At 46.9% G+C, this 144179-nt stretch overlaps 1 protein-coding gene across 2 annotated transcripts; it reads left to right on the forward strand.

The window, feature by feature from the left end:
- Positions 1-242: 242 nt before the first annotated feature.
- MRPL45 (mitochondrial ribosomal protein L45) lies at positions 243-101450 on the forward strand. Of its 2 annotated transcripts, none has more exons than XM_063959654.1 (8): positions 243-416; positions 50195-50393; positions 68165-68282; positions 68601-68699; positions 98025-98073; positions 98158-98307; positions 100830-101000; positions 101116-101450. In XM_063959654.1, exons 1-8 carry the CDS (start codon positions 324-326, stop codon positions 101200-101202), a joined length of 966 nt encoding a protein of 321 aa, XP_063815724.1. In that variant the 5' UTR covers positions 243-323; the 3' UTR covers positions 101203-101450. The 2 variants fall into 2 exon arrangements, with proteins under 2 accessions (XP_063815724.1, XP_063815725.1); XM_063959655.1 differs by lacking the exon at positions 243-416 and adding an exon at positions 1471-1543.
- The last annotated feature ends 42729 nt before the right edge of the window (positions 101451-144179 follow it).

The raw sequence follows: 144179 nt of genomic DNA on the forward strand, positions 1-144179 counted from the left end.
TAAGTAGCTAATTGGTTGGTACTTTATTTCTCTCCATTTTTTATCTCTCTCCAAACCTTGATACATCTCCCCCAGAGTGTGAAAATTGCATCTCACATGCGGAAAAACACTGTCATTTCTAGAGACAAAAACGTCCATGAGTAAAGCTTTGGTACCTATTTTAGCTGACCTAAGAAAATACGGCCAGTGCGTTACTATAAATAACATTCACTCCAATACTACGCTGTTACTACAAGACCACATACGGGACGACACACACACAGCAACGTTCGTTCCGAAGCTCCGCCCACCCCTCCCCCGCCAACAGCACCCGGGCTCCGGCTATGACAGTGTTACGTGACTTTTCAACTCCCGGCATTCTATGCGCGCTAAACATGGCGGCCTCCATGAGGGTTGCTAGGGCGCTGGGTGAACCGGTATGTATAGGATTTTTGAGAGAATTTTTTTTATTTTAACTGGCTTAACGAATAAGGACAACATTAAAGTACCAGGGTCTAAAACTTAAGTAGATATCTGGGGATATTAATACATTTGTCAGGAGTTTTGCTGGTGATCTGTCCACTTGTAAATATGTACTTCCATATGTTGGCGATTGTAGTTTGATTACAGTTGGGCATCCCCGCGATGTAAGTGTCAGTGTGTATTTGTGTGTGTAATATAATGTGCTAAACATATTACAGGTTATTACTTTTACAGAGAGGAACGTATACTTCACAATGAGGGTAACGTCAGCTATATCATATATCTTTGACATTGAACGCTGCTGTTTCTTCGGCCAGTCAGGGCATCATGTGACTTACCCAGGGAGGATGCATTTTAGTATCCCAACACGGTTGTGTCTAATGGTTTTTACCCTTGTTTTATTAATTGTCCCGATTTTCTGTGTTTAGTGTACTGTGTTGTTTAGTATGTCCATGGGATACTCTTGCTTGCTTGCAAGAGCACTCCTGAATACTTATGTAAACGGCAGAGTGCCATCTACTGTCTTTAACATAAAACAAATACATTTTGAGGGAAACAGGTTTTGCTTTGCAAAACAATCTCTTAAATGGGGAATGACCAATGATTGAATTACAATTTAATTTTAACATGGCTCGAGAATATTATGTTGTCACATCGTTAGTTTATTCCCATACTCAATCTTTATCTAGATGGATGCCATCTTTACACTCTGCTTCTTCTTGCAGTTCCTTTTTTCTCATATGTGACCAGTGGTGCAAGTGGGCGGGTACGGCGTACCCGTAAGAATTTAGCCGTGGGTACGCCGTACCCACACCGACGGGCCGCCGCTCCTCGCACCGCCGCTGATGTGAGGGAAGGAGAGCGCAGCCTGTGCCTCTCCTTCCCCTCAGTCTCCGGCGGCTGTCATAGTTTAATTCAGCGCCGATCCGTGAGCCAATCAGAGCTCGCGGTGCGAGCTCTGATTGGCTCACGGATCGGCGCTGAATTAAACTGTGAGACACCCGCCGGAGACTGAGGGGAAGGAGAGGCACAGGCTGCGCTCTCCTTCCCTCACACAGGACGGCAGCGGCCAGCGGCAGCGGTGAGCAGGGAAGGAGGGGGGGGGGGGGGGTTATACCTGGCACTGGGGGATATCTGGCACTGGGGGGGCATTTCTATCTGGCACTGGGGGATATCTGGCACTGGGGGGCATATATACCTGGCACTGGGGGATATCTGGCACTGGGGGGCATATATACCTGGCACTGGGGGGCATATATACCTGGCACTGGGGGATATCTGGCACTGGGAGGCATATATACCTGGCACTGGGGGATATCTGGCACTGGGGGGCATATATACCTGGCACTGGGGGGCATATATACCTGGCACTGGGGGATATCTGGCACTGGGGGGCATATATACCTGGCACTGGGGGATATCTGGCACTGGGAGGCATAAAGCCTGGCACTGGGGGATATCTGGCACTGGGGGGCATATATACCTGGCACTGGGGGGCATATATACCTGGCACTGGGGGATATCTGGCACTGGGGGGCATATATACCTGGCACTGGGGGATATCTGGCACAGGGGGGCATGTATACCTGGCACTGGGGGATATCTGGCACAGGGGGGCATGTATACCTGGCACTGGGGGATATCTGGCACAGGGGGGCATGTATACCTGGCACTGGGGGATATCTGGCACTGGGGGGGCATGTATACCTGGCACTGGGGGATATCTGGCACTGGGGGCATATCTGGCACTGTAGGGGCATTTCTGTATCTGGCACGGGGGGCAATGTATATCTGACACAGTGGGGGCATTTGTGTATCTGGCACTGTGGGGCAATGTGTATCTGGCACTGTGGGGCAATGTGTATCTGGCACTGTGGGGCAATGTATATCTGGCACTGTGGGGCAACGTGTATCTGACACTGCGAGGCAACGTATATCTGGCACTCTGGGGGCATTTCTGTATCTGGCACTGTGGGGCAATGTGTATCTGGCACTGTTAGTCAATGTGTATCTGGCACTGTGGGGCAATGTATATCTGTCACTGTGGGGCAATGTGTATCTGACACTGCGAGGCAATGTATATCTGGCACTCTGGGGGCATTTCTGTATCTGGCACTGTGGGGCAATGTGTATCTGGCACTGTGGGGCAATGTATATCTGGCACTGTGGGGCAATGTATATCTGGCACTGTGGGGCAACGTGTATCTGACACTGCGAGGCAACGTATATCTGGCACTCTGGGGGCATTTCTGTATCTGGCACTGTGGGGCAATGTGTATCTGGCACTGTTAGTCAATGTGTATCTGGCACTGTGGGGCAATGTGTATCTGACACTGCGAGGCAATGTATATCTGGCACTCTGGGGGCATTTCTGTATCTGGCACTGTGGGGCAATGTGTATCTGGCACTGTGGGGCAATGTATATCTGGCACTGTGGGGCAATGTATATCTGGCACTGTGGGGCAACGTGTATCTGACACTGCGAGGCAATGTATATCTGGCACTCTGGGGGCATTTCTGTATCTGGCACTGTGGGGCAATGTATATCTGTCACTGTGGGGCAATGTGTATCTGGCACTGTGGGGCAATGTATATCTGGCACTGTGGGGCAACGTGTATCTGGCACTATTGGGGTCATACGTGTATCTGCCCCTCCCCCATATGTGTATCACGCCCCCATTTCCATTGGCCACGCCCCATGTGGCATTTGGCCACACCCATTTTTTTGCGCGCGCGCCTTCGGCGCGCGCACACAGTACCCGTAAGACATTTTTTCTACTTGCACCACTGCATATGTCCCAATGTATTTCTTAGCCCTACTATACACAGAGCTCCTATTGTTTTTTAACCTAAAACCAACTTTGTGATTATGTGTTGTCAGTCAGCTGACTTTTGATTTATCATGCAGCAAAACTAGATTATAACCTATTCTAACTAAACATAGAACAACATTTTAAGGATCTCTAGTTGGAATTCTAGGAAAGTTAGCTTTGAAACCATTTTTTTTTCTTTTTAATCCCTACACATTAACAAGTTTTACCTTCATCTCATGTAATTTTTGCCTTAATTACCCTATCATTTCTGACTCAGTCATAATTTTTTTTACCATTTTTGTAGGCTCCTCACTGGTGAAACGCTCAGGCGTAAACGTCCACTTTGGGGTTTTTTTTTTTTGCAAATGGGCAGTAAAATAAAGGGCCCTACACACTATGCGAGCTGCCCGACGGCGGATACGGGCGACCCGGCGGCGGGGCAGTGACGGGGGGAGTGGAGTTTCTTCACTCACCCCGTCACCCGGCTCCATAGCAGTGCAGGCAAATATGGACGAGATCGTCCATATTGGCCTGCAAGCACAAGCGACGGGGCACCAGCGATGAACGAGCGCGGGGCCACGCATCGTTCATCGTTTCTGCCTCCACACTGAAAGATATGAACGGTATTTCGTTCATTAATGAACAAGATCGTTCATATTTTTCAGTAATATCGCCCAGTATTTTTTAGGGTCTATAACAGTTTAGAGTTTTGCATAAGTTGCACTTGTGACCTCTTGCAACTGGACAGCTGTGCCACTAAATGTGTATACATTATGAACAGTACTGATAAATAGGTACATCTGGCCTCCTAACAGATCTACACTAAACAAAGACAAAAGTGTTTGGACACCCCCATGCAAGCGAAATGGTGTGCTCCTGCATCAGACACTTGTTCGTGAAGGTTTAAAATGGGTAGAGAGGCACTGATTAGATCATTCGCTAACGAAATGCCTTTACCGGAAACTGCTAAGCGAGTTTCAAAATGGGATCAACGAAAGGCTGCTCGATCGGGGATATGAGTGTGAGAAGCATTGCGGATGTTAATAAGGTTCCTAAATCCACTGCGTCTTTTGTCATTGATGTGAGTTTGGTGCTCTGTTGCCTTGCCGGTTAATGATGTGGTATGGTGACCGTGGGCAAACACAGAGTAGCTTGTGCTGTGTGCTTGCTGCCGTGTACCCACTTGTGGGATTATTATTATTATTAGAATTATGACAATTTATGTATAAGGCGCCACAAGTGTTTCACAGCGCCGTACATACAACACACATTAAAACAATAATGCTATACAGAACTAAAACAGAGCACAGGTAACAATTAGCACCACAGTTCTCAGTGCACAATACAGCTGAGATGTCAGGAAGCAAAGAAGTAAACTGCGTACTACTGGCGGCGGGCAGCCATTGGAAGAGATAAACAGTCACGAGCAGGAGGAAATGCAGGTATAGACAGTCACTGAGTAGGAGAGAGCTGTAATTGATGTGCATTGGAAGAGGGCTGTGAGGAAAGAGGGCCCTCCAAGGAGCTTACAATCTAGAGCAGGGGTGGGGAACCTTTGGCCATCCAGCAGTTGTTGAACTACACTGCCCTGCAGTAGTAGAACCTAGTAATGACCCTGGACATTAATGTAAACATTAGTCTTTTTATACACTGGAAACTGTATGGAATACAGTATTAATATGTAACTATATGGATGGTCTCTAGTATAAGCTGTATCAAACATTTTAAATACTATAAATCAGTGATCAGGAAAAGATTATACTTTCCATAATAAATAAAGGAACCAGTACTGCACTTTCTAAGCACACGTTCTCCCACCTCATGGTAAAGCTCCTGTCTCTTCTTCCTGGTAGCTACTCTCTTGTCCAGTGCACTGAATGAGGACTCAGATTCACACACACAGCAAACTTGGTAGAAGAAGCTGCTACCACTGTGCATACTCTTATCCTTAAACTGCATGATGTGGCTGCAGCTCTAGAAATCTTATTGTATACTGTAGCTATTTTTCTCATAATTTGAGCCATTTACCATGAGGATGGGGGTTTTAGTGCAAACCAGCTTAAGCTTGTAAACATGGGCTGAATGTGCCTGTAAAAAAAAAAAAAAAAAAAAAAGTAACCGCCTCCAGTGAAAGCAAAACCCATACTAATAACACTAGTCCTGAACAGTGCAGGTTGGAGTAAAAAGTGTAAATTTAATTAGTGTAGTATGTAAAGCTACATGAATTTGGAACCTGTACTTCCACATGTGGATAAATGTACTAAGGGGGTATTCAGTTTGCTCCGATAATTTCGGAGCTATTTAATTCATTCCACCCCCCCACCCCCCCGGCCCTGGCGTATTCAATTGCAGGGCTTTTTCACTTATTTTTATGGCGTTTTCGCCAATTATTTTTATTATCTTTTATTTATTTGGCGCCACAAGGGTTCTGCACTGCCCAATTACAGAGTACATATGCACATAATCAAAACAGGAAAACAGTGACTTACAGTTGAAGACAATATAGGACAAGAACAGGGTAACTAAGCATAACTACACCAGTAGACGACAGAGATAAGTTTTAAGGTGGCCAAAAAACTGCAGGATTTGGGCAGTTGAGGATAAGGATAAGCACATGAGGGAAGAGGGCCCTACTCGTGAGAGCTTACATTCTAAAGCAGGCCTGGCCAACCTGTGGCTCTCCAGCTGTTGTAAAACTACAAGTCCCATCATGCTTTGCCACAGTTTTGCTATTAGGGAATGCTAAAACTGTGGCAAGGCATGCTGGGATTTGTAGTTTCACAACATCTGGAGAGCCACAGGTTGGCCAGGCCTGTTCTAAAGGATGCCAATGCCTTTTCACTTCTTTTTTTTTTGTAGCGAATAGGCATTGTCGAAAAATGCCTCAATCAGCGAAAACATGGGACATACCCCGGAGTATTCAATTAGGGACGGTTTTTAGCCTAGGCAAAAAAAACCTGCTCTTTTCGCTATTTTTAAGGGCGAATGGGGATTCACCCTATTCAATAGGAGGGCCATTTCTTTGCCTAGGCAAAAAATTTGTCAGGAGCGAAAAACATGTAGATCAGCGAATCCATGTGTTTTCGCACCTGCGCTGGCGAAAACGCGGGCCGTTTTTTCAAATCTGTAGGCATTTTTCACCAAAAGAGAACGTGAAAAGGCATTGGCGAATCTGCCTTTAAAACGGGCGAAAAAGGGCTGAAATTAAATACGCAGGGGGTGCATTCAATAGCTCCGAAATTATCAGAGCTAATTGAAAACCCCCTATGAATGTATAAATCTTCTTTATGATGAATACTAATTTCCAAGTTGTCATCTTTATTGCTGTTCTAATTCCATAGGGATCTTGTCTTCTTTACTCATAAGTAATCCATGGATTAAAAATAATGCAGTACAATAAACTACCTTCTCCCCCGGATCTCAGGGCAGTCAGTAGCATCAATATATGCTGAACGGGTATGTTGATGAAACCGCAATCTTGCACACTATTTTACTCATCGTGTATCTTAAGGTTTGTGCGGCTAATAACACTCACCGTTTTGCTGCCAAAATTTTGTGTGTGCACTTTAAAAGCAGAAACACTAAATGGGGCCCTGGTGTTCATTGATGGGCCTCACAATACATACCTGCCAGACTGGAGAAACACATTATCTTTGTTTCTCTAACGTCCTAGAGGATGCTGGGGACTCCGTAAGGACCATGGGGAATAGACGGGCTCCGCAGGAAACATGGGCACTTTAAGAAAGAATTTAGGTTCTGGTGTGCTCTGGCTCCTCCCTCTATGTCCCTCCTCCAGACCTCAGTTTGAGTCTGTGCCCGGACGAGCTGGGTGCTGTTCAGTGAGCTCTCCTGAGCTTGCTGTAAGAAAGTATTTTGTTAGGTTTTTTTATTTTCTGGGAGCTCTGCTGGCAACAGACTCCCTGCATCGTGGGACTGAGGGGAGAGAAGCAAGCAGCCCTACTCTCTGAAGATAGGTCCTGCTTCTTAGGCTACTGGACACCATTAGCTCCAGAGGGATCGTACACAGGATCTCACCCTCGTCGTCCGATCCCAGAGCCGCGCCGCCGTCCCCCTCGCAGAGCCGGAAGACAGAAGCCGAGTGAGCATAAGAAGCAAGAAGACTTCGAAATCGGCGGCAGAAGACTCCAGTCTTCACTGAGGTAGCGCACAGCACTGCAGCTGTGCGCCATTGCTCCCACACACCTCACATACTCCGGTCACTGTAAGGGTGCAGGGCTCAGGGGGGGTGGGGGGGGCGCCGCCCTGGGCAGCAATTGAGACCTCTTTGGCAAAAGTGTAGCATATATACAGTTGGGCACTGTATATATGTATGAGCCCCCGCCAAGTAAATGTATATTTAAGCGGGACAGAAGCCCGCCGTCGAGGGGGCGGGGGTTTCTTCCTCGGCACACACCAGCGCCATGTTTTTTCTCCACAGCACCGCTGAGAGGAAGCTCCCCAGCCTCTCCCCTGCAGATACACGGTAGAAGAGGGTAAAAAGAGAGGGGGGGGGGCACATAATTAGGCGCAAAAATCAATATAAACAGCTGCTACTGGGTTAACATTAAGTTACTGTGTTATTCCTGGGTTTATAGCGCTGGGGTGTGTGCTGGCATACTCTCTCTCTGTCTCTCCAAAGGGCCTTGTGGGGGAATTGTCTTCAGATGAGCATTCCCTGAGTGTGTGGTGTGTCGGTACGTGTGTGTCGACATGTCTGAGGTAAAAGGCTCCCCTAAGGAGGAGATGGAGCAAATGTGTGTGTGTGAGGGGTGTCTCCGTCGACAACGCCGACACCTGTTTGGATATGTGTAATTAAGTGCTAAGGTGAATTTATTGCACAAAAGATTAGAGAACAGACAGGGAATCTACCCATGTCTGTCCCTATGTCGCAGAGACCTTCAGAGTCTCTCAATGCTCACTATCCAAAATAATAGATACTGATATCGACACAGGGTCTGACTCCAGTGTCGACTACGATAATGCAAAGTTACAGCCAAAAGGGCAGGAAAGTATTCAATATGATTATTGTAATAAAGATGATTTGCATATCACTGATGACTCATCTGTCCCTGACACAAGGGTACACATGTTTAAGGGGAAGAAAGCTGAGGTAAATTTCCCTCCTCTCATGATGAAAAAGAGCGGGAATCTCCAGACAAGAGACTGCAGTTTCCCACAAAGAATTCTCAGGGAGTATCCTTTCCCTACTAGGGCCAGGATACGATGGGAATCTTCCCCTAGGGTGTCACGTTTGCCCAAAAGGTAGCCCTGACTTAACAGCTACCCTCCGGGATCCTGCAGATAGCGTGCACATTCTGGTACACTACTCAGACCGGCGATTCTGTCGGCATGGGTTTATAGCGCTGTAGCAGCGTGGACAGGTACCTTATCAGCAGAGATTGAGACCCTAGTATGTGTATATGTATATGTGTATGTGTGTGTGTGTGTGTGTGTGTGTGTGTATGTGTATATATATATATATATATATATATATATATATTAAAGATGCTGTCTTAAGATATATATATATATATATATATATATATATATATATATATATATTATATTAAACATGCCCAAAGAGACATTAGTCTACTGGGTTCTAGAGTCAACGCTATGTCGATTTCTGCTTGACGTGTCCTGTAGAATATGCAATGGACAGGTGATGCCGACTTAAGAGGCATATGGAAGGCTGAGGATTGTGTGGAGAAGGGATCTCGGACCTGGTCTCCACAGCTATAGCTGGTAATTCTGATCTTTTGCCTTATATTCCTGCACAGCCTAGGAAAGCACGACATTATCAAATGCAGCCTTTCGAACACAAAGAAACAAGAAAGTCCGAGGTGCGTCCTTTCTTGGCAGGGGCAGAGGAAAGAAGCTGCACAACACAGCTAGTTCCCAGGAACAGAAGTCCTCCCCGCCCTCTACAAAATCCACCGGATGTCGCTGGGGCTCCACAGGCGGAGCTAGGCCCGGCGGGGGCACGTCTTCGTAATTTCAGCCACAAGTGGGTTCACCCCCTGTTGGATCCCTGGGCAATAGATATTGTGTCTCAGGGATACAAGCTGGACTTTGAGGAGATGCCCCCCTCACTGACGTCCCTGCCGGCTTCCCCCCACGAGAGGGAAATAGTGTTAACTGCAATTCACAAATTGTATCTTTAACAGGTGGTGGTCAAGGTTCCCCTCCTTCAACAAGGAGGGGGTTATTATTCGACCATGTTGTAGTCCCGAAACCGGACGGTTCGGTCAGACCCATATTGAATTTAAAATCCCTGAACATATACCTGAAAAGGTTCAAGTTCAAGATGGAATCTCTAAGAGCGGTCATCGCAAGCCTGAAAGGGGGAGATTTTATGGTGTCTCTGGACATAAAGGATGCATACCTTCATGTCCCCATTTATCCACCTCATCAGGCGTACCTCAGAATTGCGGTACAGGATTGTCATTACCAATTTCAGACGTTGCCGTTTGGTCTCTCCACGGCCCCAAGAATATTCACGAAGGTAATGGCGGAAATTATGGTGCTCCTGCGGAAGCAAGGTGTCACAATTATCCCGTACTTGGACGATCTCCTCCATAAAAGCGAGATCAAGAGAGCAGTTGCTGAACAGCGTATCACTTTCTTTGGAAGTGTAACGGCAACACGGCTGGATTCTATATATTCCAAAGTCGCAGTTGGTTCCGACGTCTCATCTGCCTTTCCTAGGCATGATCCTAGACACAGACCAGAAAAGGGTTTATCTCCCGATAGAGAGAGCTCAGGAGCTCATGACACTGGTCAGGAATTTATTAAAACCAAAACAGGTGTCAGTGCATCACTGCACTCGAGTCCTGGGAAGGATGGTGGCATCATACGAGGCCATTCCCTTCGGCAGGTTCCATGAGAGGACCTTCCAATGGGACTTACTGGACAAGTGGTCCGGATCACATCTTCAGATCCATCGGTTAATCACCCTGTCCCCCAGGGCCAGGGTGTCACTCCTGTGGTGGCTGCAGAGTTCTCACCTTCTAGAGGGACGCAGATTCGGAATTCAGGACTGGGTCCTGGTGACTACGGACGCTAGCCTCCGAGGGTGGGGAGCAGTCACACAGGGAAGAAATTTCCAAGGTCTGTGGTCAAGTCAAGAGACTTGCCTTCACATCAGCATCCTGGAACTAAGGGCCGTATACAACGCCCTACGTCAAGCGGAGCACTTTCTTCGCGACCAACCGGTTCTGATTCAGTCAGACAACATCACCGCAGTGGCTCAGGTGAACCGCCAAGGCGGCACAAGGAGCAGAGTGGCGGGGGCAGAAGCCACCAGAATTCTTCGCTGGGGCGGAGAATCAAGTAAGCTCTGTCAGCAGTGTTCATCCCGGGAGTGGACAACTGGGAAGCAGACTTCCTCAACAGACACGACCTCCACCTGGGAGAGGGGGGACTTCATAAGAAAGTCTTCACACAGATCACATATTGGTGGGAGCTGCCACAGGTGGACATGATGGCATCCCGCCTCAACAAAAAACTACAGAGGTATTGCGCCAGGTCAAGAGACTCTCAAGCAATAGCGGTAGACGCCCTGGTGACACCGTGGGTGTTCCAGTCGGTCTATGTATTTCCTCCTCTTCCTCTCATAGAGGATAATAAGAAAAGGAGGAGTGAGAACAATCCTCATTGTTCCAGATTGGCCACGAAGGACCTGGTATCCAAATCTGTGAGAAATGCTCACAGAGGACCTGTGACCTCTTCCTCTAAGACAGGACCTGTCTGTTCCAAGTCTTACCGCGGCTGCGTTTGACGTCATGGCGGTTGAACGCCGGATCCTAGCAGAAAAGGGCAATCCGGACGAGGTCATTGGACGTGACAGCTAATCTTTATCACCGTATATGGCGAAAATATGTTTCTTGGGCGAGGCCAGGAATGATCCTACAGAGGTATTCCAGCTGGGCCGTTTCCTTCACTTCCTACAGTCAGGAGTGAATTTGGGCCTAAAATTGGGCTCCATTAAGGTCCAGATTTCGGCCCTATCCATTTTCTTGCAAAAAGAGTTGGCTTCTCTACCAGAAGTTCAGACGTTTGTAAAGGGAGTGCTGCATATTCAGCCTCCTTTTGTGCCTCCAGTGGCACCTTGGGATCTTAACGTGGTGTTGAGTTTCCTGAAATCACACTGGTTTGAACCACTTAAAACGGTGGAGTTAAAATATCTCACGTGGAAGGTGGTCATGCTATTAGCCTTGACTTCGGCTAGGCGTGTGTCAGAATTAGCGGCTTTGTCACATAAAAGCCCCTATCTGGTTTTCCATATGGATAGAGCAGAATTGCGGACCTGTCCACAATTTCTGCCAAAAGTGGTGTCATCTTTTCATATGAACCAACCTATTGTGGTGCCTGTGGCTACTCGTGACTTGGAGGATTCCGAGTTACTGGATGTGGTCAGGGCTTTGAAGGTTTATGTAGCCAGAACGGCTAGAGTCAGGAAAACGGAGTCGCTGTTTATTCAACTATGCCGAGCTGCTATTTGGTCAGGTTCAAACACTTTTGCAAAGTTCTACAAGTTTGATACCCTGGCTGATGAGGACCTATTGTTTGCTCAATCGGTGCTGCAGAGTCATCCGCACTCTCCCGCCCGTTTTGGGAGCTTTGGTATAATCCCCATGGTCCTTACGGAGTCCCCAGCATCCACTAGGACGTTAGAGAAAATAAGATTTTACTTACCGGTAAATCTATTTCTCGTAGTCCGTAGTGGATGCTGGGCGCCCGTCCCAAGTGCGGACTTCTTCTGGAATACTTGTATATAGTTATTGCTGCAAAAAGGGTTATGTTATTGTTGCATCAGGGTTGAACTGATGCTCTGTTGTTGTTCATACTGTTGACTGGGTAAGGTTATCACAAGTTATACGGTGTGATTGGTGTGGCTGGTATGTATCTTGCCCTGGATTACCAAAATCCTTTCCTTGTACTGTCAGCTCTTCCGGATACAGTTTCTCTAACTGAGGTCTGGAGGAGGGACATAGAGGGAGGAGCCAGAGCACACCAGAATCTAAATTCTTTCTTAAAGTGCCCATGTCTCTTGCGGAGCCCGTCTATTCCCCATGGTCCTTACGGAGTCCCCAGCATCCACTACGGACTACGAGAAATAGATTTACCGGTAAGTAAAATCTTATTTTTTGCACTGTATGTGCTCAGAGGTCTGAGAAAAGTAAGAGGGGAGACTTTTTATTTATTTTAAACGTTGATATATATAGTAGTTGTGTACATACAGTATAAAGTTATTGTCCTCATAGGTGTCTGTAGAGAGGTACATAAATGTACTAAGCAACACGTGGATGGGTGTAGATAGAAAGTTTCATATTTGTCAGCATGTAAGTGAAGTAAATAATTGTATTACTTCAGTCTCATTGATAAGGTTTTTGTTTTCTCAACATAAATCACTCTGTTTTACAGTAAGAAAACACTAAGGTGCACATTTAGAGTTGCATGTAAATGCAGGTTGTGCTTACTGTCCCTTTCTCAAAATAGACTAATTTTGCGCTATTGGTTCCTTGTGCTTAACAGCAGGGACATGCAGTCAGGGGAGGCAGTGCCTCCGCTGTCATTAATGATTAAAATAATAGAAAGAAGATACTTATGACACATATTCTGTGTCATAAGTATCTGCTTTATATTACTCTAATCATTATTACTCTGTAAATGGGTTTGGGAGACACCGATCGTGGTGCCTCCCGTTGTCAATGGGAAAGGTGTGGGAGCATGGGACGGGCACAGGTGGGGCCAAGCCATGGGCAGTAAAAGCCCATTGAAAATACATTGGAAAGCGCACCATTAGAAGTGCTGCTTTCATACAGGGACGTGCTTTCAACCCATGAAAGCATGCCCCTGTTAGTGAGGCCACAGTGATTGGCCAGCGGATCCGTCACTGGATCCGCTGTCATCACGGTGTGGATGCGGTGGAGGTGCGGGCTTCGGGGCGCAGCGGAGGTGATAGTATTAGCGGCAGGCAGGGATCCGAGATCCCGGCCTGCCATTCTGCAGAGTTTAGCAGCGGGGTGGTACCATTTTCAAAAATGGTGCCTCAGTGTAATTTTTGAAATTCAAGATGGCCACAGCGAGCCAATCAAGGCTCGCCGCATCATCGCCCCGCCCCCTCCAGCTGACTTATATGAGGCGGCGTCAGTCCGGCGGCGGAGGAGGAGCAGTGAAGAGTTCCTGTAGAAAGAAGACGCAGTGGAAGTCCTGGATGGGCGGCAGCTTAACAGCCGCCGCCCAGCAGGTGAAGACGCAGGAAGCCCTGGGAAGGTGGCGGCCGTGCAAAAGAGCTTAAAGGCCGCCGCCCCCAGGTGAAGACCCTGACTAATAAAACTTTTTTTTTAGGACAGTGTGGTTTGTTTTAATATTTTCTTTACAGGTGCCAGCGGACCCTTTATGTCCGGGCATGCTGGCACTTGTGGTTCTCCAAGTGCCAGCATGCTGGGGCAGGCTTGCTGGCGCCTGTAGGCCACTTGTAAAGAACAATATTAGCATACAATGAACCCCGCACCCACCGCCACCAGGGGTGCGGGGCATAGCACTGGGCTATCAGCCCAGTGCTGGTTGTTGCTCGGGAGGGGGGGGGGGGACATTATTATTTTTTTAGGTCCCCACTTTGCGAGAAATTCCAGCCCTGGGCTGACTGGCTTGGGGGCTGATTAATGTTATGGCAGGGGACCCCACACTGAGTGTCTCCCCTGCTATGGCATTATCCCCCCTGGCTGGTTCTGCATGGTGCTGGATTTAGTGTGGGGTCTACACTTTTTTTTTTTTTTTGTCCCCTGGAGGAAGGGGGGTAGGGGCGGGGGGTTGAGGGAATTATCTGCCAGTGCCTCCCCAGCCACTGACCTCACCGCACGTCACTGCTTAACAGAGACTGAAGGGTATGTGTCAGTGTGGCCTGTGTGAATGCGTTCCGTGCTGAACACAAGAGACTGATTTGCGCACCTGTTAGAGGGTGGATCATTGGCAGGCGCTTGAACCCTGGTGCAGACTGCTCACTGAATCATGATGATGAAAATGACAAGTGCCAGCCACTTCTGATTAGCAGAAAACCTCTCAGTCTCTCCCATTGATACTATTAGTAGTGTGGCTACTGCAATCTGGTATGTGCAATTGGTCCACAGCAAGCAGATTATCCTATGATCTTTTAAAGGGGAAGAAACGGGTGTTTGTACACTTAGTACTTTCTTTTTGTGATTGCATCTGTTTTAATTTATTTCTCGTGGTAAATCCAAATTTATTAACAACACTGTCAAGACATAAGACCCACTATTATTGGGTAAGAATTGTGCTCTCTGAATGTAAAAATATGCTACTCCCAGTGTTAAGTAAACCAATGCATAAGTTACGCTTTGTGAACTGCACTCATCTTGCATTGCCCCCAGTTATACCAGCTAAGCAAAATGCACCATATTTGGGTGTCACATTATACGCTTGCAATTTCGAAGCAAATTCCGGCCACCTCTCATGAGCCCCGTTGTGGGGTCATTTTTTCCTGCCTTTTCCTTCTTTTTATTTTTTGTTTTTGTTTTCTATTTCTGCTTTTCTGCTAAATGTGTTTGTCAATACTATGTCAACAACAATCACATGGCATGATATAGAGCAGAGTGGCATGGCATGATGTAGAGCAGAGTTTACCAACCACGGCCCTCAAGGCACACTAATGTTGGGTACAGACTGGCCGATAGATCGGCTGTTCAATTGAAAGGCCGATATATATTGCTGGTCTGTCGGCCAGTGTATACCAGGGATATGTCTGTGAATGACTTCACAGACATAGCGCATCAGCTGTACATCACAGACTGTGTGTCCGGGCAGTCAGCCGACCGCCCGTACACTTGCTGCACAAGTCAGCAGTGAATGACTGCACAACTGAGCTGGCGCATGTAAATGCCTGCCCAGTTTGTGACATCATTCATGACGGTTCGGACATTGTGTATGCAGAACACACTGCCTGGTCCGTCTGTAGCTATATCTGCAGATCAGTCGATTTACAGATATATCTGTAAGTGTGTACCCAGCATAACGCTCCAGGTTTTAGTGATATCAATGCTTGAGCACAGATGATTAAATCAAAATAACTCGGGTACTTATTAAGTCACCTGTGATAAAGTATGGCTGTCCTTAAAACCTGGACTAATAGAGAGGCTTAAAAATTTCCTCCTTTTTGTTATATTGCATAGGAATATCCGTCCACCCTATTCCATTATGTATGTGGTGGGAGGGCTCAGACTCAGAGCACCACTGTCTCAGGAACAAGCTTAAATGTTAACAAGCAAAAGTTTCACTATAGAAAAACTGAATTTTTGGAAGACACTCTCTAACATGATCTCATTTCTTTAAACAGTTAAACTTTTTTCTTCTTCGGGGTCCATGCATGGTTTCCACAGGGATACCCTTGGGTATGATCTGGTGGAGTCCAGGACTGGCACCAAACAGTAAAGCTTTGTGATGCTCCCAGGTTGCAATGGGCTTTTCTGCCTTCATTACCCTCCCCCATGCTCAAGCATATCAGTTTTTTTTCGGTGCCAGCATGGAGCTGCTTACACTGAACAAGGGCTGCACACTGCAGCCCAAGCTTTTATTTTATTCTTTAACATTTTTCTTTTTCTCTTACGTCCAAGAGGATGCTGGGGTTCCATTTAGTACCATGGGGTATAGACTGGTCCTTTGGGAGCCACTGGCACTTTAAGAGTTTAATTGTGTGGGCTGGCTCCTCCTTCTATGCCCTTCCTACCAGACTCTGTTTAGAAAATGTGCCCGGAGGAGCCGGTCACAGCTAGGGGAGCACCTAGGAGTTTTCTTAGTTTTATTGTTTTCTAGAGTTTGTTATTTTACAGGCAGGCTGCTGGCAACAGCCTCTCTGCTTCGTGGGACTTAGGGGGGGAGTAGTGTCCAACCCAGAGAGGTTAATGGCCACTATCTCCGCCGACAGGACACTGAGCTCCTGAAGGTGATGATCGTTAGCCGCCTGAGGCGACCGCTCACTCCCGCAGCTGCCGCCACCCCCTAACAGAGCCAGAAGAAGGAAGAGTGGTGAATTTGACACCGGAGTCCCGGTAAGCGGGTCCCCGGTGAGAATGGTGGGACAGGCTGCGCTCCGGAAGGCTCAGCGGCACACTGTGTATGGCGCTGTGAGGGGCGTTCTGGGCCAGCGCGATACCCTACACTGGTCAAACAAGCTTTCAAGGTCTAACCCACTGTTTGCTGCAAAAATTACCTCAGTCCAGTATAATCTCTAAGTGCGGGAAGATGTGCCATTACAGGGGGCGGAGTTTCTCAGAGCGGATCCAGCACTAACCAGCGCCATTTTCTCCCTGCAGACACACGCTGACAGGGAATGCTGTCCTCCACATAACTACGCTGAGTTAAAAGGTGTTATAAAAGGGGGGAGTGATATTATGTTCTAGCTACCCTGTTAAGGTTACGCTAGTCAGCGGGGTTTTTATCTTTATAAAAGCCTATAAGGGCGTGCTTTGGCTGGCTTCTTGTGCTCTTTGACTCTCTGAAGATATTCTGGGGGGAAACTGTTGACATTTTCCTGTGTATGTGCAATCCACTTTACCATATTTTAAGGGACTTGGTCCTGTACTGCAGAATGTATATCTTCTCCTGGGGAGTCTATACCATGCCCAAAACTATACAGATTCTCAGGCTTCGGTGGCAGTTCCCCCGGGGTGGCCTCCATAAGGTGTACTTTGATTAATATATTTTAAAATATATCCCACACTGGGAAGAAGCCGCAGTTTTGAGTAGTCTGGGATTTCAAATCACACTGCTGTGCCTCTCACCCAAACTCCGTACCATAGAAGGCGTACATTTGCCCATATAATGCATATATATGAGGGCTTCCAACATATGTTTGAGGCTATTAGGGATGAGGAATATTATTATGTGTATATAATGAATGCCTTCCCACTGTGTAGGGCGTTAAACTCCTTATTTGGAAAAACCTGAATACACCCAGAGTTATTATCCACATCCCTACAGAGCAGGGGTGGCCAATCAGTCATCGACAAAGAGCCAAGAAAAATCTTTGGGCATGCCAAAGAGCTGACACCATGTGCACGCCAAAGGCACGTGTGCAAAAATGGGGCGTGGTCTTGTGTCCGCTAGGCCACGCCCATTATAAAATACATTGAAAAAGCCAGGTCGAAAAATAAAATACATAGAAAGGGACAAATCCACATAAAATTAATTTTAAAAGCCACATCCAAAAAAAATACATTTAAAAGCAAGATTAACATAATACACTTCAGTTCCTCCATGTGTCACTCCAGCCCCCCATGCCATTGTAGTAGCCCTTCATGTGTCCAGCAGCCTCTGCCACATGTATCCAGTTGCCCCTGCTCCAAACCCGAGGTGGTCCATGCTGAGGTAGCTGTAGTCCCCCTTTGCTTGCCAGTGGGTTCTCACCTAGTATCCCGCTCCCTCAGTCCACTTAGTGACGCTGGCACTGCGTGCCTGGCTGGAGCACAGTAGTTTCTGGATCTTTTGCGGTCACCTGACCTCAAGTGTCAGGAGCCGCATCTGAATAAGGAAAGAGCCGCATGCGGCTCAAGAGCCACTGGTTGGCCACCGCTGCTATAGTGTCTAAATTGTCAAATATGGTTGTCTTACCTGTCCTGGTACAACCTCCATAAAGCCTGATCACCTATTGAGACTAATCTCTAATATTGTACACTGCTGCAGGTGTGACTCGGAGACCCACTTTTGCATACATCTCTGGGGCTATTGTAACATGGTCAGGCTCCTTACTTGATGATTTAGATTCTATGTGTAGAAGTGACTTGTACTTGTTTCTATGTCACATACAGGATTCTACAGGCTTCACGGCTAGACGCCATGAAGGAGATTGACCTGCATAACGCAGGTACCACTGCTCTGGTAGTTTCGACACGCAGGGGACGGTGGCTACACCAATGGACTGCGGATACAGAATCCGAGTAAGGTATGACAGGTCCGCCCTTCACAGGTAAGATCCTGTTGGGACACACGGGATACGTGATTATCCATGTCAACTGCGGGTAAGTCGGTATGTCTTCCTTCCGCAGCTGCACAGACCAGGAAATTATATCCTACACCTACACTGCAATTCTTTCGAATATGATTCCACATATTCCTCCACTTCCTTTAGAGGACGTTGGTGAAATCCAGAAAACCTGCGCCACGAGGTTCCCAGGGACGGATTTCAAATTCGTCCTTTTTCAAACCCTTTGGTTTGTCGGTGGACCTCACTGCCTGGGGATCAGGCAGGTGGGAGCGAGACTAAAGAGATTCAGTAACACATCTAGGCAATATCCTGCCTAGACCCCTGGAAACAGTTGGGTTGCCCAGGGGTGCAGACTAGAATTTCTAGTATTCCCGCCTCACAGATTATTCAGATCAGGCTTACTAGCTTCTCGGGCAGAAAGTGCACTACTGCTGGAAGCTCTCATAACATTTGTCAAACTAATGTCATTATTCCAGTTCCACCTCATTTACGTAATGACCCCAGGTTACTATTCAAACCTGGGGTCATTGATTCCTTACTGGTGGGTGTTTAATTCAGGATGGAGTCTGGGAGTGGTGACCTCTGCTCGAGATGTAGAGGAATTCCTGGTATCCCGGGATATCAGGGGTGCGTACCTTCACATTCCAATCTGGCCGCCTCTCTAGGCCTATCTAAGGTTGCACTACAACTATGTCACTTCCAGTTCCAAACACTGAACTTGGCTTATACGAAACACCGGGGGTGTTCATCAGGGACATGGCAGCCTTTATGCTCCTGCTCCACAAACCAGAAGTGGACATAATTCCATATCTGGGCGACCTTAACATCCGCCAGGGAGATGTTGTTACGGAGTGTTGCTCTCTCAAATCAATCCCGGGATCTTGGGTGGATCCTGAAGCTTCCAGTTTCGCATTTGAAGCCGATAAGGAGGCATTCCTTCCTGAGGATGATTCTCGACACGGAAGTGCAGAGGGTGTTTCTACCGGTGCAGAAAGCGTTGGTGATCCAATCAATGGTCCAGGATGTCTTGATACCAGCCCGGAAATCGGTTCATCAGTGCTTTCACCTTCTGGGGAAGATGGTTGCCTCCTAAGAGGCTCGACAGTACAGAAGATTCCTTGCACGGTCTTTCCCACTGGATCTCCTGGTCTTATGGTCAGGATCTCCTCTTCACATGCACCAGCGGATACGCCTGTCGCCGAAAGCCAGAATTTCACTCCCTGGTGGCTGCAATCTTCTCACCTACTCGAGGGACGCAGGTTCGGGATTCAGAATTGGATTCATCTAACCGCTGATGCAAGTCTCAGGGGGTGGGAAGCAGTCGCTCAGGGGGAAAACTTCTAAGGGAAGCGGTCAGTTCGGGAATCTCTCCTTCTAATGAATTGTATGCGACTTGTGCTAGTTCTGCTGCATACTTTCAATCTTTCTCTCTTTTCTCTCTGAGTAACCCTTGAAAACTGGTGTGATTATGGTTACATTTGCCACACTGTACTATATATATTGTAATTTGTGTGCACACTTTGGGGGTCCTTCCGACCCGATCGCATGCTGCGCTTCCTCGCAGCCGTGCGATCGGGTCGGAACTGCGAATGCGCGGCGGCCGCATTGTGCAGGCGCGTCGTTGCCCGGTGATGGCCGTCGCCAGGCAGCAACGCTGCTAGCTAGGAAAGCGGTCGCCGCAGCGACCGCAAGAAGATTGACAGGAGGAAGGCAGAACAGGGTGGCAACTCACCATTTTCGGGGAGTGGCGAGTCCAACGCAGGCGTGTCCAGGAGTTTGGAGGGCGGATGTCTGACATCAATTCCGGGACATGCATCGCTGGATCGATCGCACAGGGTAAGTAACGCTAACCCTGGTCGTCTTTTACAGGAAACTTTTTTTTTTTTTTTGCATAGCAGGGCTGCACAAGCGTTGGCAGCCCTGCTATGCAGAAATACACTCCCCCATAGACGGCATCTAGTTGATCGTACGGGCAGCAAAAAGTTGCTACGTACGATCAACTTGGAATGACCCTCTTTGTCACATACTACTCTTGTTACACGCTGCACATTGCCATATTTGTGTGTGCACAATAATTCTGTTATGTCTAACAAAGCTAAGACCAAGCAGTCAGCGGCTTCTACAATTGTAGCATGTAAAACCTGTAACAGAGGTTTTACCTCAGGAATTGTCGCAGAATGGTCAGTGCATGACATGTCTGGTGCCTGCCAGCACCTAAGCCCCTCCAGCACTTGTACAAGAACCCCCATGGGCATCTTTTACTACATTGCTGACTAAGGGCCTAATGCAGACCTGACCACAGCAGCAAATTTGTTAGCTAATGGGCAAAACCATGTGCACTGCAGGTGGGGCAGATATAACATGTGCAGCGATATTTGGGTGGGGTGTATTCAAACTGAAATCTAAATTGCAGTGTAAAAATAAAGCAGCCAGTATTTACCCTGCACAGAAACAATATAACCCACCCAAATCTAACTCTCTGCACATGTTATATCTGCCCCCCCAGCAGTGCACTTACCCATTAGCTAACAAATTTGCTGCTGTGATCAGATCTGAATTAGGCCCTAAGATTGTTGACCATATTGGTACCCCAACCACTGCACCCGTTACTCCCCAATGGCTATACCACAACCACTGCATCCCTCAATGGCTCCCTCTATTGGATTTCCAGATTCATTACAGCCTGTTTATCAGATACTCCTTCTCTAGCTCTATACAGAGCTTGGCAGCATGCTCGGCTGCTTTTCAAAACGTGATGCACATTGTCTGCACCCTCTACTTTTTTTTTTTTTTGCAAATAGTTTTTATTGAATAGTTTTCAGTTATGCAACATACAGTGGATGCAACATGCGACAAAATCTCAAAACAGAATATCACATATAAAAATAGCATCAAATAGACCTTTTACAGAAAAACCCGGTTTTTACATAGAATGATTATACCACATATATAGCATGTTACATCAAAAGAAAGCGCTAGAAGCACTGAGGGTGGGATAAATTGTAAAGCACACTGGAATATGCTGCGCTATGTATGAAACTAAATAAATAAAAAGAAACTCAAAAGAGGGAGAGAGAAAGAAAGCCTCACAGCCCCTAGATCTATAACAAAATTACCAGGGGATTGCATAAAAAAGCCCCTGAGATTCACCACACCTCCTAATGCAGGGATTTATAGTGATCTGATTCTTTATATACCAGCCAAGGATACCAAGTTGCAGCAAAGGCCCGATGTTTGATAGCTAGGGAAGAAACGGGGTCATTCATGGCGAAAGATCTACACGTGTTAACCACTCAGACAAAGTAGTGCACCCTCTACTTGTAAGCGGCCTGTGCCTTCCTCAAAATCTATCCCCCCCTCCCTCCCCCCCGTTTCAGAGGAATCATTAGCTACTGCTGAGCAGGCTGAGGTTTCAGACGCTGAATCCCTCTCGGGAGGAGGAGGCCACACCTAAATTTCATGTGGCTGCTGTAATTAGGGCAGTGAAGTTATCACTTTATCTAGAAGATGCTAACCCACCCTCTATTACTAAAGACCCTCTGCGTAAATGGCACAAAGTAGTTTTAGCAGAGTTTCCTCACTCGGAACACTTCACAGAAGCTATGAGCGAGGCATGGGAAAACTCCTACGAAGAAATTTACAGTCCCTAAGAAGCTTGGCTCCTTTTATCCGCTACCACCAGCTGTACAAAGTGGGAGATTCCACCTACGGAGGATGCTCATGTGACACATTTAATTAAAAGTTCAATACTCCCTATCCTTACTGCATCTTCCTTTAGGGATTTGCCGGATAGGCAGTTGCACATATGTCTCAAATATGTGTACTCCCTCCCAGGAGCAACGGCTAGACCAGCTACTGCTACAGCCTTCGTGGCTCAGGCCATAGAGCAGGGGTGGGGAACCTCCGGCCCGCGGGCCGAATAAGGCCTGCAAAGCCATTTGTTCCGGCACACCTGCTTGTGTCAGTGAGACACGCCGTCCCTCAGTCTGGCGGCGGCGTGTCTCAGCTGTCAGGGCAGGGAGGAGAGCGCAGCTACATGTCCGGCGGCATGTCAGATCTCAAACCAGCCGCTGGTTCGTGAGCCAATCAGGAGCCGCCACTGCTGGTCCGTGAGCTCTGATTAACCCACGAACCGGCGGCTGGTTTGAGGTCCTACACACCACCGACCGACATAGCCGCGCTCTCCTCCATGCCCTGACACCCGAGACACGCCGCCAGATGGAGCAGCAGCGGTGAGCAGCAAAGTGGGGGGGAGGGGGGTGGCACCGTGGGGGCACTTGTGGATCTGGCACCGTGGGGGCACTTGTGGATCTGGCACCGTGGGGGCACTTGTGGATCTGGCACCGTGGGGGCATTTGTGGATCTCGCACTGCACTGACACACTGACGTGGATCTGGCACTGCACTATTGGGGGCATATGTGTATCATGTCCCATTCTCTGCTGCGGGGTACACTGGGCTCCACAAGGATTCACATCGGGGGGGGGGGGGGGGCTTGGGGGGTAGAGTAGGATCTTGATCCGAGGCACCAACAGGCTCAAAGCTTTTGACTGTTCCAAAGATGCACAGCGTCGCCGCCTCTATAACCCCGCCTCCATGCCAGTGAGCTCAGTTTGTAAGTTGGTGCCATGCAGACTTTTCAGAGCTGCTTTTTTACAGAAGAAGATAATGTAAGAAGACTACAAGGGCTGCTGCAGGCAAAGTCTCATAGACTTTCCTGCGTGCAGCTCCATCACCCCCAGCGGCACTGTATACTCCCACGCCGTGGTTGCCGGGTCACTGCAGCGGAGGCGCCGGCTTCTTCCTTTCCAAAGTGAGTCACACACGCTGCCATCTCCCAGATTGCGGGGCCGCAGACAAGGGGGAGGTAAGGGGCTCCTGTGCCGCACTTTACCGCGATCCAGCGCGGCCGTAGGAGGCGGGCTGCGCGCGCTGGCATGGACACTGAATACTGGGCAGCTGCTCCACTAGCCACCAGGGTTATATTATGGGCACAAGTCAGGGGGATGTTGTACCAAGTTCCCCCTGTTTTTGTGTTTATTGCCCGCACACCCAGTGGGGATGCCAGCAGGGGGAGCAGGTCAGACCTGAGGCCCCTCCCCCCAGCCCCAGGACGCCATTTCAGCAATGTTCCCGCCCTGGAGCTGCTTCCCTCTCCCTCAGTCCCGGTCAGCAGCCATTACAGACAGAGCCTTGCTGTTCCTGGGATTGCTGGGGCAAATCCTCCTCTGTGGAACCGCCTGACTGCCTGTGCTGTGCTTCCTGCAGGACACTTGAGTATTCTACCTGTCACTGGGACTGTGTTAGTTAAGAAAGAGTGCATACATTCAGGGTTGTGTGGTACAAACACCCTGTGATATACATCCAGTGCTTACTGTGTTTGTTATATCTATAGGTATCACATATAGCCATACTGAGCATTACTTGGTATTGCTAGTCCAGTGCAGTCTATGATACATAATTTCTCTAACGTCCTAAGTGGATGCTGGGACTCCGTAAGGACCATGGGGAATAGCGGCTCCGCAGGAGACTGGGCACAAAAGTAAAAGCTTGAACTAGCTGGTGTGCACTGGCTCCTCCCCCTATGACCCTCCTCCAAGCCTCAGTTAGATTTTTGTGCCCGAACGAGAAGGGTGCATGCTAGGTGGCTCTCCTGAGCTGCTTAGAGTAAAAGTTTATTTTAGGTTTTTTATTTTCAGTGAGTCCTGCTGGCAACAGGCTCACTGCATCGTGGGACTAAGGGGAGAAGAAACGAACTCACCTGCGTGCAAAGTGGATTGGGTTTCTTAGGCTACTGGACATTAGCTCCAGAGGGACGATCACAGGTTCAGCCTGGATGGGTCCCGGAGCCGCGCCGCCGGCCCCCTTACAGAGCCAGAAGAACGAAGAGGTCCGGTGAAATCGGCGGCAGAAGACGTTCCTGTCTTCAACTAAGGTAGCGCACATTGCTCTCAGCACACTTCACACTCCGGTCACCGAGGGTGCAGGGCGCTGGGGGGGAGCGCCCTGAGACGCAATAAAAACAGAAATACCTTAGGATGGCAAAAGAAATACATCACATATAGCTCCTGGGCTATATGGATGTATTTAACCCCTGCCAGTTTTCCAGAAAAAAGCGGGAGATAAGGCCGTCGTGAAGGGGCGGAGCCTATCTCCTCAGCACACAAGCGCCATTTTCCCTCACAGTTCCGCTGGAAGGACGGCTCCCTGACTCTCCCCTGCAGTCCCTACAGAATCAGGGTACAAACGAGAGAGGGGGGGCACTATTGGCAGCTAAATTATAAACAGCAGCTATAAAAGGGAGTAACACTTATATAAGGTTATCCCTATAGATATATATAGCGCTCTGGTGTGTGCTGGCAAACTCTCCCTCTGTCTCCCCAAAGGGCTAGTGGGGTCCTGTCCTCTATCAGAGCATTCCCTGTGTGTGTGCTGGGTGTCGGTACGATTGAGTCGACATGTATGAGGAGGAAAATGATGTGGAAGCAGAGCAATTGCCTGTATTAGTGATGTCACCCCCTAGGGCAGTGTTTCCCAACCTCGGTCCTCAAGGCACACTAACAGTCCTGGTTTTAGTGATATCCAGGCTTGAACACAGGTGACTTAATTAGTACCTCAGTTATTTTGATTTAACCATCTGTGCTGAAGCCTGGATATCACTAAAACCTGCACTGTTGGTGTGCCTTGAGGACCGCGGTTGGGAATGCCTGCCCTAGGGAGTCGACACCTGACTGGATGGTTGTATTTAAAGAACTACGTGACAATGTCAGCACTTTACAAAAAACTGTTGACGACATGAGACAGCCGACAAATCAATTAGTGCCTGTCCAGGCGTCTCAGACACCGCCAGGGGCGATAAAACGCCCGTTACCTCAGTGGGTCGACACAGACCCAGACACGGATACTGTGTCCAGTGTCGACGGTGAGGAGACAAACGTAATGTCCAGTAGGGCCACACGTTACATGATCACGGCAATGAAGGAGGCATTGAACATTTCTGACACTACAAGTACCACAAAGAAGGGTATTATGTGGGGAGTGAAAAAACTACCAGTAGCTTTTCCTGAGTCAGATGAATTAAATGAGGTGTGTGATAAAGCGTGGGTTTCCCCCGATAAAAAAGTGCTAATTTTTAATAAATTATTGGCACTATATCCTTTCCCGCCAGAGGTTAGGGCGCGTTGGGAAACACCCCCTAGAGTAGATAAAGCGCTCACACGTTTATCTAAACAAGTAGCGTTACCGTCTCCTGATACGGCCGCCCTCAAAGAACCAGCGGATAGAAGGCTGGAAAATATCCTGAAGGGTATATACACACATACTGGTGTTATACTGCGACCAGCAATCGCATCAGCCTGGATGTGCAGTGCTGGAGTTGCGTGGTCGGATTCCCTGACTGAAAATATTGATACCCTGGATAGGGACAGTATATTACTAACTATAGAGCATTTGAAGGATGCATTACTATATATGCGTGATGCACAGAGGGATATTTGCACCCTGGCATCAAGAGTGAGTGCTATGTCCATTTCTGCCAGAAGAGCGTTATGGACGCGACAGTGGTCAGGGGATGCGGATTCCAAACGACATATGGAAGTATTGCCGTTTAAAGGGGAGGAGTTATTTGGGGCCGGTCTATCGGACCTGGTGGCCACGGCAACGGCCGGAAAGTCCACCTTTTTACCCCAGGTCACCTCTCAGCAGAAAAAGACACCGTCTTTTCAAACTCAGTCCTTTCGTTCCCATAAGTACAGGCGGGCAAAAGGCCGCTCATTTCTGCCCCGGGGCAGAGGAAGAGGAAAAAGACTGGACCAGGCAGCCTCTTCCCAGGAGCAGAAGCCCTCCTCTGCTTCTGCCAAGTCTTCAGCATGACGCTGGGGCTTTACAAGCGGACTCGGACACGGTGGGGGCCCGTCTCAAAAATTTCAACGCGCAGTGGGCTCACTCGCAAGTGGACCCCTGGATTCTGCAGGTAGTATCACAGGGGTACAAACTGGAATTCGAGACGTCTCCCCCTCGCCGGTTCCTGAAGTCTGCTCTACCAAAGTCTCCCTCCGACAGGGAGGCAGTTTTGGAAGCCATTCACAAGCTGTATTCCCAGCAGGTGATAATCAAGGTACCTCTCCTACAACAGGGAAAGGGGTATTATTCCACGCTGTTTGTGGTACCGAAGCCGGACGGCTCGGTGAGACCAATTTTAAATCTAAAATCCTTGAACACTTACATAAAGAGGTTCAAATTCAAGATGGAGTCACTCAGAGCAGTGATAGCAAACCTGGAAGAAGGGGACTATGTGGTGTCTCTGGACATCAAAGATGTTTATCTCCACGTCCCAATCTACCCTTCTCACCAAGGGTACCTCAGGTTTGTAGTACAAAACTGTCTATCAGTTTCAGACGCTGCCGTTTGGATTGTCCACGGCACCTCGGGTCTTTACCAAGGTAATGGCCGAAATGATGATTCTTCTTCGAAGAAAAGGCGTTTTAATTATCCCTTACTTGGACGATCTCCTGATAAGGGCAAGGTTCAGGGAACAGTTAGAAGTCGGAGTAGCACTATCTCAGTTAGTGTTACGTCAGCACGGGTGGATTCTAAATATTCCAAAATCGCAGCTGATTCCAACGACACGTCTCCTGTTCCTAGGAATGATTCTGGACACAGTCCAGAAAAAGGTGTTTCTCCCAGAGGAGAAGGCCAGGGAGTTATCCGAGCTAGTCAGGAATCTCCTAAAACCAGGCCAGGTGTCAGTGCATCAGTGCACGAGGGTCCTAGGAAAAATGGTGGCTTCTTACGAAGCGATTCCATTCGGAAGATTCCATGCAAGAACGTTTCAGTGGGATCTTCTGGACAAATGGTCCGGATCGCATCTTCAGATGCATCAGCGGATAACCCTGTCGCCAAGGACAAGGGTGTCTCTTCTGTGGTGGCTGCAGAGTGCTCATCTACTAGAGGGCCGCAGATTCGGCATTCAGGATTGGATCCTGGTGACCACAGATGCCAGCCTGAGAGGCTGGGGAGCAGTCACACAGGGACAAAATTTCCAGGGCTTGTGGTCAAGCATGGAAACATCTCTTCATATAAACATTCTGGAACTAAGAGCCATTTACAATGCCCTAAGTCAAGCAAAACCCCTTCTTCAGGGTCAGGCGGTATTGATCCAATCGGACAACATCACGTCAGTCGCCCACGTAAACAGACAGGGCGGCACGAGAAGCAGGAGGGCGATGGCAGAAGCTGCAAGGATTCTTCGCTGGGCGGAGAATCATGTGATAGCACTGTCAGCAGTGTTCATTCCGGGAGTGGACAACTGGGAAGCGGACTTCCTCAGCAGACATGACCTTCACCCGGGGGAGTGGGGACTTCATCCAGAAGTCTTCCAAGAGATGGTAAACCGTTGGGAAAAACCAAAGGTGGACATGATGGCGTCCCTTCTCAACAAAAAACTAGACAGATATTGCGCCAGGTCAAGGGACCCTCAGGCAATAGCGGTGGACGCTCTGGTAACACCATGGGTGTACCAGTCAGTGTATATGTTCCCTCCTCTGCCTCTCATACCAAAAGTACTGAGAATCATAAAAAGGAGAGGAGTAAGAACTATACTCGTGGTACCGGATTGGCCAAGAAGGACTTGGTACCCGGAACTTCAAGAGATGCTCACGGAGGACCCGTGGCCTCTACCTCTAAGAAAGGACCTGCTCCAGCAGGGACCTTGTCTGTTCCAAGACTTACCGCGGCTGCGTTTGACGGCATGGCGGTTGAACGCCGGATCCTGAAGGAAAAAGGCATTCCAGAAGAAGTCATCCCTACCCTGATAAAGGCCAGGAAGGATGTAACCGCGAAACATTATCACCGCATTTGGCGAAAATATGTTGCGTGGTGTGAGGCCAAAGAGGCCCCTACAGAGGAATTTCAACTGGATCACTTCCTACATTTCCTGCAAACAGGACTGTCTATGGGCCTAAAATTAGGGTCCATTAAGGTTCAAATTTCGGCCCTGTCGATTTTCTTCCAAAAAGAACTGGCTTCAGTGCCTGAAGTCCAGACGTTTGTCAAAGGGGTACTGCATATACAGCCTCCTTTTGTGCCCCGGTGGCACCTTGGGATCTCAATGTGGTTTTGGGGTTCCTAAAATCACATTGGTTTGAACCACTCACCACTGTGGAATTAAAATATCTCACATGGAAGGTGGTAATGCTGTTAGCCCTGGCTTCAGCCAGGCATGTCTCAGAATTGGCGGCTTTATCTTATAAAAGCCCTTACCTGATTTTTCACACGGATAGGGCAGAATTGAGGACTCGTCCTCAATTTCTCCCAAAGGTGGTTTCAGCGTTTCACGTGAACCAGCCTATTGTGGTGCCTGCGGCTACTAGGGACTTGGAGGACTCCAAGTTACTGGACGTAGTCAGGGCCCTGAAAATATATATTTCCAGGACGGCTGGAGTCAGGAAATCTGACTCGCTGTTTATCCTGTATGCACCCAACAAGCTGGGTGCTCCTGCTTCTAAGCAGACGATTGCTCGTTGGATTTGTAGTACAATTCAGCTTGCACATTCTGTGGCAGGCCTGCCACAGCCAAAATCTGTAAAAGCCCATTCCACAAGGAAGGTGGGCTCATCTTGGGCGGCTGCCCGAGGGGTCTCGGCTTTACAACTTTGCCGAGCAGCTACTTGGTCAGGGGCAAACACGTTTGCTAAATTCTACAAATTTGATACCCTGGCTGAGGAGGACCTGGAGTTCTCTCATTCGGTGCTGCAGAGTCATCCGCACTCTCCCGCCCGTTTGGGAGCTTTGGTATAATCCCCATGGTCCTTACGGAGTCCCAGCATCCACTTAGGACGTTAGAGAAAATAAGAATTTACTTACCGATAATTCTATTTCTCATAGTCCGTAGTGGATGCTGGGCGCCCATCCCAAGTGCGGATTGTCTGCAATACTTGTATATAGTTATTGTTACAAAATTCGGGTTATTATTGTTGTGAGCCATCTTTTCAGAGGCTCCTTCGTTTATCATACTGTTAACTGGGTTCAGATCACAGGTTGTACGGTGTGATTGGTGTGGCTGGTATGAGTCTTACCCGGGATTCAATATCCTTCCTTATTATGTACGCTCGTCCGGGCACAGTATCCTAACTGAGGCTTGGAGGAGGGTCATAGGGGGAGGAGCCAGTGCACACCAGCTAGTTCAAGCTTTTACTTTTGTGCCCAGTCTCCTGCGGAGCCGCTATTCCCCATGGTCCTTACGGAGTCCCAGCATCCACTACGGACTATGAGAAATAGAATTATCGGTAAGTAAATTCTTATTTTCTGCATGGTACGCTTGTGACTATATACGAGTGTGTGCATGTAGTTGCTGCGTGGTTGCCTTATTGCAGGATATTTCACTCAGCGTGCTATTCCTATATTGCTATATCTGAGGGGGCCAAGTGTTTCAGGTTTTTCTCTATAATTAATATAGGATTGTATCACAAGATATACTGACGGGGTATTTTTACTTGTGATTTTATAGTCACCATATATTCTATATCTATTGAACTCCCGGTCTGTGCCATCTTCGCTGCTTTTCTGAGAGTTCTTGCTAGGTATAGTGCTGCTACACTTTGTACCGGGTTGCCCATTACTGTGCACATAGTTATGTCTGCTACACGTGGCAACGATGTTGGGGCCTCTCCCACACTGTGGTTGTGAGGCCGCCGATGTAATGGAGGATAATTTAGCGGCTGAGAGTTCAGGTTCAGGGGATTCCTTACCCCCCAGTGGGTCGGTAGCGCTTGGGGCATCACAAGACCCACCTTGGGCTACATTCTCCACATTGTTAAACACGCTTGTGACTAAATTGACGCCTCCTGTGGGACAACCTGTGCCACTACCACAGTTTATGGTCCCTGCTGTGAACCCGCCATGGGCGGATCAGCTTTCCACTCAGTTACAGCATTTGAACCGATTTATGTCTACATCTAAAGGTTACTCTCGCCCGCTTAATTTGTCTTCTAAAAGGGCCAATGCCTCCTCCCAATCCACGGCTTTGACCGATTCGTCCTCTGAGGACGGTGCATATACTGACCCCTCAGACACTGACGCTGATGTTTCAGATGGGGAGGGGAAGTCATCTGTGGATGTCTCGGATTTGATTGAGGCGATGCGGCTCATTCTTCAAGTGTCTGATGATTCTGAGTCTGAAACTGTCTCCAAGAAACCGGATAGGTTTAAGCGTAAGAAGGTGGTTAAACAAGTTTTACCCTATTCTAAACACCTGGTTGACATACGTCAGGAATCCTGGGAAAATCGGGGGACAAAATTTACACCGAATAAGAGACTGTTGGCTCGCTATCCTCTCTCTGCGGAGGTGTGTAAAGATTAGGAAACTCCTCCGCCTGTAGATTCTCATGTGGCGCGTATGGTTGTTTCCTCTGCTCTGCCAGTAACTACCGTCACCTCTCTGAAGGAACCAATGGATCGTCGTGTGGAGGGTTGTTTAAAAGCTATCAAAGCTAAATATTTATCTTATTAAAAACACGTTAAAGGTTAAAGAACACAGTACGCAATTGGCGCAAAAAGTACAGCAAGGGTACTCCCTTAACTATACCTTAAGGAATGTACTTATACTGTAAACCTCTGTGTAGTGGTAGAGTGTAAATGCAACACAGAGTAACCTTATTACCTTTAAAGCTGTTCGAGCGTCACCGACGCTCTGAGAATACTTAACACTATAAGGAATACACAGATACCGTGCTCAGGGTCCAACGCCTAATATATATATTATGAATGATATACTTGCAAAAGAATTAATACAAATACAAATCATACACTACAATATAACATAGACTACCTAACCAGATAACTACACAGGAAATACAATACAATACAATACTATTTAAGGGAAAATAAGAGAGAAAGAGGGGAAGAGAGAGAGAGAGAGAAATGGCTCATAATAACAAGAAGATCAATATGATTTCAGAGAAGCTTACACATGTGAGGAACAATCGCTGCGCAGTTATTCAATGCTGAGAATCTTTGTGGAGAAAATACTTGACCTTACCCATACTGGCTGTCCCTATATACAACACAACCCTACAATACCGCATGGGACAGAAGCTAGACTCCATTTTGAGAAAACTCCCATGAAGACTGCAACACATGGTTGAAAGGGGGAGGGGAAAACACCCGGCAGCAGCCATTTTAGATTTGCAGGTCCAAACACATGGCACTCTCTACTACACCACAATCACATAGCAGAAGACACAAGACTCCATTTTATTCCAAAATGTCCAAGCCTCAGAACAATGCATATGTTCTGATTTTACAATTCCAAACCATCTAAATCACCTTTCACAATTTCAATCCAACTTCCTAGAACCATCTTATTCACTTTCACATTCCAAACAACTTCAGTATCTCAATAACCAGAGCATATTCATCACAAGACCAGATCACAATGTAACCACACATCTCAGCCTGCCATTGCTACCAGCACATGTTCAAACGTAACTGCATGGTGGTATTTATGATTAACAAGATATATTATAACTAACCAGCACAATCTATTTTAAATCACCATAGGCAAACAAATACCACAAATACTATGCTACAGATTGTCTACTGTTCCAATTCATCACAGACTTCACAGAGTGTCAACACAAACACCCAACAATCACACAACCAAGTTACAATATCCTATTTAATCCAGCACCATTGACCTTAAAGCAATCTATCTAGATTTCCTTATCTAGCCATGTGAATTCAATACTTAGCCTTTAGTTTGTAGGTCAGTCCTGGGGATGTAGCCTCCATGCTGCTGGGTGCCAGGTAGCTGTGTGAGTGAGTGAGTGAGTGAGCCCTGTGATCTCCAGTGGGTATATCATACCCTCATTCCAGCTCTGGGGGTGTGTCAACAACAAGATGTGTGTGTCCCTCACAGCATGTGAGCCAGCTGCATCAGTGGCCTTGGTAATGCAAAACAATGGGTGATGACCAACACATTCCTGTCTTGTGGGAAGCTATTGTTTGGCGAATACTATCTCACTGTCTACTCTCAGTTGAGACAATGACATCTCAGCAATCATTCTTCTGGAGACAAATCCTAACCCATTGGTAAACACAGGTGTTGGCCCTCCTCATTGAGTCTCAAAGCTCAGTGTAATTAAAGGCTATTGTACTCCGTCTGCGGGAAAGATACTGATTTGGAATACAATTAATCTTCAATTACTATTCCTGTGCTTACCTATGCATAACACCATGTGAAGCCCTCACAACATGCAAACTATTGTTTGGGGGATCTCTAAGGTCAAAGAGCCATTTGAGACCCAGTGATACCTGTTGGACTCAGGGGGATATTAACTTATAAAATACATTATATGGTTGAATTATGTAATGATTGAGTCGCACGCTGGGCACACAGAAACTCTACCGTAAATGCGCATACAGTGCGCCTGCGGGTGCACGTAACAGCGGGTATGCGCACGCACTGGAGAGCGCTCGCATGCGCAGCGCGGACATGTATGAGGTGCAAATATGGCAGTGTGCATAGTGATATTTTTCTGACTTTGACAGTCCACTCTTTGGCAGTCAACAATAACTGCCACTTCCTAAAACATTTCAAAAGGAGAAAAATATATGTCAAGTGTAAATACATTTCCATGGTTGGGTTGGGGAGGAGAAAGAGAAGGTGTGAAAAGGGTATGACCTAGTGAGATAGCAAAAGCATGTGTGTATGAATCCATGTTTGGGGGGTCATGTATCATCGTGCCGTACGTGTTTTAAATCAAGCTTCGAGGTATTGCGAAGTATACATTTGAATTCCTTCTTATCCCGTGGTACGGGTCTGTGGATGGGCTGTCAAACTTTACCGAGCTCTTTTCGGCTGTGGTTGTAACAAAATGGGGGAGCACATTTTAGTTGATGATACATGAATGGGGGAATATGTGATTGCCGATATCTGTGCCTGTATTCCCTATCCACTATGTGTATAATTACCTGAGGGTTGTAGAGATGAAGATAAGACATAATTACGGTAAATGCAGTGGTATTCTATGTCAGGTTAATGAACATTCGTCGATTGAGGTCTTGTTCGGTGTCTGTTGAATGCAGTCTTCTTTGTGCTTTTGCCCATTAGGTGCGAGCAAAAAGCTTTGTCAATGTCCATAGATTTACAAAAATGTTGGGCTAGCGTAATTTTAAAATTTCTAGGGAAACTGGGGATCTATGGCAAAGTTCATCAAATCTCTGGGTATAAGGTTGTCAAAACTTCTTCTTTAATCCATCCGTTGTCTGTATACAGGATCATCAAACTCCTCGTCAAAAGTGAGTCTTTTTACCTAGGAGAAACCGGAAAAACAGGTGAAAGAAACGGACCGTATAATCGCATTTTCATCACATCATTGTTTCTACCGTTGGGTCATAAATCAAATCCATTGGAATTACAATTTCCCCACTCCTTAGACTCATTACCTCAGGTAGTACTTTTCCAATATAACACAATCCTTCTGCCTTCTGAGTTTGGGGCAAGCCGCTCATACGCCTTTCTCCCGCATGTGAAATATGCATCATCGGGGAGAACATATGGGACTGAATATGTCATTACCATTTTACACATTTTCCATGTGAACTCTCCTAACCCTAATTCTCCCATCTGTCTAGTACACCTATCAGTTTGTACGATCTGTGCACTGTATCCTAGTGATACCTCTCCAACTCTCGTGATCCTATTTCCTAGGGTATACCTATATCGGAAAGATTTTCCTCTACTGGCTATGTGGCGTATAAGCTCTGTATCTGTGGGCATTCTATCTGCTCTATGCGAAAAGGTCATGGTTTGGTTACTCCATGACACTTCCCAATTTCCCGGCTTTCGGGGATTGGAGATGTTAAAACATAATAGGGACCTATCCACATGGTATTGGTGGAGATTCAAACTAGGAGGGCTGGAGATATTAAACCTCCTGTCCACCGGTCTCCCACCACTTAACTCAAGTACCTCCCCTAACGTTAAAGGAAATGGTACTAGCCCTGGTTTGCTATGACCTTGAGGTACTTGAGAGCATACCGAACAATCTGTTTTATTTAACACACTACCCACTAAGGAGTGATAGTCACTCAATGGATGCCGGTCCATATGGATATTAAAACTGGATTGGCATTTCTTAATGCACCCATCCTCCACTACGTTGTCACAGAGCCTACAGATACAGTTTTCTTCAACTAACAATCCTTCACAATGTTTACAAATAACATGGCTGCTAGATTGTTTCCGGTACTCGCCTTTGCTTGGTGGTTGTGTTGCTATTGGAAATTTACACCTCCGTCTCAGTCATCGGAACCTTTCTGGATCCTTTCTCGACCTCACTGGTACTCTCGCCGGAACAGACTGTTCTGGTTAACATCATGGTCAACAGGAAAATCCGGGTCACAGTCTCTTGGGGCAAGTCCATCTTACAGGAGGAGAAAAGAAGAAATTTGTAATGGGGGTACAGGAAAACAGTTTGAGGGGGAGAGAAACTTGTCACGATAATTAAGTTCTAAAGTCTTGTTGTTCTTCTTGTTCTGCTGTCATCTCAAAGGTGCTGTCTCTCAGTCTTCCAAACGAACATTCCGATGATGCAATATTCCTTCCAAATCAGCGATCTCTCTGTAAGGAGCAAAAATCTTGCATTACCATTTGTCTAACTGATGTGTGACATACCATCTTTTAAACATGAAAACATGAGTGAGAAGAGAGAGGAAACAAAAAAAAAACAAAAGAGAGAGAGAACAATTTATATGCATATATAACATAACACATCAATAAACAACAGAAAAAAAAGAAACATTTTTCAAACATAAACATTTTCTAAAACATTGTCAGATCATCAGGCTGTCATATCTACATGTCCCATGGTTTCCTTGCGCAGTCCCTCCCCCCAGCACTTCCATATTCCATTGTCTGTATCTGGCCAGAATACATTGGTGCGGATAGGTCATGCTGGGGTTTGGTAGACTTCTGCAAAGACCAAGTATATATGCAATGTTTGAATCCTACCAATAATCGTCAGAGGTGGGGAGAGAGAAAAAGAAAACATTTCACAGATACATTTACAACGTTTCACCCGGTCATTCCTGTGTCTTCAGGGAATGACCTCCCAATTTATTAACCGTTACCTCAGGCTTACCATCAGTCCTAATGATCACCTTTCCTGACTATATATTATGGGTGTGGCCCAAAATTCTTCCTATATGATCCCTGTTTATAACTTGGTGTGTCCTAACTTTTGCTCATTTTCATGTCTAGGGGGTCTGATTTTATGTGGGCTGTTGCAGTTACTGGCATAATGCCCTTCTCTTCTACAATGATAACAAACCCTGGGTTTCCTCCAAGTGTCAATGACCTGAGGTTTTGGTTGATTTGATGCCTCCTCAAACGCTCGGATGCTCATCGCCATCAACCGCTTTCCCTGTGCTTCCCTGCTTCCTTGGATATCATGGTTATGTCGTTGTCTAGGGCGTTGATATACCTTCTGTGAATCTTTGATCATACACTTAGATCTTTCCTAGGATCTGGGAAATCAGACATGATTGATCTCAATTCTGTCCGGGACCAGGGATGGCGCATTGCACTGTCCTTGACGGGAATGATTCCCTGATCGTCAGTCTTCCCATTGGGGACTGTGATCACCCTGACAGGACTAAACTCAATTACATCACCTTGTTTTGGTCTTACAATATGGGGTACATTTGTTTGTGCGCGATATAAAACATTGTACGTACCTGTGGACACGACCTCACCTGACCCTCCGTTAGGGGGTTTGATTATTGCCTTTACCGATTTGGTCGCGTCCACCTGGATGTCTTGTGTGATGGCTGCTGGAAGAGGTGCCGACATCGTGTTGGGTTCACTTTCTTGTTCGTATTCCTGAGGGAAGTTTGACATGGGGTGCGACTTGCACAGGTTAACATTTGTAATTTTTTTACACTTTAATTTTCATAAACATTGTTACATTTTAACACTTTCATTCTTAATACAGTTACTAAGTGCATTTTTATCGTACAACATTGTGCCATTTCTCTGCAACCATAATCCTCTCCATTGCCATGTCTCTCCTCCCAAGATGAAAGTCAGATATGTCAGTTACCTCTCTTTGAAATTCACTTTCCTGTTGCCACAGGTTTAAACAATCATGATGTTTGCTCCGTCTCTTTGCTGATTTGATGAGACATATCCTCCTCCTTAAATTTTGCAACACTTCTGGGCTGAAGCTACCTACTCTTGGGAATTTCTCCCCGTCATGTACCGTCATTCTCTCCCATTCATCACATAAAACCTCTGTGTGTGAACCATATTTTTCACACATTACATACCTTGCCGACCCGATTGGTCGGTTTACTAAATCAACCCGAACCGAGGTTGATCGCCCCCTACCTGAACAACTGGCCCCCATAACTTGCAGGTGTTGCTTTTCTTCAGCGAACCCTTACAAAAACCAAGATGTCCGGGGAGCCCCCATCTATCAAAGCTAAATATTTATCTTATTAAAAACACGTTAAAGGTTAAAGAACACAGTACGCAATTGGCGCAAAAAGTACCGCAAGGGTACTCCCTTAACTATACCTTAAGGAATGTACTTATACTGTAAACCTCTGTGTAGTGGTAGAGTGTAAATGCAACACAGAATAACCTTATTACCTTTAAAGCTGTTCGAGCGTCACCGACGCTCTGAGAATACTTAACACTATAAGGAATACACAGATACCGTGCTCAGGGTCCAACGCCTAATATATATATTATGAATGATATACTTGCAAAAGAATTAATACAAATACAAATCATACACTACAATATAACATAGACTACCTAACCAGATAACTACACAGGAAATACAATACAATACAATACTATTTAAGGGAAAATAAGAGAGAAAGAGGGGAAGAGAGAGAGAGAGAGAAATGGCTCATAATAACAAGAAGATCAATATGATTTCAGAGAAGCTTACACATGTGAGGAACAATCGCTGCGCAGTTATTCAATGCTGAGAATCTTTGTGGAGAAAATACTTGACCTTACCCATACTGGCTGTCCCTATATACAACACAACCCTACAATACCGCATGGGACAGAAGCTAGACTCCATTTTGAGAAAACTCCCATGAAGACTGCAACACATGGTTGAAAGGGGGAGGGGAAAACACCCGGCAGCAGCCATTTTAGATTTGCAGGTCCAAACACATGGCACTCTCTACTACACCACAATCACATAGCAGAAGACACAAGACTCCATTTTATTCCAAAATGTCCAAGCCTCAGAACAATGCATATGTTCTGATTTTACAATTCCAAACCATCTAAATCACCTTTCACAATTTCAATCCAACTTCCTAGAACCATCTTATTCACTTTCACATTCCAAACAACTTCAGTATCTCAATAACCAGAGCATATTCATCACAAGACCAGATCACAATGTAACCACACATCTCAGCCTGCCATTGCTACCAGCACATGTTCAAACGTAACTGCATGGTGGTATTTATGATTAACAAGATATATTATAACTAACCAGCACAATCTATTTTAAATCACCATAGGCAAACAAATACCACAAATACTATGCTACAGATTGTCTACTGTTCCAATTCATCACAGACTTCACAGAGTGTCAACACAAACACCCAACAATCACACAACCAAGTTACAATATCCTATTTAATCCAGCACCATTGACCTTAAAGCAATCTATCTAGATTTCCTTATCTAGCCATGTGAATTCAATACTTAGCCTTTAGTTTGTAGGTCAGTCCTGGGGATGTAGCCTCCATGCTGCTGGGTGCCAGGTAGCTGTGTGAGTGAGTGAGTGAGCCCTGTGATCTCCAGTGGGTATATCATACCCTCATTCCAGCTCTGGGGGTGTGTCAACAACAAGATGTGTGTGTCCCTCACAGCATGTGAGCCAGCTGCATCAGTGGCCTTGGTTATGCAAAACAATGGGTGATGACCAACACATTCCTGTCTTGTGGGAAGCTATTGTTTGGCGAATACTATCTCACTGTCTACTCTCAGTTGAGACAATGACATCTCAGCAATCATTCTTCTGGAGACAAATCCTAACCCATTGGTAAACACAGGTGTTGGCCCTCCTCATTGAGTCTCAAAGCTCAGTGTAATTAAAGGCTATTGTACTCCGTCTGCGGGAAAGATACTGATTTGGAATACAATTAATCTTCAATTACTATTCCTGTGCTTTAGCTATGCATATGAAGATGTGAAGCCCTCACAACATGCAAACTATTGTTTGGGGGATCTCTAAGGTCAAAGAGCCATTTGAGACCCAGTGATACCTGTTGGACTCAGGGGGATATTAACTTATAAAATACATTATATGGTTGAATTATGTAACGATTGAGTCGCACGCTGGGCACACAGAAACTCTACCGTAAATGCGCATACAGTGCGCCTGCGGGTGCACGTAACAGCGGGTATGCGCACGCACGGGAGAGCGCTCGCATGCGCAGCGCGGACATGTATGAGGTGCAAATATGGCAGTGTGCATAGTGATATTTTTCTGACTTTGACAAAGCGATTCATGCCTTACCTTACCTTACCTTACGGGGGCTGTGCAAAGGCCAACTTTTGTAGCGACTTGGGCTGCTGAAGCTGTTGAGGCCTGGGCTCAAGAACTTGAGGCGGAACTGCCTTCCAATGCATCTGAGCATGCTCGACAATGTCTCTCGTATATTGCCACGGCTTCTCTGTACCTTAAGGAGGTGGCCTCCGATGCCGGGGTGCTCGCGGCTATGGCTGCTACTGCATCCGTTTTGGCCAGACGTATCCTTTGGTTGAGATCCTGGTCAGTGGATTTGGATTCCAAGAAAACCCTGGAGGTGCTTCCTTTTAAGGGAGACATTCTCTTGGGAGAAGACCTCAATAAGATTGTGGGCGATCTGGCTACTGCTAAAACAGCCTGCCTACCTAGTATGGCTCCTTCCGCACAGAAGGCTAAAAGTACTTTCCCTCAACCCTTTCGTACTCCAGGTAAAGCAATAGGTCAGGCGTACCCAAAGCAAGCTTTTGCTTCCATACCTGCCAAGCCCAGACCGAAGCGTGCCTGGGCCGCCCGTCAGCCAGCTTCCAAAACTGACAAGCCGGCCGCATGACAGGGCGGGCCTCCCTCTGGGGGATCCCAGGGTGGGGGGCCGACTTCTAGGTTTTGCCCAGGAATGGTTAAGGACCACTTCGGATACCTGGGTGAGGGAAGTCGTTGCTCGAGGTTACGCCATACCCTTCAAGAATCGTCCCCCCTCATCGATTCTGCCTGACAGATATGCCTCTGGATTTGGCAAAAGCAAACACGTTGCACTCTGTGGTACATTTCCTCCTGTCCACAGGAGTGGTGGTACAGGTGCCTCTGACCCAGAGGGGCAGGGGGTTCTATTCACCACTGTTTCTAGTCCCGAAACCGAACGGGTCCTCGCGGCCCATTCTCAATCTGAAGTCCTTGAACAAGCATGTGCGGATCTCCAAGTTCCGTATGGAAACGCTGCGCTCTATTGTTCTGGACATGGAGCCTGGGGACCATATGGTCTCTCTGGACATACAGGATGTCTACCTACATATTCCTATTGCGGTATCTCTTCAGCAGTACCTGCGGTTTGTGGTGGGCAACCTTCATTAGCAATTTCGGACGTTACCCTTTGGTTTGACAACGGCTCCGAGTTTTCACCAAAGTAATGGCGGTCATGACGGCTACACTCCGCCATCAGGGGGTCAGGATACTACCATACCTAGATGATTTGTTGATCCTGGCGAGTTCCCCAGAAATTCTCCTGTGTCATCTCGATCTGACGGTCCAGTGCATGAAAGCCCACGGGTGGCTGATCAACTGGAAGAAATCCTCCCTGGTTCCTGCTCAGAGCATGGTACACCTGGGAGCGTTGTTGGACACTCATAACCAGCGGTTGTTCTTGTCTCAGTAGAAAGTCCTGAAACCTCAGGACAAGATCTGATGCTTCCTATCCCGTCCGCAAGTGTCTATTCGTTCGGCGATGCAAGTGTTGGGTCTCATGGTGTCGGCTTTCGACATGGTGGAGTATGCTCAATTCTGTTCTCGCCCTCTAAAGAAGTTGATTCTGTCCAAGTGGGACGGCCTGCCTCACCGGATCAGATCTCCCTGTCTCTGGAGGTCCGCCTATCGCTGAGCTGGTGGCTTCAGGACCAACGATTGAGCAGGGGTCGCGCTGACGATGCTGAAGGCAGACAGGCTGAACTGCGGGCAGTGTTCAATGCGTTGACTATGGCCCAGCATCTCATACAGAACAGACCTGTTTAAGTACAATCGGACAACACCACCACGGTGGCGTACATCAATCATCAAGGCGGCACTCGAAGCCGCATGGCAATGAGGGAAGTATCAAGGATTCTTCAGTGGGCAGAACGCCATCTGCCGGCCATATCAGCAGTGTTCATTCCGGGCGTTCTGAACTGGGAGTCGGACTATCTCAGTCATCAGGTAGTGCACACTGGAGAATGGAGCCTACATCCAGAGGTGTTTCAACTCCTCGTGGACAAGTGGGGCCTCCCAGATGTGGACCTGATGGTGTCTCGACACAATCGCAAGGTTCCGGTCTTCGGAGCAAGGACAAGGGATCCTCCAGCAGCGTTCGTGGATGCTCTGTCAATCCCGTGGAACTTTCGGCTGCCATATGTCTTCCCTCCGGTGTCACTCCTGCACAGAGTAATACGAAAGTTCAAGCAAGAAGGAGGAAACCTACTTCTGGTCGCTCCAGCGTGGCCCAGGTGGCGCTGATTCTCCGATCTACAGGGCTTCTTGTTGGATCGTCCCTTTCTACTTCCACAACGACCAGACCTCCTCGTTCAGGGCCCTTGTGTTAACCAGGATTTGGCCCGTCTGGCTTTGACGGCATGGCTCTTGAAGCTTCCGTCCTGGGGGCCAAGGGTTTTTCTGATGCGGTTGTTCAAACTTTGTTGAAGGCCCGTAAGCCGGCTTCTACTCGGATATACCATAGGGTCTGGAATGCTTACTTTACTTGGTGTGCATCTCACAATCATGACGTTTTCAAGTTTAGTACGGCCAAACTATTGGCCTTTCTACAACCAGGCCTGCGTCTGGCCTCCCTCAGGGTCCATATCTCTGCCTTGTTGGTTTGGTTTCAGAGAGAGATTGCTACCCTACTTGATGTCCATACATTCACTCAGGGTGTGTTGCGGATTCAGCCTCCTTATGTGCCACCTGTGGCTCCTTGGGATCTGTTGGTGGTTTTGGAGGCCTTACAAGAGTCTCCGTTTGAGTCTCTTACCTCTGCTGACTTTAAGTGGCTTTCCCTTAAGGTGTTGTTATTGCTGGCTATTGCTTCAGCTAGAAGGGTCTTGGACTTGGGTGCCTTGTCCTATAAGTCTCCCTGTTTGATTTTTCACCGTGACCGGGTGGTTCTTCGAACACGCCCTGGTTATTTACACAAGGTGGTGTCTTCCTTCCACCTTAACCAGGAGATTGTGGTTCCGTCCTTTAATTCTCCTGAGTTGTCTTCCAAAGAGCGTTCTTTGGATGGAGTACGGGCTCTCCGTATCTATGTGAAGAGAACTTCCTCCATTAGGAAATCCGATTTCTCTTTTTGTGCTGTTTGGTTTTCACAAACGTGGCTGGCCTGCTTCCAAGCAGACTTTGGCCAGATGGATTAGAATGGTGATTGCACATGCTTATGTACAGGCTGGTCGTCCGGTTCCTGCTACCATCAAAGCCCATTCTACTTGGTCGGTTGGACCTTCTTGGGCGGCCCACCGTGGTGCGACCCTTGAACAATTGTGCAAGGCGGCTACGTGGTCCTCTGGGAACATGTACATTAGGTTCTATGCCTTTGATACCGCTGCTTCCCAGGATGCTTCCTTTGGACGCCGGGTTCTTGTGCCCGCTATAGTGCGTCCCCTCCCATAAGGAACTGCTTTAGGACATCCCCGATGGGCTCCACAAGGATTCACAGTGTACCCCGCAGCAGAAAATGAGATTTATGGTAAGAACTTACCGTTGTTAAATCTCTTTCTGCGAGGTACACTGGGCTCCACAAGGCGCCCACCCTGACGCACTTAGCTTCTTTGGGTTGGTATTGTGCATCTTGGGAACAGTCAAAAGCTTTGAGCCTGTTGGTGCCTCGGATCAAGATCCTACTCTACACCCGCCCCCGATGTGAATCCTTGTGGAGCCCAGCGTACCTCGCAGAAAGAGCTTTAACAACGGTAAGTTCTTACCATAAATCTCGTTTTGATTGGCCACACCCATTTTTTGGGCGCACTCTCTCAGCACCTTTAAGTGGCAGACGTACTGGGGGGCAAAGTAATTTTTAAGTTGAGAATTTTTGTATGGTCCCTAAAGGATTTTATAAATATCCAAATGGCCCTTGGTAGAAAAAAGGTTCCCCACCCCTGCCATAGAGACTTGGGCGGACAACCTTGAACAAAGTTTCACCTCTGATCCCACCAAGGAACAGTTGTCTCTACTGAATAATATTAGAGACGCAGCCTATTACATAGGAGAGGCGGCTCTGGACACAGTCCTTTTGCCCTCTAAGGCTTCCCTGTTTCCATTGCAGCTCGCATTGTGTGGCTCCGATCTTGGAAAGCAGATCAGATTCAACGAAGGTCCTGGAAGCCTTGCCATACTCTGGCGTCCTCCTGTTTGGATCAGAACTGGACAAAATTGTTGAGAAATTGGTTACCTCCTAAGACAGCCTGTCTTCCTTCAGCATCGTCAGCGCGACCTAGGACTTCGTCCTTTCATCACCAAGGCAAAACCAAGGGTCAGGATTTCGCGAGAGGGTCTCTGCTAGACGTCCAACTTCCAAGACAGAGGACAAACCCCTCCAGGGGGACCCCCCAGGTGGGAGGCCGACTTCTTCAATTCACCCACACATGGCGACAGGTCACCACAGACGCCTGGGTCCTAGAAGTGGTTTCTCTGGGGTACGCTCTTTCCTTCCTGAAGCTTCACCCCCAGACAGTATTTTCCTACTTCTCAGTCTCCGAACGCAAACAAAGCACAAGCACTGCTGGAGTCATACGATCCCTCCTACAGTCGGGGGTTATCATCCCTGTTCCACAGTTTCAGTACTATCATGGGTTCTATTCTACCATTCTACCAAATGGATCATACCGTCCAATTCTGAATCTGAAATTGCTGAACAAGTACCTCCAATGTCCCCAGGTTCTGTATGGAAACTCTACAGTCCATTGTCCTGGCTATGCGACCTGGAGACTACGTGGTCTCCCTGTATATTCAGGATGCATAGCTCCATGTACCCATTGCACCCCGTCTTCAATGATATCTTCGATCTGCTGTTCTACAACAGCATTTCCAATTCCAGGCTCTTCCCTTCGGACTGTCTACAGCCCCCCGAGTGTCTACCAAACTTATGGTAGTGATGGCGACCACTCTCCGGAAATGGGGAATTCAGGACTTGATGCTTCTGGCGCTGTCTCCAACAGTGGTGGAAAGTCACCTACAGCAGATGGTGGCCTTCCTTAAGTACCATGGATGGCTAATCTACTGTCCCAAATACTCATCCCACGCCGGAGGATGCAGCACCTGGGAGCACTGCTGGATGCCAGGGTACAACGCATATTCCTCCCTCAGGACAAGATTGCAATGTTACAGTTGCGCATCCACAACCTGCTTCACAGTCCCAGGGTCTCAGTTCATTCAGCAGTGCAGACTCTAGACTCCATAGTCTCAGTGTTCGACATGGTGGAATATACCTAATTTCACTTCAGGCCTCTACAGAGCCTGATACTCTCTCCAAATGTATGGGGTTCCTGACTCGAATCAAATCCCAGACCTTGACTCTGCCCTGCTCTCTTCACGCATCTCTGTCATGGTGGGTAGACATGACCTATTTAGACAAGAGCCGACCGTTCTGGATCTCACTGGACACTCCTCACCATGGACGCCAGTCTCAAGGGATGGGGGGCTGTCGCAGGCAGTCACTCCTTTCAGGGTTGCTGGTCTCTGGTGGAAAGGTATCTCCCGATCAACGTCCTGGAACTTAAAGCTGTCTATTGGACTCTGCTGATGGCACAGGCCCTGCTCTAGGTTTCTCCAATACAGATCCGGTCGGAAAACGCCACGGCAGTGGCATATATAAATCGACAGGACAGCACTCGCAGTGTGGCAGCAATGCAGGAGGTAACATGGATTCTCACCTGGGCAGACCTTCACCTCCCGGCCATATCCGCATCTTCATTCCAGGAGTCCTCAACTGAAAAGCAGACTTCCTCAGGCGACAGGACATTCACGCCGGGGAATGGTCTCTCCACCCAGAGGTCTTTCGGCTGCTGGTGCGCAAATGGGGACTTCCAGATGTCTATCTCATGGCCTCCAGACACAGTCACAAGGTTCCAGTGTATGGGGCCAGGACAAAAGATCCAGAAGCAAGCTTCATGGTTGCTCTCACAGTCCCCTGGGCCTTTTGGCTGTCCTACATCTTCCCTTTAGTGTCTCTACTTACCCGAGTCCTGCGAAAATTTAAAGAGAATGGCGGCACGATCATACTAGTGGCTCCAGCATGGCCCAGACACTATTGGTTCACTGATCTAATCTAGCCCTTCCCTCTGCCTCTTCGTCCATACCTACTCTCCCAAGGGCCCTGCCTCTATCCGGACCTTCCTCGTCTGTCTTTGATGGCGTGGCTCTTGAGGCATCCCTCAAAAAAAGGTTTCTCTGGGGAGGTGGTTCAGACGTCTTCTCGCATTTATCTCCAGATTTGTCACTCCTGGTGTGCTCATCATCACTATTACTCCAAAGTCTTTTGGATGCCTAAATTGTTAGCCTTCTTGCAGGCAGGTTTCACCATGGGTTTTCGCCTGGCTTCTCTCAAGGTCTAGGTCTCTGCTTTGTCTGGTTCTAGAGGAGACTGGCTCCTTTGCCAGATGTTCATACCTTCCTTCAGGGGGTACTTCAGAAACAGCCTCCATTCATCCCTCCTATAGCTTCTTGGGACCTGTCAGTGGTTTTTAGGGCTATCCATTTTAACCACTAGAAATGGTAGACCTCTAGTGGCTCACCACTAAGACTCTTTTTCTACTAGCTATTGCTTCATCCCGTAGAGTCTCTGATTTGGGAGCTCTCTCATGTTGCTCCCCATTTCTGATATTGCACCACGACCGGGCGGTCCTTAGAACTAAACGTGGTTACCTTCCTTAAGATAATATCTACATTTCATGTCAACGAACCAATTGTGGTACCGGCCTTCCAGGACCCTGGTCTTGCACCATAGGAAGCCTTGTTGGATGTGGACTGCCTTGTGGATCTACGTGGACTGCACTAGTTGTGTTCTGAAAACAGAGGCCTTATTCCTCCTCTATGGATTCCATAAGCGGAGCTAGCCAGCCAATAAACAAACATTGACACCTTAGCTTTGCATGACCATCTCACAGGCGTACACACAGGCTGATCTGCCTATTAGAGTACAGTATCTGCTCATTCTACTTGCTCTGTGGGTCCTTCATGTGCAGCACTCCGGAGCGCCTGCTGAACAGTTATGCATGGCTGCTACGTGGTCTTCTGCCCACACGTTTCTTATGTTCTTTGCCTTTGATACGTATGGCTCTCGGGATGCAACTTTGAGTTCCATGTCCTCCTTCACCATAGGAGTGTTCCCTCCCTATAACAACTGCTTTGGGACATCCCAAAGTTATCCCTGTGGAGACCATGGACCCTAAAGAAGGAAAAAAAAGTTATGGTAAAACTTACCTTCGTTTTGCATCCTGGGACCCTCACAAAGCTTTATTGTTCGGTGCCAGTCCTTGTCTCCACCAGATCATACACAAGGTTATCCCTGTGGATCCTATGGACTTCAAAGAAAGAGTTAATGAAGGTAAGTTTTACCATAACACACTCTCTTTTAAGGGGACTTTTTTTTTTTTTTTTTTTTTAATTGAATCAAAGACACTGTAGGCATATGAGTCGAGCATAAAAAAAAAAAAAAAAAAATGGGCATGAGGTATAATGGGATCCTGTCAAGATCTCAGCAGTCAGTTCCGGGCACCTGAATCCTAACTTCCGGAATCTTGATTGAGTCTTTGCCGAACAGGTAAGCTGCGAGGGGAGGGAGGTTAGGTTTAGGCTGCGGGGAGGGAGGGGGTTAGGTTGAGGCACCTCCAGGGAGGGTTATGGTTAGGTTTAGGCTGCGTGAAGGGCGGGCAAAGGTAAGTATACTTGCTTTGCCCCTGTCGGGATTCTCACCATTGGGATGCCGCAGTCAGTATATTGACAGCCAGCATCCTGAGCACCAGCATATCGACCCCAGCCCTTTATAATATATAGGCATTCATATAGCCCAAGACTTCTGTAAATTACAGACATGTACATAATACTTGGATATAAATGAAAGTGACAGACTCGATTAAAAACAAAGGTAAAAGAAAAGTATGTCTGGTACTCACCCGTCGGGCAACATAGTGGGAGGATCACCCAGAATAATTAGAGTTTCGTACCACTGGATCAGACCCATGGTATGATAGATCTGGTATTACATTGAGGTTGGCACCTAAATGGATTGAGCCCTTTATGTGTGACTGAGATCTGCAGAGAAACATTCTCTTTTGATTTTTATTTTAACTATTAGGTCCCGGGAGCACTGAGACGCCTTACCATAGCTATGTTTGACAATGATACTAAATCTATTGATGGGGAACCTTGGCACTCCAGCTGTTGAACTACACATCCCAGCATGCCCTGCTACAGTTTTGCTATTTGGCCATGCTAAAACTGTAGCAGGACATTCTGAGCTGTTCAGTTGTAGCAGGGCATTCTGAGATGTTCAGTTCAACAGCTGGAGTGCCAAGGTTCCCCATCACTGCATACGCTATAGACGCCCCATCGCCGCATACTCTATAGACGTGTATTATGAGGTTCCTTAAACTGATATGCCATTAGTAATAAGTGGCAAATTAAAGAGGCAGGGCAATACACACAATTACAATTTCATTGCTAGTTATTATAAATACAACACATTTTCTGTGCGGCCCTCAACCGTTTGCTAAAATGTGTTTCCCCAGCTGAAGTAATTGCCCACCCATGATGTACCTGATCATGGCTCTTTGCTTGTTAAGTACATGCTATAAATATTCTACTTAAAGGAGTAGCAGTATACTGATTGTGTGAAATACATATGCGAAACACCTGAATGCATTGGTAGCATACTGTGTTTGTTATAGGATGAACTAAATGCAGCCTACACATTCACTAACTAGGAGCTGTTGAAATCACATGAACCTAAAGGGTCTTAGTGATGTCATTCATGATATAGAGGGTTGAGATGCTGCATTGTCAGGAGAGAGAGGAGTGAAAGCAGCACTCCAAAACTGATAGAATACAAAGGCATGAAATGACCGGTGCACTCCACGGGTAACCAAACGGTGACCAGACATGTACTATAGCAGTTGGCGGCATTCACGGCTCCATTAAAAGGATGACACAGATGCAGTCTGAGTAGTCAATGTTTCAATGTTAAAAAAGTCCTGATGAAAATGTTACTCTTTTAACATTGAAACGTTGACTACTAAGACTGCGTCTGTGTCATCCTTTTAATGGAGCCGTGCCGCCAACCGCTATAGTGTGTGTGTGTGTGTGTGTGTGTATATATATATATATATATATATGTATGTATGTATGTATGTATATATGTATGTGTGTGTGTGTGTATATATATATATATATATATATATATATATATATATATATAATATGTTTCCAATTGCCCGGCACTCCTACAGATAACACGATTACTTGCTGGGGTGCCCTCTTAAGCTTATGCAAGCTAATTATAGAAGAGGTAATGAAGCGGCACTCACCACACTTGCGATCAACTTGAATAAAAGTCCCTTATTTGAATCCTACATTTCGGGGCACAACCCCCATCGTCAGGGACAACATAGTGGTGTTCCTGACGGTGGGTGTTGTGCCCCGAAATGTAGGATTCAAATAAAGGAATTTAATTCAAGTTGATCGCAAGTGTGGTGAGTGCCGCTTCATTACCTCTTCTCTCTCTCTCTCTCTCTCTCTCTCTCTCTCTCTATAAACAAAGCTATGAACCAGCACTTCCCTGATAATGGCCCTCATTCCGAGTTGCTCGCTAGCTGCTTTTCGCAGCAATGCACCCGCTAAGCCGCCGCCCTCTGGGAGTGAATCTTAGCTTAGCTGAATTGCGAACGATGTATTCACAATAATGCGAAATGATTTTACTTTGCAGTTTCTGAGTAGCTCGAGACTTACTCTTCCAGTGCGATCAGTTCAGTGCTTGTCGTTCCTGGTTTGACGTCACAAACACACCCAGCGTTCGCCCAGACACTCCCCCGTTTCTCCAGCCACTCCCGCGTTTTTCCCAGAAACGGCAGCGTTTTTTCACACACTCCCATAAAACGGCCAGTTTCCGCCCAGAAACACCCACTTCCTGTCAATCACACAACGATCACCAGAACGAAGAAAAAACCTCGTAATGCCGTGAGTAAAATACCAAACTTCTTAGCAAATTTACTTGGCGCAGCCGCAGTGCGAACATTGCGCATGCGCAGTTTGCGGAAAATCGCTGCGATGCAATGAAAAATAACGAGCGAACAACTCGGAATGAGGGCCAATATGTAGATGCCAGGGTGCCCTCCGCAATGGTGAGTTATATAAGGAAGAAAGCAGCGGCACTCCCAGTGGTCTTTGTAAAAAAAAATGTGTAATTATTCAAGCATGATGTACAAATTCAAGCGTATATCACATCTTATGCTGCATAGCCAACCTATGCAGCATAAGATGTAATATACGCTTGAATTTGTACTTCATTCTTGAGTAATGACTAAAGAAGTTTACAAAGACAATTGGGAGTGCCGCTGCTTTCTTCCTGGCACTGGCTGCTACTCTTATTCACTACCCCTCCCTACCTCCCCACCGCCTCTTCTTTCAGTGTACAGTAGTTGCAGGCTTAGCTATCGCAGCAGAGCCGCTGCCAGCACGCACCTTCTTTTTATAGTTTTGGGTGCGCGTTCAAACTTCACTCCCGGCCGCCTGACTCCTGCCTCCAACCTCGGCTCTCTCCCTCTGTGGACATGACGTCACATGTACGCTGCGGCATCTGAAACCAGGAAGCGCCGTGAGCGTCTGGAGATTAGATGCTACCAGTACCCTGTCAGCTACTGCTTTTTCCAGGCAGTGGGAGGCGGCTGTAGCACCGCACAGTATAGCACCAGAAGCGGACTTCCTAGCGCCCCCTACAGTCCAGCGCCTGGGGCACGTGACCCCCGAGCCCCCCCCTAGTTACGGCCGTGCTGAAGGTCGACAATGCCATTAGGTCGACATGCATTAGGTCAACATGAGTTTTTCACATTTTACTTTCATTTTTTGGATTTTTTTTCATACTTAACGATCCACGTGGACTACGATTGGAATGGTAATCTGTGCCGAGCGAAGCGAGGCATCTTGCCCGAAGCATGGCAAGCCATGCGAGGTGACATGGTGCACTAATTTGGGTTCCCCGTCACTTTACGGAGAAAACGACACCAAAAACAGTCAAATCTCATGTCGACCTTTTGACATGTCGACCTAATGACCATGCCGACCTATTGTCCCTGTCAACCTAATGCATGTGGACCTTCCATGGTCGACCTAAGGACTGTCGACCTAAGTTGTGTCTATCCAACGATCCATACCCTTTGCATCATATGTCTTGTGACTGGAGTTGAAATGGTATTGATATGACCATTGGAAACTGTAAATGACTGACAGTAGTTTGAAGAAAAAAGTCTGTAAACCAAACTGGTTTCAGTTCAGACCACTTAGTGCCTTTACTATTATCTATTATTGGTCACAGGTCAAGCACAGACATGATTTTTCTTGTAACTTGTGAAAATGATGACAAATGCGGCCTTTATATTGGTTGAACTTTAATATATGTATTTTCAGGGACTGGCTGTAATTCTCAGTCCTAGTCGGTTGATAACACCTATAATGGTTCTGCCTGTAAGGACGAAAAAGAGAATGTTCATTCCACCCTCTGTGAACCGCAAGCATACAGTTGAGGACATGACGAAGAAAGCTAAAGCTGCTGGAGTGATAGTACCACACGAAATCCTGGAGCGTCCAATTAATGTCTCCTGCACTGGTAGGGAAGCACTTTTGCACTGTGCATGTGCATGTTTTAAATAAAAATGATATACTCCTCCTGAGAAGCATTTATTGATCTCCAAGCAAAAGCATTACGTTGTGTATAAACTATACCAGTGGTTCCTAAACTAGGTGGCATGGCTCCCTGGGCTGGACAATTGCAGGGGTGCCCTGGGTTGGTGGTCCAGGACCATTAAAATTATTTATGGTCAATGTAATAGGCAAATCCAGTTGCTTGTGTCTTTCAGTCATAACATATTGGACAATCAGAAGTGAATCCTGCCCCTCACCACATAATTGAACCTAAGGATAACATAGAAACTCAATTTACTTAATTTGTTTTTTGGGAATTTCTCAATAAGAAACTTTTGTCCTAGGGGTGGCGTGAAAATAATTCTGATACTCTAGGGAACCGTGATTCAAAAAAGTTTGGGAACCACTGAACTGTATGATATAAAATGTTTTTGTTTGTTTTTTCATTTTGTAAACGATTTTAAGATTTCCTTCTATAATACACAAATGGCAGAAAGCTCCTACCCCTGGTCTTACATGACTCATTCTGAAAGCAAAATGCACCATGTTTTATAGACCAGCTCAAACTTAAAATTTGTACAATAAAGCTGCACTTTCATCTAGGGGATTCGGTATGGGATCCCGGCAGTCATCAGACCAACACCGGAATCCCGACAGGCGGGGTCCCGACGGCGACTGCAGTGTGAATCCTCCCGGGCACGCTGCGCTCGCCAGGCTTCGGGCTCGCCACACTAACTTATTCCCCCTCGGGGGGTGGCTTGGACCACCACCTGAGTGGGGATTCCGGACACCGATCGGGATTCCGACCACCGGGTTTCCCTTGGCTGTCGGGATTCCAACGTCGGTATCCTCAACGCCGGGATCCTGACAGCTGGGAAACTGAACTGCTTCCCCATCTAGGAATTTATCCCAGGGACCTCAGTGATGCTGTTTTTTTTACTAGAGCACCTGATTGCAGGCTGCAATCATATTCGCACACCAGTACTTCCATATAAAGATGTTTTGTTTCGTGGTCGCAGAAGGAGAGAGCTGGTGACCCTGCCCGGGATGCAAAGACCTGGTGTTCGGGTATGACTCCCTGCTCTCGGTTCCTGGCTCTCTGCTTAATTTTTTTTTACAACCTTGATTGGTTCTGTATTATTACAGGATAGTGGGTGGAGTGATAAAATTTCTCATACGTCCTAGAGGATGCTGGGGACTCCAAAAGGACCATGGGGGTATAGACTGGATCCGCAGGAGACATGGGCACACTATAAGACTTTGAATGGGTGTGAACTGGCTCCTCCCTCTATGCCCCTCCTCCAGACCTCAGTTAGATTCTGTGCCCAGAGAGACTGGACACACACTAGGGGAGCTGTCCTGAGTTTCTCTGAAAAGACTTTGTTAGGTTTTTTATTTTCAGGGAGACCTGCTGGCTACAGGCTCCCTGCATCGTGGGAGTGAGGGGAGAGAAGCAGACCTACTTCTTCTGAGTTCAAAGGCTCTGCTTCTTAGGCTACTGGACACCATTAGCTCCAGAGGGTTCGATCACTTGGTGCGCCTAGCTGCTTGTTCCCGGAGCCGCGCTGTCAACCCCCTCACACAAGAAAGAAGCCGGCTGAGTATAAAGAAGATCAGAAGACTTCAGTAATGAGGTACCGCGCATCGGTCGCGCTGCGCGCCATGCTCCCACACACACTTCAGACGGCACTTGCAGGGCGCAGGGGGCGCGCCCTGGGCAGCATGATTACTGGAGTGCAAAACTGGCCAAAATATATATATTATAAGTGCCTAGGCACTAAATATAGCCCCGCCAGTATAAATATTTAAATTTTGAGCGGGACTACAGCGCACCGGTGAGGGGGCGTGGCTTAGCCCTCACAGCTTACCAGCGCCATTTTCTCTTCACAGGCTGCAGAGATGCTGGCCTGGACCTCCACTCTCCTGCACAAGTAACAGGGAGCAAAATGGGGGGGCACAGTAATTTGGTGCTATTAACCCTTTAATATAACAGCGCAGACATCTGAGGCAGTGTGTATTTGCTCTCAATACTGGAATAGGCGCTGGGGTGTGAGCTGGTAAACTCCCTCTCTTTCTCTGACAGGCTTTCCTGTAGGTCTGTCCCCTATAGCCAGTGTGTTTGTGCGTGTCGGTACGTGTGTGTCGACATGTCGGAGGCTGAGTGTTCCTCCCCGGAGGAAATTGCAGTGGGCGCAGATAAGGAGCTGGGAGTGACTCTGTCGGCACCGCCGACTGCTGATTGGGTGAATATGTTGAGTACATTGAATGCAAATGTGGCGTTATTGACTAAAAGACTGGATAAATCTGATTCTCAGACGCAAACGTGGTGAAAATCCATGGAGGACGCCTTGTCTGAGGTACAGGCCCCCTCAGGGTCACAAAAGCGTTCATTTACCCAGATGGCGGATACTGATACAGATTCTGATTCCAGTGTCGAGTCTAGTGAGGCCAGTTTACATCCAAAATTGGTTAAGAGTATTCAGTACATGATTGTGGCAATTAAAGATGTTTTCCATGTTTCTGAAGTACCTGCTGTTCCAGATACAAGGGTTTGTTTGTATAAGGGAAAAAAGCCTGAGAAAAAAAAGCTTGGGAATCTCCTGACAAAAGGTGGCAGATTCCCAAGAGAATTCTAATGCCATATCCTTTCCCCTCTGACGACAGGGAAAAGGGAGAGTCATCTCCCAATGTGGACAAGGCTCTATCACGGCTGTCCAAGAAGGTGGCGCTTCCGTCTCCTGACACTGCTGCCCTAAAGGACCCTGCGGATCGTAAGCAGGAAACAACCTTAAAAGCCATTTATGTCACTACGGGGGCACTGCTCAGACCTGCCGTGGCGTCAGCATGGGTGAGTAGTGCTATTGGTAAGTGGGCAGATAAATTGGCATCTGACATGGATACCCTGGATAAGGATAACATTCTTTTGACTCTCGGTTATATCAGGGACGCTGCAGCTTACCTAAAGGATGCGGCAAGGGATATTGGCCTCTTGGGGTCAAGGCCCAATGCCATGGCAGTCTCGGCCAGGAGAGCGCAGTGGATTCATCAATGGAATGCTGATGCCGACTCTAAGAAAGCTATGGAAGCTCTCCCATATAAAGGTAGTGTCTTGTTTGGTCACTACCTCGCTGACCTGGTGTCTACAGCTACAGCGGGTAAGTCATCCTTTCTTCCTTATGTTCCTGCACAACAGAAAAAGACGCCCCATTATCAGATGCAGTCCTTTCGGCCTAGTAAATACAAAAAAGGAAGAGGGTCGTCCTTCCTTGCCTCTAAAGGTAGAGGAAGTGGAAAAAGGTCGCCTGCTGTGCCAGGCTCCCAGGACCAGAAGTCCTCCCCGGCTTCTGCCAAGTCCACCACATGACGCTGGGGCTCCTCTATGGGAGTCGGTACCGGTGGGGGCACGTCTCCGAATCTTCAGTCAGGTCTGGTTTCACTCGGGCCTGGATCCTTGGGTCTTAGACATAGTGTCCCAAGGGTACAAACTGGAGTTTCAGGAGGTGCCCCCCCACACCGATTTTTCAAATCAGCCTTGCCAGTTGGGAAGTAGTGAGTGCTGCAATACAAAAGCTGTGTCAACAGCGTGTCATTGTCACGGTACCCCCGTCTCAACTGGGAGAAGGGTTTTATTCGAACCTCTTTGTCATACCGAAGACCGATCCTGAACCTAAAATCCCTCAATCTGTATTTGAAAACTTTCAAGTTCAAGAGGGAATCTCTTCGAGCAGTGATCTCCATTCTGGAAGGGGGGGGGGGGGATTTTATGGCGTCAGTCGACATAAAAGATGCCTACTTAGATGTCCCAATATATCCTCCACATCAAGCTTTCCTGAGGTTTGCGGTTCAGGATTGTCATTACCAATTTCAGACGTTGCCGTTTGGTCTTTCCACGGCCTTGAGGGTCTTCACCAAAGTTATTGCGGAAATGATGGTACTCCTACGCAAGCAGGATGTCACAATTATCCCGATCTCCTGTTAAAGGCGAGATCAAAGGAGCAGTTGCTAAGAAACGTGGCACTCTCCCTGACAGTTCTGTAACAACATGGTTGGATTCTAAATTTGCCACAGTTGATTCCGACAACTCGGCTGTCTTTCTTGGGCATGATCCTGGACACGGAACTGCAGAGTGTCTTTCTCACAGCGGAAGAAGCTCTGGAAATCCAGACCATTGGTCAAGGAGATACTGAAACCGGCAAGAGTATCGATTCATCAATGCACTCGGGAGATGGGGAAGATGGTTGCAGCTTACAAAGCCATTCCGTTTGGCAGGTTTCATGCCCGGGTATTTCAGTGGGACCTGTTGGACAAGTGGTCCGGGTCTCACCTGCACATGCACCGGAAAATAAGTCTATCTTCCAGGACCAGAATATCTCTCCTGTGGTGGCTTCAAAGTTCTCACCTCCTAGAGGGACGCAGGTTCGGGATCCAGGATTGGGTCCTGGTGACCACGGATGCAAGTCTCCGAGGCTGGGGAGCAGTCACACAAGGAAAAAAATTCCAGGGAAAATGGTCAAGCCAGGAAGCCTGTCTGCACATAAACGTTCTGGAATTGCGAGCCATCTACAACGGCCTTCTGCAAGTGGAACACTTTCTTCGAGGTCTGCCTGTCCTGATTCAGTCGGACAACGTAACAGCGGTGGCGTACATAAACCGCCAGGGCGGAGCAAAGAGCAGAGCGGCGATGGCGGAGGCCACAAAGGTTCTCCGCTGGACGGAAAAGCATGAAAGCGCTCTGTCAGCGGTCTTCCGGGCGTGGACAACTGGGAAGCTGACTTCCTCAGCAGACACGATCTCCATCCAGGAGATTGGGGTCTTCATCAAGAGGTCTTTGCAGAAGTGACAAGTCGTTGGGGAATTCCTCAGATAGACAACAAGAAGCTTCAGAGATATTGTTCCAGGTCGAGGGACCTTCAAGCCAGTGCACTCCGTGGGCGTTTCAGTCGGTATATGTGTTCCCTCCATTTTCACTCATTCCAAGAGTGTTGAGGATCATAAGAACAACAAGGGTTCAGGCGGTACTCATTGTTCCAGATTGGCCACGGAGGGCCTGGTACCCGGATCTTCAGGAATTGCTCATAGAAGATCCCTGGCCTCTTCCTCTCAGAAAGGATCTGTTACTGCAGGGGCCGTGCGTCTTCCAGAACTTACCACGGTTGCGTTTGACGGCGTGGAAGTTGAACGCCAAATCCTAGCTCGAAAGGATGTTCCTGGGGACGTCATCCCCACTCTCCTTAAGGCTAGAAAGGAGGTCACGTTGAAGCATTATCACCGTATTTGGAGAAAGTATGTGTCTTGGTGTGAAGCCAAGAAGGCTCCTACGGAGGAGTTTCAGCTGGGTCGTTTCCTCCATTTTTGCAGGCAGGCGTGGATGCAGGCCTGAAATTAGGTTCCATTAAAGTGCAGATTTCGACTTTATCTATTTTCTTTCAAAAAGAATTGGCCGCCCTTCCAGAGGTTCAGACTATCGTGAAGGGAGTGCTGCACATCCATCCTCCGTTTGTGCCACCCGTAGCACCGTGGGATCTTGACGTGGTATTGCAATTTCTTATGTCTCACTGGTTTGAACCTTTGCGAAAGGCTGAGTTGAAATTTTTCACTTGCAAAGTGGTCATGCTTTTGGCCTTGGCGTCCGCAAGACGGGTGTCGGAATTGGCGGCTTTGTCGCACAAGAACCCCTATTTGATTTTCCATGTGGATAGAGCGGAATTGAGAACTCGTCAACAATTTCTGCCGAAGGTGGTTTCTTCGTTTCACATAAACCAACCTATTGTGGTGCCCGTGGCTACGGAAGCCTTGGCTGTGTCAAAATCTCTCGATGTAGTTAGAGCTTTGAAAATTTATGTCGCCAGAACGGCTCAAATTAGGAAATCAGAGGCTCTGTTTGTCCTGTATGCTCCCAACAAAATTGGGGCTCCTGCTTCCAAGCAAACTATTGTACGCTGGATCTGTAATACGATTCGGCATGCTCCATTCTACGGCTGGATTGCCGTTGCCGAAGTCAGTGAAAGCCCATTCTACCAGGAAGGTGGGCTCATCTTGGGCGGCTGCCCGAGGAGTCTTGGCGCTTCAACTTTGCCGAGCATCTACGTGGACGGGTTCAAACACTTTTGCTAAGTTCTACAAGTTTGATACCCTGGCTGATGAGGACCTCATGTTTGCTCATTCTGTGCTGCAGAGTCGTCCGCACTCTCCCGCCCGGTCTGGAGCTTTGGTATAGACCCCATGGTCCTTTTGGAGTCCCCAGCATCCTCTAGGATGGAAGAGAAAATAGAATTTTAATACCTACTGGTAAATCCTTTTCTCCTAGTCCGTAGAGGATGCTGGGCGCCTGTCCCAGTGCGGACCGTTTTTTGCAGTTGTATTGATAGTTATTGCTCCTGTTACACAAAGGTTGTGTATCGGTTATGTTCAGCTTGTTGCTGTTTTTAGTTCATGCTGTTAACTGGTATTGCTTACAAGCCATGTTGTATGGTGTGTTGTGGTGTGAGCTGGTGTATTTCTCACCCTTGGTTAACAAAAATCCTTTTCCTCGAAATGTCCGTCTCCCTGGGCACAGTTCCTATAACTGAGGTCTGGAGGAGGGGCATAGAGGGAGAAGCCAGTTCACACCCATTCAAAGTCTTAGTGTGCCCATGTCTCCTGCGGATCCCGTCTATACCCCCATGGTCCTTTTGGAGTCCCCAGCATCCTCTACGGACTAGGAGAAAAGGATTTACCGGTAGGTATTAAAATCCTATTTTTACATTTGATCCAATCCGATGCGCGGTCCCGTGAGCATCGGATCGGAGCCCCTATGCTGTTAGTGCTGCACTCGTGATATGTCTGATATACAATGTAACGTTTGCGATCCTGCCTCCCGGGAAACTGCTGGGCGGTTCAATGAAAACCGCATCTGACTTTAGACTCAGACATGTTGCTTTAGCGTATGGGTCCCTTAAGGTTCGGGGGTTGCTAGGGCAAAGATTCAAGGGGGTTGGTACCCCTATGTGTCTTCTAATATTCTCAAATTTAGAATTTTTTTTTAACTACATTCCTCTAAAGCAGGCCTGGCCAACCTGTGGCTCTCCAGCTGTTGTAAAACTACAAATCCCATCATGCCTTGCCACAGTTTTGCTATTAGGGAATGCTAAAACTGTGGCAGGGCATGCTGGGATGTGTAGTTTCACAACATCTGGAGAGCCACAGGTTGGCCAGGCCTGCTCTAAAGTTACCTAGGAGTTCTGAAACATGTATAGAAGCCACTCAGTGTATGGCTTTTTGCCTTTATATGTTTATAGAAACTTTACATTTTACAGGAGTGGGTGTATACTACTACTCATCTTTTGAATGTGTTTTTATTTTTTTATTTTTTAGTAAGACATTACAGATTTATCTGTGGATGCATTGCTGGGCCAAACAACGAAACACCGTATTTACATTTGCACTCCTTCTGCAATGCTATGCTCTACTTTAGAAATGTTAACATGTCTTTCTCTGACGTCCTAAGTGGATGCTGGGACTCCGTAAGGACCATGGGGAATAGCGGCTCCGCAGGAGACTGGGCACAACTAAAGAAAGCTTTAGGACTACCTGGTGTGCACTGGCTCCTCCCACTATGACCCTCCTCCAGACCTCAGTTAGAATCTTGTGCCCGGCTGAGCTGGATGCACACTAGGGGCTCTCCTGAGCTCCTAGAAAAGAAAGTATACTTTTAGGTTTTTTATTTTCAGTGAGATCTGTTGGCAACAGACTCACTGCTACGAGGGACTAAGGAAAGAAGAAGCGAACCTACCTGCTTGCAGCTAGCTTGGGCTTCTTAGGCTACTGGACACCATTAGCTCCAGAGGGATCGAACACAGGGCCCGACCTCGATCGTCCGGAGCCGCGCCGCCGTCCCCCTTACAGAGCCAGAAGCAAGAAGATGGTCCTGAAAATCGGCGGCAGAAGACTTCGGTCTTCAACAAGGTAGCGCACAGCACTGCAGCTGTGCGCCATTGCTCCTCATGCACACCTCACACTCCGGTCACTGATGGATGCAGGGCGCTGGGGGGGCGCCCTGAGCAGCAATATTAACACCTTGGCTGGCAAAAAAATCACAATATATAGTCCTAGAGGCTATATATGTGAAAAATACCCCTGCCAGAGATCCATAAAAAAGCGGGAGAAAGTCCGCCGAAAAAGGGGCGGGGCTATCTCCCTCAGCACACTGGCGCCATTTTCTCTTCACAGTGCAGCTGGAAGACAGCTCCCCAGGCTCTCCCCTGTAGTTTTCAGGCTCAAAGGGTTAAAAAGAGAGGGGGGGGGGGGGGGGGGGGGGGCGCACTATATTTAGCCGCAGAATTGTGTATTATAGCAGCTATAAGGGAAAAATCACTGTGGATAGTGTGAATCCCTGTGCAGAATTGTGTATTATAGCAGCTATAAGGGAAAAATCACTGTGGGTAGTGTGAATCCCTGTATTATATAGCGCTTTGGTGTCTGCTGGCATACTCTCTCTCTGTCTCCCCAAAGGACTTTGTGGGGTCCTGTCCTCAGTCAGAGCATTCCCTGTGTGTGTGTGCGGTGTGTCGGTACGGCTGTGTCGACATGTTGATGAGGAAGGTTACGTGGAAGGCGGAGCAGATGCCGATAAATGTGATGTCGCCCCCTGTGGGGCCGACACCAGAGTGGATGGATAGGTGGAAGGTATTAACCGACAGTGTCAACTCCTTACATAAAAGGCTGGATGACGTAACAGCTGTGGGACAGCCGGCTTCTCAGCCCGTCTCAAAGGCCATCAGGGGCTCAAAAAAAAAAAAAACCGCCCGCTACCTCAGATGGCAGACACAGATGTCGACACGGAGTCTGACTCCAGTGTCGACGAGGTTGAGACATATACACAATCCGCTAGGAACATCCGTTGCATGATCTCGGCAATGAAAAATGTGTTACACATTTCTGACATTAACCCAAGTACCACAAAAAAAAAAGGGGTTTTATGTTTTGGGGAGAAAAAGCAGCCAGTGTTTTGTTCCCCCATCAGATGAGTGAATGAAATGTGTGAAGAAGCGTGGGTTCCCCCGATAAGAAACTGGTAATTTCTAAAAAAGTTACTGATGGCGTACCCTTTCCCGCCAGAGGATAGGTCACGTTGGGAGATATCCCCTAGGGTGGATAAGGCGCTCACACGTTTGTCAAAAAAGGTGGCACTGCCGTCTTAGGATACGGCCACTTTGAAGGAGCCTGCTGATAAAAAGCAGGAGGCTATCCTGAAGTCTGTATATACACACTCAGGTACTATACTGAGACCTGCAATTGCCTCAGCATGGATAGTGCTGCTGCACTGTTACCCTGTCAGGACAGGGATACTATTTTGCTAACCATAGAGCATATTAAAGACGTAGTCTTATATATGAGGGATGCACAGAGGGATATTTGCCGGCTGGCATCCAGAATTAATGCAATGTCCATTCTGCCAGGAGGGTATTAGGGACCCGGCAGTGGACAGGTGATGCTGACTTTAAAAGGCACATCTGCCTTATAAGGGTGAGGAATTGTTGGGAAGGGTCTCTGGGACCTCGTATCCGCAGCAACAGCTGGGAAGAAATTTTTTTACCTCAGGTTTCCTCACAGCCTAAGAAAGCACGGTATTATCAGGTACAGTCCTTTCGGCTTCAGAAAAGCAAGCGGGTCAAAGGCGCTTCCTTTCTGCACAGAGACAAGGGAAGAGGGAAAAAGCTGCACCAGACAGCCAGTTCCCAGGATCAAAAATCTTCCCCCGCTTCCTCTGAGTCCACCGCATGACGCTGGGGCTCCACAGGTGGAGCCAGGTGCGGTGGGGGCGCGTCTCGGGAACTTCAGCGACCAGTGGGCTCGCTCACAGGTGGATCCCTGGGTTCTGCAAGTAGTATCACAGGGATACAAGCTGGAGTTCGAGGCGACTCCCCCTCGCCGTTACCTCAAATCAGCCTTGCCTGCTGCCCTCGGAGAAAGGGAGGTAGTACTGGCGGCAATTCACAAGCTGTACTTCCAGCAGGTGATAATCAGGGTACCCCTCCTTCAACAAGGCCGGGGTTACTATTCCACAATGTTTGTGGTACCGAAACCAGACGTTTCGGTGAGACCCATTCTAAAAGTGAAATCCTTGAACACTTATATACGAAGGTTCAAGTTCAAAATGGAATCGCTCAGGGCGGTTATTGCAAGCCTGGACGAAGGGGATTACATGGTATCACTGGACATCAAGTCCCCATTTACCCTCCTCACCAGGAGTACCTCAAAATTGTGGTACAGGACTGTCATTACCAATTCCAGACGTTGCCGTTGGTCTGCCCCCGGCACCGAGGGTATTTACCAAGGTAATGGCCGAAATGATGATACTCCTTCAAAAAAAAGGGAGTTATAATTATCCCTACTTGGACGATCTCCTTATAAAGGCGAGGTCCAGGGAGCAGTTGTTGGTCGGAGTAGCACTATCTCGGGAAGTGCTACAACAGCAAGGCTGGATTCTGAATATCCCAAAGTCGCAGCTGGTTCCTACGACGCGTCTACTGTTCCTGGGTATTGTTCTGGACACAGAACAGGAAAAAGGGTTTCTCCCGGAGGAGAAGGCCAAGGAGTTGTCATCTCTAGTCAGAGACCTCCTAAAACAAATACAGGTGTCGGTGCATCAATGCACGCGAGTCCTGGGAAAGATGGTAGCTTCTTACGAAGAAATTCCATTCGGCAGGTTCCATGCAAGGATCTTCCAGGGGGATCTGTTGGACAAGTGGTCCGGGTCGCATCTTCAGATGCATCGGCTGATAACCCTGTCTCCAAGGGCCAGGGTGTCGCTGTTGTGGTGGCTGCAGAGTGCTCATCTTCTAGAGGGCCGCAGATTCGGCATACAGGACTGGGTCCTGGTGACCACGGATGCCAGCCTTCGAGGCTGGGGGGGCAGTCACACAGGGAAGAAACTTCCAAGGACTATGGTCGAGTCAGGAGACTTCCCTACACATAAATATACTGGAACTAAGGGCCATTTACAATGCCCTAAGTTAGGCTAGACCCCTGCTTCAACACCAGCCGGTGCTGATCCAGTCAGACAACATCACGGCTGTCGCCCATGTATACCAACAGGGCGGCACAAGAAGCAGGATGGCGATGGCAGAAGCCACAAGGATTTTCCGATGGGCGGAAGATCATGTGTTAGCACTGTCAGCAGTGTTCATTTCCGGAGTGGACAACTGGGAAGCAGACTTTCTCAGCTGGCACTTCCACCCGGGAGAGTGGGGATTTCATCCAGAAGTCTTCCAAATGATTGTACACCATTGGGAGAGGCCACAGGTGGACATGATGGCGTCCCGCCTCAACAAAAAGCTAAAAAGATATTGCGCCAGGACAAGGGACCCTCAGGCGATAGCTGTGGACGCTCTGGTGACACCGTGAGTGTACCAGTCGGTTTATGTGTTCCCCCCTCTTCCTCTCATACCCAAGGTACTGAGGATAATAAGAAAAAGAGTAAGAACTATACTCATTGTTCCGGATTGGCCAAGAAGAGCTTGGTACCTGGAACTTCAAGAACTGATCTCAGAGGACCCATGGCCTCTGCCGCTCAGACAGCACCTGCTGCAGCAGGGGCCCTGTCTGTTCCAAGACTTACCGCGGCTGCGTTTGACGGCATGGCGGTTGAACGCCGGATCCTGAAGGAAAAGGGCATTCCGGAGGAAGCCATCCCTACGCTGATTAAAGCTAGGAAAGAAGTGACCGCAAACCATTATCACCGCATATGGCGAAAATATGTTGCGTGGTGTGAGGCCAGGAAGGCCCAACGGAGGAATTTCAGCTAGGCCGTTTTCTGCACTTCCTACAGTCAGGGGTGACTATGGGCCTAAAATTGGGTTCCATTAAGGTCCAGATTTCGGCTCTGTCGATTTTCTTCCAGAAAGAACTGGCTTCACTGCCTGAAGGTCAGACATTTGTTAAGGGAGTGCTGCATATTCAGCCCCCTTTTGTGCCTCCAGTGGCACCTTGGGATCTCAACGTGGTGTTGGATTTCCTAAAGTCGCATTGGTTTGAGCCACTTAAAACCATGGATTTGAAATATCTCACGTGGAAAGTGGTCATGCTGTTGGCCTTGGCTTCGGCCAGGCGTGTGTCAGAATTGGCGGCTTTGTCATGTAAAAAAGGCCTTATCTGATTTTCCATCTGGATAGGGCAGAATTGAGGACTCGTTCCCAGTTTCTGCCTAAGGTGGTATCAGCTTTTCATTTGAACCAACCTATTGTAGTGCCTGCGGCTACTAAAGGCTTGGAGGATTCCAAGTTGTTGGACGTAGTCAGGGCCCTGAAAAATTATGTTCCAGGACAGCTACTGTCAGGAAAACTGACTCGCTATTTATCCTGTATGCACCCAACAAGCTGGGTGCTCCTGCTTCTAAGCAGACTATTGCTCGCTGGATCTGTAGTACGATTCAGCTTGCACATTCTGCGGCTGGACTGCCGCATCCTAGATCAGTGAAAACCCATTCCACGAGGAAGGGGGCTCTTCTTGGGCGGCTGCCCGAGGGGTCTCGGCTTTACAACTTTGCCGAGCAGCTACTTGGTCGGGGTCAAACACATTTGCAAAATTCTACAAGTTTGATACCCTGGCTGAGGAGGACCTAGAGTTTGCTCATTCGGTGCTGCAGAGTCATCCGCACTCTCCCGCCCGTTTGGGAGCTTTGGTATAATCCCCATGGTCCTTACGGAGTCCCAGCATCCACTTAGGACGTCAGAGAAAATAAGATTTTACTCACCGGTAAATCTATTTCTCGTAGTCCGTAGTGGATGCTGGGCGCCCATCCCAAGTGCGGATTGTCTGCAATACTTGTATATAGTTATTGTTTAACTAAAGGGTTATTGTTGAGCCATCTGTTGAGAGGCTCAGTTATATTTCATACTGTTAACTGGGTATAGTATCACGAGTTATACGGTGTGATTGGTGTGGCTGGTATGAGTCTTACCCGGGATTCAAAATCCTTCCTTATTGTGTCAGCTCTTCCGGGCACAGTATCTTAACTGAGGTCTGGAGGAGGGTCATAGTGGGAGGAGCCAGTGCACACCAGGTAGTCCTAAAGCTTTCTTTAGTTGTGCCCAGTCTCCTGCGGAGCCGCTATTCCCCATGGTCCTTACGGAGTCCCAGCATCCACTACGGACTACGAGAAATAGATTTACCGGTGAGTAAAATCTTATTTTCTCTTACGTCCTAGAGGATACCGGGGTCCATTTAGTACCATGGGTATAGACTGGTCCACGGAGCCATGGGCACTTTCAGAATTTGATAGTGTGGACTGGCTCCTCCCTCTATGCCCCTCCTACCAGACTCAGTTTAGAAAATGTGCCCGGAGGAGCCGGTCACGCTGAAGGAAGCTCCTGAAGAGTTTTCTGCATTTATTTTATTGGCACCAGCCTGCCTGCTTTGTAGGACTTAGGGACTGCCTGCTTTGTAGGACTTAGGGGGGAAACCGGACCAACCTCTTGAAGGGTTAATGGTCCTGTTCCCTGCTGACAGGACACTGAGCTCCTGAGGTAACTATTCGCAAGCCACACCACGGCAAGCATACATTCCCGCAGCACGCCGCCACCCCTAACAGAGCCAGAAGAATGAACAGTGGTGAGTACTGAGCCGGAGTCTCGGTTAGCGGGGCGTCTGCCATTATGGTGGCATGAGGGTACGGAGACGCACGGCTTCTAAGTGGGCGGAATTCGTCTCCAGACACAGTACACAACTGCGTCTCAGTACGCTTTACACAGTACCCAGACTGGCAACGCAGCCTTAAAACGGTTTCTCTTCATTTTAAGCACCAGATTCCTCAGCCAGTATAAAAAAAAGCGAGAAGACCGCGTGCCATTGAAGGGCCGGGGCTTGACTATGAGAGGATCCAGCAGCTCACCAGCGCCACTTTCCCCCTGCATTGGACGCTGACAGGACAGGGACACGCAGGTGTGACTCCAGTTACCTCCACGGTACCAGGGGGTCATGGCAGGGGAGGGGGGGGGGGGTGATTACTAGTGTACTAAGTACCCTGTCAGGTTACTTAGTCTGTGACCCGGCTAAGCTTGGCATTAGCGATAAGGGCGTGGTGTGGGCTGGCTCCAAACAACTGTGTCTCCCTGAAAGGCTTTTTGAGGGTTAATTGTGCTTAACCTTTTTCCTGTGTGTGCACATTTACATTATGTCGGGTAAAGAGTGTGTTTCTTGTACAGCGGAGTGTTCTTCACCAGGGGGCTCACTACTGGGTACTCAGGGTTCACAAGCTATGGGGCTGAACCGGAGTGGGTTAATTCTCTCAAAGGAATGATTTCCACTTTTTCTACAAAATTGTCCCACAATGAGAAAGAGACACATTACTTAAAACAAACTGTGGATGACTTTATGAACAGAGACTCCCCAGAAAACGTTTCCGTCGCCTCCCACTTGTCCGCAAAAGCGATCTCTGGCCCATATACTGCAATCTGACTCTGACGATGATGTGTCAGCCTTGGAGGAGGGTGAGGTAGACTTGGAGGGGGGGGGGGATGTGGCTCTGTCACAGGGAATAGAGGCTCTTATAGAGGCTAATAGAGATGTTCTGCATATTCCTGATAAGGTGTCAGAGGAGAGTGAGGAATCTTATTTTAATGTAAAGAAGTCCTCAGTTACTTTTCTTGTGTCAAGGGAATTGAATACCCTGTTTGCAGAACCATGGGTTAATACGGATAAGAAGTTTCAGATCCATAAAAGGTTGCTCTCATCTTTTCCTTTTCCTCTGGAGGATAGGAAAAAATGGGAAAATCCATGATAGTGGGCGCATCAGTCTCTAGGCTGTCACGTAAAATTGTATTGCCTGTTCCTGGTGCAGCCTCCCTGATTGTAAAATTGAGACTACACTCAAATCATTGTACACAGCTGCTGGGGTGGCCCAAAAACCCACTACTGCATGTGCGTGGATCACTAATTCGTTTTGTTATCGCCTTTGATCTTACCCTCTCTTTGTTTTTGTTTAATATTGATTGATCTGTTATTTGGACGGATTGAGGATTGAGATTGGGCTGATAACTTGGTGCACCAGGAATTTACACTACATTGTTTTACTGTACTAAAGCCAATGGGAAATGGTCAGGTAACCTAATTGAGGGGGTTAGATTCCTTATCTAGGGTGAATGTTGTCTTAATCCTGCAGCATGTACAGGACTCTGCGAACTTTTATGGAAGAAGCCATAAAGGCTTTCTCAAAGACTTCAGCATGACGGTGGACCGCAATGCCTGGAGGGCTGTCAGGTGGGAGCCCGACTACAATTCTTCAGTGCCAGGATCCCTGGGTCATAGATCTTTTTTCCTAGGGCTACAGACTGGAGTTCCAAGAGCTCCCACCTCACAGATTCTTCAAATCAGGCCTGCCAGTTTCACAAGAGGCAAGTATAACTTTACAGCATGCCATCTAAAAACTGGTACAGACTCTGGTCATTTTTCCATTTCCACCTCATCTACTAAACTACTATTCCAACTTGTTCGTAGTACTGAAGCTGGATGGTTCGGTAAGACCAATTCTGAACCTCAAGTCTTTGAATCCGTACTTACGAGTGTTCAAATTCAAGATGGAGTCTCTGAGAGCGGTGATCTCAGGTCTGGAGGAGGGGGGATTCCAAGTGTCCCTGGATATCAAGTATGCGTACCTTCATATTCCGATCTGGCCGCCTCATCAGGCTTATCTACGGTTTGCGCTGCAGGGCTGTCGCTACCAGTTCCAGGCCCTGCCATTTGGTCTCTCTACGGCACAAAGGGTGTTCACAAAGGTTATGGCAGAGATGTTTCTACTCTGCAAACAGGGAGTGAACAAAATTCCGTACCTGGAAGATCTCCTGGTAAAAGCACCGTCCAAGGAGAGGTTGCTGGACAGCATTGCTCTCTCAACCAAACTCCTCCAGGATCACGGGTGATTTCTGAACCTTCCGAAATCTCGCCTAGAGCCAACACGGAAGCTCCCATTCCTGGGAATGATACTGGACACGGAGTCACAAAAGATGTTCCTTCCGTTGGAAAAGGCATTGGTAATCCATTCGATGGTTCAGGATGCCCTGAAGCCAACCCGGGTGTCTGTGCATCTGTGCATTCGGCTTCTGGGGAAAATGGTGGCCTCTTACGAGGAACTTCAATACGGAAGGTTTCACGCAAGACCCTTCCAGCTCGATTTGTTGGACAAATGGTACGGATCGCATCTTCACATGCACCAGAGAATCCGTCTGTCGCCAAAGGCAAGGATATTCATTCTGTGGTGGCTGCAGTCTTCTCACCTCGTCGCAGGATGGAGGTTCGGAATTCAGAATTGGATTTTATTTGATGCAAGCCTCAGAGGTTGGGGAGCAGTCACTCAGGTGGTGCAGTTTCAGGGAAGATGGTCAAGTCAGGAAGTCATCCTTTCAATCAACATTCTGGAACTCAGGGCCATATACAACGCCCTTCTGCAGGCCTCACATCTTCTTCAAGATTAGGCAAATTCAGGTCCAGTCGGACAATGTGACGGCAGTAACGTACATAAACCGACAGGGCGGAACAAATAGCAGAGCAGCCTTGTAAAAGGTGTCAAGAATTCTCCTCTGAGCAGAAAAACACTCTGTGGCGTTGTCGGCTGTCTTCATTCCGGGAGTAGACAACTGGGACGCAGACTTATTCAGCAGACACGACCTGCACCCGGAGGAGTGGGGCCGTCACCTGGTAGTGTTCAGGTGCTTGACAAGTCGACGGGGATATCCACAGATCGACATGATGGCCTCTCGTCTCAACAAGAAGCTCAGGCGGTATTGTTCCAGGTCGAGAGACTCACAGGTGGTAGTGATAGGCCCTTGGAGTCGTCAGGGCGTCTATCAGATGGTGTACATGTTTCCTCCACTTCCTCTGATCCCAAGAATTCTAAAACGAATAAAAAGGGAAAAGGTTCAAGCAATACTCATTGCTCCGGACTGGCCACCAAGCAGGGCCTGGTACGCGGACCTTCTGGAGATGCTCCTTGAAGATACGTTTGCAGAGTTCTACAATTTTGATACTTTGACCAAACTGAAGGTTCTCAGAGGCCAATCAGCTCTGCAGGAACCTCAGCACTCTCCCACCCAGTTTGGGAGCTTTGGTACATCCCCATGGTACTAAATGGACCCCATTATCCTCTAGGACGTTAGAGAAAATAGGATTTTAATTACCTACCGGTAAATCCTTTTCTCGTAGTCCATAGAGGATACTGGGCGCCCGCCCAGTGCTTCGTTCTTCCTGCACTGTTACTTGGTTAAGTAATGTTGGTTCAGCCGTTGCTGTTCCTGTTTCAAGTTTGGTTAGCTTGGCTTTCCTCTTGTGCGTGCTGGTTCTGAATCTCACCACTATCCTTACCTATCCTTCTCTCAAAGTATGTCCGTCTCCTCTGGCACAGTTTCTAAACTGAGTCTGGTAGGAGGGGCATAGAGGGAGAAGCCAGCCCACACTATCAAATTCTTAAAGTGCCCATGGCTCCTAGTGGACTCGTCTATACCCATGGTACTAAATGGACCCCAGTATCCTCTACGGACTATGAGAAAAGGATTTACCGGTAGGTAATTAAAATCCTATTACTTTACTTGCAGTGCTGTTAATGGCCACATCAGTATTTTACATGGTAACTTGCATTTTTAATTACCAAAAATAATTCTCAAAGATCAGTATCATTGATATTGCTGGGTAAAGATAGTTTTAGAAAACAGTGGCTGCATTCCTGTAGGTGTCCCTTTTAATGCATTCTGACCTTTTGTTTCCCAGCTGGTATACATGATCAGTATGTGCCTCCAGAGGGAGATGCCCGTCTGTCCACACTTTCCAGGGATGGCTTCGCGCAGAGGACAGAGCAGCTGAAACAGACTGCAGCCTCTCAACTGGCGTATGTCTTTGTGAAATATCATCATAAGGCCACTATTTCCTTTGTTCAACCCATATTTAGCTTCATACAAGCCCTACCCAATTCTTATTATGCCTTTTCTATTTTTTGTTATATTTTACTCTGTTTCTTCTCCTAATTTTTCCATATATCTATCTTCAGATCCTTCAAAGAGGTTACTGGTAGTTAATGGGGAAACTATATGTTTATAATGTGGGTGATAGACTCCCGCAGTGCCTCCATCTTCTTCATATTTCACTGCTCTGAAGAACTAGTATGTGGCCAATGACTATGCTGGTAGTAATCTAACTTCTTTTCCAGAATTCGGAAGATCAAAAATTATGACCACGACTTCAGCACTAAGACATTTCCAGAGAGAGCTCAAGAAATCTTTATCGCAGCACACAACTGTCTGACAGAGTAAGTGGCCTTTTTTATCTTTACATTTATTTTGTGCCCCTGGTGTGGACTTTGACACTCCATCCAATCTTTGTGACTCCAGTTCCTGTGTCACTCTTGAGCTGCTGATCTCACTGATTATTATAAACCTCTTCTTGAGCTTTAATGTTGCAGTGGCTACTCAGGGCCAGCTCTTCCATTAGGCAGGTTTAGGCAGCAGTCTAAGGGTGCCGGGACCTGAGGGGGCAGCCCGAAGTGGCTGCCTGTGAGGAAAATGAAGGATGTCTCTGATTATGCTTATTGCTGATGACAGCCGCATCCACAACTACACCAGCTGTTTGTTTATACCTGCTGCAGCCGCTTCATCTGGCTGTCAGTGTTATGAGCCAAGTGCAGCAGTGTCGGCACCCCGTCCCCTTCCCTCTCCTCGCTTCTGACAGAGCCATTTGTGCAAGCTCCATGAATGAGCAGCTGGAGCCAGGCAGGTAAAGGAACTTTTTAATGGCTTCTTGGTGTGTAACTGAAGCTATTGGATGCTGTGAGAGGGGGGTTAATAGGTGCTGGGTGGGGAGAGGTTAATGGGTGCTGACAGTGTGGACGAATGTGTTAATGCTGAGAGGGTTAATTGATAAATGGATTCTTAGGAACAGGTTAATGAGTGCTGAGTGGGTAAATTGATTAATGGATTGTTGGTTGGAATTGTTTAACGGGTGCCGTGGTGAATAGATGAATGTTAATGGGTGCTGATAGTATGGACGAATGAGGGATGTTAATGGGTGCTGATAGTATGGACGAATGTGTTAATGGATGCTGAGCTGGTGAATTGATGGATTCTTGGAGACGACTGGGTTAATGGGTGCTGAGTGGGGGTGAATTGGTAGATGGTGTTGATGGGACAAAGGTGAATGGGCGTATTGGGTGCACTTGGTTCTGAAATAATTATCAGGGTGGCAGAAATAGAGGGCTAGGTACCGTAGTATGGAGTAGAAAATGTTCTAAAAGACACTTTTATTAAGACAATGGATGATAGGCATACAAAACAGTCAAAATTAGCAATAAGCGCCATTGAGCAATGTAAAGTATACATAGGATATTGCACCATAATATAACACAGCGTGGTTACAGTGATTAGACAAGGTAAAAACAGAGCCCATAAGTTTGCATCGTGGCATATATATCTATCTATCTATCTATCTATCTATCTATCTATCTATATATATCTATATATCTATATATCTATATATATATATATATATATATATCTCTATATATATATATATATATATATATATATCTATCTATATATATATATATATATATATATATCTATCTATCTATCTATCTATCTATCTATCTATATATATATATCTATATATATATATATATATATATATATCTCTATATATATATATATATATCTCTATATATATATATATATATATATATATATATATATATATATATATATATATATATATATATATATATATATATATATATATTAGTCGTAGAAAAGATAGGCGGCACTCCAGGGTTTTGTTCAAACAAAATTGTGTATTGGCATCACAAAATACACAGTAACCGACGTTTCGGGGTCCGTGGCCCCTTCTTCAAGGTGTATGTGACAAAGTGAAAAAGGCTTACCTTATAAGCTGGTGAATGTCCCGCCACCCGTGCGTGAAGACGGACGCCTCCGGCCACTCTGTCCCCGCTGCGTTCCCTGGACTTCCGGGGTCGGCTGCGGATGACGTCACGCGTCTGTGCGTCGGGTTGCTATGGTAGCAGCCGGCGCTTGAGATCGCGCTGGCCGGGGCTGTCAGGATACAAGAGAATGAATAGAGATAAGAACTGTGAAACACCCATGCTAAACGTGTCTGTAATACATCATAAAGCATTGACTATGAGATGGATACATATAAAAGGGGACAGTGGTGAATTAATGCTAGCGTCTGGGAACAACCCTAGTGATAGGAGCCAAGATAGTTTGACTGGGGGAGGTGTAGTTAGCCACGATCCCAGTTAGTGATCCCCCGCTACAGGTGTCACCCAAATATAGTCTGGTGGTATTACCACTATGTGCCAAAGTGCCTATAGGTCTAATTAATGATTCTCGTGTTTGTAACAGTAAGACAACAAATCAATTATACTGGTAAAGATGTCGATACCAGTAGTAGTATTGTTAATTTACACTACGTTCCCACAGTAGTGGAAGTTATAAAGGATCTTGCAACGTCCATCTTCTGGTTTCCTTAATATATTCAGACCCATTCAGTGTAGAGAATTCCATGAAATGTTCTCATTTAAGCCCGACGGGTTTATAGTGTTGAGTTTAAAGATCCACCTCGCTTCTAGCATGAGGAGTTTGCCCCCTCTATCTCCTCCTCGGATGGAATCTGGAACTTGATCAATGAGGATATGTTTTAGTGAGTTCAACGGGTGCCTCTTCTCTGCAAAATGCCTGGCTATGGGTTGATCGATTTTCTTCCCCAATAGTGCTTGGCTAATGGCCGATCTATGTAGGGCCATACGTTCTCTTGCCGTCCTGATGGTTTTTCCTACATAGCCTTTGCCGCATGGGCATGTTATAAGGTAGACAATATATCTAGACGTGCAAGTTAAAACTTGCCTGATTTGTCCCACCTTATCTGACTGGGGGAATTTGAAAGATGATCCTGTCAGCATATGTGTACACGTCGTGCACCCTAGGCACTTATAGCATCCTGGTTGTTTTGTTAGAAAATTCGAGGGAGGGGTGTCCTTAAACCCTGTTATGTCTGAATGGACTATGCTGTCTTTGATGTTCTTTCCCCTCAAGAAGCAGGCCATTGGTCTCTTGGATCTAAAACATCTGAGATTCCCGTCTGTTCGCACTATAGGCCAGAGAGCTCTCACTGCTCTCTGGATTACTGGGCTGGTAGTAGTGTAAGTGGTCTTCCATGGAATTACCTGTTGAGGTGGTTCTGCCACCTTGGCCGATGATGTACTTTGGATGTTATTTGATAGGATCTCCTCCTTTTGTTGTATTAGTTGGGACCTATCATACCCTCTCTGAACAAATCGGTGGATTAAACAGTCGAGCTGATTAACCAGCGTCGTTCTGTCGCTGTTAATCCTGGCTAATCTCAACATTTGAGATTTAGGTAGACCTTTGATTAAGGGTCTTGGATGGTGGCTGTTGGCCCTCAGTAGGTTGTTCTTATCGGTGGGTTTTGTGTATACAGATGTGGATATCACTTGGTTAGAGCACATCACATGAACATCCAAGTAATCAGCCTCAGTGGTACTGAATTTGAATGTGAACTTGATGGGTGAGTTGGTGGAGTTAATCTGCCTCATTAGTTGTATGAATCTCTCTTCACCACCTGTCCATACCATAAAAATGTCATCTATGAACCTGGTGTATAGTAGGATATGTTCCGAAATGTTGTCATCAAGGAAGAAGAATTTTCTCTCCTCTTGGAACATAAAGGTGTTGGCATACGACGGAGCGACTGAACTGCCCATAGCGCAGCCAGATCGTTGTTCATAGTATTTTCCATTGAACAGGAAATAGTTTCTCCGCAGCGTCAATTCCAGTAGTTGAAGAAACAACCCATGTCCAATGCATTGGACGTCCTCTTGTATCAGGAACCGTTTCATTGCCTCTAATCCCTCAGCATGAGGGATGCTTGTATACAAATTGCACACATCCATTACACATAGTAAGGTGTCTGGAGGGATGTGCTGGAGGCTCTTCAATGCATTCAAGAAATCGGTGGTGTCTTTAATAAAGGTGGGTTGCTTTTTGACCAAGGGTTGTAAAATGAAGTCCAAAAACTGGGATATTGGCTGATATAAGGACTTCCTTGCAGAAATGATGGGACGCCCGGGAGGTTCTGTTAGGTTCTTGTGGATCTTTGGTGTGGTGAAAAGGATTGGTACAACCGGAAAATCCTGTGTGAGCGCTTTATGTAGCTTATTGGTGATTTTCCGGTTGTACCAATCCTTTTCACCACACCAAAGATCCACAAGAACCTAACAGAACCTCCCGGGCGTCCCATCATTTCTGCAAGGAAGTCCTTATATCAGCCAATATCCCAGTTTTTGGACTTCATTTTACAACCCTTGGTCAAAAAGCAACCCACCTTTATTAAAGACACCACCGATTTCTTGAATGCATTGAAGAGCCTCCAGCACATCCCTCCAGACACCTTACTATGTGTAATGGATGTGTGCAATTTGTATACAAGCATCCCTCATGCTGAGGGATTAGAGGCAATGAAACGGTTCCTGATACAAGAGGACGTCCAATGCATTGGACATGGGTTGTTTCTTCAACTACTGGAATTGACGCTGCGGAGAAACTATTTCCTGTTCAATGGAAAATACTATGAACAACGATCTGGCTGCGCTATGGGCAGTTCAGTCGCTCCGTCGTATGCCAACACCTTTATGTTCCAAGAGGAGAGAAAATTCTTCTTCCTTGATGACAACATTTCGGAACATATCCTACTATACACCAGGTTCATAGATGACATTTTTATGGTATGGACAGGTGGTGAAGAGAGATTCATACAACTAATGAGGCAGATTAACTCCACCAACTCACCCATCAAGTTCACATTCAAATTCAGTACCACTGAGGCTGATTACTTGGATGTTCATGTGATGTGCTCTAACCAAGTGATATCCACATCTGTATACACAAAACCCACCGATAAGAACAACCTACTGAGGGCCAACAGCCACCATCCAAGACCCTTAATCAAAGGTCTACCTAAATCTCAAATGTTGAGATTAGCCAGGATTAACAGCGACAGAACGACGCTGGTTAATCAGCTCGACTGTTTAATCCACCGATTTGTTCAGAGAGGGTATGATAGGTCCCAACTAATACAACAAAAGGAGGAGATCCTATCAAATAACATCCAAAGTACATCATCGGCCAAGGTGGCAGAACCACCTCAACAGGTAATTCCATGGAAGACCACTTACACTACTACCAGCCCAGTAATCCAGAGAGCAGTGAGAGCTCTCTGGCCTATAGTGCGAACAGACGGGAATCTCAGATGTTTTAGATCCAAGAGACCAATGGCCTGCTTCTTGAGGGGAAAGAACATCAAAGACAGCATAGTCCATTCAGACATAACAGGGTTTAAGGACACCCCTCCCTCGAATTTTCTAACAAAACAACCAGGATGCTATAAGTGCCTAGGGTGCACGACGTGTACACATATGCTGACAGGATCATCTTTCAAATTCCCCCAGTCAGATAAGGTGGGACAAATCAGGCAAGTTTTAACTTGCACGTCTAGATATATTGTCTACCTTATAACATGCCCATGCGGCAAAGGCTATGTAGGAAAAACCATCAGGACGGCAAGAGAACGTATGGCCCTACATAGATCGGCCATTAGCCAAGCACTATTGGGGAAGAAAATCGATCAACCCATAGCCAGGCATTTTGCAGAGAAGAGGCACCCGTTGAACTCACTAAAACATATCCTCATTGATCAAGTTCCAGATTCCATCCGAGGAGGAGATAGAGGGGGCAAACTCCTCATGCTAGAAGCGAGGTGGATCTTTAAACTCAACACTATAAACCCGTCGGGCTTAAATGAGAACATTTCATGGAATTCTCTACACTGAATGGGTCTGAATATATTAAGGAAACCAGAAGATGGACGTTGCAAGATCCTTTATAACTTCCACTACTGTGGGAACGTAGTGTAAATTAACAATACTACTACTGGTATCGACATCTTTACCAGTATAATTGATTTGTTGTCTTACTGTTACAAACACGAGAATCATTAATTAGACCTATAGGCACTTTGGCACATAGTGGTAATACCACCAGACTATATTTGGGTGACACCTGTAGCGGGGGATCACTAACTGGGATCGTGGCTAACTACACCTCCCCCAGTCAAACTATCTTGGCTCCTATCACTAGGGTTGTTCCCAGACGCTAGCATTAATTCACCACTGTCCCCTTTTATATGTATCCATCTCATAGTCAATGCTTTATGATGTATTACAGACACGTTTAGCATGGGTGTTTCACAGTTCTTATCTCTATTCATTCTCTTGTATCCTGACAGCCCCGGCCAGCGCGATCTCAAGCGCCGGCTGCTACCATAGCAACCCGACGCACAGACGCGTGACGTCATCCGCAGCCGACCCCGGAAGTCCAGGGAACGCAGCGGGGACAGAGTGGCCGGAGGCGTCCGTCTTCACGCACGGGTGGCGGGACATTCACCAGCTTATAAGGTAAGCCTTTTTCACTTTGTCACATACACCTTGAAGAAGGGGCCACGGACCCCGAAACGTCGGTTACTGTGTATTTTGTGATGCCAATACACAATTTTGTTTGAACAAAACCCTGGAGTGCCGCCTATCTTTTCTACGACTATCCATACCACGGAGGGCACCCAGGTCCTTTACAGCATCCAGCGAGTGCCGGGCTACCCCACCAACATATATATATATATATATATATATATATCTCTATATATATATCTCTATATATATATATATATATATATATATATCTCTATATATATATATATATATATATATATATATATATATATCTATATATATATATATATATATCTCTATATATATATATATATATATATATATATCTCTATATATATATATATATATATATATATATATATCTCTATCTATATATATCTATATATATCTATCTCTATCTATATATATATATATATATATATATATATATATATCTATCTATATCTATATATATATATATATATCTATCTATCTATATCTATATATATATATATATATATATATATATATATCTATCTATATCTATATATATATATATATATATATATATATATATATATATCTATATATATATATATATATTGTGACAAGAACACTGGGATAGTGTTTGAGGGCAGGTATATTTGTCCCAGGTTCTTGTCTTACATGTTTTAGAAAATGTTAACTTCTAGGAAAAATGCTTTTTGTTTTGTCTGAACCTTTTCAGTTTGCTGTAAAAGCTGGGTAAAGGCTCTGAGAGAGAGATAAGGCGAGTTCTAGACATTGGGCCCAGTTCGGGTCTTTGGCCTCACAGAGGGCTAATCAGGGTTTCAGCTGTGTAAGAGTGATATAGTGCTTCTAACCTGATTAGTATGGGCAGACTGCCTGGGAAGGCTGCAGGATCTGTGTGTGAGAGACACGCTTTCTGATGCAAGTAAGCTATACAGTATGTACTGAAGAACTCTGTGTTTTGTTTAGTGACAGTTAGGAACATCTTATGTTTAGTTAGTGCCGGACAGGCAAGGTATTTTTATTTTGGGGTTTGTTTTATTTTCTGTTTCAATAAAACTGGCCGGGGTCAGTTGTACCAGAAACTGGACTTGTGTTGTTCCTCAGCTGCTGCGTGCTGCCATATTCCCCAGGAAAAGGCACCTTGCACCCCTACAGTGTTACAACTTGGTGGAGAATGCGAGCAGGCCGTTCTGCGCATAAGTGAAAGCAGCAGCTTTGTGAGGCCTGCAGAAAACGGTGGTTTATGCAGATACAGCCCAGTGTGAAGTTACTGAGACTCACCCCTGAGGGTTTGATATATGTCCTGGGTGAAAGCAGCTGCAAAGCCGCCTGAAAAATCTGTTGACATGGAGGATCTGCTTAAAGCCTTGCTGCAAGCTACAGCGGCTCAGCAGGAGGCCAACCGACAGCAGCAGGTGGCAATGGAGGAAAATTGGAGACTACAGCAGGAGGCCAACAGACAGCAGCAGGTGGCAATGGAGGAAAATAAGAGACAACAGCAGGCAGTTGTTGATGAACTTTACAGGCAACAGCGTCAGGATAGAGAGGCCTTAGCAGAAGTGGTGCAGAGACTTGCAGCTCGGGTTGGAGATGTGGCCGTCAGTGCTCCAACCAGCTCTAGTTCTATACGAGCCAGTCACTTCCTGCAGAAAATGACAGAGGCTGATGATGTGGAGGCCTATCTGACCACGTTTGAAAGGACTGCCGAGCGTGAGAACTGGCCGAAAGCACAGTGGGCCAGTCTGCTGGCACCTTTCCTGTCAGGTGAGCCCCAAAAAGCTTACTTTGATTTAAGCCCTGCTGAGGCTCGGGACTATGATAAACTAAAGACTGAGATCCTGACCCGCCTGGGAGTCACGCTGTCAGTACGAGCACAACGGGTGCACCGTTGGCTGTACGCCATGGAGAAGCCTCCGCGCTCCCAGATGCACGACCTTATTCAGCTAACAAAAAAATGGCTACAGCCAGAGACATTAACTGGTCCCCAGATGGTGGAAAGAGTCGTCATGGACCGCTACTTGAGATCTTTGCCCATGGTCCTGCGCAAGTGGGTGAGCCATGGAAACCCGGGTACTGCTGACCAATTAGTGGACATGGTAGAGAGGTATTTGGCAGCAGAGGAACTACTGATGACCACCCAGCAACCCATAGATCCTCGACAGCGCCCTTCAGTAAAGACTGGTAAGACTGTTCCGTGGGAAAACGTTGCTGGGCGGTTAAGAGAACGCAAGGCTGGAGAGACTGTAAACACTGGCCCTGGAAACAGGCCAATGGGGCTAGAACGGTCTATGCTGCCCAAATGGGTTGATAATCGTGTGGTTAAATGTTTTAGGTGTGGTATGCCAGGTCATGTTATTGCCAATTGCCCAGTCACGCAAGAACCCATGCAATGTGATGCTGCCTTTGAATGTCGCAGAATGTCTTTCTTTGCTAGGTTAGCCTGTACTGTGGTACCTTCACCTGAGCTGGAAAAACAAATGTGTGATGTGTTCTTAGAAGGTAACCGGGTAGAGGCCTTGCTAGATTCAGGAAGTTTAGTTACCCTCGTGAAAGCTGGGTTAGTGAACCCCTTAAAGGTCCAGCAAATACCTATTGGGGTAACTTGCATACATGGGGATACCCAACATTATGCCACTGCTGAGGTGAATATAGAAACTTGTTGTGGGTCAGCAATGGTTAAAGTGGGACTGGTCCCTACCTTGGTGCATGAGGCCATAATAGGGAGGGATTTTCCTCATTTTTGGAAACTGTGGGAATCACGGTTATCAACAGATGTGAGAAGTAAAAAGCCAGTTGATAATACCGGTGATTTTATGGATGTACGTGGGTCTTCGGAACTTTCTGGCCCTTTGCCTTTTGCTAGTTTGGCTGGGGAAGTGACTGATGGGGAGTCCAGTGAGGACCCTCTTGCCGGGAACAGAGACATAGTAGTTAGAACTGAAAGCGTGCCTGACCTGGAGGTAAAGAAGGATCTGTTTGCGTCTGAACAGTTAAAGGATCCTACCTTAATAAAGGCTAGAGAGAATGTTAAGATTGTTAATGGGGAACCTGTGGTACCAGGTGACAGGGTTACGTATCCCCACATGGCCATCTGTAATGAGCTCTTGTACCACATTGTCAAAAGGGGTGAGGATGTGGTGGAACAGCTGGTAGTTCCCCAGCCTTATCGGAGAACGGTACTAGATTTAGCTCATAGTCACGTTACCGCAGGACATTTAGGGGCAGAAAAAACCACTGAGTTTTACAAAGGTTCTTTTGGCCAGGGGTTTATAAAGAAGTGTCTGAATATTGTTCTTCCTGTCCTGAATGCCAGTATCATGCCCCTAGACCCCATTTCAGGAGCCCACTAGTTCCCATGCCTATTATAGAGGTCCCGTTTGACAGAATAGCCATGGATCTCGTGGGGCCCTTGTTAAAGTCTGCTCGGGGCCATCAGTATATCCTGGTAATTATGGACTATGCCACTCGATATCCTGAGGCTGTCCCTTTACGCACTATCACAACCAAGGCGATAGCTAGGGAGCTGGTGCAGGTATTTAGTAGAGTGGGAATACCAAAAGAAATTTTGACTGACCAAGGTACTCCATTTATGTCAAGGATCATGAAAGAATTGTGCAAGTTATTTAAGGTCACTCACCTCAGGACGTCCATCTACCATCCCCAAACTGACGGGTTGGTGGAAAGGTTTAATAAAACATTAAAAAGTATGTTAAAAAAGGTTGTTGAGAGAGATGGGAAAAACTGGGATTGTTTGTTGCCCTACTTGTTAATGGCCATCAGAGAAGTTCCTCAGTCCTCTACGGGGTTTTCTCCATTTGATTTGTTGTATGGTAGACACCCCAGAGGGCTGTTGGATGTTGCCAAAGAGACGTGGGAAGGACAGCCCACTCCTTATAGAAGCGTTATTGAGCATGTAACACAAATGCAGGATAGGATTGCAGCCGTGGTACCTGTTGTCAGAGAGCACATGGAACAGGCCCAAAGTGCTCAACAGAGGGTCTATAACCGGAGTGCCAAGATACGGGAATTTGCTCCTGGAGATAGAGTTCTTGTTTTGGTACCCACTGTGGAAAGCAAATTCCTAGCTAAATGGCAGGGTCCATTTGAGATTAGGGAAAAAGTGAATGAGGTTAATTACAAAGTATACCAGCCGGGAAAGAGAAAACCCGAACAGATCTACCATGTTAACTTAATCAAACCCTGGAAAGATAGGTTGTCTCTGTCAGCGGAGCCTTGCCCTTCGGTGTCTTCACCCCGGTTGCTTCCCGCAGTGAAGGTGTCAGAGACATTATCAGCTGATCAGAACAATCAGGTTAAAGAATTTCTCATCCAAAATAGGGAGGTATTTTCAGAGCTGCCTGGCCGAACGACCATAATAAAACATGACATTGTCACAGAACCAGGGGTCAGGGTTCATTTAAAGCCATATAGGATTCCTGAAGCTCAGCGAGAAGCTATTTCTAAGGAAGTTAAAACCATGTTAGAACTTGGAGTCATAGAGGAGTCTAACAGTGAGTGGTCCAGTCCCATAGTGCTCATCCCGAAGCCCGACGGTAGCATACGCTTCTGTAATGACTTTCGTAAGTTAAATGAGGTGTCCAAGTTTGACGCATACCCCATGCCCCGTGTGGATGAGCTTGTAGAAAGGCTGGGAACAGCCAGGTTTCTCACCACATTGGACCTGACCAAAGGTTACTGGCAAATACCTTTATCTGATAGCGCCAAAGAAAAAACAGCCTTTTCGGTTCCGGAGGGGCTGTACCAGTATAAGATGTTACCCTTTGGGTTGCATGGGGCTCCAGCAACCTTTCAACGGGCGATGGATAAAATTTTGAGGCCCCATAGAAAATATGCAGCTGCCTATTTGGATGATGTGGTAATTCACAGTACAGACTGGGGGTCACATTTGGTTAAAGTACAAGCAGTACTGGACTCAATCAGAGAGGCAGGGTTAACTGCTAACCCAAAGAAGTGCTGCCTCGCAATGGAGGAGGTCAAATACTTGGGCTTCACCATAGGCAGAGGTCTGATTAGGCCCCAATTGAATAAAGTTGATGCTATTCAAAACTGGCCTCGTCCAGTGAATAAAAAACAGGTAAGGGCTTTTTTGGGAATTACTGGGTACTATAGACGGTTTATTCCTAATTTTGCGACCACAGCGGTGCCGTTGTCAGACCTTACCAAAGGGAAGCAGTCAAATGTGGTGAAATGGAACCCTGATGCAGAAAAGGCGTTCCAAGCATTAAAAGTGGCTTTGTGTTCACAACCGGTGTTGATAACACCAGATTTTTCAAAAGAATTTGTGGTACAGACAGATGCCTCAGAGGTAGGGATAGGTGCTGTGCTGTCCCAAACCAGAGATGGGGACGAACACCCTATCATTTATTTGAGTAGGAAACTCAATGAGCATGAAAAAAGGTATGCCATTGTGGAAAAGGAGGCTTTGGCCATTAAGTGGGCACTAGATACCTTGAGATATTACCTCTTGGGTAGACAATTCAGACTAGTGACAGACCATGCCCCTTTAAAATGGATGTATGTAAATAGAGGCAAGAATGCTCGTGTAACTAGATGGTTTCTAGCGTTGCAGGACTTTAAGTTTACTGTCGAACATAGACCGGGAACACAATTGGCCAACGCAGATGCATTGTCTCGCATCTTCTGTTTGGGGGCTACAAGTGTTCCGGCCCCTAGGTCGAAACAGGGGAGGGGGATATGTGACAAGAACACTGGGATAGTGTTTGAGGGCAGGTATATTTGTCCCAGGTTCTTGTCTTACATGTTTTAGAAAATGTTAACTTCTAGGAAAAATGCTTTTTGTTTTGTCTGAACCTTTTCAGTTTGCTGTAAAAGCTGGGTAAAGGCTCTGAGAGAGAGATAAGGCGAGTTCTAGACATTGGGCCCAGTTCGGGTCTTTGGCCTCACAGAGGGCTAATCAGGGTTTCAGCTGTGTAAGAGTGATATAGTGCTTCTAACCTGATTAGTATGGGCAGACTGCCTGGGAAGGCTGCAGGATCTGTGTGTGAGAGACACGCTTTCTGATGCAAGTAAGCTATACAGTATGTACTGAAGAACTCTGTGTTTTGTTTAGTGACAGTTAGGAACATCTTATGTTTAGTTAGTGCCGGACAGGCAAGGTATTTTTATTTTGGGGTTTGTTTTATTTTCTGTTTCAATAAAACTGGCCGGGGTCAGTTGTACCAGAAACTGGACTTGTGTTGTTCCTCAGCTGCTGCGTGCTGCCATATTCCCCAGGAAAAGGCACCTTGCACCCCTACAGTGTTACAATATATATATATATATATATATACTGCTAAAAAAAAATAAAGGGAACACTTAAACAACACAATGTAACTCCAAGTCAATCACACTTCTGTGAAATCAAACTGTCCACTTAGGAAACAACACTGATTGACAATCAATTTCATATGCTGTTGTGCAAATGGAATAGACAACAGGTGGGGATTATAGGCAATTAGCAAGACACCCTCAATAAAGGAGTTGTTCTGCAGGTGGTGACCACAGACCACTTCTCAGCATCTATGCTTTCTGGCTGATGTTTTGGTCACTTTTGAAAGCTGGCGGTGCTTTCACTCTAGTGGTAGCATGAGACGGAGTCTACAACCCACACAAGTGGCTCAGGTAGTGCAGCTCATCCAGGATGGCACATCAATGAGAGCTGTAGCAAGAAGGTTTGCTGTGTCTGTCAGCGTAGTGTCCAGAGCATGGAGGCGCTACCAGGAGACAGGCCAGTACATCAGGAGACGTGGAGGAGGCCGTAGGAGGGCAACAACCCCAGCAGCAGGGCAGCTACCTCCGCCTTTGTGCAAGGAGGAACAGGAGGAGCACTGCCAGAGCCCTGCAAAATGACCTCCAGCAAGCCACAAATGTGCATGTGTCTACTCAAACGATCAGAAACAGACTCCATGAGGGTGGTATGAGGGCCCGACGTCCACAGGTGGGGGTTGTGCTTACAGCCCAACACCGTGCAGGACGTTTGGCATTTGCCAGAGAACACCAAGATTGGCAAATTCGCCACTGGCGCCCTGTGCTCTTCACAGATGAAAGCAGGTTCTCACAGCACATGTGACAGACGTGATAGTCTGAAGACACCAAGGAGAACGTTCTGCTGCCTGCAACATCCTCCAGCATGACAGGTTTGGCAGTGGGTCAGTAATGGTGTGGGGTGGCATTCCTTTGGGGGGCCGCACAGTCCTCCATGTGCTCGCCAGAGGTAGCCTGACTGCCATTAGGTACCGAGATGAGATCCTCAGACCCTTTGTGGGACCATATGCTGGTGCGGTTGGCCCTGGGTTCCTCCTAATGCAAGACAATGCTAGACCTCATGTGGCTGGAGTGTGTCAGCAGTTCCTGCAAGACGAAGGCATTGATGCTGTGGACTGGCCCGCCCGTTCCCCAGACCTGAATCCAATTGAGCACATCTGGGACATCATGTCTTGCTCCATCCACCAACCACACACTGTCCAGGAGTTGGTGGATGCTTTAGTCCAGGTCTGGGAGGAGATCCCTCAGGAGACCATCTGCCACCTCATCAGGAGCATGCCCAGGCATTGTAGGGAGGTCATACAGGCACGTGGAGGCCACACACACTACTGAACCTCATTTTGACTTGTTTTAAGGACATTACATCAAAGTTGGATCAGCCTGTAGTGTATTTTTCCACTTTCATTTTGAGTGTGACTCCAAATCCAGACATCCATGGGTTAATAAATTTGATTTCCATTGATCATTTTTGTGTGATTATGTCGTCAGCACATTCAACTATGTAAAGAACAAAGTACTTAATAAGAATATTTCATTCATTCAGATCTAGGATGTGTTATTTTAGTGTTCCCTTTATTTTTTTGAGCAGTGTGTGTGTATATTCGTGTTTGTGTGTGTGTGTGTGTATATATATATATATATATATATATATATATATATATATATATATATATATTTATTTCCAGTGATGGTCGCACTCACATCTTCAGAAAAATCAACGACTGGGGTGATCACTCCAAATGCAAAGCATTCTAATTATAGAAAGGAAGGTAGAGGCACTCTCCAGAATTTGTAAATATGCAAAAAGGTAATTTATTATACTATACGTTACATAGTCCACTTGAATAGTGTCCTTAATGAATCCTCAAGCGCTTTCGGCCCATAGAGGGCCTTCCTCAGGAGGCTGTGTACAATAATTCCATCAGATCATAAGACCAAACAACAGGTCTACCCAGACATCCAGCAGTATACTGGGTTATGCCTGACAGGCTCTATATACACCTATGTTCAATTAAAATTTGGCGCCAAAGACGCCCCCAATATAACCTCATATCAATGCGACATAATTCTATATATAACAATCTTAAACTATCAATACAAAAACTGTGCAAAGTCTTCCCAAACGGGAAGGAATAATGTGGGGCACACTCACACTCAATAGCCAGGATCAGTACTACGTATTCAGGCGGGTCCCGCCGGTCGTATCCGGTGATCGTGAACATGGACTGTTCACAGCAGCTGAGTACGGAGGGAAGGTAATGGCGTGCGTAGCTAAGCAACGGAACATACTTCCCGTCTGTGAAGCGCACGCGTCACAATGACGGAAATATAGCTGAACCGCACGGCGCGCAAACCGGAAGTCTCCCCGTCTGAGCAAGAACGTTCAGCTCGCCATATACAAGGCAAACCTATATGGGCACATTCCGCAACAAAAATCTATATTTATATATCCATGCTAGACAAAAGGGTCCTAGCTAATTGAGTGTGCACCCCACATCTCCGGTGTCAAGAGCCAATCGGCTGCAGATAAACATATCCCCAAATAATAAAGCAATAAAGAGGAAAAATAAAACATGACAAAACAAGAAAAAACATACACTGTGGCCATCAATTAGGCGGGCAGGTACGACCATTCTCTATTTATGCAAAAGGTTTATAAATGTATCAAACTTCACAAAAAGGTGAAGGAAGGTCTTACAACACCATCCATAGGTGGCCACAGTCCACCAATAATAAATAAAAAAGTCAACATGCATAGTTAAAATACTCTAGTTGACCTACACTGCACACTCAGTGCAGATATAGATCTCCATAGGGCAAATCTATCAAATTAGGTCAAGGATACAACCTCATGAAATATACATATATGTATATGCGTGTCGGTCAGAATATCACTCTAATAGCATAGGGGGTACCCTTAAAAAAGAACGGGTAGTAGGGGTATGATTGCATTATCAGAGTCTCCATTCCTCACCGCAAAAAAAGATTTAGAGGATTAGATTCATTAAGTCCGTAGGGAGACACTGAGCCCAGTCTGTGAATCCACCTTGCTTCCAGCTTTTTTAATAGGAGTGATCGGTCCCCACCCCTCTTAGGCATCGGGACCCAGTCGATAATCCGGCACTTCAGAGATGCCACTTGATGTCCTGCTGTCAGAAAGTGCTGGGCAGCCGGTTTGTCAGTCTGTCCTGTCAACAGTGCTTTGTGAATAGAGCTCCGGTGGTTCGCCATCCTCTCCCTAAAAGTACATGTGGTCATCCCCACATACGGGAGGCCACACGGGCAGAGCAACATATAAATTACATGATCAAGTCGGCAATGCAACCGAAATCTGATGCCAATCATTTTCCCACTTCGGGGATGCGGGAATTTATCCCCAACCAGCATGGAGCGACACGTCACACATCCCAGGCATTTCACACATCCCTTCTTTTGTGTTTTTAACCAACCACCTTCTTCGTTGGTAGGCTGTTTTGCTGGGTGCATGAGAAGCTGCTTTAGATTACGGCCACGTCTATAAGCCATCATAGGCGGTTGTTCAAACAGTCCCTTCAATTTAGGGTCAGACTTTAATATTGGCCAGTGTCGTCTTAATGATGTTCCAATGTTGGTTGATTTACCATCAAATTGTGTGACATATATCATTCGTGCCTCTTTTGGTGGTTCAGACTGTATGCATTTTAACCGTGCCTTCGCCAGGCAGTTATTAATCGTGCTTTTTTTGTACCCCCTCTCCAAGAAACGGGTTTTCATCTCCAAGATTTGTGTCTCTGCAATTGCTGGATTGGTGTTGTTCCTCAGTACTCGCATAAACTGGGAAATGGGTAGGCTTGACCTAAGTGCCGGTGGATGGTTACTCGTAGCATGCAAGATCGTTCGATCTGTCTCCTTTCTATATAAGGTGGTACCCAATTTAGTCCCATTACGAAAAATGGTAAGATCCAAAAAATTAATGGAGTCCCCACTAATATGGCCAGTAAAACGTACTGTGGAATCCAAATTGTTTAAATGTTCCAACATACTATTGAATTCAGACTCAGTGCCGTCCCACAGCATAAATATATCATCAATAAAACGTTTATAATAAATAATTTTGCTGCCGTATGTGGGTAAGATATTGGTCGTCTCATATTGGTGCATAAAAATGCCTGCATACATGGGGGCCACGTTGGACCCCATAGCCGTTCCCGAGCACTGTATATAGTAGTCACCCTGATACATAAAGTGATTATTCGTCAAGATCAATTCCAAAAATTCCAACAGCCCCTCAATGGGGATTGTCAATGTGCCCACTGAGATAAGTAAATCCCTTACTGCTTCGAGGCCCAAACCGTGGGGAATTATGGTATATAGTGACGACACATCAAGTGTCACCAACATAATTCCCTCATCAATATCTCCAAGTTCCAGGATTTTAGTTAAAAAATCCCCTGTATCTTTCAAGTAACTTGGGATAAATGGGATTAATTCCTGTAAAAAGGAGTCTACAAACATCGCTAGAGGTTGTAAGAGGGACCCCCTGGCTGATATGATCGGTCTGCCCGGGGGGCTAACCAAGGATTTATGAACCTTGGGCAAGGTGTAAAGCATTGGGCAGATAGGGTGTTCCACCTTCAAGAAGAGGGATATTTGCTCAGTCAGCCACCCCTGGCAGACCGATCCATCAACCAGAGAGTCAACCTTCTTTTTAATGAGTGGCATCGGATTGACATCACATTTGGTATAGGTACCTACATCAGATAACTGGCGCCTGACCTCCACGTCATAATCTTTGAAGTTCTGAATGACCACGGCCCCGCCTTTATCGGCGGGCCTGATAACAATCCCATCATTGGTACGTAGGTCATTCAAGGACTTGCGTTGTTCAGGCGTCAAGTTACCAAATGTCCTATCAGGCATGTTATTAAAATCATTCTCAGTCATTCTCAGGAATGTACGTATACTAGGGCTACAGGTCGGTGGATCAAAAACACTAGGTTTCTTCAAAACAGAGGATCGAGTCATTTCAGCCCCTAGGTTCCCCGTTTTATCACTAAAGAATTCCCTCAACCTTAGCTTACGACCAAATTTATATTGGTCAACCGCTAGGTTAAAATCATCATGTCTTGCTGTCGGCACAAATGATAAACCAAGGGCCAAAAGTGAAGTCTCATTCATAGTAAGTTTATGATCAGAAAGATTAAAAATACTAGTTAATCCTTCTTCCTTCTCCCGCTTCTCTTTGAAGCCGCCCCTCCTTGGGTGAGGTCTTCTGTTTCTACTCGGTTTTTTGCCGCTGCTACTTGTCTGCCTCTGCCTAAAAAACCACTTGGAGGTCTAGTTCCCAGGGAGTCAGAGTCTGAGGCTGAATGTGATGTGGATGAATCTGCACTCAGTTGGTATCTATTGCGAAAAGGTCTATTCTGTCTAAACCGTCTAGAATTGCCTGTTCCACCTGTTAACCATCTGTATACCTGATGGGTAGCATAGTCATGATTCACAGCCTGTAGCTTTTTCCTTTTGAATGTTACTAGTTCATCCTTAAATGAGTCAACCTGTGTCTGAATCTTATCACACCATGTATCTGTCTTATCAGCTTTTAAAGCCTGGTGATGGGTTTTTTCAAACTTAGCAATTTCTTCACGAATTTTAACCAGCTCCAGGCCAACCTCTTCAATGACCAATAAAATGAGGTCGAGTGAGCACTTATTTAGTACTCCACACCACTTAGTGCAGAAAACTGCATTAGTTCTTCCAATGGTGGGAGTATTGCTCACCCGAAACCCACGTGGTATTTTTTTGGAGCGGTGATATTCGGACAGAAACTGACCATGGAGCGTAAGCTCAACCTCACGACGTTTCAAACGTATAATTCTATGAAATAGATCAATAGATTTCTCAGCGGGTAAGGTTGTGAATTCAAAATGATCGAAATACACTTTCTCTGCATCATCATCTGTTAATGATACTAATTGATTCTCGGCTGCAAAGAGAAGACCTTCGTCAAAGGAAAGAGTACCCGATTGGGTCATTCTCAATAGTAAAGCACAGCACAGCGGCTGGGGAAGCTGAGCTGTGCAATATAGCCCCAGAGCACAATTTCCTTATACAATTACAACCAAACAAGATCACATATATCAAACCAAGAAACCTTAAAACACTGTGGGACGACACTGAATCATCTGACCGACACACACAAAAAAAAAAAAACATACAAAAAAATTATTTTCAATAAAACATGAATCGTAGAGCATCTACAACTCCATAGTAAAAGGGGAAGAAAAACTGCTGTAAAGCCCAATCATACGGCCAGGGATATCCCAGGAGACTAGTAAAAAATGAAGAACAGGTGATGGGTGTCCAACCAGAAGGCAGTTTATGACAAAACTGAATCCTTATATATTTCCAGTGATGGTCGCACTCACATCTTTAGAAAAATCAACGACTGGGGTGATCACTCCAAATGCAAAGCATTCTAATTATAGAAAGGAAGGTAGAGGCACTCTCCAGAATTTGTAAATATGCAAAAAGGTAATTTATTATACTATACGTTGCATAGACCACTTGAATAGTGTCCTTAATGAATCCTCAAGCGCTTTCGGCCCATAGAGGGCCTTCCTCAGGAGGCTGTGTACAATATAATTCCATCAGATCATAAGACCAAACAACAGGTCTACCCAGACATCCAGCAGTATACTGGGTTATGCCTGACAGGCTCTATATACACCTATGTTCAATTAAAATTTGGCGCCAAAGACGCCCCCAATATGACCTCATATCAATGCGACATAATTCTATATATAACAATCTTAAGTGAGGAATGGAGACTCTGATAATGCAATCATACCCCTACTACCCGTTCTTTTTTAAGCGTACCCCCTATGCTATTAGAGTGATATTCTGACCGACACGCACATACATATATGTATATTTCATGAGGTTGTATCCTTGACCTAATTTGATAGATTTGCCCTATGGAGATCTATATCTGCACTGAGTGTGCAGTGTAGGTCAACTAGAGTATTTTAACTATGCATGTTGACTTTTTTATTTATTATTGGTGGACTGTGGCCACCTATGGATGGTGTTGTAAGACCTTCCTTCACCTTTTTGTGAAGTTTGATACATTTATAAACCTTTTGCATAAATAGAGAATGGTCGTACCTGCCCGCCTAATTGGTGGCCACAGTGTATGTTTTTTCTTGTTTTGTCATGTTTTATTTTTCCTCTTTATTGCTTTATTATTTGGGGATATGTTTATCTGCAGCCGATTGGCTCTTGACACCGGAGATGTGGGGTGCACACTCAATTAGCTAGGACCCTTTTGTCTAGCATGGATATATAAATATAGATTTTTGTTGCGGAATGTGCCCATATAGGTTTGCCTTGTATATGGCGAGCTGAACGTTCTTGCTCAGACGGGGAGACTTCCGGTTTGCGCGCCGTGCGGTTCAGCTATACTTCCGTCATTGTGACGCGTGCGCTTCACAGACGGGAAGTATGTTCCGTTGCTTAGCTACGCACGCCATTACCTTCCCTCCGTACTCAGCTGCTGTGAACAGTCCGTGTTCACGATCACCGGATACGACCGGCGGGACCCGCCTGAATACGTAGTACTGATCCTGGCTATTGAGTGTGAGTGTGAGTGTGCCCCACATTATTCCTTCCCGTTTGGGAAGACTTTGCACAGTTTTTGTATTGATAGTTTAAGATTGTTATATATAGAATTATGTCGCATTGATATGAGGTCATATTGGGGGCGTCTTTGGCGCCAAATTTTAATTGAACATAGGTGTATATAGAGCCTGTCAGGCATAACCCAGTATACTGCTGGATGTCTGGGTAGACCTGTTGTTTGGTCTTATGATCTGATGGAATTATTGTACACAGCCTCCTGAGGAAGGCCCTCTATGGGCCGAAAGCGCTTGAGGATTCATTAAGGACACTATTCAAGTGGACTATGTAACGTATAGTATAATAAATTACCTTTTTGCATATTTACAAATTCTGGAGAGTGCCTCTACCTTCCCTTCTATATATATATATATATATATATATATATGTGTGTGTGTGTGTGTGTGTGTGTGTGTGTGTATGTATGTATGTATGTATATATATATATATATATATATATATATATATATATATATATAATACAATAGTCCCGGCACTCCTCTTAAAGTAAATACGTGCTGCGGTGACCTCCCAGGGGTATGTAACCGCTATTCATGGATATGGAAAAAAGGCGGCACTCAGGCAGTCTTCATGATCAAGGTAAGATGGTCAGCTTTATTGTATCGACATGTTTCGGGGCTTTATCCCGTCCTCAGGGCCATTACAACCCAAACTGAACCACAAAGAGGTACATATATACACAAACACTAACAAACAATCATACACAAAATGTGACTCACCTGCTCCACAGCGCCATTCTGACCATCCGGACGCTCGGTAGCGCTCCCGCGTCGCCCTCTCGTGACGTCATCTAGCTGTGCCGGGGTCAGTCACCATGGTAACTCCAGGCCACGCTCGTTGATCACTAGGGGGGTTCTGTTGCAGGTCTCACGCTGCCGGCCCGTGACGTCATACCGCGTCGCAGGACGGTAACTAAGCAACCGTCTGAGCCTAAAATACACAAATTGGAGCATAAAGTGAATAACAGAAACTTAAAAAACATACCTAAAAAGTCAAACATACAAACAAAAGAAAAGAAATACTCTACCACATTGCTCAGATAAGATGTCACAATCCGAACAATTAAATCAAGAGTAGAACAGGCAAAATTATGTATACGAAGAAATGATACTCTACTTGAAAAGGGAGAGACAGTCACTGTAGATGGCTTAAACTATAGGAAGGAATATATCTATACTTCCTACTTATCATACTCAATAGTATGTCTACTGATATATAGACCAAACAGCAGTCTTGCTATATAATAGTGACAAACTAACCCAAAAAGATAGCTAGTTTACAAAAAGCACTGTAAGCCGAGGTTCTCGTTCAGCCCACGGGGTGATAAGGTACCCAACTTAAATATCCACCTGGATTCACGCTGAAGGAGGGCTCTATCCCTATCTCCCCCTCTCATGGTTCTAGGAACGTGATCAATGAGGATGCCTCGATCCAGTGATTAAGTCCCAAGTGTTATATTTCAGAAGGTACATTGATGACCTGATTGTATTCTGGCAGGGGTCCAGGGAGGACTTAATTTCTTTGTGGGAGGAGCATAATTTGACGCAACATCCAGTACAATTTACATATGTCATTGCATCAACTATCTTGATGTGACCATCACAGTCAGGAATGGTAATTTGTCAACCTCTTTATTTACCAAGAAGACAGAAATATGCTCCTTGATTATCGCAGTTTTCACCCTGACACATTACGTAGGGGCTTACCTTTCTCCCAGTTCATGCGACGCATTACCTCAAAACCAGAGGAGACTAGGGTAGCTCTGGATAAAATGCAAGCCAATTTCGCAGAACGAGGTTATCCCTTAGGTGAACTGGAACAAGCAAAATCCAGGGCCCTTAAAGTTTCACGAACACAGGCCTTAAATCCTTCAGATAGGCAACAGAAGGTAGTTAGCCCCAGGCTCCCTTGGGTCAATAGATATACAGTAGCAACTAACAGGAGGATACGTAAGGCTAAATCTTTGTGGCCCATCATACAAACAGAGGGTGCCCTGTCATCTTTAGCCCATACTTCACTTCTACCTAGTCACACGAGGGTTAGGAATATCGGTGATCATATAGTTAAATTGGATGTTGCACGCCTGACAAGCACACAAAATACACATTTTTTAAGAGCTAAATTGGGCTATTTCAAATGCTTAGGGTGTGCCACCTGTAACACCCTTATGACAGGTGGCACGTTTAATCGGGTGGTCTTCAGTATGCCGACTGTCGGGATCCCGGCGCACAGTATACCGGCGCCGGAATCCCGACAGCCGGCATACCGACACTTTTTCTCCATCGTGGGGGTCCACGACCCCTCTGGAGGGAGAATAAAATAGCGTGGCGTGCCCGCAAGGGGCTCATTTGCGCTCGCCACGCTGTCTGTATGCCGGCGGTCGGGCTCCCGGCACCGGTATGCTGGTCGCCGGGAGCCCGGCCGCCGGCATACCATACTACACCCCGTTTAATCATCCACTCACAGGGAAGAAGTTAGTTATTATGTAGTGTATTTATTGACCTGCCCGTGCGGCCTTGCCTATGTCGGCAAGACCGTACGCCAGTTCCGGGTACGTATGGCCTTGCATAGAAGTGCCATAAAAAAAGCATTGAAAAGGGCAGCAGTGACCAACCCTTTGCCCGCCATTGCCTGGCGTTTAAACATGGGGTGGCCAGTATTCAAGCCATCTTCATTGATCACGTTACTAGAACCATGAGAGGGGGAGATAGGGATAGAGCCATCCTTCAGCGTGAATCCAGGTGGATATTTAAGTTGGGTACCTTATCACCCCGTGGGCTGAACGAGAACCTCGGCTTACAGTGCTTTTTGTAAACTAGCTATCTTTTTGGGTTAGTTTGTCACTATTGTATAGCAAGACTGCTTTTTGGTCTATATATCAGTAGACATACTATTGAGTATGATAAGTAGGAAGTATAGATATATTCCTTCTTACAGTTTTAAGCCATCTACAGTGACTGTCTCTCCCTTTTCAAGTAGAGTATTATTTCTTCGTATACATAATTTTGCCTGTTCTATTCTTGATTTAATTGTTCGGATTGTGACATCTTATCTGAGCAATGTGGTAAAGTATTTCTTTTCTTTTGTTTGTATGTTTGACTTTTTAGGTATGTTTTTTAAGTTTCTGTTATTCACTTTATGCTCCAATTTGTTTATTTTAGGCTCAGACGGTTGCTTAGTTACCGTCCTGTGCCGCGCCGCCGTATCACGTCACGGGCCGGCAGAGTGAGAGCTGCAACAGAACCCCTAGTGATCAACGAGCGTGGCCTGGAGTTACCATGGTGACTGACCCCGGCACAGCTAGATGACGTCACGAGAGGGCGACGCGGGAGCGCTACCGAGCGTCCGGATGGTCAGAATGGCGCTGTGGAGCAGCTGAGTCACATTTTGTGTATGATTGTTTGTTAGTGTTTGTGTATATATGTATCTCTTGTGGTTCAGTTTGGGTTGTAATGGCCCTGAGGACGGGGTAAAGCCCCGAAACATGTCGGTACAATAAAGCTGACCATCTTACCTTGATCACTACCGGGGAGCTCTACTGAGTTTCTCTGGAAAAGACTTATGTTAGGTTTTTTATTTTCAGGGAGGCTGCTGGCAGCAGTTTCCCTGCTTCGTGGGACTTTGGGGAGAGAAGTATGACCAACTTCTAGTGAGTTTAATGGCTCTGCTTCTGGCTGACTGGACACCATTAGCTCCTGAGGGTGATGATCGCTGGGTACGCCTAGATGCTCACTCCCACAGCCTGCCGTCACCCCCTTACAGAGCCAGAAGTCAGAAGACAGGTTAGTAGCTGAAGAAAAGAAGACTTCTTCAGTGACTGCATTCTGAGGTACAGCGCAGCGGACGGAACGCTGCACGCCATGCTCCCACACACACACAGCAATGCAGGGTGCAGGGCGCGGGGGGGGGGGTTGGGGATGGCGCGCCCCGGGCAGCAATAAAATCCTAATTTTTCACTGGCAAGAGGGGACATTAGTGCCAAGGCACTGTCCTAACCCCCTCCAGTATAATTATTGAGAAAAATAAGCGGGACAGAAGCGTGCCGTTAAAGGGGTGGAGCTTCTTCCTCGCAGCTCACTCTAAGCTCGGCGCCATTTTCTCTCCAGGAGCAGAGACACTGGTCCTTCCTCACACTGCTGACAAGTATCGGGGTGCACGGGGGGTTGGGGTGGGGTGGGGGCACAGTATTATTTGGTGCAATTTTGTTGATATTTAAAAGCGCTACAGGTCTAGGGCCTTTATTAGTGTTTTCAGATTCATTATTTTGGCGCTGGGTTGTGAGCTGGCAAATCTCCTCTGTGTCTCTCTGACCGACTTTACTGTGGGTCTGTTCCTATAAGCCCAGTGTGACTGTGGGTGTTTGGTAAACGTGTGTCGACATGTCGGAGGCTTAGTACTCTCCCCTGGAGGAGGCTGTATTAGGGACACAAACGGCTGATTCCTGATTGGGTGAATGTTTTGAATGCTAATGTGGTTCTTATTAGTAAAAGATTAGATAAGTCTAAGTCTCAGACCGAAGCATGGAAGAAATCTGTGGAGGATGTATTATTACAAGTACAGGACCCCTCGGGGTCACAAAAACGTACTTTTGCCCAGTTGGCAGACACTGATACCGACACGGACACTGATTTCAGTGTCGACTATTGTGATTCCAGATTAGATCCAAAATTGGCAAAGAGCATTCAGTACATGATTGTGACGGTCAAAGATGGTTACATATCACGGAGGACCCTGCTGTTCCTGATAAAAGGGTCTGTATGTACAAGGAAAAGAAACCTGAAATAACGTTTCCTCCCTCTCATGAATTGAACGCTCTATTTGAAAAAGTCTGGGAAGGCCCTGACAGCAAATTTCAGATTCCCAAAGGATTCCGGTGGCTTATCCGTTTCCCTCTACGGATAGGGAAAAGTTGGACTCACCCCTCCCCCCATTGTAGACAAGGCCCTATCACGTTTGTCTAAAAAGGTTGCTCTCCTATCACCTGGCACGGCAGCCCTTAAGGATCCTGCGGATCGTAAGCAAGAAACTATGTTAAAGTCCATTTATGCGACCACGGGTACGCTGCTCAGGCCTGTCATTGCATCTGTGTGGGTGAGTAGTGCTATTGAAAAGTGGGCAGACAACTTGTCATCTGATATAGATACCCTGGATAGGGATAGCATCCTCTTGACGCTGGGTTATATCAAGGACGCTGCAGCGTACCTAAAGGAAGCTTAGAGAGATATTGGCCTTTTGGGATCAAAGGCCAATGCCATGGCAGTCTCAGCTAGGCGAGCATTGTGGATTCACCAATGGAATGCTGATGCTGACTCCAAGAAAAGTATGGAATCTCTACCATATAAAGGTAAGGCCTTGTTTGGTGACGGCCTCGATGATTTGGTATCTACGGCTACCGCGGGTAAGTCATCCTTTTTGCCTTATGTTCCTCCACAACAAAAGAAAATGCACCACTATCAGATGCAGTCCTTTCGGCCCAATAAATACAGAAAGGGGCGAGGTTCTTCCTTCCTTGCTACTAAAGGAAGGGGTAGAGGTAAACGATCACCATCCTTGTCGGGTTCCCAGGAGCAGAAGTCCTCCCAGGCTTCTGCCAGTTCCACCGCATGACGTTGGGGCTCCGATGCGGGAGTCCGCACCGGTGGGGGCACGTCTCAAACTCTTCAGTCAGTTCTGGTTTCGTTCGGACCTGGATCCTTGGGTCTTACAGATTGTATCCCAAGGATATGAACTGGAGTTTCAAGACGTTCCCCCTCGCCGATTTGTCAAATCGGCCTTACCAGCTTCTCTTCCGGACTGGGAGGTAATATACGACGTAATACAAAAGATGTATCACAATCAGGTCATTGTCATGGTTCCCCCGTAACAACAGGGAGAAGGCTTTTATTCAAGCCTGTTCGTGGTCCCGAAGCCGGACGGCTCGGACAGACCAATCCTAAATCTGAAATCCCTCAATTTCTACCTAAGAAGATTCAAATTCAAGATGGAGTCTCTCCGAGCAGTGATCTCCAATCTGGAGGAAGGGGATTTTATGGTATCAGTGGACATAAAGGATGCCTACCTACATGTTCCCATTTATCCTCCGCATCAGGCTTACCTGAGGATTGCATTTCAGGATTGTCATTACCAATTTCAGACGTTGCCGTTTGGTCTGTCCACGGCTCCGAGGATTTTCACCAAAGTGATGGTGGAAATGATGGTTCTCCTTCGCAAGCTAGGAGTCACGGTTATCCCGTACTTGGACGATCTCCTGATAAAGGCGAGATCCAGAGACCAGTTGGTGCGAAACATTGCACTATCCCTGACAGTTCTTCAACAACATGGTTGGCTCCTAAACTTGCCAAAATCACAGTCGATTCCGACGACGCGGTTGTCGTTTTTGGGAATGATACTGGACACAGACCTACAGAGTTTTTCTTCCAGTGGAAAAGGCTCTGGAACTTCAGAGTCTGGTCAAACAAGTTCTGAAACCAGCAAGAGTGTCAATCCATCAATGCACTCGGTTGCTGGGGAAGATGGTGGCGGTTTACGAGGCCATTCAGTTTGGCAGATTCCATGCCAGAGTTTTTCAGTGGGACCTGTTGGACAAGTGGTCCGGATCCCACCTGCACATGCACCGAAGGATAATCCTGTCTCCCAAGACCAGAATCTCACTCCTGTGGTGGCTGCACAGCTCTCACCTCCTAGAGGGGCGCAGGTTCGGGATCCAGGACTGGATCCTGGTAACCACGGATGCAAGTCTCTCGAGGCTGGGGTGCAGTCACACAGAGGGAAAACTTCCAAGGAAGATGGTCAAGCCAGGAAACTTGTCTCCACATAAATCTTCTGAAGTTAAGGGCCATTTACAATGGCCTTCTACAAGCGGAACATCTTCGCAATCTGCCCGTACTGATCCAGTCGGACAATGTAACAGCGGTAGCGTACATAAACCGCCAGGGGGGAACAAAAAGCAGAGCGGCAATGGCAGAAGCCACAAAGGTTCTCCGCTGGGCGGAAAAGCATACAAGCGCTCTGTCGGCAATCTTCATTCCAGGAGTGGACATCTGAGAAGCAGACTTCCTCAGCAGACACGATCTCCATCCAGGAGAGTGGGCCCTCCATCAAGAGGTCTTCACGGAAGTGACAAGTCAGTGGGGAGTTCCTCAAATAGACATGATGGCATCTCAGTTCAACAAGAAGCTTCAGAGATATTGTTATAGGTCGAGGGACCCTCAAGCGATAGCAGTGGATGCACTGGTGTCACCTTGGGTGTTTCAGTCTGTGTATGTATTCCCTCCGCTTCCTCTCATTCCAAAGATTCTAAAGATCATAAGAAGAACAAAGGTTCAAGCGATCCTCACTGTCCCGGACTGGCCAAGGAGTACTTGGTATCCAGATCTTCAGGAATTACTCATAGGAGATCCCTGGCCCCTTCCTCTACGCGAGGACCTGTTGCAGCAGGGGCCGTGCGCGTATCAAGACTTACTGCAGCTACGTTTGACGGCATGGTGGTTGAACGCCAAATCCTAGCCCAAAAGGGTATTCCCAGTGAAGTCATTCCCACACTTATTCAGGCCAGGAAGGGAGTAACTGCCAAACATTACCATCGTATTTGGAGAAAATATGTTTCTTGGTGTTAATCCAAGAAGGCTCCTACGGAGGAATTTCAACTAGGACGTTTTCTCCATTTTCTACAAACAGGTGTGGATGCGGACCTAAAGTTGGGCTCAATTAAGGTACAGATTTCAGCCTTATCGATTTTTCTTTCAGAAACCATTGGCCTCCCTTCCAGAAGTTCAGACTTTCGTGAAAGGAGTGTTGCACATCCAACCTCCATTTGTGCCTCCAGTGGCACCATGGGATCTGAATGCGGTGTTGCAATTCCTTCAGTCACATTGGTTTGAACCTTTACAGGAGGTGGAGTTGAAGTTCCTCACTTGGAAAGTGGTCATCCTGTTGGCCTTGGCATCTGCAAGGCGGGTGTCTGAATTAGCGGCCTTGTCTCACAAGAGCCCTTATTTGATCTTCCATGAAGATAGAGCTGAATTGAGGACACGTCAGCAATTCTACTGAAGGTGGTTTCCTCTTTCCATATGAACCAACCTATTGTGGTGCCTGTGGCTACTGACGCCTTCGCGGAGTCAAAGTCTCTGGATTTGGTCAGAGCTTTGAAGAATTATGTCGCCAGAACGATTTGGATTAGGAAAACAGAGGCTCTGTGTCCTATATGCTCCCAACAAGATTGGGTGTCCTGCTTCCAAGCAGATCATTGCGCGCTGGATCTGTGGTACGATTCAGCATGCTCATTCCACTGCAGGTTTGCCATTGCTGAAATCGGTGAAGGCCCATTCTACTAGAAAGGTGGGCTCATCCTGGGCGGCTACCCGGGGGGTCTCGACATAAGTGTTGACATGATAAATTTTGACTGTGAGCTTGTTGGTATGATGACCAGGTTGACATTTTTGGGGGGATTCAAATGTTTGAAAAGTCGATTGGGTGCCTGTTTTTTCCTATCGACTTTTCAAACATTTGATTTCCCCCCCGTTGAATGCGAAATTCCAATGTTCTTCACGGACCAAGAGTGGAGGGTTAGGGTTAGACCTCGGGAAGGGAGATGAGGGTTAGGTACTAGGGAGAGGGTTGGGCATACGGATATGCCAAAAGTCGTAATTGGCTGACCGTGGGACCAGGTTAGTCACCTCTAGACATATTGTCAACATTCTAGTCATGTTGACATTTCAGACATATCAGTGTCGGCCTGGTCAATGTTGACATTGCAAGCATTTCAACATTCTGACCAGGTGAACATTCTTATGTCGACATTATGAATATTGACAAAATATCCCTCCACCGAATGAGCTAGTGATGTATTTAAACTTTATGGTAGGATACAGTACTGTCACTACTAGAGAAACCTTTCTGCAAATTAATGAGAGGAGTATTCATTACATATTTATTTAATCCTGACACTTTTTTTGTGGCATGAGCCACAAATACTGTATTTATATTGTATAAATATATGGGAAATTGCTTTTATTTTGTATCATTTGTGTTTGAAGGTGTGTTTAGTCTCAGGCTGAACAGATTCACCTACAACATCTTTATCTGCTTCCCTAGGTTTGACCGTCACAAGCTGCATTTGCTAGTGACAGAGCTTTGCTACCCCGTAAGTACACTGATAATGGCACCATGTGTGAGGTCTGGGCCAACTCCTTCATTTTCTCATTTCCTCTGTTTTCTCCTCCCTTAGAATATGGTGCGAGGTAATAGATACCGCACAATCCGCTGGTCTTTTGTGGAGTCTCTGGAGCCTCCCCGAGTCGTGCAGGTCCGGTGTGCTGAAATGGTTAGCAAGGGGAACCTTTATGGACAGGTGACTGTTCGCTTGCACAGCAAGCAGGTGAGAGGCAAAGAATAGGCATTTGGTAATCCACTATTATTACAAAGCACTTCTCTCTAATTTGTTGTTTTATAAATCTATGGTAATGTCTAATATATAAAAATCTTTCTACTTGCCTGTGCATGTAATCATTCTTCCATTTTTCTTCCCAAGAATACAATTTTAGTTTTTTTAAATCCACTAAAAATATAGCTGAATCTCTGTTTGCCCTCTTTGGGGTTGATTCAATTCAGTGCACAGTTAATAGCGCCAGGAAGGAGGCCCCGGAGCTATTCAATTCAGCGTGCTTTTAAGACAAACTACAGGTTTTCTGTTTGCACACCTCCTATGGTGCGAGCAGAAATCCGACAAAACTAGTGTTGCAATGCTGTTTTGTGCCTCAGCGTGACGCAAACAGAATCGGGACAGGTACTTAAATCGAAGAATGCCCGTTCTGGCATTCTCCAACATAACATCGCGCTGAATTGAAGAACTCCAAGACCACCTTACCGTCGCTATTAACGTCACGCTGAATTGTATCGACCCCTTTGTATTTACTGTTCATGACATTATGGAGGTGGTGCTAATAAAGTTAAACAAGCTTTAATAGTTTTATACTAAAAGCTTTTTATTCTGAGTTCGCAGTTGACTTTTACTGAATCAGTTTTTTTTCTTTTTTGAATGTTATGTTTATGTTTCAAAGAAGAAAAATATGATTTTATATACCTGTATGACCAGATCTGACTAAGTGGTCAGTTGAGGGATATCATTATTTGCAGCTTGTTCCCCACACCATGTGAGCAAGCGAATGCAAAATTACATGATTCTACATGAAGTTTTATGCACCATTATTTTACATAAATACAAATTTCAGTGTTTTTCTGTTCACAAGCATACTTGATATAAAGTTATTCTGAGTCTCAGAGGTAAGTTTACTAATCATTTCTTCGAGTGTTTAACCCCAAAATGTGAAATACAAATGATATTAAAAGCAAAACACAGCTTTTAGGGGGGAATTCCACTGTTCTCTGGGCGCCCTGTGTCCAATGTAGCAATTCATATGCAGCGACAGGGCGCGCCAAAACATTAGAATTGCACCTTAATGTAATTGCCTCTGGTGCCGCTGCTTTAGAGTGTGGCCACCCTTACATTGGCACCAGGGATAGTGGACCCTTTAGCACCACAACAATCTAGCATCACTGGATTTTCCCTAATCCTTCGTGAACCACCAGTGTAAATATTTTTATTTTCTGTCTTTTGAAAGTGTCAAAATACATTTTGGATACAGTAACTCTAATGGTGGGTACACACTGATAGATATATCTGCAGATATATCTATGGACGGATCGGGCAGTGTGTATGTGCTGTGCATACACACTGCCCGATCCGTCTGGGACTGACATCATGAAATGGGCTGGCGTGTACACACGCCCGCCCAGTTCAGCTGTCAATCACCGCCGGCTGTCGCAGCTTGTGTACGGGCGGTTGGCTAGTCGCCCGTACACACACAGTGATGCGCCAATATATTGGTAGATATATTGGCCGTCGGCTGTGCTGCAGGACCGACACGATATGTCTGTGAACGACAGAGTTCACAGACATATCGCCCGTACACATTGGCCGACGGACCCGCGATATATCGGCCATTCAATAGAACATCCAATGTATCGGCCAGTGTTTATGGGCCTTAAGACACACTGCACGTCTGTTGTGCCACAGAGTGTGAGGGGGAAGGGGTGATCTGATCATAACGGTATATTGTTAGTGCGATGTTTTAGCCCTATGTGATGTTGCTTTTTATTATAATTGTACATATAATTTCATAGTCTGGCCAAGATATCCAGTCAGAATATGGACATGGGGGGTCATTCAGACCTGATCGCATGCTAGGATTTTTCGCTGCGATCAGGTCAGAACTGCGCATGCAACGTAATGTGCAGGTGCGTCGTACGGGCACAAAGCGGATCGTTGCTGGCCGATGGATTGTACGAAGAATCCATTTGCACAGTCGATCGCAAGGAGATTGACCGGAAGAAGGTGTTTGTGGGTGTCAACTGACCGTTTTCTGGGAGTGTTTGAAAAATGCAGAAGTGTCCAAGCGTTTGCAGGGCGGGTGTCTGACGTCAATTCCGGCCCCGGACAGGCTGAAGTGATCGCAGCGGCTGAGTAAGTCATGGGCTACTCAGAGACTGCACAAAACTTTTTTTGTACCGCTCGGCTGCACATGCGTTCGCACACTTGCAAAGCAAAAAAAAAACTCCCCTATGGGCGGCGACTATCTGCTCGTTTTTTATGGTTAGGCTAAAATATGCAAAAACAACTATGCTGAATTGTTAACTGATGATATTATGAACATGTCGACCTAATGTCCATGTTGACAATATAACTGCAGACATTCAGAATCTGTCTACATTCGGAATGTGGACTTTCCATACTACACACCTGGTCAGCTATTATCAATGTGACCTGCTTTGTATAATTAGTGTATATGTCTTACACACCTCTCTTTGCACTCTGTAAACACTGTGTATCTTGGTTTATAGAGCCTGGTTATATATGATCGGTTTGGCAGAGTCGAATATGGAAAGGATGAGCCACGGGATGTTCTAGAGTATGTGGTATTTGAGCGTCACTTGCCAAACCCTTATGGAGTGTGGCGAATGCATGGTAAAATAGTACCCTCCTGGGCACCACACAAAGACCCTATTGTCAAGGTAACTGTAGGGAGAAGGATGGCTGCTGCATCTTGTTGCCTTTTCAGTGGAATATGCATGTTTCAGTAAACCTAAAAGTTCCACATTTACAAATGTAACTGTTCCTGTTTTGCAGACGGTCCTATTACCAGGTCCTGTGTTAAAGCCCTGGCAGGAGCTGGAAGATTTAAAATTGGAGAAAAGGGAACCTCCATCAACATAGTGGTACATATAAGAAGCACTTTCCATTGTTTTTTCAAGGACAAGTCAGCAACATTCATAACTGTATATCAAAGGCTTGAATCTATAACTTTCTACCATAGAAACAAGGACAAGAACACAGCAGCCGATGTGATTCATACATTGTCTACTGTCCTTTATCATTATCCTGATCTGTGATCTGCATGTGTGTTCTGCACATGTTGACTAGAATTTTTTATTCGCTTAGAAAATAAAGTGTTGTTGCCTATAGATCCATGTAGCTGTCTGGATGTCTATCACACACCTAGGGGGATATCAAATTACCCGCGGTATATTACTGCAGGTAATGATATTGCCTAGGGTTATCCTATTATCCCCGATAAACCGTGGCTTGTTGGGGCACCGGCTATCTGCTTCCCTGGCTGCTTCCGCGCTCTGGCTTTCCGGTGACATTTCTGAGTCTGCCCCTGTCACGTGACACTTGCTTGGCCAGGGCACCCGAAGTGGTGAGTCCACGGGGCTGAGTGCTGATTTCCAGGTGCCATCTTGCGATTCCCAGCTGGGCGGGACACTGACTGGCAGGGTCACCACAGCTTATCGGGGATTCTGTTTCACCTGCCTCAGGCAGGCGTAACAAAATCCCTGGTAAGTGCAAAAACGCACACAGAGCCCGTGCGTTTTCGCACGAAAAAATATTTTTATACGGGAGATCTAATTGAACACCCTGTAAAAAAATTGCGCAAAAAAAATACAGTTTTACGCTCCCGATGTTTCATCGCACCTAATTGGATGCTGCCCCTAGACTGCTACAGTCCTCACACGGAACTATCACATCACAGTGTAATTTACAATTCTGGAGCACAAATCATGTCACATAGAAGTTGTTCTAATGTATATATTTATTTTTTTTAAAAATGTGTGTATGTATGTATATATATGTATATATATGTATATATATGTGTGTGTATTATATATATTATAGTGCATTATACACACCATGGGTCTCGCACATCCCAGCATGCCCTGTCTTTGTTTTAGCATGCTTTAATAGCAAAACTGTAGCAGGGCATGTAGTTCCACAGCAGCTGGAGGGCCGCAGGTTGAAGACCCATGGTATACACCATACTTAAAGGCAGTACACAGGGTTAAAGTACAGACACAGACCTCGGCAAGATGCCTCCTGAGATAAGGTAATAAAGCCTTACAACAGTGATATTATCTGCTAAGGTCTGTGTCTGCTACAGGTTTGCTATTAAAGCACCAGGGATGTTTGGTGATGGGACACTGTAGATATACGGTGGCCATTTTCCCTTGAGGGTTTTACAACAGAGGCAAAGTAGGGTTTCCCCATTAGCCTCTCCCCCAACCCTTGGCGCATTCCCTGTCCAATGCTACCTACCAAAAGGATTTCTCCTCCCCTTCTAACAAGCAGAGTGAACATTTTACAGAGCCTGCAGATTTGGCTAAGAGTGAAGGGGAGAGAGGGACACAATAGAGCTTCTGCCTCCCTATTACCTCACATGCTGTGCCAGGTTCTAGTCTTCAGCTCCCCCCACCCAAAATTGTGGTTATGTTATTGAGCTTTGTGCCCATTGTACTGGATGTATTTTATTTTTTTTTGTGCATTTTTTTTTTTTTATTTTTTTTTTTAATAAGTACAGTATATTCTCCCTTTCACTTTAGTCTCCCTTCTGAGTATAATTCTCTATATCGCTACTGGGTGTGTTTTTTTTTTTTGTGCATTTTTTTGTTTGTTTTTTGCTGACCTTTTCTAATAATCTCTATTATAGACTATTTGCATTGTACCACTCATTTGTTTATTTGTGGTAGACACACATTCATTACTTCTCCCCTATTGATGTGCCCTCTGGTTATACTTTGTGTTTGGGTGTTGCCCTCTGGTATTCATTTGTTGTGTCTTCCAAGAGTCATGCTGCTAAAGCCTTTCAGGAGGGGGTGCTTCTTCTCAGCATACAGTTTGCTACAGAAGCTGCTGTGAAGTTATTTTTTCTATCTAGATGCGAAAGCCCTCACTCACTGACTCATCACTAATTCTCTTACTTCCCGATATGTTAGGAAGCTGAAATTTAACAAAGGTATTCTGCAGGTAGGAAATAGGAAAATTACGTAATTAAAATTTTAAGAAACCTCCCCTAAGGGGATGAAAAAGGAGTTAACAACATAATGACTTCATTACTGATGCGTGGCTTGCGTTGCTTAAACTATATCGGCCAAGCAGACAATCGGATCAAAATTTGGATTGCACCTCCATTGTGTAGAATTTAATAAACTACAAAAACTGTCCTGTCCCTTTTTACCATATCTGCTATGGGTGCTCCTCGGGTAATGCCAAGGGGTGTGGTATAAAAGATAGACAGTGTCTAGTTAGACAGTCAATAGATAGACACCATATGTTAGACAGACATTAGGTCGACAGGGTCAAAAGGTCGACAGGGTCAAAAGGTCGACAGGTCGACATGAAAATGGTCGACATAACAATGGTTGACACCATGTTTTTTGCGGTTTGTGTGGATAGTTTTGTCATCTGGGACCCCCAATTGTAAAAAGGCATACCCTCGCGGGGCTCGCTTCGCTCACCACGCTTCGGGCTCGGTGGCTCGCTGCGCTCGCCACAAGGTTTATAACCAACTCTATGCCGACATGGATAGAGAAGGTATGGAATAGTCCAAACACATGTTAAATAAAAATAATAATTTGTCTATCTTTTTCATGTCGACCATTTTCATGGCGACCTTTTTGACCCTGTCGACCTTTTGACCCTGTCGACCTAATGTCTGTCTAACATATGGTGTCTATCTATTGACTGTCTAACTAGACACTGTCTATCTATCAACCGGATACCAATGCCAAGAACCATGGATTAATATTTACCTACATTAAGACGTTTCAAATTTACAACGCTATAGGTTTACCAAATTTCTCATACGTCCTAGAGGATGCTGGGGTCAACTTCAGTACCATGGGGTATAGACTGTTCCGCAGGAGCCATGGGCACTCAAGACTTTTCAATGGGTGTGAACTGGCTCCTCCCTCTATGCCCCTCCTCCAGACCTCCGTTTTAGAAATGTGCCCAGGCAGACTGGATGCACTCCAGAGGAGCTCTACTGAGTTTCTCTGAAAAGACTTATGTTAGGTTTTTTTATTTTCAGGGAGAACTGCTGGCAACAGACTCTCTGCTTCGTGGGACTGAGGGGGCAGAAGTAGGAACCAACTTCCTGAAGAGTTTAATGGCTCTGCTTCTGGCTGACAGGACACCATTAGCTCCTGAAGGGTACTGAACGCTAGCCGTGTCTAGATGCTCACTCCCACAGCACGCCGTCACCCCCCTCGCAGAGCCAGAAGTTAGAAGACAGGTGAGTATGAGAAGACAGATCTTCTTTCAAGTAAAGTGACGGCTGAGGTACAGCGCGGCTGGTGGGAGCGCAGCGCGCCATTGCTTCCCACACACACAGGCACTGCGAGGGGGGGCCCTGGGCAGCAAAAATACCTAAAACTGGCACAAAGGGGGCATAAGATGCTGCTGGCACAGCCCTACTCCCGCCAGTATAAATATTAAAACATATTGCTGAGTGAAAAACACGCCATTGCTGGGGCGGAGCTTCTTCCTCAGGCAGCCAGCACGCTGCTCAGCGCCATTTCCTCTCTCTCCTCAGGCTGCAGAGACCACGCTGGTCCTTTCCTCCACTTCTGACTACAAGTACAGGGTGCAAATAAGGGGGGGCACAAAGCGTTTGTGGTGCATTACAAATGTGAATTACTGTGTAAAAGCGCTGTTTGTCTGTGGGCATTCTGTGTTCTCAGGCATTACATACTGGCGCTGGGGTTGTGAACTGGCTGCTCCTAAACTGTGTCCCTCTGACAGATTTTACTGTGGGTCTGTCCCCTATAAGTCCCAGTGTGTCTGTGTGGGTGTTATACACGTGTGAGGCATGTCTGAGGCAGGGAGTTCCTCCCCGGAGGAAGCCATTTTAGGGACACAGAGTTGTAATGTGGTGGCTCTGCCGACACACCAAGAGCCTGCATGGGTGAAAGAAATACGTGATCGTATGCATCATCTTAATAGGAGATTAGATAAGTCTGAATCTCATGCTGAGTGCTGGAGAAAATCTGTGGAAGATGTGATTTCTCTTACGTCCTAGAGGATGCTGGGGACTCCAAAAGAACCATGGGGTATAGACGGGATCCGCAGGAGCTTGGGCACACTGAAAAGACTTTGACTGGGTGTGAACTGGCTCCTCCCTCTATGCCCCTCCTCCAGACCTCAGTTATAGTTAGACTTTGTGCCCAGGAGTGACTGGACACACACTAGGGGAGCTCTACTGAGTATCTCTAGAAAATACTTTTTTGTTAGGTTTTTTATTTTCAGGGAGACCTGCTGGCTACAGGCTCCCTGCATCGAGGGACTGAGGGGAGAGAAGTCAGACCTACTTCTACTTCGTTAAGGGCTCTGCTTCTTAGGCTACTGGACACCATTAGCTCCAGAGGGTTCGATCACTTGGTTCGCCTAGCTGCTTGTTCCCGGAGCCGTGCCGTCACCCCCCTCACAGAAGAAAGAAGCCGGGTGAGTATGTGAAGATCCGAAGACCACAGACGGCAGAAGACTTCAGTAACGAGGTAGCAGCGCAGCGGTAGCGCTGCACTCCATGCTCCCACACACTTCACCAACGGCACTTGCGGGTGCAGGGTGCTCGGGGGGCGCCCTGGGCAGCATGTTACTGGGGTCTTTAAGGGGCTGGCAGACAGGCATTTACCATGCCCGGGCACCGTTTTCCATACCCCCGCCAGCATACAAGTTTGAATTTTTGCGGGACTGAAGTGCGCCGGGAAGGGGCGGGGCTTAGCCGCACAGCTCACCAGCGCCATTTTCTCTCATCCACAGCCGCTGCATGAGATGCTGGCCCGGGACCTCCAGGCTCCATTCACGTAAAAGGGAGCAAAACGGGGGGGAGGGGGGAACAGATATTTGGTGCTTATATATCCATTAAGAACAGCGCTATCAACATATATTGTTTTGGTGGGATATATGGGCGCTGGGGTGTGAGCTGGCATACTCCCTCTGTGTTTTCTCTCTCCGGGCTTCCTTGTGGGTCTGTCCCCTAGCTGAGGCAGTGTGTGTGGGTGTGTCGGTGCTACGTGTCGGCATGTCTGAGGCTGAGTGTTACTCCCCGGAGAGGTTTGCTGGGGGCACAGAAACGGGGCTGGAGATGGCTCTGTCGGCACAGCCGACACCTGATTTGGTTAACATGTTAAGTGCAGTTAATGCAAATGTGGCCTCATTGTCTTAAGAGGCTGGATAAATCTGAGTCTCAGACACAAGTGTGGAGGAAATCCATGGAGGATGCTTTGACTCAGGTGCAGGCCCCGTCAGGGACACAAAAGCGTTCGTTTACCCAGAGGGTGGATACGGATACCGACACAGATTCTGATTCCGATGTCGACTTCAATGAGGCTACTTTACACCCAAGGGTAGTTATGTGTATTCAGTACATGATTGTGGCTATTAAGGATGTTTTGCGTATCTCTGACGAACCTGCGGTGCAGGAAACAAGAATTTTTTATTTAAGGGGAAAAGGCCTGAGGTGAAATTAATGCTCTTTGTGAAAAGGCTTGGGAGTCGCCGGACAAGAGGTGGCAGATTCCCAAGAGAATTTTCATGGCGTATCCTTTCCCCTCTGATGACAGGGAGAAATGGGAGTCGTCTCCGATTGTCGACAAGGCTCTATCCCGTTTGTCTAAGAAGGTGGCACTTCCATCCTCTGACACGGCAGCTCTCAAGGATCCGGCGGATCGCAAGCTGGAGACGTCTTTGAAGGCCATTTTCGTTAATACGGGTGCATTACTCAGACCTGCTGTGGCGTCGGTATGGGTGAGTAGTGCTATTGCTAAATGGGCTGATAATTTAGCTTCTGATATGGATACCCTTGATAAAGATAATATTCTTTTGACTCTTGGTTATATCAAGGACGCTGCAGATTACCTGAAGGATGCGGCGAGGGATGTTGGTCTCTTGGGATCAAGAGCCAATGCCATGGCGATCTCGGCCAGGAGGGCGCTGTGGATCCATCAATGGAATGCTGATGCCAACTCCAAGAAAAATATGGAAGCTCTTCCCTTCAAAGGTAGTGTCTTGTTTGGTGACGGCCTAGCGGACCTGGTGTCTACCGCGACTGCGGGTAAGTCGTCTTTTCTTCCTTATGTTCCCACACAACAGAAAAAGGCACCCCATCAGCAGATGCAGTCCTTTCGACCCAATAAATACAAGCGAGGAAAAGGCTCGTCCTTCCTCGCTTCAAAGGATAGAGGAAGGGGAAGAAAGTCGTCTGCAGTATCAGGCGCCCAGGACCAAAAGTCCTCCCCCGCCTCTACCAAGTCCACCGCATGACGCTGGGGCTCCCCTGGGGGTGTCCGGACCGGTGGGGGGCCATCTCCGTATCTTCAGTCACGTCTGGGTTCAATCAGGCCTGGATCCTTGGGTTCTAGACATAGTGTCTCAGGGATACAGGCTGGAGTTTCAGGAGATGCCCCCTCACCGCTTTTTCGTTTCGGCCTTGCCAGTGTCTCTCCCGGACAGGGAGGTGGTGAATACAGCAATACGAAAGTTGTGTCAACAGAGGGTCATTGTTCCCGTTCCCCCGTCCCAACGGGGGGAGGGGTTCTACTCGAGCCTCTTTGTTGTACCGAAGCCGGACGGTTCGGTCAGACCAATTCTGAACCTAAAATCCCTCAACCCATACTTGAAGGTGTTCAAGATGGAATCTCTTCGAGCTGTGATCTCCAGCCTAGAAGGAGGGGATTTTATGGCGTCGGTCGACATAAAGGACGCCTACTTACACGTCCCGATATATCCTCCGCATCAGGCCTTCCTGAGATTTGCGGTGCAAGATTGTCATTACCAATTTCAGACGTTGCCGTTTGGGCTTTCCACGGCCCCGAGGATTTTCACCAAAGTCATGGCGGAAATGATGGTTCTCCTTCGCAAACAAGGGGTTACAATTATCCCGTACTTAGACGATCTCCTGATAAAGGCGAGGTCCAAGGAACAATTGTTAAGAAGTGTGGATTTGTCTCTATCGGTTCTGCGACAGCACGGTTGGGTTCTAAATTTGCCAAAGTCTCAGTTGATTCCGGCCACTCGGCTGCCCTTTCTGGGCATGATTCTAGACACGGAGTTACAGAGAGTGTTTCTTCCGGAAGGCAAAGCTCTGGAACTACAGACAGTGGTCAGGGAGCTTCTGAGGCCGAAAAGTGTGTCGATTCATCAATGTACTCGGGTTCTGGGGAAAATGGTTGCGGCGTACGAAGCCATTACGTTTGGCAGGTTTCATGCCCGGGTATTTCAGTGGGATCTGCTGAGCAAATGGTCCGGGTCTCACCTGCACATGCACCGGAAAATAAGTCTATCTTCCAGGGCCAGGATTTCTCTCCTGTGGTGGCTACAAAGCTCTCACCTTCTAGAAGGGCGCTGATTCGGAATTCAGGACTGGGTCCTGCTGACAACAGATGCAAGTCTCCGAGGCTGGGGCGCAGTCACCCAAGGAAGAAATTTCCAGGGGAAATGGTCAGACCAGGAATCTTGTCTCCACATAAATGTTCTCGAGTTAAGAGCCATTTACAACGGCCTGCTACAAGCAAAGAACCAACGGCCTGTCCTGATCCAGTCGGACAACATAACAGCGGTGGCGCATGTAAACCGTCAAGGTGGAACAAGGAGCAGGGCGGCTATGGTGGAGGCCATAAGAATCCTTCGCTGGGCGGAACAACACGTGAGCGCTCTGTCAGCAGTCCTCCTCCCGGGCGTGGACAACTGGGAAGCAGACACGACCTCCATCCGGGAGAGTGGGCTCTTCTCCAAGAGGTATTTGCAGAGGTGACGAAGCGTTGGGGAATTCCTCTGATAGACATGATGGCGTCGCGCCTCAACAAGAAGCTTCCGAGGTATTGTTCCAGGTCAAGGGACCCCCAAGCCAGTGCAGTGGACGCCCTGGTAATGCCGTGGGTGTTTCAGTCGGTGTATGTGTTCCCTCCACTTCCTCTCATCCCAAATGTCCTGGGAATCATAAGACGAGCAAAGGTTCGGGCGATTCTCGTCGTTCCAGACTGGCCACGCAGGACCTGGTATCCGGATCTTCTTCAGGATATACTAGTGGAAGATCCTTGGCCACTTCCTCTAAGAGAGGACCTGTTACTGCAGGGACCATGCGTGTTTCCGGACTTACCGCGGCTGCGTTTGACGGCGTGGAAGTTGAGCGCCAAATCTTAGCTCGAAAAGGTATTCCTGGGGAGGTCATCCCCACTCTCCTAATGGCTAGGAAGGAGGTTACGGCGAAACATCACTGTATTTGGAGGAAGTACGTTTCGTGGTGTGAGACCAAAACTGCTCCTGCAGAGGAATTTCACTTGGGTCGGTTTCTCCATTTTTTGCAGGCAGGCGTAGATGCAGGCCTGAAATTGGGTTCCATCAAAGTGCGGCTTTATCTATTTTCTTTCAAAAGGAATTGTCCGTCCTTCCAGAGGTTCAGACTTTTGTGAAGGGAGTGCTGCATATCCATCCTCCATTTGTGCCGCCTGTGGCACCGTGGGATCTTGAAGTGGTCTTACAGTTTCTTATGTCTCCCTGATTTGAACCTTTGCGTAAGGTTGAGTTAAAATTTCTCACTTGGAAGGTAGTCATGCTTTTGGCTCTGGCGTCTGCCAGGCGAGTGAAAAATATGTTTAAGGTGTTACAAATGTGCGCAATTAAAAACAGAATTATGCAGCAGAATCACACGTAAAGTTGAGCGTTCATCCAACACTCAGAAAACTGAACAATATTCTAAAAGATTTTTTACGTGCTCAATCCTGCGCTATTCTGCTTAACCATGTACAAAATGATACCAGGAATGTGCATAGGGAAACCGAACAATCATACAAATAGGTGTGTACATGCAAAGCACCACATCCAAATATAATAGAAATTACTGAGCTTTTATAAATGAATGATGAATTGATCACAATCTTCTGTAAATAGCTTTTCAATGCATGTAGAGGTTGGTGTCGTCCAGAAATCTCTGAAATCAAAACAATAGTGCTTCCCTCACAGGGGTATTACCCATTACAGAGGGAGTCAGCACAGAGAATAAATGATAGTGCAGTATTTTGTATAAAAAAGGAAGCGTTTTAATACAAATTGCACTTACAACAAATAGAAATAAAAATCACATGTAAGACATCCTTTCATGGCAAAGACACAGGAACACTGCAAGCATATCACCAGAATCCTGCTGATGTAATCAGGCAGGGATTAGCGGCCACAGTTCCGGAACCTGTAGGAGCTTCTCCAAGGTGGCGATGCAGGGTGAATAAGTGTCCAACCAACAGGAGTCGTAGGAACCACACTTTACGCGTTTCGGACCTCACTGGGTCCTTCGTCAGAAGTGTGGTTGCAGTCCCAGAATAAGTCTTTTAAAGGTTTACTAATTACCAAAATAGCAGCAGCGGTGCGGGATCTTCACTTCCTGTTTCCCGACCGGAAATTATGTCATCCGTATATCGGCGCTGCGTTCCACGGCTATCCGTTAGATGTGAGCACCGAAGGCAGGAAGTAATAGCCTCCATACGTCAGCGCTGCGTTCCACTGCGGTCCATAGGGTCCATGCAGTCAATGCGGAAGTAGTTCATTCAAGTCCAGTTCTTAAATATGCTACACATATAGATAGCATTGTTGGTAGCACATTATGTCCATATCAATATTCAATCAAACACTGCAAAAAATATGGAATAAACGGTGATACATATATTCAAAGTTTAATGATCTATCAATGTCAACCATCACCGTATCTACATCCATAAAGGGGTCTGGGACTGAGGGTCGACACACCTTAGGTCGACGCCAATTGGTCGACGCACCTTAGGTCACCATGGACAAAAGGTCGACATGGACAAAAGGTCGACATGGAAAAAGGTCGACATGGAAAAAGGTCGACATGAGTTTTTTTTATGGGGTTTTTGTGTCGTTTTCTTCGTAGAGTGACCGGGAACCCCAATTAGTGCACCGCGTCCCCTCGCATGGCTCGCTTCGCTCGCCATGCTTCGGGCATGGTGCCTTCACTTCACTCGGCACACTTTACTGTTCCAATCGTAGTCCACGTGGATCGTTAAGTATGAAAAGGTTCAAAAAAAGAAAAAAATCGTGAAAAACTCATGTGGACCTTTTTCCATGTCGACCTTGTTCCTGTCGACCTTGTTCCTGTCGACCTTTTGTCCATGTCGACTTTTTGTCCATGTCGACCTAAGGTGTGTCGACCTTTGTGCTGTCGACCTGGAGTCCGGATACCCCATAAAGTGACAGTGCTTATTAAAAAGTGTTTAAAAAGAGGAAATATTAATATATTCACTATGTTAAAAAGCACCCCAATTCAAATTCATTATTCAAACCATTAGGAGTAAGAGTTTTTAATAAGAAGATCCACCGCATCTCTGCTCTGGATAATCTTTTTTCTACATCCCTGGTTCTTAATTTTGGCAAAATTCATTCTATACCACAGAAAAATTTCAAATGACAGTCCTTTTTATCGTGGCACTTTTTAAAATGTGCCGACACAGTGTGTGTCTCCAAACCTTTTCTAATGCTGTATATGTGCTCGGCCAACCGAGTTTTTAAAGCTCTGGTTGTCTTACCTACATAATGCAGGCCACAACTGCAGCCGAACACATATACAACATTACGTGAATTACACGTAATAAACTGATTAATGGTGTAGGCCTTATCGTTAATGGTTAATTCTTTAATTTTGCTAGTATCACTTTTAACTGTTCGACACATAAGGCAACACCCACAAAGGTGGAAACCCTTAGTGCGAACACTCTGCCGTGATTCTACATTTAAACTGCTCCTCACAAGTTTATCTTTTAAAACTGGAGCTTTCCTGTATATAAAAGACGGTACTGATGGAAGACTGTCAGCAAGAACTTGATCCTGTAGTAAAAGTTTCCAGTTAGTTCTAAAAATCCTTTCTATACTTTTAAAATTATTGCTATATTGGCTAATGAAGGCCCATTCATATTTATCATTTTTCGTACTATTACAATCTTTAATCTTTAACAGGTCTTCTCTTTCTGTATTATTTATTTTAGTTCTTGCTTTCTCAATCATAGCTGATGCATAACCCTTCTGTTTAAAATGTTCAGAGATCTCATTCAACTGTAAATCACAAATCTTTGTCAGTGCAGTTGCGTTTAACCCTTGAGAACTGGCTGAAGGGAATTCCCTCCAGCCAGTTGTCATGGTGCAGGCTTGATCTCTCAATAAAACTGTTAGTATCAGTCGGTTTTCTATAATTTTTAGTTTTTAAAAAGCCTTGTTCAACATAAATACAAAGATCCAAGAAATGGATTTCCTTTTTACTATATGAGAACGTAACTGTTATTGCCATATTATTCTCATTAAGTTTATCAAGGAACATAATCAGTGATTCCTCATCACCCTTCCATACAAATAAAATATCGTCTATATACCTCTGCCAGGACACCAGGTTCGCCACCAGACCGCCATCCTGCCATATCTGCCAGGCGAGTGTCAGAGTTGGCGGCCTTATCTCACAAGAGTCCATATTTGATGTTCCATTCGGATAGAGCAGAATTGAGGACTCGTCAACAATTTCTGCCGAAGGTGGTTTCTTCGTTTCACATTAACCAACCTATTGTGGTGCCTGTGGCTACAGATGCTGTGGCAGTTCCAAAGTCTCTTGATGTTGTAAGAGCTTTGAAAATTTACGTTGCCAGAACGGCTCTTACCAGGAAAACAGAAGCTCTGTTTGTCCTGTATGCTTTCAACAAGATCGGAAATCCTGCTTCTAAGTAGACTATTGCACGCTGGATTTGTAGTACGATTCAGCAAGCTTATTCTTCGGCTGGGCTACAGTTGCCGAAGTCAATAAAGGCCCATTCTACCAGAAAAGTGGGCTCGTCTTGGGCGGCTGCCCGAGGGGTCTCGGCACTTCAGCTTTGCCGAGCAGCTACGTGGTCGGGTTCAAACACCTTTGCTAAGTTTTACAAGTTTGATACCCTGGCTGATGAGGACCTCATGTTTGCTCAATCGGTGCTGCAGAGTAGTCCGCACTCTCCCGCCCGTTCTGGAGCTTTGGTATAGACCCCCATGGTCGTTTTGGAGTCCCCAGCATCCTCTAGGACGTAAGAGAAAATAGGATTTTAGTACCTACCGGTAAATCCTTTTCTCCTAGTCCGTAGAGGATGCTGGGCGCCCATCCCAGTGCGGACTGTTCCTTGCAGTTAGGTTAATACTGGTTATTTTCGGTTACACGTGCATTGTGTATCAGTTATGTTCAGCTTGTTGCTGTTGCTAGGTCATGCTGTTATCTGGTTTCATGCTACTCCAGTTGTACGGTATGTTTGTGGTGTGGGCTGGTATGTTTCTTGCCTTAGTTTAACAAAAATCTTTTCCTCGAAATGTCCGTCTCTCCTGGGCACAGTTCCTATAACTGAGGTGGGGAGGAGGGGCATAGAGGGAGGAGCCAGTTCACACCCAGTCAAAGTCTTTTCAGTGTGCCCAAGCTCCTGCGGATCCTGTCTATACCCCATGGTCCTTTTGGAGTCCCCAGCATCCTCTACGGACTAGGAGAAAAGGATTTACCGATAGGTACTAAAATCCTATTTTCTCTTACGTCCTAGAGGATGCTGGGGACTCTGTAAGGACCATGGGGTCAATCGGTGCTGCAGGGTCATCCGCACTCTCCCGCCCATACTGGAGCTTTGGTATAGACCCCATGGTCTTGAAGTGGACCCCAGCATCCTCTAGGACGTATGAGAAAATAGGATTTTAATACCTACCGGTAAATCCTTTTCTCTTAGTCTGTAGAGGATGCTGGGGACTCCAAAAGGACCATGGGGTATAGACGGGCTCCGCAGGAGACATGGGCACTCTTAAGACTTTAGATGGGTGTGCACTGGCTCCTCCCTCTATGGCCCTCCTTGAGACCTCAGTTAGATCCTGTGCCCAGAGGAGACTGGGTGCACTGCAGGGGAGCTCTACTGAGTTTCTCTGTAAAAGACTTTTGTTAGGTTTTTTATTTTCAGGGAGCACTGCTGGCAACAGGCTCCCTGCATCGTGGGACTGAGGGGAGAGAAGCAGACCTACTTAAATGATAGGCTCTGCTTCTTAGGCTACTGGACACCATTAGCTCCAGAGGGTCGGAACGCAGGTCTCACCCTCGCCGTTCGTCCCGGAGCCGCGCCGCCGTCCTCCTCACAGAGCCGGAAGATAGAAGCCGGGTGAGTATGAGAAGAAAGAAGACTTCAAAGGCGGCAGAAGACTTCGGATCTTCTCTGAGGTAACGCGCAGCGGTAACGCTGCGCGCCATTGCTCCCAACACACACACACACACACACTGGCGGCACTGTATGGGTGCAGGGCGCAGGGGGGGCGCCATGGGCAGCAATTATTAACCTTTTAGGGACACTGGCAGAGATATAAACTGCGGAGGCAGTATATGGCAAAAACCCCCGCCAGTATAAAGATTTGAGCGGGATCGAAGCCTGCCGGTGAGGTGGCGGAGCTTGATCCCTCAGCACTAACCAGCGCCATCTTCTCCACAGCACGCTGCTGATAGTCTATTATCTACCTTTTAACATTAGCTATATACTAATACCGTGTAGCCGTAATGGCTGCAAAACCACGTGCACGTGCTACGCACTCCGTACGCTATTTGCGTATGAAGACCTCGCACGTGGTACGCAAATTGAGTACACACGCTGTGCTGGGTGTACGGAATACACACAGCGAGTGTACACACAGATAATAACCTTTATAAACTTTAAACACAGAATATGCTTACACTGTAAACCTTAATACCGTGGTCCTATAATGGTCTAACACTGAACCTTTGTGAGTATGCAAGCTGTTTGAGCAATTGAGATACTCAGAAACCCTTTGTACTAGCTAGAGAAACACAGACACCCTGCTGAGGTTCCAACACCTTTACTAACAATATCTAGCTATGTAAAAAGGGGAAAACCGTTAACAGTTCATACACTACAGACTAACATCAATATCTAAGCAGAATAACTACACATAAATATACAATAGCGTCTTAATCCTATACAATAACAGAGAGAGAGAGGGAGAGAATATGGCAAATACAAACAGAGAATAAGTTGGTTACAGAGAGAACTTACACACATGGGAATGAATCACCTGCGCTATCTGGATATCCAGCTCCCAGTTAATCAGTGATGAAAACCGTTGTGGAGAGAAGACTGAGCTGGTCCAGTCTGGCTGTTCCCTATATACACTGCATACAGTACACTACAAAGGGCCCTACACTCTCATTGTTCATTGGACACAGGAATCTGTCTTTACATTATAACAAAAGGTCATAGGTTTGTTTGAACAGGTGGGCTGTGACTATTTCAGACTGCTCAGGTGGGAGGGAATCTCAGGATTCCCAACACATGGACAATGAATCGCAAATATAGTAAATGTCCAGAAACTACTTATAGACATAACTATACGCAGGAGCAATTAATCTCTACCTAACCAGCACCGGATTGTTTCTAATAAAATGTTCTTTAGTTAGGTACCAAACACCACTGCTCAAACCCTGTCTGACCCTTCGTATCATGCAAAGAGGAATTCCTCTGTCCAGTGACATTAAACAGACTTGCAGTTATTATTAAGGGGAACATTACTTATAAAACATACTATTTGGATTTACTATGTAACGATTGAGTCGCCCGCTAGACGCACACAAACTCTACCGTAAATGCACATACCGAGCGCATGGCCGTGGAGGCGCCGTCACGCAACTGCGAATATGCGCACGCACGGGAGAGAATGTGTACGTGCAGCGGGCAAGCGCATGGGGTGAATATATGGCAACGTGTAGCATGATATTTTTCCGACTTTGACACTGCAGACAAGCTGGCTCCCCGGACTCTCCCCTGCTGAACACATACAGAGGGCAAAAAAGAGGGGGGGGGGGGGGGTACATTTATTTGGCACAGTGAGTATATTTATAAATGCGCTGTACTGACTGGGATTTTATTCCAGTGTCCGGTGGCGCTGGGTGTGTGCTGGCATACTCTCTCTGTCTCTCCAAAGGGCCTTATTGGGGGACTGTCTCTCTCTCTATCTATCTTTATATATATATATATATATCTATCTATATATATATCTATCTATATATATATATATATATATATATATATATATATATAATTATCTCTATATATATAATTATCTCTATATAATTATCTCTATATATATAATTATCTCTATATATAATTATCTCTATATATATATATCTATATATCTATCTCTCTATCTATATATATCTATCTCTCTATCTATATATATATCTATATATATATATATATATATATATATATATATATATATATAATCTCTCTCTCTCTCTGGACGCAATAAAGTACAAGCTGTTTTAAACTTACTTGAAGTCTGTGGAGTGCCGCCATTACCGCTACTTATATATATATATATATATATATATATATATATATCTATCCCTGAGTGTGTGGGGGTGTCGGTACGTGTGTGTCGGCATGTCTGAAGTGGAAGGCTCATCTGAGGAGGAGGTGGAGCAGATGATTGTGGTGTCTCCGTCAGCGACGCCGACACCTGATTGGCTGGATATGTGGACTGTTTTAAATGCAAATGTGTCTTTATTACATAAGAGAATGGAAAAAGCAGAGTCCAGAGAAAAGTCAGGGAGTCAAGCCATGGCTTTGGCTGTATCACAGGGCCCTCCAGGGTCTCAGAAACGTCCCCTGTTCCAAGTAGCAGACACTGATACCGACACGGATTCTGACTCCAGTGTCGACTACGATGATGCGAGGTTACACCCAAGGGTGGCCAAAAGTATTCATTATATGATTATTGCAATAAAAGATGTTTTACATATCACAGATGACCCCTCTGTCCCTGACACGAGGGTATGCATGTTTAAGGAAAAGAAACCTGAGGTAACCTTTCCCCCATCTCATGAGCTGAACGCGTTATTTGAAAAGGCTTGGAAAACTCCAGACAAGAAACTGCAGATTCCCAAGAGAATTCTTATGGCATATCCTTTCCCTGCACAGGACAGATTACGGTGGTAATCCTCGCCCAAGGTGGACAAGGCTTTAACACGCTTGTCCAAAAAGGTGGCACTACCGTCTCCAGATACGGCAGCCCTCAAGGATCCTGCTGATAGCAGACAGGAAACTACCTTAAAATCAATTTATGCACATGCGGGTGCCTTGCTCAGACCGGCAATAGCGTCGGCTTGGGTTTGTAGCGCTGTAGCAGCTTGGGCAGATACCTTGTCATTTGACATTGATACCCTAGATAGGGATAGCATTTTATTGACCGTAGGTCATATTAAAGACGCAGTCTTATATATGAGAGACGCTTCCAGAGACGTTGGGCTGTTAGTTTCAAGAGCCAACGCCATGGCGATTTCTGCTAGGCGAGCCCTGTGGATCCGTCAATGGACGGGTGATGCCGACTCAAAAAGACATATGGAAGTTTTGCCTTACAAGGGTGAGGTTTTATTTGGGGAAGGTCTCGCGGACCTAGTTTCCACAGCTACCGCGGTTAAATCTACCTTTTTATCTTATGTTCCCCCACAGCAAAAGAAAACACTGCAATATCAGATGCAGTCCTTTCGGTCGCACAAGTCCAGAAGAGGTCGGGGCTCTTCCTTCCTCGTCAGAGGCAAGGGTAGAGGGAAAAGAATGCCTGCTACGGCTAGTTCCCCGGAGCAGAAGTCCTCTCCGGCTTCCACTAAATCCACCGCATGACGCTGGGGCTCCACTGAGGGAGTCCGCGCCGGTGGGGGCACGTCTTCGACTCTTCAGCCAGGTCTGGGTTCAGACGTGGATCCTTGGGCGATGGAGATTGTATCCCAGGGCTACAAGCTGGAATTCGAAGACGTGCCTCCTCGCCGATTTTTCAAATCGGCTTTACCAGCAGCTCCCCCAGAAAGGGAGATAGTTTTAGCTGCAATTAAGAAACTTTGTCAACAACAAGTGATTGTCAAGGTGCCCCTAGTTCAACAGGGGAAGGGGTACTATTCAACCCTGTTTGTGGTCCCGAAAACGGATGGCTCGGTCAGACCCATTCTAAATCTAAAATCCCTAAACCTGTACTTGAAAAAGTTCAAATTCAAGATGGAATCGCTCCGGGCAGTTATCTCCAGCCTGGAGGGGGAGTATTTTATGGTGTCACTAGACATAAAGGATGCATACCTTCATGTCCCCATATATCCCCCTCATCAGGCATACCTGAGATTCGCTGTACAGGACTGTCATTACCAGTTTCAGACGTTGCCGTTTGGGCTTTCCACGGCCCGAGGATTTTCACCAAGGTAATGGCGGAAATGATGGTGCTCCTGCGCAGGCAGGGAGTCACAAATATCCCGTACTTGGACGATCTCCTGATAAAAGCGATATCGAGAGATCAATTGCAGAAAAGCGTGTCACTCTCCCTGAGAGTGCTGCAGCAACATGGCTGGATTCTAAATCTACCAAAGTCACAGTTGATTCCAACGACTCGGCTATCTTTCTTAGGCATGATTCTGGACACGGAACAAAAGAGGGTTTTTCTCCCGATGGAAAAAGCCCAGGAACTCCAGAACATGGTCAGAGACCTGTTAAAACCGAAAAAAGTGTCAGTCCATCAATGCACTCGAGTACTGGGAAAAATGGTGGCGACCTACGAGGCCATCCCCTTCGGCAGGTTTCATGCGAGGACGTTTCAGTGGGACCTTCTGGACAAGTGGTCGGGGTCCCATCTACAGATACATCAGAAAATAAGCCTGTCCCCCAGGGCCAGGGTGTCTCTCCTGTGGTGGCTGCAGAGTGCTCACCTTCTCGAAGGTCGCAGGTTCGGCATTCAAGACTGGGTTCTGGTGACCACGGACGCGGGCCTCCGAGGATGGGAAGCAGTCACGCAAGGAAGAAATTTTCAGGGACTATGGTCAAGCCAGGAGGCTTGTCTACACATCAACGTACTGGAATTGAGGGCCATATACAACGGCCTACGACAAGCGGAGACTCTTCTTCGCGACCTACCGGTTCTGATTCAATCAGACAACGTCACAGCTGTGGCTCATGTAAACCGCCAAGGCGGGACAAGGAGCAGAGTGGCATTCTTCGCTGGGCGGAAAATCACGCAAGCGCTCTGTCAGCAGTCTTCATTCCGGGAGTGGACAACTGGGAAGCAGACTTCCTCAGCAGACACGATCTCCATCCAGGAGAGTGGGGACTTCATTAAGAAGTTTTTGCAGAGATAGCAAGTAAGTGGAGACTTCCACAAATAGACATGATGGCGTCACGCCTCAACAAGAAGCTTCAGAGGTATTGTGCCAGGTCAAGGACCCTCAGGCAGTAGCGGTGGACGCCCTGGTGACACAATGGGTGTTTCAGTCGGTCTATGTGTTCCCTCCTCTTCCGCTCATCTCAAAAATACTGAGAATCATAAGACGAAAAAGAGTGCAGACAATACTCATTGTTCCGGATTGGCCTTGAAGGGCCTGGTGTTCAGATCTTCAGGAAATGCTCACAGAAGATCCGTGGCCTCTTCCTCTCAGGGAAGACCTATTGCAGCAGGGGCCCTGCGTGTTCCAAGACTTTACCGCGGTTACGTTTGACGGCATGGCGGTTGAACACAAAATCCTAGCGGGGAAAGGTATTCCGGAGGAAGTCATCCCTATTCTGATTAAGGCTAGGAAGGAGGTGACGGCGAAACATTATCACCGCATCTGGAGTAAGTATGTTTCTTGGTGTGAAGCCAAGAATGCTCCTACTGAAGATTTCCATCTGGGCCGTTTTCTCCACTTTCTACAGACAGGAGTGGATATGGGCCTAAAGTTAGGCTCCATTAAGGTACAGATTTCGGCCCTATCAATTTTCTTTCAGAAGGAATTGGCTTCTCTCCCAGAAGTCCAGACTTTTGTAAAGGGAGTGCTGCACATCCAGCCTCCTTCTGTGCCCCCAGTGGCACCATGGGACCTTAACGTGGTGTTACAGTTCCTAAAATCTCACTGGGTTGAGCCTCTTCAAACGGTGGATTTAAAATTTCTCACTTGGAAGGTGGTCATGTTGTTGGCCTTGGCATCTGCACGGAGGGTGTCCGAATTGGCGGCTTTGTCTCACAAGAGCCCCTTTCTGATTTTCCATGTGGATAGAGCAGAATTAAGGACTCGTCCTCAATTTTTGCCTAAGGTGGTTTCATCTTTTCATATGAACCAACCTATCGTGGTGCCTGTGGCTACGGGTGACCTTGGAGGATTCCAAGTCCCTTGATGTAGTCAGGGCCTTAAAAATTTATGTAGCCAGGACGGCTCGGGTTAGGAAAACAGAGGCACTGTTTGTTCTGTATGCAGCCAACAAGCTTGGCGCTCCTGCTTCTAAGCAGACTATTGCTCGCTGGATCTGTAACACGATTCAGCAGGCTTATTCTAAGGCTGGATTGCCATTACCAAATTCGGTAAAGGCCCATTTCAATAGGAAGGTGGGCTCTTCTTGGGCGGCTGTCCGAGGCGTCTCGGCATTACAGCTTTGCCGAGCGGTGACTTGGTCGGGTTCAAACACTTTTGCTAAATTCTACAAGTTTGATACCTTGGCTGAGGAGGACCTTATGTTTGCTCAATCGGTGCTGCAGAGTCATCCGCACTCTACTGCCCGGTCTGGAGCTTTGGTATAATCCCCATGGTCCTTACGGAGTCCCCAGCATCCTCTGGGACGTAAGAGAAAATTAGATTTTAAACCTACCGGTAAATCTTTTTCTCCTAGTCCGTAGAGTATGCTGGGCGCCCGTCCCAGTGCGGACAAAATTCTGCAAGACTTGTATATAGTTACTGCTTACATAAGGGTTATGTTACAGTTTTGATCAGTCTCGGGCTGATGCTGTTTTGTTTCATACTGTTAACTGGTTCGTATGTTCCGAGTTGTACGGTGTGGATGGTGTGGGCTGGTATGTATCTTGCCCTTAGATTAACAAAAATCCTTTCCTCGTACTGTCAGTCTCCTCTGGGCACAGTTCTATAACTGAGGTCTGGAGGAGGGGCATAGAGGGAGGAGCCAGTGCACACCCATCTAAAGTCTTTAGAGTGCCCATGTCTCCTGCGGAGCCCGTCTATACCCCATGGTCCTTATGGAGTCCCCAGCATCCTCTACGGACTAGGAGAAAATAAGATTTTACTTACCGGTAAATCTATTTCTCGTAGTCCGTAGTGGATGCTGGGGACTCCGTAAGGACCATGGGGAATAGACGGGCTCCGCAGGAGACATGGGCACTTTAAGAAAGAATTTAGATTCTGGTGTGCTCTGGCTCCTCCCTCTATGTCCCTCCTCCAGACCTCAGTTAGAGAAACTGTGCCCGGAAGAGCTGACAGTACAAGGAAAGGATTTTGGTAATCCAGGGCAAGATTCATACCAGCCACACCAATCACACCGTATAACTTGAGATAAACATACCCAGTCAACAGTATGAACAACAACAGAGCAACAGGTCAACCCTGATGCAACCATAACATAACCCTTATTTCTCTAACGTCCTAAGTGGATGCTGGGACTCCGTAAGGACCATGGGGAATAGCGGCTCCGCAGGAGACTGGGCACAACTAAAAGAAAGCTTTAGACTACTGGTGTGCACTGGCTCCTCCCACTATGACCCTCCTCCAGACTTCAGTTAGATTCTTGTGCCCGGCTGAGCTGGATGCACACTAGGGGCTCTCCTGAGCTCCTAGAAAGAAAGTATATTTAGGTTTTTTATTTTACAGTGAGATCTGCTGGCAACAGACTCACTGCAGCGAGGGACTAAGGGGAGAAGAAGCGAACCTACCTAACAGGTGGTTTGGGCTTCTTAGGCTACTGGACACCATTAGCTCCAGAGGGATCGACCGCAGGACCCGACCTTGGTGTTCGTTCCCGGAGCCGCGCCGCCGGCCCCCTTCCAGAGCCAGAAGCAAGAAGTGTTCCGGAAAATCGGCGGCAGAAGACTTCAGTCTTCAACAAGGTAGCGCACAGCACTGCAGCTGTGCGCCATTGTTCCTCATGCACACCTCACACTCCGGTCACTGATGGGTGCAGGGCGCTGGGGGGGGGCGCCCTGAGGGCAATATAAGACACCTTGGCTGGAAAATCTACACCATATATAGTCAGGAAGGCTATATAGGTGTGAAAATACCCCTGCCAGAATTCCAGAAAAAGCGGGAGAAGTCTGCCGGAAAAGGGGCGGGGCCATCTCCCTCAGCACACTGGCGCCATTTTTCCCTCACAGCTCCGCTGGAAGGACGCTCTCTGGCTCTCCCCTGCAGTGTACAAGCTACAGAAGGGTAAAAAAGAGAGGGGGGGCACTAAATTTAGGCGCAGTATATATTATATAAGCAGCTATAAGGGAAAAACACTCATTTATAGTTGGATCCCTGTGTTATATAGCGCTCTGGTGTGTGCTGGCATACTCTCTCTCTGTCTCCCCAAAGGGCTTTGTGGGGTCCTGTCCTCTGTCAGAGCATTCCGTGTGTATGCGGTGTGTCGGTACGACTGTGTCGACATGTTTGATGAGGAGGCTTATGTGGAGGCGGAGCAGATGCCGATAAATGTGATGTCACCCCCTGCGGGGTCGACACCTGAGTGGATGGTGCTGTGGAAGAAATTACGCGACAGTGTCGACTCCTTGCATAAAAGGTTTGACGACATATCAGATGTGGGACAGCCGGCTTCTCAGCCCGTGCCTGCCCAGACGTCTCAAAAGCCATCAGGGGCTCTAAAACGCCCGCTACCTCAGATGGCAGACACAGATGTCGACACGGATACTGACTCCAGTGTCGACGACGATGAGACTAATGTAACTTCCAGTAGGGCCACACGTTACATGATTGAGGCAATGAAAAATGTGTTGCACATTTCTGATGTTACCCCCGGTACCACAAAAAAGGGTATTATGTTTGGAGAGAAAAAACTACCAGTAGCTTTTCCTCCATCTGAAGAGTTAAATGAAGTGTGTGAAGAACGTGGGCTTCCCCTGATAAGAAACTAGTAATTTCTAAGAGGTTACTAATGGCGTACCCTTTCTCGCCAGAGGATAGGTCACGTTGGGAAACATCCCCTAGGGTGGATAAAGCGCTCACACGCTTGTCAAAGAAGGTGGCACTACCGTCTCCGGATACGGCCGCCCTGAAGGAATCTGCTGATAGAAAGCAGGAGGCTATCCTGAAGTCTATATATACACACACAGGGGTTATACTGAGACCAGCTATTGCTTCAGCATGGATGTGCAGTGCTGCAGCTGCGTGGTCAGATTCCCTGTCGGAAAATATTGATACCCTAGACAGGGACACTATATTGCTAGCCGTAGAGCATATTAAAGACGCACTTTTATACATGAGGGATGCACAGAGGGATATTTGCCGGCTGGCATCTAAAATAAGTGCAATGCCATTTCTGCCAGGAGAGGGTTATGGACTCGGCAGTGGACAGGAGATGCAGATTCTAAAAGGCACATGGAAGTTCTGCCTTATAAGGGTGAGGAGTTGTTCGGGGATGGTCTCTCGGACCTCGTTTCCACAGCAACAGCTGGGAAGTCTACATTTTTACCCCATGTTCCCTCACAGCCAAAGAAAGCACCGTATTATCAGGTACAGTCCTTTCGGCCCAATAGGGGCAAGCGGGTTAGGGGCGCGTCCTTTCTGCCCAGAGGCAGAGGTAGAGGGAAAAAGCTGCAGCATACAGCCAGTTCCCAGGAGCAAAAGTCCTCCCCCGCTTCCTCTAAGTCCACAGCATGACGCTGGGGCTCCACAGGCGGAACCAGGTACGGTGGGGGCCCGTCTCAAATATTTCAGCAATCAGTGGGCTTGCTCACGGGTGGATCCCTGGATCCTTCAAGTGGTATCTCAGGGGTACAAGCTGGAATTCGAGACGTCTCCCCCCCGCCGTTTCCTCAAATCTGCCTTACCAACCACTCCCTCTGGCAGGGAGGCAGTGTTACAGGCAATTCACAAGCTGTATTCACAACAGGTGATAGTAAAGGTGCCCCTACTTCAACAAGGACGGGGTTACTATTCCACAATGTTTGTGGTACCGAAACCGGACGGTTCGGTGAGACCTATTTTAAATTTGAAATCCTTGAACACATATATAAAAAAATTCAAGTTCAAGATGGAATCGCTCAGGGCGGTTATTGCTAGAGATGAGCGCCGGAAATTTTTCGGGTTTTGTGTTTTGGTTTTGGGTTCGGTTCCGCGGCCGTGTTTTGGGTTCGACCGCGTTTTGGCAAAACCTAACCGAATTTTTTTTGTCGGATTCGGGTGTGTTTTGGATTCGGGTGTTTTTTTCCAAAAAACCTAAAAAACAGCTTAAATCATAGAATTTGGGGGTCATTTTGATCCCAAAGTATTATTAACCTCAAAAACCATCATTTCCACTCATTTTCAGTCTATTCTGAATACCTCACACCTCACAATATTATTTTTAGTCCTAAAATTTGCACCGAGGTCGCTGGATGACTAAGCTAAGCGACCCTAGTGGCCGACACAAACACCTGGCCCATCTAGGAGTGGCACTGCAGTGTCACGCAGGATGTCCCTTCCAAAAAACCCTCCCCAAACAGCACATGACGCAAAGAAAAAAAGAGGCGCAATGAGGTAGCTGTGTGAGTAAGATAAGCGACCCTAGTGGCCGACACAAACACCGGGCCCATCTAGGAGTGTCACTGCAGTGTCACGCAGGATGTCCCTTCCAAAAAACCCTCCCCAAACAGCACATGACGCAAAGAAAAAAAGAGGCGCAATGAGGTAGCTGTGTGAGTAAGATAAGCGATCCTAGTGGCCGACACAAACACCGGGCCCATCTAGGAGTGTCACTGCAGTGTCACGCAGGATGTCCCTTCCAAAAAACCCTCCCCAAACAGCACATGACGCAAAGAAAAAAAGAGGCGCAATGAGGTAGCTGTGTGAGTAAGATAAGCGACCCTAGTGGCCGACACAAACACCGGGCCCATCTAGGAGTGGCACTGCAGTGTCACGCAGGATGTCCCTTCCAAAAAACCCTCCCCAAACAGCACATGACGCAAAGAAAAAAAGAGGCGCAATGAGGTAGCTGTGTGAGTAAGATAAGCGACCCTAGTGGCCGACACAAACACCGGGCCCATCTAGGAGTGTCACTGCAGTGTCACGCAGGATGTCCCTTCCAAAAAACCCTCCCCAAACAGCACATGACGCAAAGAAAAATTAAAGAAAAAAGAGGTGCAAGATGGAATTGTCCTTGGGCCCTCCCACCCACCCTTATGTTGTATAAACAGGACATGCACACTTTAACCAACCCATCATTTCAGTGACAGGGTCTGCCACACGACTGTGACTGATATGACGGGTTGGTTTGGACCCCCACCAAAAAAGAAGCAATTAATCTCTCCTTGCACAAACTGGCTCTACAGAGGCAAGATGTCCACCTCATCATCATCCTCCGATATATCACCGTGTACATCCCCCTCCTCACAGATTATCAATTCGTCCCCACTGGAATCCACCATCTCAGCTCCCTGTGTACTTTGTGGAGGCAATTGCTGCTGGTCAATGTCTCCGCGGAGGAATTGATTATAATTCATTTTAATGAACATCATCTTCTCCACATTTTCTGGATGTAACCTCGTACGCCGATTGCTGACAAGGTGAGCGGCGGCACTAAACACTCTTTCGGAGTACACACTTGTGGGAGGGCAACTTAGGTAGAATAAAGCCAGTTTGTGCAAGGGCCTCCAAATTGCCTCTCTTTCCTGCCAGTATAAGTACGGACTGTGTGACGTGCCTACTTGGATGCGGTCACTCATATAATCCTCCACCATTCTTTCAATGTTGAGAGAATCATATGCAGTGACAGTAGACGACATGTCCGTAATCGTTGTCAGGTCCTTCAGTCCGGACCAGATGTCAGCATCAGCAGTCGCTCCAGACTGCCCTGCATCACCGCCAGCGGGTGGGCTCGGAATTCTGAGCCTTTTCCTCGCACCCCCAGTTGCGGGAGAATGTGAAGGAGGAGATGTTGACAGGTCGCGTTCCGCTTGACTTGACAATTTTGTCACCAGCAGGTCTTTCAACCCCAGCAGACTTGTGTCTGCCGGAAAGAGAGATCCAAGGTAGGCTTTAAATCTAGGATCGAGCACGGTGGCCAAAATGTAGTGCTCTGATTTCAACAGATTGACCACCCGTGAATCCTTGTTAAGCGAATTAAGGGCTCCATCCACAAGTCCCACATGCCTAGCGGAATCGCTCCGTGTTAGCTCCTCCTTCAATGTCTCCAGCTTCTTCTGCAAAAGCCTGATGAGGGGAATGACCTGACTCAGGCTGGCAGTGTCTGAACTGACTTCACGTGTGGCAAGTTCAAAGGGCATCAGAACCTTGCACAACGTTGAAATCATTCTCCACTGCACTTGAGACAGGTGCATTCCACCCCCTATATCGTGCTCAATTGTATAGGCTTGAATGGCCTTTTGCTGCTCCTCCAACCTCTGAAGCATATAGAGGGTTGAATTCCACCTCGTTACCACTTCTTGCTTCAGATGATGGCAGGGCAGGTTCAGTAGTTTTTGGTGGTGCTCCAGTCTTTTGTACGTGGTGCCTGTACGCCGAAAGTGTCCCGCAATTCTTCTGGCCACCGACAGCATCTCTTGCACGCCCCTGTCGTTTTTAAAAAAATTCTGCACCACCAAATTCAAGGTATGTGCAAAACATGGGACGTGCTGGAATTTGCCCATATTTAATGCACACACAATATGGCTGGCGTTGTCCGATGCCACAAATCCACAGGAGAGTCCAATTGGGGTAAGCCATTCCGCGATGATCTTCCTCAGTTGCCGTAAGAGGTTTTCAGCTGTGTGCGTATTCTGGAAAGCGGTGATACAAAGCGTAGCCTGCCTAGGAAAGAGTTGGCGTTTGCGAGATGCTGCTACTGGTGCCGCCGCTGCTGTTCTTGCGGCGGGAGTCCATACATCTACCCAGTGGGCTGTCACAGTCATATAGTCCTGACCCTGCCCTGCTCCACTTGTCCACATGTCCGTGGTTAAGTGGACATTGGGTACAACTGCATTTTTTAGGACACTGGTGAGTCTTTTTCTGACGTCCGTGTACATTCTCGGTATCGTCTGCCTAGAGAAGTGGAACCTAGATGGTATTTGGTAACGGGGGCACACTGCCTCAATAAATTGTCTAGTTCCCTGTGAACTAACGGCGGATACCGGACGCACGTCTAACACCAACATAGTTGTCAAGGCCTCAATTATCCGCTTTGCAGCAGGATGACTGCTGTGATATTTCATCTTCCTCGCAAAGGACTGTTGGACAGTCAATTGCTTACTGGAAGTAGTACAAGTGGTCTTACGACTTCCCCTCTGGGATGACCATCGACTCCCAGCAGCAACAACAGCAGCGCCAGCAGCAGTAGGCGTTACACGCAAGGATGCATCGGAGGAATCCCAGGCAGGAGAGGACTCGTCAGAATTGCCAGTGACATGGCCTGCAGGACTATTGGCATTCCTGGGGAAGGAGGAAATTGACACTGAGGGAGTTGGTGGGGTGGTTTGCGTGAGCTTGGTTACAAGAGGAAGGGATTTACTGGTCAGTGGACTGCTTCCGCTGTCGCCCAAAGTTTTTGAACTTGTCACTGACTTATTATGAATGCGCTGCAGGTGACGTATAAGGGAGGATGTTCAGAGGTGGTTAACGTCCTTACCCCTACTTATTACAGCTTGATAAAGGCAACACACGGCTTGACACCTGTTGTCCGCTTTTCTGTTGAAATACCTCCACACTGAAGAGCTGATTTTTTTGGTATTTTCACCAGGCATGTCAACGGCCATATTCCTCCCACGGACAACAGGTGTCTCCCCGGGTGCCTGACTTAAACAAACCACCTCACCATCAGAATCCTCCTGGTCAATTTCCTCCCCAGCGCCAGCAACACCCATATCCTCCTCATCCTGGTGTACTTCAACACTGACATCTTCAATCTGACTATCAGGAACTGGACTGCGGGTGCTCCTTCCAGCACTTGCAGGGGGCGTGCAAATGGTGGAAGGCGCATGCTCTTCACGTCCAGTGTTGGGAAGGTCAGGCATCGCAACCGACGCAATTGGACTCTCCTTGTGGATTTGGGATTTCGAAGAACGCACAGTTCTTTGCGGTGCTTTTGCCAGCTTGAGTCTTTTCAGTTTTCTAGCGAGAGGCTGAGTGCTTCCATCCTCATGTGAAGCTGAACCACTAGCCATGAACATAGGCCAGGGCCTCAGCCGTTCCTTGCCACTCCGTGTGGTAAATGGCATATTGGCAAGTTTACGCTTCTCCTCCGACAATTTTATTTTAGGTTTTGGAGTCCTTTTTTTACTGATATTTGGTGTTTTGGATTTGACATGCTCTGTACTATGACATTGGGCATCGGCCTTGGCAGACGACGTTGCTGGCATTTCATCGTCTCGGCCATGACTAGTGGCAGCAGCTTCAGCACGAGGTGGAAGTGGATCTTGATCTTTCCCTAATTTTGGAACCTCAACATTTTTGTTCTCCATATTTTAATAGGCACAACTAAAAGGCACCTCAGGTAAACAATGGAGATGGATGGATACTAGTATACAATTATGGATGGACTGCCGAGTGCCGACACAGAGGTAGCTACAGCCGTGGACTACCGTACTGTGTCTGCTGCTAATATAGACTGGATGATAATGAGATGTAGTATGTATAAAGAAGAAAGAAAAAAAAAACCACGGGTAGGTGGTATACAATTATGGATGGACTGCCGAGTGCCGACACAGAGGTAGCTACAGCCGTGGACTACCGTACTGTACTGTGTCTGCTGCTAATATAGACTGGTTGATAATGAGATGTAGTATGTATAAAGAAGAAAGAAAAGAAAAACCACGGGTAGGTGGTATACAATTATGGATGGAGTGCCGACACAGAGATAGCTACAGCTGTGGACTACCGTACTGTACTGTGTCTGCTGCTAATATAGACTGGATGATAATGAGATGTAGTATGTATAAAGAAGAAAGAAAAAAAAAACCACGGGTAGGTGGTATACAATTATGGATGGACTGCCGAGTGCCGACACAGAGGTAGCTACAGCCGTGGACTACCGTACTGTACTGTGTCTGCTGCTAATATAGACTGGATGATAATGAGATGTAGTATGTATAAAGAAGAAAGAAAAAAAAAACACGGGTAGGTGGTATACAATTATGGATGGACTGCCGAGTGCCGACACAGAGGTAGCTACAGCCGTGGACTACCGTACTGTACTGTGTCTGCTGCTAATATAGACTGGATGATAATGAGATGTAGTATGTATAAAGAAGGAAGAAAAAAAAAACCACGGGTAGGTGGTATACAATTATGGATGGACTGCCGAGTGCCGACACAGAGGTAGCTACAGCCGTGGACTACCGTACTGTACTGTGTCTGCTGCTAATATAGACTGGATGATAATGAGATGTAGTATGTATGTATAAAGAAGAAAGAAAAAAAAAAACACGGGTAGGTGGTATACAATTATGGATGGACTGCCGAGTGCCGACACAGAGATAGCTACAGCCGTGGACTACCGTACTGTACTGTGTCTGCTGCTAATATAGACTGGATGATAATGAGATGTAGTATGTATAAAGAAGAAAGAAAAAAAAAACACGGGTAGGTGGTATACAATTATGGATGGACTGCCGAGTGCCGACACAGAGGTAGCTACAGCCGTGAACTACCGTACTGTGTCTGCTGCTAGTATAGACTGGATGATAAATAATGATATAAAAAATATATATATATCACTACTGCAGCCGGACAGGTATATATTATATAATGACGGACCTGCTGGACACTGTCTGTCAGCAGAATGAGTTTTTTAATTTTTATAGAATAAAAAAACACCACACAAGTCACACGACGAGTGTACTTTTTCAGGCAGACATTCAATCACAATTATATATACTATACTGGTGGTCAGTGTGGTCAGGTCACTGGTCACAGTGGTCAGTGGTCAGTCACACTGGCAGTGGCACTCTGGCAGCAAAAGTGTGCACTGTTTAATATGTACTCCTGGCTCCTGCTATAACCTATAACTGCTCCCCAGTCTCCCCCACAATTAAGCTGTGTGAGCACAGTCAGATATTATACATAGATGATGCAGCACACTGGGCTGAGCACAGATATGGTATGCGAGTGTGACTGAGTATCGTTTTTTTCAGGCAGAGAACAAGAACAGAACGGATTATTAAATAATAATAAATTATAAAACTGCACTGGTGGTCAGGTCACTGGTCATCAGTCACTAGTATAACTCCTCCTAAGCTCCAGTAAGTAAATGAAGTGTCTCACTCTCACTCTCCTATCTATTTTAATTTCTAAACGGAGAGGACGCCAGCCACGTCCTCTCCCTATCAATCTCAATGCACGTGTGAAAATGGCCGCAACGCGCGGCTCCTTATATAGAATCCGAGTCTCGCGAGAATCCGACAGCGTGATGATGACGTTCGGGCGCGCTCGGGTTAACCGAGCAAGGCGGGAAGATCCGAGTCTCTCGGACCCGTGTAAAAAAACATGAAGTTCGGGCGGGTTCGGATTCAGAGAAACCGAACCCGCTCATCTCTAGTTATTGCAAGCCTGGACGAGGGGGATTACATGGTATCACTGGACATCAAGGATGCTTACCTGCATGTCCCCATTTACCATCCTCACCAGGAGTACCTCAGATTTGTGGTACAGGATTGTCATTACCAATTCCAGACGTTGCCGTTCGGTCTATCCACGGCTCCGAGAGTCTTTACCAAGGTAATGGCCGAAATGATGATACTCCTTCGAAAGAAGGGAGTTTTAATTATCCCGTACTTGGACGATCTCCTGATAAAGGCGAGGTTCAGGGAGCAGTTGTTGGTCGGGGTAGCACTATCTCGGGAGGTGCTACAACAGCACGGCTGGATTCTAAATATTCCAAAGTCACAGCTGGTCCCTACGACACGTCTACTGTTCCTGAGGATGGTTCTGGACACAGAACAGAAAAAAGTGTTTCTCCCGGAGGAGAAGGCCAAGGAGCTGTCATCTCTAGTCAGAGGCCTTCTAAAACCAAAACAGGTGTCGGTGCATCACTGCACGCGGATCCTGGGAAAGATGGTAGCTTCCTACGAAGCAATTCCATTCAGCAGGTTCCATGCAAGAACCTTTCAGTGGGACCTGTTGGACAAGTGGTCCGGATCGCATCTTCAGATGCATCGGCTGATAACCCGGTCTCCAAGGACCAGGGTGTCTCTGCTGTGGTGGCTGCAGAGTGCTCATCTTCAAGAGGGCCGCAGATTCGGCATACAGGACTGGGTCCTGGTGACAACGGATGCCAGCCTTCGAGGCTGGGGGGCAGTCACGCAGGGAAGAAACTTCCAAGGACTATGGTCAAGTCAGGAGACTTCCCTGCACATAAATATTCTGGAGCTGAGGGCCATTTACAATGCCCTAAGTCAGGCAAAACCCCTGCTTCAAAACCAGCCGGTACTGATCCAGTCAGACAACATCACGGCGGTCGCCCATGTAAACCGACAGGGCGGCACGAGAAGCAGGACGGCGATGGCAGAGGCCACAAGGATTCTCCGATGGGCGGAAAGTCACGTGTTAGCACTGTCAGCAGTGTTCATTCCGGGAGTGGACAACTGGGAAGCAGACTTCCTCAGCAGGCACGACCTCCACCCGGGAGAGTGGGGACTTCATCCAGAAGTCTTCCAACTGATTGTAAACCGTTGGGAAAGGCCACAGGTGGACATGATGGCGTTCCGCCTAAACAAAAAGCTAGAAAGATATTGCGCCAGGTCAAGAGACCCGCAGGCGATAGCTGTGGACGCTCTAGTGACACCGTGGGTGTACCGGTCGGTTTATGTGTTCCCTCCTCTTCCTCTCATACCAAAGGTACTGAGGATAATAAGGAGAAGAGGAGTAAGAACTATACTCATTGTTCCGGATTGGCCAAGAAGAGCTTGGTACCCGGAACTTCAAGAAATGATGTCAGAGGACCCATGGCCTCTGCCACTCAGACAGGACCTGCTGCAGCAGGGGCCCTGTCTGTTCCAAGACTTACCGCGGCTGCGTTTGACGGCATGGCGGTTGAACACCGGATCCTGAAGGAAAAGGGCATTCCGGAGGAAGTTATTCCTACGCTGATTAAAGCTAGGAAAGAAGTAACCGCAAATCATTATCACCGCATATGGCGAGAATATGTTGCGTGGTGTGAGGCCAGGAAGGCCCCAACGGAGGAATTTCAGCTGGGCCGTTTCCTGCACTTCCTACAGTCAGGGGTGACTATGGGCCTAAAATTGGGTTCCATTAAGGTCCAGATTTCAGCTCTATCGATTTTCTTCCAGAGAGAACTGGCTTCACTACCTGAAGTTCAGACTTTTGTTAAGGGAGTGCTGCATATTCAGCCCCCTTTTGTGCCTCCAGTGGCACCTTGGGATCTCAACGTGGTGTTGGATTTCCTAAAGTCACATTGGTTTGAGCCACTTAAAACCGTGGAATTGAAGTATCTCACGTGGAAAGTGGTCATGTTGTTGGCCTTGGCTTCGGCCAGGCGTGTATCAGAATTGGCGGCTTTGTCATGTAAAAGCCCTTATCTGATTTTTGATATGGATAGGGCAGAATTGAGGACTCGTCCCCAGTTTCTTCCTAAAGTGGTATCAGCTTTTCATCTGAACCAACCTATCGTGGTGCCTGCGGCTACTACAGACTTGGAGGCTTCCAAGTTGTTGGACGTAGTCAGGGCCCTGAAAATCTATGTTTCCAGGACAGCTGGAGTCAGAAAGACTGACTCGCTATTTATCCTGTATGCGCCCAACAAGTTGGGTGCACCTGCTTCTAAGCAGACTATTGCTCGCTGGATCTGTAGTACGATTCAGCTTGCACATTCTGCGGCTGGACTGCCGCATCCTAAATCAGTAAAAGCCCATTCCACGAGGAAGGTGGGCTCTTCTTGGGCGGCTGCCCGAGGGGTCTCGGCTCTACAACTTTGCCGAGCAGCTACTTGGTCGGGGTCAAACACGTTTGCTAAATTCTACAACTTTGACACCCTGGCTGAGGAGGACCTAGAGTTTGCCCATTCGGTGCTGCAGAGTCATCCGCACTCTCCCGCCCGTTTGGGAGCTTTGGTATAATCCCCATGGTCCTTACGGAGTCCCAGCATCCACTTAGGACGTTAGAGAAAATAAGAATTTACTCACCGGTAATTCTATTTCTCGTAGTCCGTAGTGGATACTTGGCGCCCATCCCAAGTGCGGATTGTCTGCAATACTTGTATATAGTTATTGCCTAACTAAAGGGTTATTGTTGAGCCATCTGTTGAGAGGCTCAGTTGTTATCATACTGTTAATTGGGTATTGTATCACGAGTTATACGGTGTGATTGGTGTGGCTGGTATGAGTCTTACCCGGGATTCAAAATCCTTCCTTATTGTGTCAGCTCTTCCGGGCACAGTATCCTAACTGAAGTCTGGAGGAGGGTCATAGTGGGAGGAGCCAGTGCACACCAGTAGTCTAAAGCTTTCTTTTAGTTGTGCCCAGTCTCCTGCGGAGCCGCTATTCCCCATGGTCCTTACGGAGTCCCAGCATCCACTACGGACTACGAGAAATAGAATTACCGGTGAGTAAATTCTTATTTTAAGCAATAACTATATACAAGCATTGCAGAAGAAGTCCGCACTTGGGACGGGCGCCCAGCATCCACTACGGACTACGAGAAATAGATTTACCGGTAAGTAAAATCTTATTTTCTCTGACGTCCTAGTGGATGCTGGGGACTCCGTAAGGACCATGGGGATTATACCAAAGCTCCCAAACGGGCGGGAGAGTGCGGATGACTCTGCAGCACCGATTGAGCAATCACAAGGTCCTCCTCGGCCAGGGTATCAAACTTGTAGAACTTTGCAAAAGTGTTTAAACCTGACCAAGTAGCCGCTCGGCAAAGTTGTAATGCCGAGACCCCTCTTGCAGCCGCCCAAGAAGAACCCACCTTCCTAGTGGAATGGGCCTTAACTGATCTTGGCAGCGGCAATCCAGCCGCCGAATGAGCCTGCTGAATCGTGTTACAGATCCAGCGAGCAATAGTCTGCTTTGAAGCAGGAGCACCAAGCTTGTTTGAAGCATACAGGATAAACAAAGACTCTGTTTTCCTGACCCTAGCCATTCTGGCTACATAAACCTTCAAAGCCCTGACTACATCAAGCAACTCGGAATCCTCCAAGTCCGTAGTAGCCACAGGCACCACAATAGGTTGGTTTATATGAAAGGATGAAACCACTTTCGGCAGAAATTGTGGACGGGTCCGCAATTCTGCTCTATCCGCATGGAAAACCAGATAGGGGCTTTTATGTGACAAAGCCGCCAACTCTGACACACGCCTAGCCGAAGCCAAGGCTAATAGCATGACCACCTTCCACGTGAGATATTTCAACTCCACCGTTTTGAGTGGTTCAAACCAGTGGGATTTCAGGAAACTCAACACCACGTTAAGATCCCAAGGTGCCACTGGAGGCACAAAAGGGGGCTGAATATGCAGCACTCCCTTTACAAACGTCTGAACTTCAGATAGAGAAGGGCCGAAATCTGGACCTTAATGGACCCCAATTTTAGGCCCAAATTCACTCCTGACCGTAGGAAGTGAAGGAAACGGCCCAGCTGGAATTCCTCCGTAGGGGCATTCCTGGCCTCACACCAAGCAACATATTTTCGCCATATACGGTGATAATGTTGAGATGTCACGTCCTTCCTAGCCTTCATCAGCGTAGGAATGACCTCATCCGGAATGCCTTTCTATGCTAGGATCCGGCGTTCAACCGCCATGCCGTCAAACGCAGCCGCGGTAAGTCTTGGAACAGACAGGGCCCCTGTTGCAACAAGTCCTGTCTTAGAGGAAGAGGCCACGGCCCTTCGTGACCAATCTGGAACAATGAGTATCGTTCTCACTCCTCTTTTTCTTATTATTCTCAGCACCTTGGGTATGAGAGGAAGAGGAGGAAATACATAGACCGACTGGAACACCCACGGTGTCACCAGGGCGTCTACAGCCATCGCCTGAGGGTCTCTTGACCTGGCGCAATACCTCTGTAGTTTTTTGTTGAGGCGGGATGCCCTCATCTGTGCGAAGACTTCCTGATGAAGTCCCTACTCTCCTGGATGGAGGTCGTGTCTGCTGAGGAAGTCTGCTTCCCAGTTGTCCACTCCCGGGATGAACACTGCTGACAGTGCGCTTACGTGATTTTCCGCCCAGCGAAGAATTCTGGTGGCTTCTGCCATCGCTACCCTGCTCCTTGTGCCGCCTTGTTGGTTTACATGAGCCACTGCGGTGATGGTGTCTGACTGAATCAGAACCGGTAGGTCGCAAAGCAGGGTCTCCGCTTGACGTAGGGCGTTGTATACGGCCCTTAGTTCCAGGATGTTGATGTGAAGGCAAGTCTCCTGACTTGGCCACAGACCTTGGAAATGTCTTCCCTGTGTGACTGTTCCCCACCCTCGGAGGCTTGCATCCGTGGTCACCAGGACCCAGTCCTGAATGCCGAAAGCAAATTGAAAGAGCAGCAGGAGTAGGAGACATAGTAGTGATGGGAGATTTTAACTATCCAGAGATAAACTGGAAAAACGATTCATGTGATACTGCTAGGGGCAATATGTTTTTAAACACACTTAATGATAACTACTTAGTCCAACTAATTGAGGAACCAACTAGGTACAATGCAATCTTAGACCTGGTATTAACAAACAATGGGGATTTGGTATCGAGTATTATAGTAGGGGAACCCATAGGAAACAGCGACCACAATATGGTCACATTCAATATCAGTTTCCATAAACAGCCCTATACTGGCTCAACTAGGACTCTAAACTTTAGCAAAGCAAATTTTGAAAAGATGAGGGTATTTTTCAGGGATATTGAATGGGAAGGTTTGTTTTTAGGAAAAAATACTACGGAGAAATGGGAGGTACTAAAATTCCTGCTAGCTAAAAATACACTCAAATTTATTCCTATGAGCAGCAAAAAAAGGAATAAAAATCATAAACCGATGTGGCTTAACAAAAAGATTAAGGAATTTATGGGCAAGAAAAGGCGAGCATTTAAAAAATACAAATCTGACGGGGAAGCAGAGTCATTTCAGCACTATAAGGAATGTAACAAAATTTGCAAAAAGGAAATAAGAGTGGCTAAAGTAGAAACTGAAAAACTAGTAGCAAAGGAAAGCAAAGCGAATCCCAAAAAATTATTTAAATACATTAATAGCAAGAGATTAAAGAAGTAGAGTATAGGCCCTTTAAAAGACAAGTTGGGAGTCTTAAGCAAAAATGATAATGACATAGCGGACACACTAAATGAGTTTTTTTCAACAGTATTCACTAGAGAGGACCCAATTCAGGGACTGACACACAATCTCAATAATGAGAATATCCCACTGCTAGGTACTTATTTAAGCGAGGAAGTAGTCTGTGACCGATTAAAACATTTAAAGATTAATAAATCACCAGGGCCCGATGGTATTCACCCAAGGGTTCTAATGGAGCTTCACTCTGAACTGGCAAAACCGCTATCTTTGATCTTTAAGGATTCAGTTATATCAGGTATGGTTCCCAAAGACTGGCGTATAGCGGAAGTAGTGCCTATATTCAAAAAGGGAAGTAAAGCTGAACCAGGTAATTATAGACCAGTTAGTCTTACATCTATAGTGGGGAAGGTATTCTAAGAGATAGTATTCAGAAGTTCCTTGAAGTAAATAAGGTCATTAAAAGGAATCAACATGGGTTTATGAAGGACAGATCCTGTCAAACCAACTTACTTGGCTTTTATGAAACAGTAAGCACAAACCTAGATCAGGGTAAAGACGTGGATGTAATCTTTTTAGACTTTGCCAAAGCGTTCGATACTGTACCACACATGAGACTTATCTACAAGCTACAAGAATCAGGGCTAGGAAGCACAATATGCACTTGGGTCAAAAACTGGTTAGATAATAGGGAGCAGCGCGTTGTGGTTAATGGATCTTTTTCAACTTGGACTGAAGTGCTAAGTGGTGTGCCGCAAGGCTCAGTATTAGGACCGCTATTGTTCAATATTTTCATTAACGACCTAACAGAAGGTCTAGAGAGCATGGTGTCAATTTTTGCAGATGATAACAAATTGTGTAAGGCTATAAATACAGAGGAGGATGCCGAGTCTCTTCAGAACGACTTAGTTAAATTAGAAGCATGGGCAGCCAAATGGAGAATGCGCTTCAACACAGACAAGTGTAAGGTAATGCACTGTGGTAACAAGAACAAAGATTACACCTACCTACTAAATGGGGTAAAATTAGGGGATTCTGTACTGGAAAAGGACTTAGGTGTCCTCATAGATAGCAAACTAAGCAGTAGTACCCAAAGTAGGACTGCAGCAAAGAAGGCTAATAAGATATTAGCATGCATAAAATGGGGTATTGATGCTAGGGACGAGAGTATTATACTCCCGTTATATAAATCACTAGTGAGGCCACACCTTGAATACTGTGTACAATTCTGGGCACCGTACTACAAAAAGGATATCCTGGAGCTAGAAAAGGTTCAAAGGAGGGCGACCAAACTAATTAAGGGCATGGAGACGATGGAATACAAGGAAAGGCTTGAAAGACTAGGCATGTTTACATTGGAAAAGCGGAGACTAAGAGGGGATATGATCAACATCTACAAATAAATAAGGGGACAATACACAGAGCTTGCGCGGGACCTGTTTTTGGTTAGATCAACACAGAGGACTCGTGGACACTCGCTCAGGTTAGAGGAGAGGAGATTCCGCACAATACGGCGTAAAGGCTTTTTCACGGTAAGGACAATACGTGTTTGGAATTCCCTGCCTGAGGGAGTTGTAATGGCGGAATCTGTCAACACCTTTAAGAATGGGTTAGATAAATTCCTAATGGATAAGGATATCCAGGGGTATGGTGCATAGTCATGCATTATAGTTACTATAAATAGGGATAAAATGCAACGGCTGACAGCAGCATCAGTCAGAAATTTTAGTCAAATCATCATGCATAGGAGACCACAAATAGGTTGAACTCGATGGACAATTGTCTTTTTTCAACCTCAGATACTATGTTGCTATGTATATCTGCGGCCCTCGAGAAGGTGAGCATTCTGCAGCCACCACAGGAGAGAGACCCTGGCCCTGGGGTATAGGGTGATTAACCGATGCATCTGAAGATGTGATCCGGACCACTTGTCCAGTAAGTCCCCTTGAAAGGTCCTCGCATGGAACCTGCCGAAGGGAATGGCCTCGTATGATGCCACCATCCTTCCCAGGACTCGAGTGCAGTGATGCACTGACACCTGTTTTGGTTTTAATAGGTTCCTGACCAGTGTCATGAGCTCCTGAGCTCTCTCTATCGGTAGATAAACCCTTTTCTGGTCTGTGTCTAGAATCATGCCTAGGAAAGGCAGACGAGCCGTAGGAACCAACTGCAACTTTGGAATATTTAGAATCCAGCCGTGTTGCCGTTACACTTCCAGAGAAAGTGCTACGCTGATCAGCATCTGCTCTCTTGATCCCGCTTTTATGAGGAGATCGTCCCATTATGGGATAATTGCGACCCCTTGCTTCTGCAGGAGTACCATCATTTCCGCCATTACCTTGGTAAATATTCTCGGTGCCGTGGAGAGACCAAACGGCAACGTCTCAAATTGGTAATGACAATCCTGTACCACAAATCTGAGGTACGCCTGATGAGGTGGATAAATGGGGACATGAAGGTATGCATCCTTTATGTCCAGAGACACCATAAAATCCCCCCCTTCCAGGCTTGCGACGACCGCTCTGAGCGATTCCATCCTGAACTTGAACCTTTTCAAGTATATGTTCAGGGATTTTTAAATTCAATATGGGTCTGACCGAACCGTCCGGTTTCAGGACTACAACATGGTCGAAAAATAACCCCCTCCTTGTTGAAGGAGGAGAACCTTGACCACCACCTGTGGAAGATACAATTTGTGAATTGCAGTTAACACTATTTCCCTCTCGTGGGGGGAAGCCGGCAGGGCCGTCGGTGAGGGGGTATCTCCTCGAAGTCCAGCTTGTATCCCTGAGACACAATATCTATTGCCCAGGGATCCAACAGGGAGTGAACCCACTTGTGGCTGAAATTTCGAAGACGTGCCCCCACCGGGCCTAGCTCCGCCTGTGGAGCCCCAGCGACATGCGGTGGATTTTGTAGAGGCCGGGGAGGACTTCTGTTCCTGGGAACTAGCTGTGTTGTGCAGCTTCTTTCCTCTGCCCCTGGCAAGAAAGGACGCACCTCGGACTTTCTTGTTTCTTTGTGATTGAAAGGACTGCAAATGATAATGTCGTGCTTTCCTAGGCTGTGCTGGAATATAAGGCAAAATATCAGAATTACCAGCTATAGCTGTGGAGACCAGGTCCGAGATCCCTTCTCCACACAATCCTGAGCCTTGTAAGGTAAACCTTCCATATGCCTCTTAAGTCGGCATCACCTGTCCATTGCATGTTCCACAGGACACGTCAAGCAGAAATCGACATAGCGTTGACTCTAGAACCCAGTAGACTAATGTCTCTTTGGGCATGTTTTATATATATATATATCTAAGACAGCATCTTTTATGTCTATATATATATATATCTATATATATATCTATATATCTATATCTCTCTCTATATATATATATATATATATATATATATATATATATATATATATATATATATATATATACACACATACTAGGGTCTCAATCTCTACTGATAAGGTATCTGTCCACGCTGCTACAGCGCTATAAAGCCATGCCGACACAATCGCCGGTCTGAGTAGTGTACCAGAAAGTGTGTAAATGGACTTCAAAGTACTTTTACTGCATGCTATCTGCAGGATCCCTGAGGATAGCTGTTAAGTCAGCGCAACCTTTTGGGCAAACGTGACACCCTAGGGGAAGATTCCCATCGTATCCTGGCCCTAAGAGGGAAAGGATACGCCCTGAGAATTCTTTGTGGGAAACTGCAGTCTCTTGTCTGGAGATTCCCGCTCTTTTTCTTTGAGAGGAGGGAAATTTACCTCCGCTTTCTTCCCCTTAAACATGTGTACCCTTGTGTCAGGGACAGATGAGTCATCAGTGATATGCAAAACATTTTTTTATTACAATATCATATATTGAATACTTTCCTGCCATTTTGGCTGTAACTTTGCATTATCGTAGTCGACACTGGAGTCAGACTCCGTGTCGATATCAGTGTCTATTATTTTGGATAGTGAGCATTGAGAGACTCTGAAGGTCTCTGCGACATAGGGACAGACATGGGTAGATTCCCTGTCTGTTCTCTAATCTTTTGTGCAATAAATTTTCCTTAGCACTTAATTTCACATATCCAAACAGGTGTCGGCGTTATCGACGGAGACACCACTCACACAACATTTGCTCCATCACCTCCTTAGGGGAGCCTTTTACCTCAGACATGTCGACACACACGTACCGACACACCACACACTCAGGGAATGCTCATCTGAAGACAATTCCCCCACAAGGCCCTTTGGAGAGACAGAGAGAGAGTATGCCAGCAAACACCCCAGCGCTATAAACCCAGGAATAACACAGTAACTTAATGTTAACCCAGTAGCTGCTGTTTATATTGATTTTTGCGCCTAATTATGTGCCCCCCCTCTCTTTTTACCCTTTTCTACCGTGTATCTGCAGGGGAGAGCCTGGGAAGCTTCCTCTCAGCGGAGCTGTGGAGAAAAAATGGCGCAGGTGAGTGCTGAGGAAGAAGCCCCGCCCCCTCGACGGTGGGCTTCTGTCCCGCTTAAATATACATTTTCTTGGCGGGGGCTCATACATATATACAGTGCCCAACTGTATATATGTGTACTTTTGCCAAAAGAGGTCCATATGCTGCCCAGGGCACCCCCCCTGCGCCCTGCACCCTGCACCCTTACAGTGACCGGAGTATGTGAGGTGTGTGGGAGCAATGGCGCACAGCTGCAGTGCTGCGCGTTACCTCAGTGAAGAACGGAGTTTTCTGCCGCCGATTTCGAAGTCTTCTTGCTTCTCATACTCACCCGGCTTCTGTCTTCCGGCTCTGCGAGGGGGACGGCGGCGCGGCTCTGGGATCGGACGACGAGGGTGAGATCCTGTGTACGATCCCTCTGGAGCTAATGGTGTCCAGTAGCCTAAGAAGCAGGACCTAGCTTCAGAAAGTAGGGCTGCTTCTCTCCCCTCTGTCCCACGATGCAGGGAGTCTGTTGCCAGCAGAGCTCCCTGAAAATAAAAAACCTAACAAAATACTTTCTCACAGCAAGCTCAGGAGAGCTCACTGAACAGCACCCAGCTCGTCCGGGCACAGATTCAAACTGAGGTCTGGAGGAGGGACATAGAGGGAGGAGCCAGAGCACACCAGAATCTAAATTCTTTCTTAAAGTGCCCATGTCTCATGCGGAGCCCGTCTATTCCCCATGGTCCTTACGGAGTTCCCAGCATCCACTAGGACGTTAGAGAAAAAGATTTACCGGTAGGTTTAAAATCTTATTTTTTCAGGGCTCTGTTCTTCCATCTGCAGGCGACCCCTCTGGGTCACATAAGAGACCATTTGCGAATATTGTGAATACTGATACCGACACGGACACTGATTCTTGTGTCGACGATAGTGACTCCAGAGAAATAGATCATAAATTGACAAAAAATATACAAAATATGATTATAGCTATAAGGGAAGTTTTGGAAGTCATGGAAGCCACTCCTCTACCTCAGGAGAAGGCGTATTTTCTATAAAGAAAAGAAATCCAAAGTAACTTTCCCTCCTTCCCACGAGCTAAATACTCTCTTTGAAGGGATGTGGGTGAATCCTGAAAAGAAATTTCGTATTCCCAAGAGGATTCAGATAGCTTACCCTTTCCCAGCTGAGGACAGGAAGAAATGGGAGTCACCCCCTGTGTTAGACAGTGCACTGTCCAGGTTGACAAAGAAGGTAATTCTCCCTGCACCTGGCACGGCTTCACTAAAAGAGCCGGCAGACCGAAAGATGGAAACTACATTAAAATCCATTTATGTTGCAAATGGTACGCTGCTCAGGCCCACAATTGCCTGCGCGTGGGTGAGCCGCGCTATTGAAAAATGGTCAGAAAGCGTGTCATCAGAAATTGACACGATTGATAAAGATGATACTCCTTAAGTTAGGTAATACCAAAGACGCTGACGCATACATGCTAGAAGAAATGAAAGATATTGGACTCTTGAGTTCACAAGCCGCTACCGTGGCAGTATCGGCTAGGCGGGCGTTGTGGATTCACCAGTGGAACGCGGATGCAGATTCCAAGAGAAACATGGAGGCTCTCCCGTATAAAGGTGAGGCCTTATTTGGCGATGGACTGGATGCGTTAGTCTCGGCGGCTACCGCAGGTAAGTCGACATTTTTGCCCCCTGCACCCGCAAAAAAGACCTATCACCCGCACATGCAATACAAAAAAGCGAGAGGTTCCCCCTTCTTTGCAGGTAGGGGAAAGGGAAAGAAGTCCACAGCGGCTTCAAGTTCCCAGGAGCAGAAGTCTACCCCTATTTTCAGCATGACGCTGGGGCTCCCTTGCGGGAGACCGCTCGGGTGGGGGCTCGTCTCAAACTGTTCAGCCAAGGTTGGATTTTGTCTGGCCTGGATCCCTGGGTGTTGCAAATAGTATCCCAGGGATACAAGCTGGAGTTTCAAGACGTCCCCCCATGCCGATTTTTCAAATCGACCTTGCCAGCTTCTCTTCCAGAAAGAGAAGCAGTAACAGCGGCAATCTAAAAATTGTCATGATCAGGTCATTGTCCTGATACCTTTGTCACAACAAGGGGAGGGATTTTATTCAAGCCTTTCTCTGACGTCCTAGTGGATGCTGGGTACTCCGTAAGGACCATGGGGTATAGACGGGCTCCGCAGAAGACTGGGCACTCTTAAAAGAAAGATTAGGTACTATATCTGGTGTGCACTGGCTCCTCCCTCTATGCCTCTCCTCCAGACCTCAGTTAGTATCTGTGCCCGGCCAGAGCTGGATGCACCCTAGGGGCTCTCCTGAGCTTCCTAGAAAAGAAAGTATTTGTTAGGTTTTTTATTTTCAGTGAGATCTGCTGGCAACAGACTCACTGCTACGTGGGACTGAGGGGAGAGAAGCGAACCTACCTGCTTGCAGCTAGCTTGGGCTTCTAAGGCTACTGGACACCATTAGCTCCAGAGGGATCGAACACAGGCCCAGTCCTCGGTCGTCCGGTCCCGGAGCCGCGCCGCCGTCCCCCTTGCAGAGCCAGAAGAACGAAGAGAAGTTGAAAATCGGCGGCTGAAGACTCCGGTCTTCATTAAGGTAGCGCACAGCACTGCAGCTGTGCGCCATTGCTCCCTTAGCACACCACACACTCCGGTCACTGATGGGTGCAGGGCGCTGGGGGGGGGGGCGCCCTGGGCAGCAATTAGATTACCTTACTTGGCGAAAAGCACATAATACAGTCTAATAAACTGTATATGTGCATTAACCCCCGCCATTAAAGTACATAAAAGGACAGAAGCCCACCGCTGAGGGGGCCGGGCCTTCTTCCTCAGCACACCGGCGCCATTTTCTCTTCACAGCTCAGCTGGAAGGAAGCTCCCCAGGCTCTCCCCTGCAGTATCCTGGTACACAAAGGGTAAAAAAGAGAGGGGGGGCACATAAATTTAGGCGCAAAACTGTGTATATAAGCTGCTATAGGGGAAAAATCACTCAGTATAGTGTACATCCCTGTATTATATAGCGCTGTGGTGTGTGCTGGCATACTCTCTCTCTGTCTCTCCAAAGGGCCTGGTGGGGGAACTGTCTTCAAATAGAGCATCCCCTGTGTGTGTGGTGTGTCGGTACGCGTGTGTCAACATGTCTGAGGTAAAATGCTCCTCTAAGGAGGTGATAGAGCGGATAAGTGTGTGGGAGGGTGTCTCCGTCAACAACGCCGAC

The sequence above is a fragment of the Pseudophryne corroboree genome, chromosome 3 (genome assembly GCF_028390025.1).
Source record: "Pseudophryne corroboree isolate aPseCor3 chromosome 3, aPseCor3.hap2, whole genome shotgun sequence".
Taxonomy (NCBI): Eukaryota; Metazoa; Chordata; class Amphibia; order Anura; family Myobatrachidae; genus Pseudophryne; species Pseudophryne corroboree.

Excerpts from the sequence above, each read along its gene's own strand:
- MRPL45 (XM_063959654.1), top strand. The coding sequence starts at position 324 with ATGACAGTGTTACGTGACTTTTCAACTCCCGGCATTCTATGCGCGCTA. Across the intron at positions 68,283-68,600 it reads ACTGCAGCCTCTCAACTGGC|AATTCGGAAGATCAAAAATT; the intron begins GTATGTCTTTGT and ends CTTCTTTTCCAG. Across the intron at positions 98,074-98,157 it reads TGACAGAGCTTTGCTACCCC|AATATGGTGCGAGGTAATAG; the intron begins GTAAGTACACTG and ends CTCCTCCCTTAG.